This window comes from Ochotona curzoniae, unplaced genomic scaffold, assembly GCF_017591425.1.
Source record: "Ochotona curzoniae isolate NIBS_2020 unplaced genomic scaffold, NIBS_Ocur_1.0 contig_2723, whole genome shotgun sequence".
In the NCBI taxonomy this organism is placed as follows: Eukaryota; Metazoa; Chordata; class Mammalia; order Lagomorpha; family Ochotonidae; genus Ochotona; species Ochotona curzoniae.
Genome location: NW_024465573.1, coordinates 23,684,617 through 23,823,648, shown reverse-complemented (window position 1 = coordinate 23,823,648; position 139,032 = coordinate 23,684,617). Strand labels below are relative to the sequence as shown.

The 139,032-nt window shown below is 49.5% G+C and overlaps 6 protein-coding genes and 1 non-coding gene across 15 annotated transcripts in view; 2 read left to right on the top strand and 5 right to left on the bottom strand.

Annotated features, from left to right (window-relative positions):
• Positions 1–20,192, top strand: part of BACE1 (beta-secretase 1) — a 21,069-nt gene extending 877 nt beyond the window's left edge. The window contains exons 2-9 of one of the 5 annotated variants that reach the window (XM_040977010.1): positions 11,340–11,428; positions 12,634–12,718; positions 14,694–14,756; positions 15,388–15,522; positions 16,468–16,569; positions 16,949–17,098; positions 17,365–17,536; positions 18,041–20,192. In XM_040977010.1, the coding sequence (XP_040832944.1) occupies positions 11,340–11,428; positions 12,634–12,718; positions 14,694–14,756; positions 15,388–15,522; positions 16,468–16,569; positions 16,949–17,098; positions 17,365–17,536; positions 18,041–18,282 (1,038 nt within the window). In that variant the 3' untranslated portion in view covers positions 18,283–20,192. Of the gene's footprint in view, positions 1–11,339; positions 11,429–12,633; positions 12,851–14,618; positions 14,757–15,387; positions 15,523–16,467; positions 16,570–16,948; positions 17,099–17,364; positions 17,537–18,040 lie in introns of all 5 variants that reach the window. The other 4 variants (XM_040977009.1, XM_040977007.1, XM_040977006.1 and 1 more) reach the window with 4 other exon arrangements.
• A 2,306-nt stretch (positions 20,193–22,498) lies between these two features.
• Positions 22,499–56,404, bottom strand: RNF214 (ring finger protein 214). 2 transcript variants are annotated; one of them, XM_040977004.1, is made up of 15 exons: positions 56,353–56,404; positions 54,973–55,085; positions 51,410–51,923; positions 50,650–50,709; positions 42,428–42,568; positions 37,956–38,095; positions 27,450–27,546; positions 26,811–26,899; positions 25,512–25,602; positions 25,208–25,306; positions 24,359–24,735; positions 24,111–24,243; positions 23,789–23,893; positions 23,438–23,533; positions 22,499–22,580 (listed from the first exon to the last, which is right to left on the bottom strand). In XM_040977004.1, the coding sequence occupies exons 2-15, from the start codon at positions 55,080–55,082 to the stop codon at positions 22,515–22,517; spliced, it is 2,118 nt and encodes a 705-aa protein (XP_040832938.1). In that variant the 5' UTR covers positions 55,083–55,085; positions 56,353–56,404; the 3' UTR covers positions 22,499–22,514. The 2 variants fall into 2 exon arrangements, with proteins under 2 accessions (XP_040832938.1, XP_040832939.1); XM_040977005.1 differs by lacking the exon at positions 56,353–56,404 and having other exon boundaries at positions 51,878–51,923; positions 54,973–55,761.
• A 452-nt stretch (positions 56,405–56,856) lies between these two features.
• PCSK7 (proprotein convertase subtilisin/kexin type 7) lies at positions 56,857–79,514 on the top strand. Its single transcript, XM_040977002.1, has 17 exons — positions 56,857–56,932; positions 58,486–58,605; positions 58,994–59,470; positions 61,281–61,415; positions 61,988–62,153; positions 63,240–63,330; positions 63,877–63,931; positions 64,450–64,588; positions 65,608–65,708; positions 67,962–68,129; positions 68,538–68,645; positions 68,928–69,030; positions 76,193–76,349; positions 76,801–76,895; positions 77,697–77,790; positions 77,998–78,115; positions 78,334–79,514. Exons 3-17 carry the CDS (start codon positions 59,006–59,008, stop codon positions 78,700–78,702), a joined length of 2,364 nt encoding a protein of 787 aa, XP_040832936.1. The 5' UTR covers positions 56,857–56,932; positions 58,486–58,605; positions 58,994–59,005; the 3' UTR covers positions 78,703–79,514.
• Positions 79,515–79,676: 162 nt separating this feature from the next.
• On the bottom strand, positions 79,677–84,045 carry TAGLN (transgelin). The gene is made up of 5 exons (XM_040977003.1): positions 83,990–84,045; positions 81,079–81,269; positions 80,800–80,977; positions 80,528–80,630; positions 79,677–80,222 (listed from the first exon to the last, which is right to left on the bottom strand). Exons 2-5 carry the CDS (start codon positions 81,256–81,258, stop codon positions 80,078–80,080), a joined length of 606 nt encoding a protein of 201 aa, XP_040832937.1. The 5' UTR covers positions 81,259–81,269; positions 83,990–84,045; the 3' UTR covers positions 79,677–80,077.
• A 1,568-nt stretch (positions 84,046–85,613) lies between these two features.
• On the bottom strand, positions 85,614–100,864 carry SIDT2 (SID1 transmembrane family member 2). Of its 4 annotated transcripts, none has more exons than XM_040977001.1 (27): positions 100,120–100,864; positions 98,768–98,889; positions 98,338–98,502; positions 98,192–98,237; positions 97,818–97,919; positions 97,622–97,705; positions 96,753–96,852; positions 96,516–96,581; positions 95,495–95,588; positions 95,125–95,177; positions 94,794–94,805; positions 94,471–94,542; positions 94,251–94,323; positions 93,105–93,201; positions 92,713–92,786; positions 92,546–92,612; positions 92,103–92,176; positions 91,869–91,992; positions 91,342–91,459; positions 90,762–90,898; positions 90,427–90,535; positions 89,350–89,426; positions 89,187–89,233; positions 88,808–88,913; positions 88,146–88,256; positions 87,131–87,244; positions 85,614–87,035 (listed from the first exon to the last, which is right to left on the bottom strand). In XM_040977001.1, the coding sequence occupies exons 1-27, from the start codon at positions 100,300–100,302 to the stop codon at positions 86,973–86,975; spliced, it is 2,490 nt and encodes an 829-aa protein (XP_040832935.1). In that variant the 5' UTR covers positions 100,303–100,864; the 3' UTR covers positions 85,614–86,972. The 4 variants fall into 4 exon arrangements, with proteins under 4 accessions (XP_040832935.1, XP_040832934.1, XP_040832931.1 ...); XM_040977000.1 differs by having other exon boundaries at positions 93,105–93,223; positions 94,252–94,323; XM_040976997.1 differs by lacking the exon at positions 94,794–94,805 and adding an exon at positions 94,018–94,080 and having other exon boundaries at positions 93,105–93,223; positions 94,252–94,323.
• Positions 100,865–111,367: 10,503 nt separating this feature from the next.
• Positions 111,368–137,252, bottom strand: PAFAH1B2 (platelet activating factor acetylhydrolase 1b catalytic subunit 2). Its single transcript, XM_040976996.1, has 6 exons — positions 137,140–137,252; positions 125,220–125,307; positions 121,134–121,223; positions 119,960–120,076; positions 118,659–118,781; positions 111,368–114,552 (listed from the first exon to the last, which is right to left on the bottom strand). Exons 2-6 carry the CDS (start codon positions 125,298–125,300, stop codon positions 114,274–114,276), a joined length of 690 nt encoding a protein of 229 aa, XP_040832930.1. The 5' UTR covers positions 125,301–125,307; positions 137,140–137,252; the 3' UTR covers positions 111,368–114,273.
• Positions 123,998–124,109, bottom strand: LOC121154342. Its single transcript, XR_005883485.1, has one exon. It is a non-coding gene; the product is annotated as a U6 spliceosomal RNA (small nuclear RNA).
• Positions 137,253–139,032: the final 1,780 nt, after the last annotated feature.

The following is a 139,032-nucleotide window of genomic DNA, read 5'->3' as shown; positions in this document are numbered from 1 at the left end:
TCCCACCTCCCCGCCCCTGCTGGGCTCCCTCTGACCGACCCCCCTTGTCTGGCTGTGTCCCTCACCCCTGAGCTGACACACCTTACCTCCTGGGCAAGTTGCTGGGTGACCTGACCCACGTGGGGGGAAGGGTCCAGGCTGCAGGGGTGCTCACTGTAACAGGTGTTGAGCCCCTTGTAGCGCTGCTCTAGTCTGGGTTTCCCTCGTTCCAGTTCCCAACCCTCTCCCATGCTCTGGTGTGCCGGAAAATCTGGTGTTCCCACTATTTAGTTCCTTGAGGACCCAGCAATCCTGGCATTGTTTGATACACCGTTCCTCCTTCTCCTGCCTGGGCTGGGGTCGCCTTCTTCCCGCCCTAACTCCACAGCTCAGTAACCGCTATGCAGGCTCTAGTCTTGCTCTGGCCCCTCTCCTCCCATGCTCTTCTCTCCCTCTGTCTGCCTCCCCATTTCTTTTCTGCACTCCGACCCCTCCCCCACCCCAGGCCTCCTAGCCCCAGCTGGAGGACAACTGAACTGAGCCTGGGGAAAGGACAAAACTGCAGGAAATGACAGGGGTTCCCTCCCCTGTGGCAGCAGCAGGGAACGCATTGCCCACTGTCCCATCCTTCCTGATGGAGGTTGTGCCCCTTGCACCCAGGGGGTAGTCATGGGTGTGTGGGCTGGCACAGCTCTCCCGGGGAAGGGGTGTCTGGCTGTGTGTCACTCTGCATCTGCTTGCTCCATGGGTGAGTGTGTGTGTGTGGTTCTGCCCATGCTGGTGTATGTCACCTTGAACCTGATCCTCCACGTCTCTGTGAGTCGCCCCAGCTCTGCGTCCCTGCCCCAAAAGCCTGCCCCCATAGGGTCGGTCTAGAAGGCAGTGGAACCAGGGTGGGGGTGTGCATGGGAAGAACCCCTCTCGCGCAAACACAGACAACTCCCTAGTACCTGACAAACACTGGCCTTCCTAGGTTCATGCTCCTCAAGATCCTGGTCTCCCCAATTCCTCCAGCTCAACCTGGGGTGGGGGTGCCCCAGGAACAGTCACAAACATGTGCATGTGGAGGTCAGGTTGGAGCCTTCATTCAGCACTGAGCAACCTGAGTGAAGGGAATAGCAGGTGTTGCCAGGCAATAGCACCAAGAAGAGGCTTGGGGAATACTCCTGTGTCTGCAGATGCTCATGGATTTGGCAAACTGCAGGCCCTGTGAAAGCCCAGCTCCACCAACTGCAGCTTCCCCCGTGTCCACTTGTGTGGCCTGGGGCAGGTTGCAGAACCACCCAGGGGCTCCTGCCTCATCTTCTGCATAAGTGAGAGATCTCCTTTGGAGGTAGCAGTGAGGGTTGAAAGAGACTTAGTTGTGAAACACCTAGAACCTGGCACCTGCAGGCATCACTGAATTTCCCTATCTTGTGATCTCACCTGGCCCCCTTGGGCTATGCAATGAAGCCTATAAATTTGGAGCCCGGGGCCTCCAGGTTTTTCCCAGGTACACTGGAGCAGCCCAGCAGAGTGTTGCCCTGTGGACCCTAGCCCCTTTTGGGGTGACTTGGATTCTCTCCCCAGAGTTCTCTGAGAAGCATGCCCTTTCTCCCCACCTGCAAGGCTAGTGTAAGTATCCAATGAGAATAGGACGGTAGAGGGCTCTGAGCAAGGAAAAGTGAAATTTAGAGAGCACTTCCTACATTTGGGGGCTGAGCCATAAGAGCAAAATGCAGGCCCGAGAGCAAGGTCATCCTTAGCAGCAGTCACACACAGCAGTACTCCCAGAGCCTGAGCGCAGAAGCCTGGCCAAAGTGTAAATCCTCTGGTCCTACCCTGGAAGCACTGAGCCCCACTCTGTCTTGACTTTCCAACCTGCAGTAGAAGCTATAATTGTTTAGATGGGAATTGATTAATCCAGGAAGGCTTCATGGAGGGAGTGATCTTGAAGAATGGCCAGGAGTGTGTGGGGGCGAGGGAAAGGGCCCCCTCTGCACAGTGTTGGAATCATGCCTTTCTTAGATGTCTATGCCTGCTCCTTCCTGCCCAGACCAGGAGGGGCCACAGTGGCCGCTGGAATGAGTTACATGTGCAGGAGGCAGAGGAAAGCCAGTGCAGTCAGTAGTAACGATCCTCCCAGGTAAGAGCCAAATAGTCAAAGGCCTTGAATGTTGAGCTGTGAGGTTCAGACTTCGGTCTGCAGCTCCAAAGGAGGAACTTTCAGTCAGGAACATCTGAATTTTAGAAAGAATGTGAGTGAGGGCTGGGAGCTGCAGGAAGTTCTGTCTGGATGGTCCAGCTGTGAGGCACAATGAGACTCCAGGGGGAGGGAGCAGAACACCTGGGTTGAGGGAGGTTGCCAGGTGGAAGAGCAGGACCTGGGTGGAGCAGAAGCATGCCAGGCGGCTTTGAGGGAGAGGCTGCAGGAGGGAGCTGTGTTAACGCCCTGGATCCTAACAAATATGTGTCTGTTGCAGCACGTAGTTTCTTTTTATGTATTCTATCTGCATTGTTTTGTTGTTTCAGTAATGCCTGCCATATCAGGTCTTTATTATTCATAGTTTCTAGCAAAAGAAGTGAGGTCTGAAAGATTAAACAGTTGGCCAGGCTGTCTGCCTACTACGCTAGTATCTTGGGGAAGAAGAAAGTTTTATCAGGAACATCTCTCTTTTGATCATGCATAGTAACTCCCTCACTATGACTGTATCTTGCATAAATCTCCCTAGTGTCTCATAATTCTTTTTTTGTGTTTGCTGCCCTCATCACACTCCCAGCTCTTAAGGGCAATGCCTTGTTCTTTCATTTATTTATTCAGAAGTGTCTTGTTTCTCTTTGTGTTCTACTTTGTGACAATGGGAGGCTGAAGTCACAGCCCCTGAAGAATGTTGAGTGAATGGATGAGTAAGTGGCAGGACTTGCAAATAAAACCCTTGATGACCCACTGATGCAGAACTGGTGCTCCTGGAGGAAATCTTTATCTTTTTTTTTTTTTCTTTACCATTGCATTAAGATGATAGAAGCATCATTGACCAGACACAGGGTAATAATTCTTTCAAAGCAAACTCTGGTGGCAGTTGAGTCCGTTTAGGTGGTAATGAGCAGTTATTGCGAGCATACATGTGAGAAAATAATAATAATGTCATTGCCTAAGCCCTTGAAGAGCTTCTGGTTTGGTGTGTGACTCAGAAGTACAGACACCTAGATATCATACAAGGCCAAATGCATTTGGTTCAAGCAGAAGAATAATGGGTCTTAGAAGCATACAGAGAAAGGTGCTTATTTCTCCACAAGAGTTGTCCAAAGGTTTGCCGGACAAGTATTCGAATGTGGCCTTGATTGCTGAGAAAGCTAAGGGATGCTCCAGCAGCAGAACAGAGAAGCACAGAAGCTGCAGTTGCTCAGGGCGCTTTATGGCACAGTGGATCTTGGGGCTTAGGCTGGATGGGAAGAGAGGATGGCTAAAGCTCAATGTGCAGGAAGACTTGGATGAGCTAGTGTGTGAGACGGGGATCTGCCAGGCGCAGGGGCTTGAAGCAGGATGGTAGCCGTGAGGATGGGAAGCAAGAAACAACCTAAGGGTGCACCATCCAACCGCCTGTCCAGTGACCCCCTTGAGAGAGAAGGTGGGGCAATGGCTTCCTTCTCCCTAACCTCTCTGACTTCTGCTCATAGCATGAGCAATTATGACAAAAGAAACAAGCTTTGAAAGCCCAGACTGGTTTACCAAAATCCCACATGTGTGTTTCTGCTTTCATTATGCCAGACAGGTATGAGCATGCCCATGTGGGGAGAAACTGAGGCACAGAGAGCTGAAGTGGCTTTCCCCCAGCTTCTCAGCTAACAAGAGCTCAGCCAGGACTCAAATCCAGGTCTTTGAGTCTGAATCAGAATACTAGATTCATTTCTTTGTTCTACCATCTTGAACATGTTAGTTGAGTTTGGACCATCCCCATGGATGTAGGCTTAGCTTGCTATGGCACCAAGGCACCAGCCCCTCACTGAACTTTCTAGAAAGCTTTTATACTTTAAAAAAAATAAAAACCACCCTCTAAATTAGACAAAGAAAAGCAAAACCCCAGCTTCCACAAGGTGCTGCCCCATCTCTGCCACCATAGCTCTTCTTCCTGCCTGCTGACAGGCCTTTGCTGAAGTTCTCTGGCTGTCATATCACGTTTTGGTCTTCCCAGCTCCATAAAGGACAACATAGCTGGGAGTGGAGAGTGTTGAAAGGGTCGGGAGCCCTTCTAAGTATCTCCAATAAGGAGCTGGGCAGGAAGAGAATCCCCTCCCAAGGAAACCCCCAGCCCTGAGAAGAAACGCCTGTCAGCTGGGGCCGGAAGCTGTCTCTCCTGGGTGCTGAGCAGTGGAGAGTTCTGGGAAGGAGCCGGGCCACTCTCCTGGGACTCTGCAGGCTGGGCCCGCAGAACTGGAAAGCACTTGCTGGAGTAGGTTGGCTCCAAAGAGGGGAGGGACCTTGCACCTGAACCCCTAGCAGGATGAGTCTGTTCCCTTCAATGTGGTAGGGGTGGTAATGTAACTCCTAAGTCCTTTTCTCCCCAGACTCTGACAACATACACAGCCAATCGGCTGAGCTCCAAACCAGCCGTGCTCTTACTCCCGAGTTACTATCACCTGGGATTTTGCTAGCTAGCACGGAGAACGAGGCCTCCAACAGCTGCTATGAATTCAAGCACAGCCCACACGTCATGGCTGGGCAAAGGGAGCTCAGGACAGAGATCAGATCAAGAGAAACCACTTGCACCTGGGAGGGGGTTGGGGGACCCAAGTTAGACCCCAGGGGATTTGTTGTGTGACCGTGAAAGGCAGGTGCTTGTAGCTGTGGAAAGATCTGGTCTAGAGCTGATGGTGCTGAGATGTACCGAGAGGCAGCACAGGGCCGGGAGGGGAACGGGAAGTGAGATCTCAGATGGAACAGCCCTGCTCTTTTTCCTGTTCCCCTTTACTGTTAGACATTTATTCTGCTGCTTAAAAAAAAAAAAGTTAGACAACTACTATGTTACATCCATTCTGTAGGAACAGTCACATCTATTGTCAACTGTTTGTCTTTATCACTTGAAAAGGAGGCAGTGATAAATGTTAGTTGAGCTTTGTTAGGGACTGGGGAGAAGAGGAGTGTCCTATCCCACGGGGGAGGAGGGCACAGATAGGGCTACTTTAGGACGACCTGGTGATTTTAGGATGTTTTTAGAAAGAACAGCTGGACATGGGATAAGTGAGGATGCCAGGGAGCCTGTTGGTTCCCAAGTACAAACTTGGAAGAGCCTGGGACAGAAGGCAGGGAAGACACACTGGGAAGAGTCCCTTTGGGTCGGGCTGGCAGATTTGTTCCAGGAGGAGGAATCTGGACAGGCCCCAGGGGCTGGCCTGGGTCAGACAGGAGCTGTGTGCCTTCCTGGCTGTCAGCGCCTCCTGGTTGCTGACTCAAGGCTCCGTGTCCTTCCTTGCCTCTGGTCTGAGCTGCCGGCAGGCTTGGCCTGGGAATCTCCACTCAGAAGGGCAGAGGCTGGGCATCACCACGATGGGGCTAAGAACCAAAGAGCACTGGTGGTGGGCAGTCAGTCTGGCGTGGAGAGCATCACATTGTCATGGGTACCGTGCTGAATGGCTATGCACGGTGCCAAGCTGAAAGTCACCCCACAAGGACCCAGGGGCTGCAGAGTAATGTGGGATCATAGTAACCAATCACAGAAAATGACGTAATTATTGTCAGTTATAAAACAAACAAACCAGCCATTGTTACCAGGTACCTACTCCAGATTAAGTAATGATTAGATAACAAGGATACATAGGTGCTTCCTGTCCATATGGTGCTCGAAGTCTGGAGACAAACAGACATTAAAGAAATGATAGAGGGCCTGGCGCAACAGCCTAGCAGATAAAGTGCTCGCCTTGAACGCACGAGGATCCCATGTGCACACCAGTTCTAATCCCAGCAGCCCCGCTTTCCATCCAGCTCCCTGCTTGTAGCCTAAGAATGCAGTCGAGGACAGCCCAAAGCTTTGGGACCCTGCCCCCTCATGGGAGACCTGGAGGAAGCTCCTGGCTCCTGGCTTCGGATTGGCACAGCACTGGCCATTGTGGTCACTTGGGGAGTGAATCATCAGATGGAAGATCTTCCTCTCTGTCTCTCCTCCTCTTTGTATATCTGCCTTTCCAATAAAAATAAATAAATCTTTAAAAACAAGAAATGATAGAGGTGAGGTGAGTGGTAGACCAAGCAACATAGCTGCAATTAAGGACCTGCAAGAGGAGGAACCTAACCTTGGCTGGACCACTAGGGCAAGAGCTTCAGTAGGAAGGATGTTCAAGCTGTGACTGGAAGATAGAACAGGGTGACTGCTTCCAGCACAGGAGATAGTATATTCACAGGTGCACGGGGCAGGTCAAAACGCTCCTGCAGAACTTCACCAGCGGCATGTGGAAGGAGAGGGAACATGGCAAGAGAGGCTCACGGAGGTCCACCTATCGACCCCAGAGTTTGATCCAGATGGTTAGTATCAGTTATCTGATGCAACTGCTGCAAACGGTTGTATCACTGAACCTAAGGATCACTTTACCTTTGTGTCAGGATTTTCAGGTGAGCTTGTGGTCCTTCTGCAGGTATCACCTGGGCTCACTCCCGGGATGGAGGCTGGGGCGGAACTGGTCAGGCCCGCTGGGCTCCTGCTGCCCAAGATCTTTCAACCTGAAGGAAGCAAGGCTGAGCTGCTTCCTGTAGAATCTCAGGGATGCTTTCCAAGAGGGCAATCCCCACAGCACCAGTGCTTAATGAGCTGCACCTATCATTTGTTAACATCCCATTGGCAGAGGCAAGTCATATGGTAAAACCTGGAGACATCAGTCAGAGGGCTCATCTCAGGGCATGGGTGGGTGGGTGTGTGTGGGTGTGTGTGTGTGTGTGTGTGTGTGTGTGAGAGAGAGAGAGAGAGAGACACTGAGACTGACTCATCAGTGTAATTGTGTCCCACCATACTTCCAGTAGGAGGGAGGAAGGCTAAGGGGAATGAAAGACAACATCTATGGGTCCACCAATGGATGCTTGTTCTAGATTTGTGGCTTCTTAATAATCAGCATTTGGAACTGGAAACATCACCTGTCTCCTGGCCAATGCACAGATGAGTACTAAAGCTTCTTTTTATCTATTGGGGAGAGCCGAGAATTTGGAGAACTGCTTACCCTAAACCAAGACCTGCTGCTGAGTATGAAGCGATCCCTCATGGGTGGTGTGCTTTTCCCTGTGGGGCTTGTTAGCAAGCCCTGCCCTATGAAGCTGCCTTACCTCTGAGGACCCCAGGGACACAGGTGTTTGAGTGATTGAACTGACTTATCCCTGACCCCAGGCTGTAGCCCCATGGGCGTCTTACTCCTGGGTCTACTTGGACCAAGGGGATAAAGAAAATCATCTGGCTCTAGATTCTCCAGCCGCTGGGACATATGTGTCTTGCATCAAACTGGGATACAGGCGAGCAAGAGCCTGACCTAAACATCTGTCTTTTGAGATTCACTGAAGCATCCCTCCCTCACCACCATCCAAAACGGAGGACATTTGCTCTCTCGTCTTCTCTGTCTTTTAACCAAGATGAGAATACCACCTGCTCCTTCTCCCTGAGGAGGACTTTTCAATCTCAGATTGAAGGATGAGTCAACAGAACTTCACATGAGAGCAGGATGGTCCAGGCATAGTGGACAGCTGGGCAGAGGACTCAGGAAAGTCAAGGACAAATGCAGGCTGCCTATGTAGGCGGAGCTAAGCCATGAAACGCCTTGTAGGAAGTGGTTAAGCTTTGAGCTTCTGGCTTAGTATTGCAGAGCCACTATCCACAGGAGGGTAATATGGTCACATGTGTATTTTGGTATTTTGGGACAGGAGGTCACATTTGTATACTTTTTTCCATCCCTACAGTAGAAAATAACTGGAAGAGGCAAGGGGTGGGCAGGCCAGTAGAGATGCTTCTCGAGAGGTTGGGGTGATGGCAATGAATGAGTGCATTCAGGAACTTTACAGGTGAACAGGGAAGGACACGGTGAGGCACCAGGAGAGTGTGTGGAGGGTAAGGAAGTTACTGAGGTTGCTGATTTGTAAGACAGATGGATGGTGACGCCTTGCACTGAGTGAAGGAGCAGGACCACAGAAGGTCAGTTTTGGACATCCTGGGTCAGCAGGCTCTGGATGGAGTCAGCATGTGTTTCTGCAGCATGATAGGGGATGAGGAGGCTAGTGCAAGCAGCTTCAGGGTCCTGGGAAGCTAGACAAGATGCCTGGGGAAGAGTGAGGGTGGCGTGGGGGAAGAGGCCAAAAAGCCCCAGCCTGGAGAAGTGAGCCTGCTAAGGAGGTAGAGGTGACAGACCCTGAGAAACCAGTTCTGAGGGGAGCTGATTGGAAAGCTATCTTTTGTATTTGGTGATGGGAAATCACGAGGAACAGTAGTAAGAGCTGTTTGATAGTGGAAGGATAGAGGCGAAACCCAGTTTCAGAATGGGTTGAGGCACGAGTGGGAGGTGACAAAATGAAGACAGCTTGGCTGGGAACTTTGCCTATGAGGGGAGCTGGAGGCGGGTGTGAGATGAAGGAAGCTGCTTCGTGTGTGTGTGTGTGTGTGTGTGTGTGTGTGTGTGTGTGTGTGTGTGTTGATGAAGAAGACTCAAACATCTGCAAATGCCAATAGGAAGGATGCAGACTAGGTGGTGCTGGGGGTTGAGGGTGTGCTGATTGGTTCCACTGGAGGGAAAAGGGATCAGTAATAGGGCTAGGGTCTGAGCAGGGAGAGGCCAGTTCCTGAGCCAGGAGGAGGGGGCAGCTTGGGGATAGGGTTGGCCATTGATTGGCTGTGGGGGATGAGGGTGATGCCATCCCATGGCTTCATTCTGTGAAGTGAGAGGTGCACAGTCCTCCTTTGCCCTTTGCCATTTCTTTCACTCTATTATCTATTCCCTTACAGAGAGCATCCTCCACCTTCCCAACCAGTGAGCTAGCGGGTAGGGCTGGGATTAGACATGCTGAAGGATGGGGTCCCACGACAAATTTCTCAGGCAGGAACCAGCTGCAGAGGGCTGATAGACATCTGCTCTGGAGAAAACTGCATCTGTTTCTTTGGGCTTTCATTTTGTTGTGGAACGTGGTTGAGGGGTGGCAAAAATAATGTCTTTTTTTTTTAAGATTATGTATTTTTATTTGAAAGACAGATTTTACAGAGAGAAGAGGTAAAGAGGTATTCCATCCACTGGGTTCATTCACTAAATGGCTGCACTGGCCAGAGCTGAGCTGATCTGAAGCTGGGAGCCAGGAGCCTCTTCCAGGTTTCCTATGTGGGTGCAGGGTCCCAAGGCTTTGGGCTATCCTCTGCTGCTTTCCCAGGCCATAAGCAGAGAGCAATTATCAGAAATGGAGCATCCAGGACACAAATGGCACCCCTATGAGATGGCAACACCATACGTGGAATGCCCGCTGCACTGTGGTGCACTGTGCTGGCCCTGTGGGCGTAGTTCTTTTCTGACCTCAGCCTGCTTTGGGAGTGGAGGCTCTTCCTCAGCAGGAATAAGGCTGGCACTGAAGGGTGGCAGGAGTGCCTTGGATCTCATGGCTGGGGAAGCAGCTGTCTGCAGAGCCCACCCCCAGCCCACAGACTGGGGAGTTCAGAGGCCCCAAGGAGAAGCTGCCTCTGATGCCAGCTAGGATACTGGGATACTGCAGTAGTTCCTGCTCTTGCCTCTCTGGGGGAGGCCCTCTTTCTTTGGGGCTCAAGGGTAGCAGCAAGTAGAGTCATGCAAAGTGGAGGGAGGTTGCAGGAGGAGTGGGAAGAGAGCCTTTTGAATCATTAACATGGCTGGTTAAAATTGGATCTGTTGGGCCTCCGGCTCCATTGATTTTCTCAGAAAGCACAGGATCTGGGGCTGGTGGCTGCCCAGAGACTGGAAAGAGAAATGGAAGGAAAGGTAAGGATAAGGGGATAGGGAAGAAAGAAGTAGGCCAGAGCAGTGGAGAGTTGGGGAGGAGGAAGAAGAGGTGGGGTCTGCAGCCTAGAGATAGATGATGGAGTCTTGGGACAGGGAGGCCAGGAGGCCAGAGCAGTCAGCACTATCACCAAGGCACCACCAAGAGTGGGAGGGAGCCGGAGAGAGGTCTGCTGAAGACCGGGGAGAGTGGTAAGCTGAAGCCCAGAGGAGCCCAGCAACCTGCTCAAGGTGACAAGATCTGAGCTGCACCTGCACAGGCCAGCTGACTTCAGCACTCTGAGGAGAAAGTGGATGCCGGAGATGGAGGTCCCCAAGGTCAAGTGATGTAGGGGAGAGCCAGAGGAGTAAGCCAGAGCAGAGACACAATTCCTGGAGGACAGCTTCCCTGAGGTTGGTAGCCTGTGAGGATGTGCAGATGCTAAATGCAGGGGTTGCCCAAAACAGAGGGCAGACCTCAGCAAAGGAGGAAGGAGAGAGGTAAAAGAGGTTTGGGGGAAAAGCCAACCAACATAACATGGAGGAGACACCTGTCTGTATCCACCTAGCCAAAGCCAGGGTTTTCCCCTGGAAATCAGCCAGGGCTCCTGGCTCCCCTTTCTTTCTTTCTTTTTTTTTTTTTTTTAAGATTTATTTATTTTCATTACAAAGTCAGATATACAGAGAGGAGGAGAGACAGAGAGGAAGATCTTCTGTCCGATGATTCACTCCCCAAGTGACTGCAACGGCCAGTGCAGCGCCGATCCGAAGCCAGGAACCAGGAACCTCCTCTGGGTATCCCACATGAGTGCAGGGTCCCAAAGCCTTGGGCCGTCCTCGACTGCTTTCCCAGGCCACAGGCAGGGAGCTGGATGGGAAGTGGAGCTGCCGGGATTAGGGATCCTGGCGCGTTCAACGCAAGGACTTTAGCCGCTAGGCCACAGTGCCGGGCCCTACCCTTTATTTCTGACAGAGGGACTCCCAGGTCTACGTAACTCCAAAAGGGAGTCACATTCCAATGGGCAGGGCCAGTCACACCTGTGGGCACTGATGTGCTGCCATCATATCCCCCCTACTCCCTTCACTGCTGCCAGCTGGAGAGGCATGTGCCAGGTTGCTTCCTGGGAGAACCAGGCAAAGAAGGGAAGTGGCAGGCTGGAACACAAGAGGCAGCTAGGTCCATGGTGGGGACAGAGACAGAGCACACACAGCTGTGTGCCTAGTGACATAGGCAATGTGATACCCCAGACTGGAAGCACACGCAAAGTCGGAGGTCAAGTTGAAGGTGCCTCTGGACCCTAGGTTTTGTCTGTGATTGTGGAAGCTTCCCCCTGGGTGTTATGAAGAGAAACTGATCTCCCTGCGAGTGAGAAGCCTCGGGCCTCCTGTCTGTTACGGCTTTGTTCTCCACTTTTCTCTGGCAGCTCAACATCCTGGTGGACACAGGCAGCAGCAACTTCGCAGTAGGGGCCGCCCCGCACCCCTTCCTGCATCGCTACTACCAGAGGCAGCTGTGAGTTCTGGGTAGGGGGCAGGGGATGCCTGGGGAGCCTTTCCCCAAAAAAGCCAGAGGAGGGCTTCAGGGGCAAGAACGAGTGCCTCAGTGCCTTTCTTCCTGTTCAAAGGGTAAGGGCAAAGAAGCCACTGTGACTAGGAGGGGTGAGGGGGCAACACATGAGCAGCAATGCCACAGGAGAGGGTAAACCAAGGGACCCAGAGTCAGCTCAGGGTACTCCCAGAGCCTTCCATAAACCCCACTGGACCACTCTCAGGGCCTGAAAGCACCAAGATCTCTGTGTACCCTCTAGGAGCCACCAGCTTCCCTGCAGGGGGGGTGGACATGGGGTTAGTGCAGGAAGAGGCATTCAGGGATGATCTGGATGCTCCTTGGGGCATAAGAGCAGGAAGAGGAAGTGGTGACCGCAACAGAGCTAATGCCCAAAGCATCTCTGTGTGAAGCCTGATTCTCCTGTCCAAGAAGAGGCTCGTCTCCCACACTTGGGAGTCACAGGTGCGGCAGAACCCACCTTGCCCATCTCCTGGTTTCTTTGACCACTTCTGTGACATCTCTATCTGAAAGAAAGTCTGGGAGATGGTTAGGGCAGGATCCATGCAAGGACTCTACCCATCATGGCACACAAGGTGGAGTGGCCGCACACGGGCAAGTGTGATTTCCATGACTGGTGTGTCATGTTCTACTAGGACACCTGCCCAAACCCCATCTCCAGGACTTGCCTATGGAGACTCCACGTTCATATCACCCTGCCTGGCGTTACACCACCCAGAGATGGTACCACTGGGTCCTAGGGCAGTAGGAGAGTCCACATCAATGGCTTCCTTTCTCTGGGAGCCTGACAGAGCTGGGGGGGAGTGGGCAGGAGAAGGGAGGGCAGGAGAGGGGGAGGACAAAGATGCCCGTGATTTTTCCCTGCAGCAGCAGTGGGCACAATACACAAAGCCTGGGATTGTTCTCTACAGGGTGCAAGGTCAAAGTCTAGGAATATCAGCTATGGAGACAGAAGAGTGAACCCAGGCCACAACTCCCCTCTTCTAACTGGTCGCTCTCCATTCTGAGGGTCTGGAGGTGTTTTTGTAGGACAGTCAGAAAGCAGCTGGTTTCCCCAGAGATAAGGTGGTACTGGGGAGCAGGACTGATGATCGAATCACACACCAGTTGTTGGGGTTGTGCACCCACAGATCTCTGCCTCCTTTCTGCAGGTCCAGCACATACCGGGACCTCCGCAAGGGTGTATATGTGCCCTACACCCAGGGCAAGTGGGAAGGGGAGTTGGGCACTGACCTGGTGAGCATCCCTCATGGCCCCAACGTCACTGTGCGTGCCAACATTGCTGCCATTACGGAATCGGACAAGTTCTTCATCAACGGCTCCAACTGGGAGGGCATCCTAGGGCTGGCCTATGCTGAGATCGCCAGGGTGAGAACAAGGCTGGGTCCTACCCACTATGCCTGTACAGCGTTCACTGCATGCCTCAGAGGGAAGGAGTTTACTCAAGGAGGGAAACAAATCAATTTAAAGGATTATCTGAGGGAGGGAAGGTTCGCAGTCTGAACTTCAGCTCTAAAAGGGCAGAACTGCAGTGAGAGAAGTTGTGATAGGCAGAGAATTCAGGTTTTATATACTCTAAGGTTTTTTTAAAATATATTTATTTTGATTGGAAAGTCAGATTTATAGAGTAGGAGACAAAGATCTCCCATCTGCTGGTTCACTTCCCAAGTGGCCACAACAGTCAGAGCTTAGCTGATCTGAAACCAGGAGCCTCTTCTGGTCTCCCACGAAGGTGCAGGGTCCCAAGGCTTTGGGCCATCCTCCTGTTTTCCTAGGTCATACTCAGAAAGCTGGATGGGAAGTGGAACAGCTAGGACACAAACCAGTACCCATATGGTAGCCCAGCGTTTGAAGGGGGAAGATTAACTAATTGAGACATTGTGCTGGGCCCTACTCAAGATCCTTAATGAGGACCTTTGCGGTGAACATTGTAGCACAGCAAGTTGAGCTACCAATGAAGACACTGATATCCCATATGGAGAACCTAGGATCAAGTCCTGGCTCCTCTACTTTTTTTTTTAAGATTTATTTGTTATTGTAAAGTCAGATATACAGAGAGCAGGAGAGACAGAGAAGATCTTCCATCTGTTGATTCACTTCCCAAGTGGCTACACTAGCCAAAGCTGCGTCGATTCAAAGCCAGGAGCCAGGAGCTCTTCCAGGTCTCCCACATGGGTGCAAGGTCCTAAGGCCCTGGACCATCCTAGACTGCTTTCCCAGGCCACAAACAGGGAGTTGGATGGGAAGCAGAGTGGCCAGCATTAGAACCAGCACCCATATGGGATCCCAGTTCGTGCAAGGTGAGGACTTTAGCCACTAGGCTACCACGCTGGACCCACTCCTGTACTTCTGATCCAGATTCCTATTAATGCACCTGGGAGGCAGCAACAGATGATAGTCCCAGGTAGTTGGGTCCCTGCTACCCATGTGGAAGACCCTGATTGAGTTCCCAGCTCCTGGCTTCAGCCTAGCCTACTGCTGCAGGTATCCGGGAATTAAGCTAGTGGACAGAAGATGTGTCAAGTAAATTAAAAATAACATCTTTTTTTAAAGATTTATTTATTTTTATTGGAAAGTCAGATTTACAGAGAGGAGAGACAGAAAGATCTTCCATCTGCTGGCTCACTCCCCAAGTGACCACAACGGCCAGATCTGAGCCGATCTGAAGCCAGGAGCCAGGAGCCTCTTCTGGGTCTCCCATACAGGTGCAGGGTCCCAAGGCTTTGGACCATCCTCAACTGCTTTCTCAGGCTATAAGCAAGGAGCTGGAAGGGAAGTAGAGCAGCCAGGATATGAACCGGCACCCATGTGGGATCCTGGCAGATATAAACCAAGGACATTAGCCGCTAGGCTACCACACTAGATCCAAAAAAAAATCTTAAAGGAAGATAGGACTCTACATCTGAAACAAGCTAGACACGAGGATCAAAGGGCCTATAGTCCTGTGGGTCCTGCAGTTTCCCGATGGCACTGCCAGTGTCTCTTGTTATCCTTCTTTCTGCCAAATCTCAGTATAGGCATCTTTCCCAGGTAACTTCTCCCCAGTTCTTGCTCTTGCTTGCCAGTGTAGACAGGAAGCTGACTTCTGGCTGGGTTGTCCCCCATGGTGCTAATTTACTGTCTCTTTGTCTCACAGCCTGATGACTCCCTGGAGCCCTTCTTCGACTCGCTGGTAAAGCAGACCCATGTTCCCAACCTCTTCTCCTTGCAGCTCTGTGGTGCTGGCTTCCCCCTCAACCAGTCCGAGGTGCTAGCCTCAGTTGGAGGCAGCATGGTGAGTAGCAGGTGCTCGGAGGGGAAGTCCTGGCACTTGGCAGAGACCAACGTGCCACCTGTCCTTCTCCCTCGAAGCACCATCACTGTCTTAGTACTGCTATTTAGAATTCAAACTTCTTTTTCTTCTCCATCCTCCCTTTCTTTCTCCATTCTTCTTCCTTGTATTATTCCAGAAAGAATCTGAGGTACCAATGATAAACTTGAAGAGGACTGGAAATGGTTAGGAATATACCAAAGGAAATGAAAATAAGACCTATCAAATTCAAAATATTCAGTCTGAAGGTCAGAAGACAAGCATAAAGAGTTTAAGTCAATATTTATTCATTAAGGAAGATAATGGTGAACGATTCTCCCAACAGACAGAGAAAATAAAAATAACAGCAGCAAATAATCATTCATCCAACACTTAATGTGCCAGTTTGGATTTAAATGACCTTGTATCAAGGGCTGTATGATTCTCAATTAAAACTCTTATCAAGTGTTCCTCTGAACATATTGAAAAAGCTGTAGGCCAAGCTTGGGCAGGACTTGACTAAAGCTGGAAGAGTGGAGATCTCAGGTTTCCCAGGAACTGCTCTCCTTCTGTGCTGGGACACAGGACACAGGCCCCTGCCTTTTTTTCCTCCTAGATCATTGGGGGAATTGACCACTCGCTGTACACGGGCAGCCTCTGGTACACTCCCATCCGGCGGGAATGGTATTATGAGGTAATCATTGTGCGGGTAGAGATCAATGGACAAGATCTGAAAATGGACTGCAAGGAGGTAAGAGAACCAAGGGGGGCCATGGGGTTGGGGACAGGGACACCGTGGAAGGGCAGACCCTGGGCTGTGAGGTCGGGAGGGTGAGGCGGCAATGTGGGAGCTATGGGGAGGCTGGGAGCTGAGCCTAGAACAGGTAGGAGCTTAACAACTAGACAACAGGACCAGGGCAGGGGGGAATGGGCGGCCTCCGGCAAGTAAATCCATTTCACTGGGACCACAGGATATATGATCTAGATAAGAAAGAAAAGCACAGAACTGGTTCTGATGTCCATATTGCCTTGCCTCCTGACCTCAGTCCAGCCATGTGCAGCACAGCATGGTGAAGGTGGTGGCTTTGGAGCCACGAAGACTGGATCTGAGCAGAGCCTACCATGCACTAGCTGTGTCCCTTAGGCTAGCTACCTTTCTATACTTTCTTTTCCTCAGTTGCAAAATAGGAGTAAAAGCCACTTTCCCAAAGACTATGGCTGAGATCAGAGATGAGGTATAAAGTGTGTCAATCTTAACCATACACAAACCATGTGCATCTTCCTTCCCGACATTCTAATGTATGTTAAACTAAAAGATATGAAAGTATTATGAGAATTTAAAAGCACTACACAAGGTATTTTTATTTTCAATATTTGGAGAGTGTCTGCCCACCCAAGATTATTAAGAATTCACTTCTGAGTGCCTCTTATTTTCTGGGCACAATCCTATGTGCGTTAATTGTGTTGATTTATTTAATCCTTCCAATAACCCTTTGAGGTAGGTATTATCATCTTAAGAGGTGAGGAAACTGAGACAGGAAGTAAGTAACTTGCCCACGGACGTATACTTTCCAAGTGGCTGAGCTAGGACATGAGCCAGCCTGGACACCAGGCAGTCAGATCCACACCTCCCACTCTGCCCAGAGCCTGCCCCAAGAAACCCATGATTCTTTTAATGCTTTCTTTTCCCTCTTAGTACAATTACGACAAGAGCATTGTGGACAGCGGCACCACCAACCTCCGACTGCCCAAGAAAGTGTTTGAAGCTGCAGTAAAATCGATCAAGGCAGCCTCCTCGGTCAGTGGACTGGCGACGGGGTCCAAGGGAAGGTGCTATGTTGGAGGAAGTCAGTGAGAGTCAACACTGCTCAGCCAGAGGCTGAATGTCTGCAGCCAGCTCCTCCCCCTAGGGCTCCTACCTATGATCTGCTTTAGGGGGCTGTGTCATCACACAATTCCCACCTCCCAGCCTCCCTCACACACACACCTCCTACAGAGTTTTGGCCTCTACTTCTGCTCTCTTCCTCCAATTCCCTTGGGTCACAGTTTACCTTTCCCCACTGAGCTACTGCCCTGGAAAGCAAGCAGGAGGCGCAGTCAGTGGTATGTGGTGATGGGAGAGGTGAGATGGTGAAAGAGGCTGATTCCTTGTTGCTATCCCCTTCTTGGCAACACAGACGGAGAAGTTTCCAGATGGTTTCTGGCTAGGGGAGCAGCTTGTGTGCTGGCAAGCAGGCACTACCCCTTGGAACATTTTCCCAGTCATCTCCCTCTACCTCATGGGTGAGGTCACCAATCAGTCCTTCCGCATCACGATCCTTCCACAGGTATGTTCCCCTCAGCCTGAGACCATGGGAGCCAGAAGAGGACAAAGTGCATGCTGGGAGACAGTGAGGAAGCATCACTTCCCAGGGGCTGGAAAACACACTAGATGAGTGTCCAGTGGTAAAAGTGTCTTTGACAGCCCAATTCCTGAGAGGTCAGGAATGGCAAAGAGAAGCGCTACCTGGGGCAGAGATAGCTAGAAGGCAGAACGGGAGGTATGGGATGGTGTGAGGAAGACACACTCTGACCCTTCCACCATTCACCCCAGCAATACCTGCGGCCAGTGGAAGATGTGGCCACATCCCAAGACGACTGTTACAAGTTTGCCATCTCACAGTCATCAACCGGGACTGTCATGGGAGCTGTCATCATGGAGGGCTTCTATGTTGTTTTTGATCGAGCCCGAAAACGAATTGGCTTTGCTGTCAGCGCTTGTCATGGTGAGGTGCCAGGGATGAGGAGGGTACTGGGTCAGTATATCCCATATTCTCCCTGCCAACCTGGGACTGTCAGTTTAGGAGGTACTAAGAGTTGCCTCAAGATAAAGTCAACGTTATGCAAACGCTAGGGTCAGTGCCTGTTGGAAAGCCTGAGCAGCAAGAACTGCCCAGGCACGCTGGGGAAGCCCTGCTGGCTGCTTTATGGTGAATGCTCCTGAACAAGGGTGGCAGGGATTTGAAGTTCCTGTAGTGGCAAGTAAGTGCACTACATTTACAGGCCTGGCTTTCTGGTCAACTCAGAACTCCAGGGAAGGGATGCTGCTCCTAGAGATCTGGGGAGGGAAGAGGCTGCCACCACACAGCACAGGCTTTACAGGCTGCCAAGCAGTATCTCCAGGAGAGGGAATCAACAGGGGCATGGTCAGGAAGTTTCTTTATTGCTATAAAACCCAAACTGCTCTACTGACAAGGAGAGTTGCCCATTGACAACTATCCCTTCCGCAGTGCACGACGAGTTCAGGACAGCCGCAGTGGAAGGCCCTTTTGTCACCCTGGACATGGAAGACTGTGGCTACAACATTCCACAGACAGACGAATCAACCCTCATGACCATAGCCTACGTCATGGCTGCCATCTGCGCTCTCTTCATGCTGCCCCTCTGCCTCATGGTGTGTCAGTGGCGCTGCCTCCGCTGCCTGCGCCATCAGCATGACGACTTTGCTGATGACATCTCCCTACTAAAGTGAGGAGCAGTAGGGGGCGGAAGACAAAGATTCCCCTAGACCACATCTGGGTGGTTCACTTTGGTCACAAGTAGGAGACACAGATGCCATCTGTGGCTGGAGCACCTCAGGACCCTCATCTACCCACCGAATGCCTCTGCCGACAGAAAAGAAGGAAAGGTGGTGAGGTGGGTTATAGGACGGCGCCTGTAAGAAACAGGAAAGGGAAGAAAGAAGCATCCTCGTGGCGAGAATACTTTTGGTCACCTCATGGCTTAGTTGGAAAATCCTGCTGCTTCAAACTTCAGCCCTGAAACCTCTGCCTACCATCCCTTTAGATTTTCCAACAACACACAGTATTCTCCTTTTTTAGTTCCAGAAGTACTGGTCTCACACCCAGGTCACCCCAGTGTGTATCCCTGTGGTACCCTGGCAGAAAAAAAGCCAAGCTTCTTTTCCTGAAGGACAAAATGCAAAGTTTGCAATTTGCTTTAGATATAGGGACTGTATAAATAAGCCTAACACTGGTGCAAAGACTGCCTCTCGAATTAAAAATTTACTAGATTGAAGATGTGCATACTTGAGGGTGGTCTGAGGAGAGGACAAGGAGTGCAAACACAGGAACAGTTGAGATCACAGCTAGAAAAGACAGAAGCATCCATCACCACTTGCCAGTCCCAGTTGTAGACCTTATCTCCAAGATAGACTCCCATCTTGTAAGATGGGTGTTGCTTTCCAGTGTTTTCTGTGATTGCAGTCTGACTAAAAGCAAGAAGGGAAGAAGGGCTTATCTGGCCAAAGAGCTTTTTTGTTGTTGTTGTTGTTTTCGCTCTTAAGAGGAAAGTGCCCATTAAGAAGTTCTGCTCAGCAAATCAGTTCTTACCTTCTAATGCCATCTGCCTGCCTGAATCTTCATTTCACAGATGACAGGTAGCACTGAAAAATCCCAACCCCCTAGGTCTCACTCAGGTGCCCTCTTGGAGAGAAGCTGGAACACAGCAGAGCTGGGCTCTTTCTGGTCACAGTTCACTTCTTTCCTCAAAGCCCAGTTCCTTGGGAGTTTTGCAGCTAAGGTGCTAAAGGAATAGACGGGAGCTCTCTCCTGCCTGGCCCCTGAATGTAAGATCCTAGGGACTCCCCAACAGGTGTAGAGCTGGCAACCTACACCTCTTCCTGGATTTCTCACTGCTAAGTTCTAAGAAGGCAAAAGGTCTTTACGGAATCCAGAGTGGTTTCATTACTTTTTTGCCCTCTCTCGTGGGTCCTTTATTTATTTGACTATGGCTACACATACTGGCAAGTATTATCCCCAGAATGTCAGAAATGCAGGGGATTCTGGCTCTCATATTACTGTATTCTCAGTATAAAGGCTGCTGGAGAAAGAATGACAGCCCCAGTGATTCCCCATTTCCTTCACTAAAAGGGTTCCTTGATGAAGCCATCCTTTTTTCTGTGTTGCTCTCTATTCCCCATTCCTACTAGTATGTGGGTACCCAGGCTGGTTCTTGGGCTATATAGTGGAGACCAAGTTCATTTCCTCCCCATCAGTTCCAACACAGCAGACTATGACACCACTATTTGTGGGAAGAACTGAATTTTGCTGGTGCATCCACTGCATCCTACTCCTATTTTATGCTCACTGCAAGGTTCCACAAATGGGACCTTGTAAAATATGGAATTATCTGGTGAGGGAAAGCAAAATACCAGTTGGGCCTTTGCAGTTCCAGGCCTCAGCCACAAGCCATAAACCAATAAAACAAGAATACTGAGTCACAGTTTTTTATCTGGATTCTCTTCATTCCCACCACACTTGGTGCTGCCTTGACTGACGGGAAACACCCTGTAACTACAAAGACTGACAGAAACCTGGAGACTGTCCATTTCCATCTGGAATTTACTGTGTAAATAAATGTCCAGAACTGCTACCGTGAAAAGAAATTATGACATTCTGATTTATATCTTACTGGGGAGAACTGGCTTTTTCCCCAGCTCTTTTCATGATAAAACTCAGCCCTTTCATTAGTTAAGTCCCACTGTCCTATTTTCTAAGAGAAAATCTGCACTTATTTTTCTTCTTATACTTAATACTCTATTGCCATGAAACTATGGATTCTAAGTGTACCAAGAGCAAAATCCTAATAGCTTCTTGCTTGTAAAAAACACATTATATATTTATATTTTCTAATTTTCCTGTCCCATCTCCACATACTGAATCTGGGGCCTTTCCCTTGGATCCTAACGGCTTTTATCATTGCAGGCTAGTGGACAAAGCAAGAGGGGTGAATGAGGGTGGCTAAAACATAAACACTGCTTTTTGACTGATCCTGAACAAGACAAAGAACAACAAGGAGGCCCAAGCTCCCACACACAACTCTCCAAAGCACTTCGCTTCCTGCTAGAGCTGGGCTTTCAGGGGCTTTTAACTGAGAAGCAGTTAAGCCCTTACTCACCCCTCATTTTTTCTTTCTACTCCTTCAACTTCAAGGTTTTTTGGAAAATAAGCAATATTCTTTATTTCCACTTTCTAAAGCACTGAAAAATACTGGAGGTGATCCATAGCTACTACAAAGTTGAGATGAGAGAAACCTTACTATAACAGTGAAAAATGAGTCCCCACAAATGTAAAGAACCAAGGAACTGGTCTTGTATTTTGCTACCACTGTTCATGACAGCTACCAAACTAGAGATGGTAATATTTCATTAACCAAAGAAAGTAGGTCACCTGATGGCTAAAGAATGGAGTACTCGGGCCATTGTTATCACCTGATGAGATGCGGAACATGAGCAAGTAAGAGAAGAAAGAGTTCATCTAGCAACTGAAAGGCAAAGACGGAAGATAGAGAAGGAAAACAATAACAGAGAGAAAATTTAGTTAGACCTGAAAGGTAAAGTTATCGCTATCTTGGTAAGTATTACTGGTACCAATAAGCACTTCCAGGTCCCCAAATGGGAAAAATTCAGTTGCTGCTAATGATGTCCCTCCCCTAAACACAATTATTTATTGTTATTTTTATTAACGCTTGGTTTCTACTTGCTTAATTCAAAAAGAGAAGGGAGCTGAAGCAATTTCCTATAGGAGTAAAGGTGAAAGGATAGGAGGAGAGGAGATTCAAGCTTTCTGAGAGAAAACCTCAACAGAGTGCTCAATAAGCAGGGGTGGAAAAATGATCTAGTCCAGGTACTTATCCACAGAACAAATGACACAGACACTCGAAATCCAACCTCCTTTCTTCCTATCACTTTGATTTCCATTTCCTCTAGGACAGCAAACATGTCCCCCATAGCTTTCCTGCTTGAAAAATTAAACCCATAAGTAATTTTGCACAGACGTCTCCTCACCCCAGTGCCTGTCCACAACCTATCCAAGGTCAACAAATGACTTGGTTGTAAACCAATTGCCTTAACCTTTGTTGGAAAGGAGGTTGAGAAACCACAGGTAAATGGGAATGGATGAAGACTTCATAAAGCTTGTCAATCAGAGGTTGATTAGATGCCCAACCACTGCCAGTAAAAAATGGCTTGGGCCAGGAAAAACATGTGGGTTGTCTTAATTTCTGTCAAGGAGGTAGGGTGGATACAAACTTATTGCTTGGGGTCTGAGGGAAATGGGACCCAGTTATGTTCTTATTCTTGGACTGTTAATTTTGCTGATAGGTTATTCTGTAAACCTAATGTCTACATATAAATAATGAGAATTAACACAGTAAATATTCAATGAAAAGTCAAACTATTAGGGTTATAGTTTTCTTCCCTCACTGAGTCTCGTAACTATTGGGAATGGAGTGGCTGGAACAACACTGCAGCTTCTGCGGGCCTTTGGTAAGCAAGGCATCTGGCTGGACAGCAGGTGAGCACCAGGCTTCAAATCTGCAGACAGAAGCTGCAAGAAAATGGACTGGAGGCTGACACAAACCAAAGCAGGATGGCCTTAGCGCAAAAGCAGCTTCCTAGATGGTTTTTATATTGTAAAAGCAGCCCTGGGTAGGGATATCATAATTTCAAGGCCAAACTAAATCTCTCCCCTACAATCTGCATCCCCCAAAGAACTGCAAGATGAGGGGAGACTGTATCAGCATAATATACACACTTTCATTTACGACCATTTGAATACAGACTTTCTATACACACATTACCTATATAATAAAAATGTACATGGCATGAGTATGTCGCTGTATAAATATAGAGTTTTAGAAATCTTGAACCCGTGCTTCCTGTTCACATCAATTTCTCCTCTTCTTTCTCCCCAGTCAGGTCCATCATTTCAGAGTTGGACAAAAGGGACAAGTGTCATTTGTGTTGGTCTGGGCCCAGAATTTGATACACTGGAAAGAAAGAAACATACACCTCAGGTTTATCAGGGGGAAATGGAAGAAAGGAGAGAGCCACTAAGGCTCAACAAGGTCTAGTCAGAAAAGTTCTTACTGTGGGAGGCTAGGAGGGATATTTCAACGGCTGCTCTCCCAAAAGCAAGGCATGTTTTACAAAGCACATTGTTGCAATCAGCTGAGAATAGTCATGAAGCTGCTCTCTTTTGAGTACTAGATGTGACTTTTTTTTCCACTTTATCATCCAGTTGGCCTAAGAGGTGTTCTATCTGCCAATGCCTGTCATCCTCAAGTATTCAGGACTTCTTCAAACCATGAATTTAGGAAAAATCTGAGTCTACCTCTTGTAGAAAAATAATGAACAAAGCAAAACAATTAAAATGTTTTCCATTCTGCTGATATAACTCCCTGGCAACACAGTAAGACAAGGAATGACTTATCTGTAAAGATCATCCTGAAGAGGCAGACCTCCCCGGGTATTCTGTTAATGGAGTTACTCATCTCATATTCAGGATCTCAAGTCCATTCCTTTCATCTAAACAAAGTCTATGGGCAATACTATCTTTGAAAAAAAAAACCATTAGGTATGTTGCAACATACCTTTTATTGCCATTTTCTAAAAAACTATCATTGCTCTAGTGTAATTGCTTATCTAATGCCCAGAAGGCACTGGAGTAAAAATGAGCTGGGAAATTTCAGCTGTACTATTCTAAATTCCGGTGTTGTTTAAGCCACAATTTACAGAAAATATTATGAGCAGACATTAATGGTGACTGTGAGCACAGTAAAACATTCAAGAAAAGCATCTCTGCTGTTGGAAAGGAGAAGAAAATGAGGATGTATGTAGCACCTACCTCTTTGTGTAGCACATGGGTGCATGCCATTGGGTGCAGCTCATTGGGCTGGACAAATTTCTGGCACATCAAACACAGCTTACAGGTGGCTGGTGCCTGCAGAACAGAGGCAGGATCACAAAGTAAGGAACTGCCAGGCCTTCCTGATTTTCACACCCTTAATTCCATGGACTCTTGTCAGAACAGGCCCCAAGGGCAGAAAAAATTTTTTGCTAAAGTACCTACATGTTGTCATAGAATTGAAAATAAGCAAGCTGACAACATAACGTTTTCTTCCTGCACTGCACCTATAATCCCGTCCCCTTACCCCAGCTTCTACAAACTTCAGTGTTCCAAGAAAAAGAGTCTTACATGTGAAGACCTTCCCGGATATGAAACTTGGGCAGAAGGCAAGAACATTGGGGTACTGATTTGGGCCAGTGGAGCAGGGTACAAGGCTCGAATCCGACCAAGTGACTGTGGGTAGAAACATTGTCAGAGTAAAGGAAGAGTCTGGGTAACAGAGCATATAACAAAATGAAATAATTTACTTCCCAGTCCAACAAAGGAAGAAAGCAACTAGATAATAGGTAACCCTGCTGCAATGCTTCTTCCCACTCCAAGTTTTTCTGAAACATGCCTGTCCCTCATCTTCTCAACAGGCCTAAGTTCTTCCCCAGGCAACTTATCTTACCTGAGTACTTGCTGCCACTCGCTCATGTTCAGCCAGCCGTGCAGCTACCAACTGGATCAGCTCCTCCATGGTCAGGCCTGCCATGGTGGTACGTGCTGTCTTGATTTGCTGCAGAATATTGGTCATCTGGGCCCTAAGGAAAAACATAGTGAGGGAGATCCTATGTTGTACCCGTGAAACCTCCTCTACTCTAATCCAGACACATTTCTCTGACAATGATACTTTAATTCATCTTTAAAGATACTTACTTATTGCATTGTGGAAACCGAGTCAGCAGCTTTTCCAGGATCTTCTCCAGTTTGTCTACTGGTTGGGGCCGGGGAGATTCAGTGGAAGTCTTAACACCGCCCAAGCCTGGGGGAGGCGGGATGGAGGCAGCAGGGGGCATGTGTGGACTGTGGGGGCTGACAAGGGAACCCAAGCCAGGGCTATTTCTCCCATGGGAGCCAGGAAGGGGTGGGGAAGGTTGGTTGGGTTGGGAAAGGGCAGGGTTCAGGATTGGGAAAGATAAGGAACGGGGATCTGCACTGGGCATAACCATGGGCATTGTGACCTGCCCAATGGAGAAGGGCATCCGAGGAGCCAGAGAGGGGTTGGGCTGAAACACCTGAAGCATGAAGTCTGTCTGCAGAGAGGAACAGGTAGAGGACAAGAGAAAATGAAAATTTAGGAGGGGCGGGTGTGGCACAGAGCTAAAGACGCCATCTGGGATGTGCAAACTCCATCCTGGAGTGCTTGAGTTTGAGTTCTAGCTCTGCTCCCAATTCCAGCTTCCTGCTTCTGTGCACCCTGGAAGGCAGCAAGCAATAGCTCCACTGGCCAGCCACCCACATAAACCCAGATTGAGTTCCAGCTTTTGGTTTCAGCCTGACCTAAACCCAGGCTCTTGCAGGCATTTGGGTAATGAACAAGCAAATGGGAGATTTCTGCCTATATAACTATCTCCCCGGCTTTCAAAGAAGTAAGTTCAGGAAACTGAAGCAGAAATCAATGAGTAATTTTTGTATTGTTCTATCACCTTCATAAAAAGAACAAGCAGAAGATCTGTCTCCACTACAACCAAAGAACAGTGGAGTTCCTAAAGCCAGCTCTCTTACCTCTGATGGGGGTGGAGGCAAAGTGGGAGTAGGGATTTGAGGAAGGCTGCTCAGTTTGGCCCCATTCCTCACTAGCTGGATGTGGCTATTAAACTGGTCCTGAGGGAAATGGGAAGAAAAGAAAGGATTATTCTCTACTGCTGGGCTAGTGAGCCAATTTAGAGAGAATACAACCCATTATTAAGGAAAAGAAAAGCAGGTAGGACCAGTTCAAAGGCAATGTAAAAGGCTACTATCTCTCTATCACCAGGAGGTTTAAGCAGAAACTAATGCTGACCAAATGGTCACGCATTACTACACTTACCCGAACATTTTTTTTCATTATCCGAACTCCATTCAGTCTCGTCTCCCACTCCTGTTTGGAACGGACTGTCTCCAGTGTTGGGGGGGTTGACCTTTCAAGAAATCAACAGCAGGTTTACAAATTAAAGAAAGCCAATTTTGATTTCTCTGATAGCAAGCTGTAGTTAGCTAATGAGTCTGAAAAAGAGGCAGGAGAGGATACAGAAGCAGCCCAACAATCCAAGCCATCTGCCTCCCTTTAACCGTACCATCTCTTAAAGCAATTATTCTAGAATGAGGACCAACCACAGAGAGAGGGTTCTGGTCTGCCTGGAAATGCCGCAATGAGTCTTCCAAACTCCATCTTAGAAAGAAGAGAAGTGATTACCCAAGAAACAAACCTCCATGACCATAAATATGCTTTAACAGCTTAACATGTTGCCTATCTATATGGAAATAATACCATAAATGTGCAAAACTATTAAACTGCAGAAAGGAAGAATTAGAGAATGAGGAAATTTCTGAAATTGGCAGAGAAATCACGGGGCAAATACTACTGCACAGAGAGAGCCTTAAAGTTCCTGAAGAGAGAATGAGTATCAGATTGGCTGGCCTAAGGGTTCAAAAACCTAAAGAGATAAACAAGTAAACTTCATGACCACTAAGATCTTAGAATGGAAAAGTGACAGGATGGCTCAATGCTGCCGTCATTCAGCAAGATGCTTAGAATGGAAGCAGGGGGAGCCATTAGGAAGCTAACGCAGTAATCCAGATGAGATACTAGTAGCCTTGAGTGTGGAAGAAGTGTTCAAAGTGGGAGCTGGTCAGAAGCAGTCAGAATTTGAACACCATCTTAGAGGGCAGGACCTGCCGATGGGCTGAGAAAAGAGGCTTGGAAATGAATGAAACCAAATCCTAATAAATTTCTGGTTGAGTAACAAAGTCTGGAACAGGAGCAAGTCTGAAAGAAAAATATTAAAAATAATGCAGTACACGGCAGGCTATGTGGGCCAGTAGGTTAAGCTGCTGCTTGCATCCCCCATCGGAATGCCAGTTTGATAACAGCTTTTGGTGCAGCTTCCTGCTGATTCATGAGGAAGGCAATGGAAGATGACCCAAGTGCTTGGGCTCCTGCCACCCAAGAGGGAGACTAAGATGACATTTCTGACTCCCACTTTTGGCCTGACCCAAACCAAGCTGTTATGGTCATTTGGGGAGTGAACTAGATGGAAGATCATTCTATCTCTCTCTCTGTTACTCTATCTTTTAAGTAAATAAAAATAATGAATCTTAAAAAAAAACACGAGGGAAGGGTACTTACTTGAGGTAAGTAAGATGCAGTTCTGCCTCCTTTTCTGCTTCTTCTAGCTTCAATACCAGCAACTCCTTTCGGCTCTCTAGTGACAAAATCTGAGGAAACCACACATACACACAACTTTATTAAGTAATTTCACATATACAAAATCATCTGTAAAAGTTAAAAACAAACACTCCCTGGCTTTTCCTTATTTTTTAATTATACCCAAAACATAATAAACCCAATGAAAACCCAAGAGCAAAGCTTTCAGGACAGTGGCTCTTGTCAGCCAGTGGATTCTGAATAGATTTCATCACAATTGGAACTGCGAGACTGGCAGCAATTCAGAACTGTTGAACTATCAAAACTGCTTGAGCAGGACCCTTGGAGCATGGCCCACTTCAGGGACCTGGGATGGGTGGGAGGCTGAGTGGGGCTTCTCCCTTTGTTTCTCCCCTGACCCCAGAAACAGGAGAAAAAATGATATTAGTGTGGAAGCAATGGTATTACCCACTTTCCTATAGCCCATGACCCTTTATATCCTAATCAACTAAGTAAGATTGTTAAAAAAAAAAAAAACAACAACAAAGAAAGAAAGAGAAAGAGAAAGAGAAAGAGAAAGAGAAAGAGAAAGAGAAAAAGAAAAAAGACATTGGTTCTTACCTCTGCCTTCCAGGCCCGTTCTGTCTCTTCCATAATATTCCGATTTATTTCACCGTCTTGATTCTTGAGTCTATCCAGTTCCATTTCCCACACCTCTCTGTAACAAGAAACCAAGACTTAGGACTAAGGGAGGAAAGATGAGCTTGTGAAGGATACCAAGGCATAAGTACCACCCACAACTGATCTTCAGGTTAGCTACAGGAAGTCTTTAAGTATTAACTACAGATAAAATGGTCTACAACTGCATAAATGCCCTGTATTTGAAACCACAAATCTTCACATCTCTACTTGCTAAGGACAAAGAGTATATCTTAGAACAAAAACCCACGCTGAAGGCACAATACTCATCTGTGTTTAAGGAGGCTCAGACTGTGATGGCAGTCCTCTTGTTTCCCACTTTGCCCCTGCTATGGGCAATGAAGAGAGCAGAATCATAGTCTACTGAATATTGGTCTCTAACACAACACCAAGCAATTCACTTCCTAACAGATCCTAACCTACAAGTCTCAAGTTTTCTTAACTACAGTGAACATTCTTCAAAAGGAAACAAATGCTTTTCCTCATGCTCCTTTTTCACTGATTTCCTCATTTCTTACACACTCCCATCCCCATTCCTGAAGCATATAGTATTCACACTCAAGACTGGAGAGACCTTGTTCCAGGACGCCTGACATCAAGGAATTTCATATAATACGAGAATTTCTGTGCCTTGGACAGTGATCAGCTGACTCAAGCCTGTAGAGGCCATTTAGGCACAAAGCCAGCAAAAGAAGCTACTGCCTGCAGTGCCAGCATCCCATATGGACCCTGGTTCAAATCCTGGCTGCTCCATTTCCAATACAACTTCCTGATAACGTGTCTGGAAAAGCAGATGACCACCCAAGTGCTTGGGCCCCTGCACCCATGTGGGAGACCCAGAAGCTCCTGATGCCTGACTCAGATAAGACCGGCTCTGCCAGTGTGGCATTTAGGGAATGAACCAGTGAATAGAAGACACCTTTCTCTCCATCTCCTTCTCTAAGTGTACCTTTCAAATAAATACATAAATAATAAGTAAGTATTTTTAAAAACCCCACAAAGTCCTTATATTAATCTTAACTATAAAGTTTTATAGCTAAAAGCATGGATTATACAGATAAGTGGACAGAAAGGTATACAAATGTTCTTTCCGATGGATTTAATAAAATAAAAATAGGAAGAATAGCTTCAAAGGACGTACATCTTAACAGAAATATTTCCACTTCTCTTCAGTGAGAAAATTTAATTCCCCTTCTGCTTTTTTAAAGGAGTAATTTACTTTAAAAGAAGTTTCTGAGGTTCCTTCTTATATTCTTGCTTTAGGCCAATCTTTTAAACATCTCTGTGCTCCAGTTCACAGATACAGGGCTATGTCCTATGTTACACACACATTCATTCATTCACTGTCTAAAGTCTGCCCATTACTGACAAGGTCTATTCAGCGAACAGAAAAAAGTACATGGACATTTTCTGCCAATCTCCATGGATTCTCCTGCCCAAAGCAACTTCCTGTCAGAGGAAGAATTCTCTAATAGTTCTCTAGAAAAAGGTTTAAAGGTAGCTTTGTTTTCCTGCAGTATCAACACATAATCTTCAGGCTTCAAAATGTGAGGATCTTCATACCATAATATGTGGAACACACTGGTGAGTCAATGAGCCATCTATTCACTCTTTAACAATGGGACAACTGTAGGGAACAACGTGACAGTTTTCTTTTGTGACTGAAGTTATGCTTGAAGGTGGTCGGTGTTTACTGAATGGCCTTAACTTTCACTAAATACAGTTGTCAACTACAAATTCACACTTGTAATAGAAAAATTCCTATTCTGTCAACAGGGACATCACACACACACACACTTTTGCCATTGGGGATATAGCTGTGTTTCCTTATTAGGATCTAACAAAACCAAAGGACCCAGTAACATCCAAAACAAAAATGGCTAAGAAGTTCTCAATACAGCTGTAAAAACACTCAGATGCAGACCCTACAATAACCAGCTTGTTAACACATGTCCATCAGATTTCACATCACTCATGTGTACCAGCTGCAGCTCAAGATTTAAAAATCCACTTCCTTTAGTAGTTGCTTTAAAAAAAAATCCATTGGGTATATTTTATTTTTGAGATTCTTGTTTTAATTTCTTTCAAGTCCCACGCTTCTGTTGATTTGCATAACATATTTCAGGTACTGATGGTTCAACCAAATAAATCCTACCGGACTGTACAATTCTAGCTTACTGTAGTTCCTAACAAGGGACTTGTGGCTGCTGCAGCCTATCACTGCATATTAACTCATTCAATACACAGGAGTGAGCTACAGCATCCAGAGGGTATATCCCCCAAACCCAGGAGTAGGTTTTGAAATGCTTTTTGTTCAAACTGGAGATAATACTAACCAGTGCAGAATGGATAAAATCAGGCAGTAACAGAAAACTTCTATTTTGCTATAAATTCTTCCTACATTCAATTTAATTCAACATCTCCACAAGCAGCTTAAGTGTGACAAGCATTCTAAAGCCTGGATTCTAAAGACCCCCTACTTCCTGCCACATCAAGCTCATAACTTAATGATTGGCCAAGGCAAATAAATGGCACACTGGAAATCTGCATAGAACAAACAGCATGTACGTAGGCCAAACAGTGAGCAAGGACCTAGCTAAGCAGTTCAGCAGGCAGTAGGAGTACAAGTACAGAGCGCTACAGTATATTCAGGGATGAGGATCCAGGTGAGAGAATCACTAGCACAGAGAGTACTAGAAGGCATATGCATGAAGCAGCAGTTTCCAAAACACAGTACTATGATCCAGCATATTTGAAGGCCTGGGAAGAAAAAACAGTATTAAAATTTTTTTTTAATTTAAAAATCATATTCAAAATATACTATTTTAGAATTTAATATTTTCTTCTGAAATTAAAAAAAAAAAGTGTAATGTTATTCTGGTATTTCAAAATGAATCACCGGCTCAAAGCAAGGAAGAGCGCAGTAGTGTAATACAACGGGTTAGGCCACCACCTGTGATACCAGCATCCCATATGGAATTACAAGTTCAAAACTTGGCTGCTCTGCTTTCCTCCTAACTCCCTGATACTGTGCCTGGAAACACAATGAAAGATGCTCCAAGTGTTCAAGCTCTCTGCCACCCATGTAGGAAATCCAGATGGAGCCCCTGGGTCCCAATTTTAGCTGGCCCCTGCCCCCTTCACTCCCACAGCCATCTGGGGACTGAATCAGCAGATGGCAAGATAATCTCTTTTCTTGCTTGTCACTCTACTTTTCAAATAAATAAATCTTTTTAGAGAAGAAGGGAGTGGAAGTGGGAAATATACAATGTATAGGTCTAAAGAAACTAAGAAAGTGCAAAATAGCCAAGGTTTATCTCACTTATGGGAGAAAGGAAACAAATTAACTCTTCTTAAAGCAAAAATAATTGGCACTAGTGTTTTGGCATATCAAGTTCAATGTCCTCCTGCAACACAGGCATCTACATGAGTGCCAACTTGAGCTTAACTGCCCCACTACTAATCCAGGCTATTGCTAATGGTCTTGGAAAGCTGCTGAAAATGGCCAAAGGGGGGAAAAAGGAAAAGAAATAAAATATTGTAATTTTTAAGCTTTATTTGTTTTTATTGAAAAGTCAAATATATAGAGAAAAGCAAAGACATAGAGGAAGATCTTCTGTCCAATGGTCCATCCCCCAAGTGAGCTCAATGGCTGGAGCTGAGCCAATCCGAAGACAGGAGCCTCCTCTGGGTCTCCCACTTGGGTTCAGAGTCCCAAAGTCTTGGGCTGTCCTCGACTGCATTCCCAGGCCACAGGCAGGGAGCTGAATGGGAACTGGAGCTACCTGGATTAGAACCAGCGCCCATATGGGATCCCGGGGTGTTCAATGCGAGAACTTTAACTGCTATGTTATTACGCCGCACCCAAAATATTGTAATTTTTAAGCTTTATTTTTTTTTAAAGATTTATTTTTATTATTTTTTCATTGGAAAGGCGGATATACAGAGAGGAGAGACAGAGAGGAAGATCTTCCGTCCGATGATTCACTCCCCAAGTGAGCGCAACGGGCCGATACTATGCCGATCCGAAGCCAGGAGCCTCTTCCGGGTCTCCCACGTGGGTGCTGGTTCCCAAAGCTTTTTGGGCCGTCCTGGACTGCTTTCCCAGGCCACAGGCAGGGAGCTGGAAGGGAAGCGGGGCTGCCGGGATTAGAACTGGCGCCCATATGGGATCCCGGGCGTGCAAGGCGAGGACCTTTAACCACTTGCGCCACCGCGCCGGGCCCAAGAAAAGGTCTTGTATCTGCAGGTTCATTCTCCAAATGACCACAAAAATCACAATTAGACATAGTCAAGGCCAGGAGCCTAGAACTCCATGCGTGGCAGGGATGCGAACACTTCGGTCATTCTCTGCTGTTTCCTGAGGCACATAAGCAGGGAGTTGGATTGGAAATGGAGCAGCCGGGACCCAAACTAATACCCATACAGAATGCTGGTGCCTCAGGGTAAGGACTGGTCAGTCAGTTATGCTACCACCCTGGCCCAAGTGAATTTTAAAGATTTTATTTTTTTATTTTTTTCTTTTACTGGAAAGGCAGAAAAACAGAGAAAAGGAGATACACAGAGAAAGATCTTCCATCTGCTGTTTCACTCCCCATGTGGCCACAATAGCCAGAGCTGAGCTGATCTGAAGCCAGGAGCTTCCCCCTGGTCTCCCACACAGGTGCAGGGTGCCAAGGGTGTGGGCAGTCCTCTACTGAATTCTCAGGCTACAAGCAGGGAGCTGGATGGGAGGTGGAGCAGACAGGACACAAACCAATGTTCATATGTGATCCTGGATAACGCAGGCAAGGATTTGGCCATTAGGCTACCAAGCCAGGCCCCAAGTGAATTCTTTTAAAGTTGGGGCTTTTACTGCTTTGTAAGTCAGCCATGAAAAAGGCACTGAAGGATCTTGCCGAGGCAAATTACAATACTTCATTACATGGAAAAGTACAACGTCTCGTGCCTGACACTTCATGACCACTTGATGAAAAGTCAGTAAGAGGAATCATGGTCATGTCAGTTTTAAATGATAAAATAACTCACTGGTTTGAAAGTTTTGTTGTAAATCTGAAGACAGTTAAAATTTTATCTATAGATCAGCCACCCTGGCCAGCCAATTGGGCTGCTGCTTCGCATGTCCACACCCATTGTCAGTATTGGTTCAGGCAATAGCTACTTGATCTTACTAAGATTTATTTTTACTTGATAGTGGAGATTTACAAAGAGGAGAGAGACAAAGATCTTACATACACTGGTTCACTCCCCAAACAGCCGCAATGACCACAGCAAAGTTAATCCAAAGCCAGGAGTATCCTAAACTGCTTTCCTAAGCCACAAGCAGGGAGCCTGATTGGAAATGGAGCAGCTGGGACACAAACCAGTGCCTCTAAGGGATGTCAGCACTGCAAGACAGAGGATTATCCCAATAAGCCACCTTGAAGGCCACCAGATTTATCCTATTGTTATTCGAAAGGAGAGAAGGAGAGACAAAGAGGGACTTCTTCTTTTTCCCGCCCCCCCAAACGTATTTATTGGAGCTGGTATCAATTACCTGGCACAGCTGTAACCTTCAATATTCCATGTGGGTATTGGTCTCCATCCTGGCTATTCTACCTCCTACCCAGCTTCCCAGGAACACACCCAGGCCAGCTGCGAGGGACTGCCCAAGTGCTGCTGGCTCCAGGCTTCAAGACTGAACCATCCTGGGCCACTGCAGCTATTTGGGGAATGAACCCTTGGATGAAGGCCTCCCCTTCTCTCTCTTATTGTTTCTTTCTTTTTGCTAAAATTTATTTATTTTATTGAAAGATAGGTTTAGAGAGAGAAGGTGAAAGAGAGAAAGATCTTCCATCCACTGGTTCACTCCCCAAATGTTTGCAACACCCTGAACTGAGCAGATCTGAAGACAGAGTCAGGAACTTTTTCCAGTTCTCCTATGTGGGTTGTAGGATCCCAAGGACTTGGGCCATCCTCTACTGCTTTTCCAGGTCATAAGCAGGGAGCTGGATAGGAAGTAGGGAAGTCAGGACTAGAACTGGCATCCATATAGATGCCAGCACTGCAAGACAGAGGGTTACCCTATTGAGCCACCATGCTGGGTTTCCCCTACCCTGCCCCCGGCTCAGTTAATGATTCCCTACTACCATCATGAGAAACTCAGATACAGCTTTTTTCTTTCTTTCTTTAAGATTGATTTATTTTTATTTGAAAGGCAAATCTACATAGAAAGGAGAAAGTGAGAGGCTCCTGGCTCCTGGCTTCAGTTTGGCTGAGCTCTGGCCACTGTGGCCACTTGAGGAGTGAATCAGGAGACGGAAGATTTTCTCTGTCTCTTCTCCTATCTGCCTTTCCAATAAAAAAAAAAAAAAATCTTAAAAAAAAAAAAAAAACGAACCAAAACAAAACAGAGGGTTTTAACATGGAAGAAAAAGTTACTGAAATGGTTTCATACTCCATAATGCAATTAACCCTGAGGAAAGGATCTCAAATTTTGTGGACATATCAAACACCCATCAGTACCTGGAAAAAGAACCTTACAGATGCCCATACCTTCCTAATTACTTACCTTGTTTGCCTTATTTTCTTCATATAAACAAAAACAACATATTACAATTAAATGGAAACAATAAGCTTCCTCCACTGAAGAAATTATAAATACATTTATTCTCATTAAACAAATTTTATCTGTTATGGAAGATATGTAACTTATGTTCACTATGTAAAGTTTTAGAGCATTCTATATATCTTGATTGGGCCTGAATTACACAGGCCTGATTTGTGACAACAATTGAATGACATTTACGATTTACATACTTGCCTAAAGACAAACATTTCCACAAAAATATAAATAACATTAAAATCTAATTAGTGCTTAGGAGTAAGTTACTACTGATGGTTACAACTTCTAATATGCATCAGAAATTAGATTATGGAATGGACAGCAGGATGGCAAAAGGAAAGACAAATAAAACTAATTTAGCAGAAATGTTAATTGCTGAAGCTGGGTATTCAAGTTAGGTTTTCATTTACTTTCCTGATGCTTTTTTAAAAATGCATTTATTTATTTTAAAAATGTATTTATTTGTTTGACAGGCAGAGTTATAGAGGAAAAAGATCTTCCATCTGCTGATTCATTCTCCAAAGGGCCACAATAGTCAGGACGGGGCCAAGGCAGAAGCTTAGAGCTTCTCCTGGGAATCCCACAGGAGCACAGAGGCTCTAGTACTTGGATTTTCCTCTGCTGCTCCTAGCTCCAGGCTTCGGCCTGGCCCAGCTCTGGCTATTTTGGTCATTTGAGTGGACCAGCAGATGGAAAGACTTCTCTTCCTCCTCCCTCAACTCTGCCTTTCAAACATTTTTTTTAAAGATGTATTTTTATTTTTATTGCAAAGTCACATACACAGAGGAGGAGAGACAGAGAGGAAGATCTTCCGTCCAATGATTCACTCCCCAAGTGAGTGCAACGACCTGAGGGGTATGGGGTTCCCAGGCTTTGGACCATCCTTGACTGCTTTCTCAGGCCACAATCAGGGAACTGGATGGGAAGTGGAACAGCCAAGATACAAACTGGCGCTGATATGGGATCCTGGCGCATGCAAGACGAGGATTTAGCCACTAGGCTACCACACAAAAGATTTATTTATGTGAAAGGAACAATGATGGAGAGAAAAGAAGAATGAGAGAGAGAGACTGATTTTGCATTAGCTGATTCACTCCCTAAACGCATGCAAACATTTACAGATGGGCCAGGCAGAAGCCAGGAACTCCATCAGAGTCTCCTATATTGAGTGGAAGGAACCTAAGGACTTGTGTCATCATCATCTGCCTCCCATGTGCATTAGCAGGAGGCTGGATCAAAGCAGAGAAGGGGCCCAGCATAGTATCCTAGCAGCTAAAGTCCTCACCTTGAACACGCCAGGATCCCATATGGGCACCGGTTCTAATCCCGGCAGTTCCACTTCCTATCTAGCTCCCTGCTTGTGGCCTGGGAAAGCAGTCGAAAATGACCCAAAGCCTTGGGACCCTGCACCCACATGGGAGACCTGGAAGAAGCTCCTAGCCCCTGGCTTCGGATCAGCTCAGCTCCAGTTATTGCGCTCACTTGGGGACTGAATCACTGGATGGAAGATCTTCCTCTCCGTCTCTCCTCTTCTCTAGATACCTGACTTTGCAATAAAGATAAATAAACCTTAAAAAAAAAAAAAAAAAAGACAAGATTCAATCCCAGGCACTCTGACACAGGGCATGAGCAAACGGCAGCTCTATCCACGGCTGCACATCAGCAGCCTCAGCAATGACCACTGAAGGACAAAAACAGCTTTCTACCAAAACAAACAATACCATCATTCCATCAAAAGTACTTAACAGATACATCATTACTATAATTTGTAGCACATATTTATTTTCCCCAATTATTCCTAAATGTCCTTTACTTTTTGCTCAGGATCAAACCAGAGGTCACACATCACACCCAATGGCACTGTGTCCTCAGCTGACAGGGTTACACTGCCTTTCCAGACTGCCACCACAGTGTCAGTATACACTACTTTGTAGTTATAATCCTCTCCTAATTAACAACTAATTCCTTGAGGACTCTTTATTCTCCAGACCCATAATGTCTGGCTCATGGGTTTCAATAAATGTTGGCTGAGTGTACGAAATCAAGAGCGACAAACAGCAATTTTGACAATGTTGGAAGGATTCGTGTCCCCGAAACACCCTTGTGGAAGCCCTAACTTCCATTTTCTATGGAAGGACTCTGAAGGAGACAAACGAGTTTTGATGCAATGAGAGGCCTGGGACCCTAATCCAATAGGGCTGATGTCCCCACAGGAAGAGGACACAGCAGGAGTCTATGCACATGGAGAAGGCCACATGAGACCGTAGTCATGCTATGTCATGAAAAGTGGTCCCAGCAGAAAGCAAACCTCCCAGGTTGGACCTGCAGCCTCCAGAAGAAAAAACAAACTGTTATTTAGTTTGTGGGACTCTTTGGTGACAGTCCAAGGTGATTCACACAATGACCAAAATCCTCTGGCCTGTAGTTCCTGTGGATGATGGAATGCTAGGGTTAACCTACGTTTGTTATAACAAAGAGACATGCAAAAGACCTATTCTTACTGTGTCTTGAAAGGTGAATTTCATATTTAACAGAAAGAATATGACAGAAAACATTTGTAATGCTTGTCATGTAGATTTTTTTCAAAACTCAGAGGGTAACATTCAGTCTAGCAGTTAAGACATTCACATTACACACCAGAGGGCCAGGATTTGACACCTAGCTCCATTTCCTGATTCTGGATTCCCGCTAATGCAAACTCTGGAAAGCAGAAGTGATGGTTATGGCTAACGTGACTCTGTCCTTGCCACCCACACTGGAAACCTACACTTAGTCCCTGGATGCCAGCTTTAGCTGCTGTAGGTATTTGGGAAGTGAACTAAATGATGATGATTTCTGTTTCGGAGGGGAAGGGGAGAGAGAGAATGTGTGTCAGTGTGTCTATGTCTGTCTCTTCACCATTCACATAAAACAAGTTGGATACTGAAGACGCTAAAAAGCATGGTGAAACTGCTAGTGTCAACCAGTAATGGTAGCTAATCAGACGGATAAGAAGATATTCAGAAACACAGAGTAAAGGGTGCACACCCAAAGAACATACTTCAGCAGGCCTTGAGCAAAATGACAGGCTCATTTCCTTCACTTCTGCTCCTTAAGATACCTGCTGCTGGGCTGCTACCTGACCATGTCATGTCTCATCTTCGCCCACACAGACCAGGCTAATGGCTTGGGAAAGTAGGAGATGCTGGCTCAAGTCCTCGGGCCCCAGTATTCACAGGGAAGGCTCAGAAGTTGTTCCAGGGCCCAGCTTTGGACCTGCGCAATTCTAGCTAGCCATCACGGCCTTTTGGAGGTGAATCAGCAAACACTCCCCAAAACACTTTCTGTCTCTCCATCCTTTCTTTATAACTCTGCATTTCGGGTAAAAATAAATCAACCTTGGGGGAAAAAATAGGAAAACTGAGACTGACTAACTTCCATTCCTACTTGCTCTTGTTAGAGCAGCTATAACATCGTTACAACTGCCTGAACTTTACTTCTGGTGCTCAATAACACGAATATCATTCAGAATGCTCTCAAGGTTTGAATATAAAAATTAAGCTTCAAAGCAATTAAAACAGGTATTAAATGCATATAGAAATCTAGATCATTCTTGGGACTCCAGAGTTCACTGCCATTATTTCAAAGTACCAATGAATCTGAAATCATTCCACTAAGTCTAACAAATACCGGGAAAGCTAAAATCATTAGAGAATGTTCACTTGTGGATTTGTTCTTCAAATAAAAAATTAGACCAACAAGAAAAGAAATTTGAAGCACAAATTGGACTGGTACCTTATGTTTATGTACACACACACAGCGGTTTTATTCTTTGCATCATTTACCTTCTGCCCTTCTCACAAAGCTTCTCAATTTCAGCCTTCAGATCCTGCTCCTTCTGCAAAAACTCCTTCTTTTCCTTCTCTATCTTCTTCTTTGTTTCTTCTCGCTTTATTGTCACATCCTGAATAGCCTTTAGTATCTCCTGGATCCCACACAATTGTAGTCACAAAGAAGGAGACAAGTTAATTCTTCCGATCTGCAGATTACTCTCAGTCATCACAAATGCACATCCTGACTTCAGTAAACTCAACTCAACTGCATGAACCTATGAGCAGCTCCAAAAGCCAGGGCAGAGACTTATGGGAGAAAGCTATAGTAACACAGATTTCCATAGGAGAGAGAATTTCTATCACAACTATCCAAAAATGGAAACATGCCACCTTTTGAAGCAGTAAGCACTCCATTACAGGTGTCGAAATAAAGCATGACTGAACACCTGTCAAGAATGCTGAGAAAAGCAGTCCTGTACCAGGTGGGAATCTGTTGCAGTCAACAAATATGGTCTTGTTTTCTTACAGCTCTGCTACACTGTGTGTAATAGGTTTTCCTTTGTTACAACTTCACAGTAACAACAAATACATACACACACATGCAAAATGAGTCAAACATAAGCTGACAGTTGGGCTGCTTGCATCCCATAGAAGACTGGCTGGGTCTGAGTCCTGTCTCTGCTCCCAGTTCCAGCTTCCTGCGACTATCTACCCTGGCAGGCAGTGGCGATGGTTCATGCGGTCAGATTCCTGCCGCCCTCATGAGAGACCTGGGTTGATTCCCAGCTATTGATTATTGCTGGACTAAGCCCCAGGCCATGCAGGCACTGGGAGAGTGAACAAACACATAGCAGACCCCTGCCTGTCTTTCAAGTAAACTAAAAAACTAAATAAACACTTTCTCAAAAAAGATTAGGGCCTGTGTGTGGCACAGCAAGTAAAGGTGCCACTGGAATGCCAGTGTCCTGTGTAGGTGCCTGTTTGTTCCTTGCTGCTCCATTTTGATCTGGCTTCCTGCTAACAGCCTGGGAAATTAATGGAAGATTGCTCAGGTGTCTGCGAACCTTCCACCCACATGAGAGACCCAGAAGTTGTTCCTAGCTTCTGGCACTGGATTGTTCCAGCACTGGCTACTGCAGCTGACAGTCCTTTCTCTGTTTCTACTTATCTCTTCATAAACCTTACTCTTAACGAAAAACCATTAAAAATTTAAGTTAAGGGCCCTGTGTGGTAGCCTAGTGGCTAAAGTCTTCGCCTTGAATGTGCCAGGATCCCATATGGGCTCCGGTACTAACCCCAGGGGCCCCACTTCCCGTCCAGCTCCCTTTAAAAAATTTTAAGTTAAATAACATGACATTTATAAAGTTAACAGCTACCCTTGGTTTCAGAAAACTTATATTCATACAGAAATCAATAAGGTAAATGCATTGTGCAATGCTTTCATATCTTTCTTTTTTTAAAAAAAGATTTATTTACTTTTATTGTAAAGTCAGATATACAGAGAGGAGGAGAGACAGAGAGGAAGAGCTTCTGTCCAATGATTCACTCCCCAAGTGACAGCAATGGCCGGAACAGAGCGAATCCAATGCCAGGAGCCTCAGCCTCCTCCAGGTCTTCAACGTGGTTGCAGAATCCAAAGGCTTTGGGTTGTCCTTGACTGCTTTCCCAGGACACAAGCAGGGAGCTGGTTGGGAAGCGGGGCTGCAAGGATTAGAACCGGCGTCCATATGGGATCCCAGCGCGTTCAAGGTGAGGACTTTAGTTGCTGAGCTACTGTGCCGGGCCCATCTTTCTCTATTCTTATGTAAAAATACACACAATGCAAGTTTCAGAAAGTTTAAGCGAAGTATATATTTTTAAAGAGCTTTTAAAAACTTATTTGAAGAGCTGTCAGAGATCGTCCAGGGTCCACCCCTCAAAATATCATAGCTGCTGCAGTTGGCCAGAAAAAACCAAGAGCCTAGGATTCCATCTGGGTCTTTCATGTGAGTGGCAGAGACCCAAGGACTCGGGTCATTTTCTGCTGTTTTCCCAAGCATGTTAGCAGGGAGCCACCTAGACAGAAAGCAGAGCAGCTGGTACTTGAACTGGCACCCATATATAATGTCAGTCGTGCGTCAGGCAGCATCTTAACCCTATAAGCCACAACACTGAACCCTGAAAACGTGTATCATGAAAAAATGAAGTATAGGTTTCAAATTTTGTACCAAGGTAAACTTGTCTTATAATTTTCTTATTTCCATTAACTTTTAAAGCAACCTTTATACTTATACAAATGCAACAATTTCTTATTAAATCATTTAAATATGCTAATCTGCATCCTGCTTTTTCCCACTGGCATGAACATACTTGGTCAATACAGATGCTCAACAACAGCTGTGTAAAGCAGGCATCTGGCACAGCGGTTAGAATGCCACTTGTAATGCCCACCTCCCATCCTAGAGGGCCTGCATTGAGGCCCAGCTTTACTTCATATGACACCACATGAACAGATCTAATTAATCCAATCAATCTTTGTCAAGGTTCCAACAAGTTTACTCCAAAGTTTTTATAATCACATTTCTAATCTATTTTAATTTTTTAAAGATTCACTTATTTTACTTTTGAAATAATTACAAAGAGAAAAAGGGAAACAGAGAGAGAAAACTCTTCCATCCACTCTATCACTCCCCAGAGAGCCACAACAGCCAATTCTGCAATAAACATTCTGTAAGTCTATACTGTGTGTGTGTGTGTGTGTGTGTGTGATGACCTTGAGTTGGGCCAAGCTTTTCTTTCTTTTTCTTTTTTAATTCTTATTGGAAAGGCAGATTTACAGAGAGAAGGAGATAGAAAGAAAGACCTTCCATCTGCTGGTTTACTCCCCAAGTGGAGCTGAGCCAATCCAAAGCCAGAAGCCAGGAGTCTCTTCCTGGTCTCCCACGCAGGTGCAGAGTCCCAAAATCTTGGGCCATCCTCTATTGCTTTCCCAGGACAGAAGCAGGGAGCTGGATGGGAAGTGGAACAACCAGGACATGAACCAGTATTTGGGAAGTAAGCTAGTAAACAGAAGTGCAAAATGGCCCTGCCATCCACACAGCATGGACTTCATGGCTCCTGGCTTTGGCCTGGTCCAGTCCCACATTCTAAAGCCATATGAGGACTAAGCCAGTGGATGGAAGCACTCTCTCTTTTTAACTCTGCCTTTAAGATAAACAAACAGATATTAGAAAAGAATAGCCTCTGTTGATGTACTGAATTTGGAGTCCCTGCCTGCACTTGCCTTGGCAGGGCCAGTGCACCTGATTTTGTGGGCCTTCTCTCTCCCTCGAGTCAGACACTGCCCTTCCCTACTCTTGAGGCCAGAAAGGCAAGGAAGCATGTTCTATCACAGAATCCCTATAACATAATGGCTTGATTTTAGCCCACTGACATGCACATTGGGTTACATTGTTGGTCAAATAATGATTTTGCATTGCTTTTAATCACTAAATTTATCATAATTTCAAAACCATTCCTGGTATTTCTATATAGTGACATTATCATGAATTTGTAGGAGTCTTCATGATATCATAAACATTAAATCTTTTATTAGATATGCTACAAATATTTTCTCTCAATCTAACAATTTTTTGGCCATACTTCATCTACTTTACTGAAAAATTTTAATCACACATAATCAGACTAATCACTTTTGCTTGCTTATTGGTTTTCTGCTTTATTTAATCTCCCATAATCTGAGGCTCTATAAATATTCTCCTAAATAATCTAAACTAAAGTTTCTAATTTTTAACTTGCTTGGAACTATACTTCTAACATAGATAAGGCAAGAGTGGGCATTAAGCATGGCAGTTAAGATATCACATTGAATACCCAAATTCCACCTTGACTGAATACCTTGGATTGATTTCCAGCCTGCTCAAGATTGCAGATTCTTGCCAATATACACCCTAGAAAGTAGCAGGTTGATGGCTTAAGTGATTGAGTCCCATGTGAGAGACCCAGATGATCATCACAGGATTTACGATAAAGAGCAAAGTACCTTGTCTGAACTCTTACCCCTATTACAGTTCGGAGAGAAAAGAACTATTTATTTAATAAATGGATTAATTATATGCTTTGTTGACATAATTATCCATCAGATTTATAACATATATTCCCCCCACACTATCCATCCATCCATCCAACCATCCATCCATCTGAAAGCAGGCAGAGACAGAGAGGTCTTCCACCTGCTGGTTTACTCCCCACAAGCCTGCAATAGCCACAACTAATCCAGACTAAAGCCAAGAGCCAGATGCCAATCCAGGTCTCCAATACAGGTGCCAGGGACCCAAGTCACCATCTGCTGCTTCTCAGGGTATACACTAACAGGAAGCTGGAATCAAGAGGAGACAGAACCCGAAGCCAGGACCTCCACTATGGGATAAAGGCGTAACAAGCAGCATCTGAACTATTATAGCAAATGCCTACTACCCCTGACAATTTCACCATAAGCAAAATACCTGATGATTCTTCATTTCTTCCTCTCTCCTCTGCTGAAGCTGCTTCAATTGCACTTGGAGCTGATTCTCCACTTGCCTCTGTTTGTCCAGGACCTCCTGATAACGCTCCTTCAAGAGCGTCCTCTCTGTCATCATTTTATCCTATTGGGAACAACACAAGAAAAGTTAAGTGCCAATGTAACCACAAGAAATATTCTCCAAGGTTCAGTGTTTGGGTAAAGAGTTGAACCATGGCTTTTGATTCCAGCATCCCACAAGGAAATGATAGTTCAAGTCCCAGTTTCTCCACTTTCCATGCAGTTTCCTGACATTGAGGCTGGAAGGCAGAAGATAACAGCCCAAGTGCTTGAGTCCCTGCCACTCACATGGGAGAGCCAGACTCCCGGGCTTCTGGCTTTGGCCTAGTCCAGTCCCAGCTGCTGAGAGAAGCTGGGGAGTAAATAAGCAAACAGAAGATCTCACTCATTCTGCTTCACTTGGCCTTTCAAATAAACAGATACATCCTTAAGAGGGCGGGTGGAAAGAGAGAACGGAAAGGTCTGCTAAGTGCATTGTGCAAATCTCTAGTTGAATTGTCCAAGACCACAGCTACCAGAATATGAAGTTATATAATTTTAGATTAAAATATGACGAAACAGAAAAACCTAGGCTCTTACTGCCTAGCTACATCTTAAGTACTCAAAAGCCACATGTGACTAACAGTGGTTAGCATACTAAACAGCACAGGTATTTCCAAAGTTCCAGAAAGTATTATTAAACAACATTACCCAAAGGCTATGCTGACAACTTATGGTGTGAGCCAAATCTGGGCATCTCCTGTTGTGTACATTGAACTTTTACTACAATAAGACCACACCTATTAGTTAATCAGTTACTTTCACACTATGTGGTAGAGTGGAATAACTATAACAGAGGCCAAATAAGCCAGAGATCCTAGAATATGTACCATCTGACTCTCTATTAAAAATGTTTGTTGGGCCCAGCGCGATAGTGTAGTAGTAAAAATCCTCACCTTGCACGCCAAGGATCCCATATGGGCGCTAGTTCTAATTCCGGTACCCTGCTTCCCATCCAGCTCCCTGCTTGTGACCTGGGAAAGCAGCCGAAAATGACCCAAAGCCTCGGGACCCTGCACCCACATGGGAGACCTAGAAGAAGCTCCTGGCTCCGGGCTTCGGATTGACTCAGCTCTAGCCATTGCGGCCACTTGGGGACTGAATCATTGGACGGAAGATCTTCCTCCCTGTCTCTCCTCTTCTTTGTATATCTGACTTTCAAATATAAAATAAATAAATCTTTAAAAAAAATTTTGGTCAACCTTTGCTCTAGGAGTTATGAAGGAGGAGGTATTTTATCATCATCAGAATAGAGAAAAAAAACAAAGCACAAAAACAAAGAACAATGATCCAATCAAATGCATCCAAAACACAATCCTGAAGTCTATAGAATCCTGCATTCCAAAGGAACAACTGGTAAATCCTCATGTAATCTAGGGATTAGACTTCTGAGGCTTCTGAGGGTCCTGTCAGCCCTGCCTCCCCCATAGCAGTAAACCAAGAAAAGCAGTGTGGCATCTTTGTGTCACAGCAGTCTAAGCCACTGCTGGTGATGCAGGCATGGGACAGCAGAGCACCAATAAAGTCCTGGCTGCTCCACCTTCAATCCAGCTCCCTGCTAAAATGTGCATGGGAATACAGCAGGTGATGACCCAAGGGCTTGGATGCTCCCTGCTATCCAAGTGGAAGACCTGGGTAGAGCTCTTGGTTCCTGACTCTGAACAGGAATGTTTAGAGGAAACAAGAGGGTAGAAGGTCTCACTTCTCCCTTTCTCTGTAACTCTGCTTGTCAAAAACTAAACTAAACTAAACTAAACTAAAATAAAGCCTAGTGCAGTAGCGTTGTGGTTAAGGTCCTTGCCTTGGGCATGCCAGGATCCCATATGGGCGTTGGTTCTAGTCCGGCAGCTCCACTTCCCATCCAGCTCCCTGGCTGCGGCCTGGGAAAGCAGTCGAGGATGGCCCAAAGCCTTGGGATCCTGCACCCACGTGGGAGACCTGGAAGACGTTCCTGGCTCCTGGCTTCAGATCGGCGCAGCACTGGCCATTGCGGCCACTTGGGGAGTGAATCATCAGACAGAGGATCTTCCTCTCTGTCTCTCCTCCCTGTACATCTGTCTTTCCAATAAAAATAAATAAATCTTAAAAATAAATAAATAAAATTAAAACATACCTGCACACCAGCACTACCCAAAAGAATACAGTCCAACAAAACACAACCCTGGGGCCCTTTTTGGGGCCAACAACTTACTGGTTTTCCACTTTTTATCAAAAGGATGTATTCCTTCAATTGTCATATATTCACCTAAACCCGTTTACCATTGTGAGGACAAAATAAAGACAATGTAAAGTGCTTAAAGTAAGCCCTTACAGAAAGATGACTTCTCGCCTCCCTGAGGTTCTTCTATACCCTGATTTCCACCCAGTCCTTCTCTACCTCTCTCTTAAGACCTTTCTACTTGACTCAGTTATAGTTCTCTAGTTAAAACCTTTCATTGTGGGGCTGGTACCACAGGGTAATAGTTTAAGCCCCTGCCTGTGTTGCTGGCATCTCATACGGGCACCTGTGCAAGCCTCAGTTGTTCCACTTCTGATCTAGCACCCTGCTAATACGCCTAGGAAAGCAGCAGAAGATGGCCTAAGTCCTTTGACCCCTGTACCCATTTGGGAGACCAAGAAGAAGCTCCATGATCCTGGCTTCAGACAGCCTCAGCTTCAGCCATTGCAGCCATTTGGGGAATGAGCCAATGGATAGAAGAAGTCTTTTTCTGTAAATCTGCCTTTCAAATAAAAATAAGCAAAATTTTTAACTTAAATGTGTATTGATTTCATTTGCTGAAAGTATTACAGTAGCTTATTTCTTTACATCTGGCCCTCCCTTTCCTCAACTTGTACCAAATATCCAATTTCTTATATGTCAGAAGCAATGTTCCTCCCTCAATGAACACATCTTATCCCAAAGGTTTCTTCCCGATCCTGGGTATTTCTCCCAGCACTAGCATTCCTCTTAAACACACAAATACACACACACGGAAAAAGAGACAAATATCACCTAATAATGATAAATGTATCAATTCAACAAAGGAAAATTACAAGTGCAAACACCTATGTGTAAACACTGGATTACTCAAATGTGTGAAGCACACATCACCTATAAAGAGACAGACTCTAATACACCAATTATCAGGAGCCTCAACAGCACACTGTCATGAAGGGATGGAACAGCCAGACAGAAAAACCAACAAAGGAACATCCAAGGGAAATTTTACTACAGAGCAAATGGACTTAACACACATGGACAGAACACCCGACAGCTGTAGGACGCACATTCTTCTTTCAGCACATGGAACACTACCAGGAGACCATATGTCAGGCCACAAAACGAGTCTCAACAAACAGTGAAGAACTGAAATACTAGCATGCACCTTCTCTGACAACGAAGGGAGTAAAACTATTTCTTAAAAAAATATATAAATGAAAACTCAGCATACCAAAACCTATGGGATACAGAAGAGCAGGACTAAGAAGCAAGTATACAGCAAGAAGTAAACTTAAAACTAAAACCCACAATGTGCCAGTATTGTGGCACAGCATGTTAAGCAGTAGCATGTAACACCAGCAACACACACTATAGCAATCAATGTCCAACCCCTGCTGTTCCATTTCTGATCCAGCTCTTGGCTAATGTTCCTGAGAAACAACAGAATACAGTTCAAGTACTTTGGCCTCCGCCACATGCGTGGGAGATCCAGATGGAGTTCCTGGCTACTGTCTCCAACCTGGCCCAGTCCCAGATGCTGTTCTCATTTAACAAGTGAACCAGCAGACGTAATACCTCTCTGTCTCTCCCTTTCTCTGTAACATCTGTCTTTCAAATAAATAAATCCTTTGGACCCTGCACCCATGCATGAGACCTGGAAGAAGCTGCTGGCTTCTGGTTTTGGAATGGCCCAACTCTGGCTGTTGCAACCAACCAGCAAATGGAAGATTTCCCTCTCTACAACTTTGCCTTCACAATTTAAAATATATATATAGCTAGACAGAGATAGATATCAGTATAACTTTTACACATATATATACATATATCTTTTAAAAAGAAAACAAGGGAGCCCGGTGTGGGAGCCTAGCAGCTAAAGTCCTTGCCTAAAACGTGCCAGGATCCCATATGGGTGCCGGTTCTAATCCCGGCAGCCCTGCTTCCCATCCAGCTCCCTGCCTGTGGCCTAGGAAAGCAGTCAAGGACGGCCCAAAGCTTTGGGACCCTGCACCCATGTGGGAGACACAGAAGAGGCTTTTGACTCCTGGTTTTGGATTGGCTCAGCTCCAGCCGTTGCAGCCGCTTGGGGAGTGAATCATCGGACGCAAGATCTTCCTCTCTGTCTCTCCTCCTCTCTGTACATCTGCCTTTCCAATAAAAATAAATAAATCTTAAAAAAAAATTCCCGAAGTGGTCACAATGGCCAGAGTGAAGCCAATCTAAAGCCAGGAACCAGGAGCCTCTTCCAGGTCTCCCATGCAGGTGCAGGGTCCCAAACTTTAGGCCATCCTCTACTACTTTCCCAGGCCACAAGCAGGGAGCTGGAGGGAAGTGGAGCGGCTGGGCATGAACAAGCACCCATATTGGATCCCTGTGCTTGTGAGGGAAGAATTAACCAGTTGATCTTACATGGGAGACCCAGAAGAAGTTTCTATCTTCACATTGGCTCAGCTTTGCCATTGGGGCCACTTGGGGAGTGAACCAGCAAATGGAAGCTCTTTCTCTATCTCCTTCTCTCTGAAAAACTGCCTTTCAAATAAAAATAAATAAACCTTACCCCCCAAAAATCCTTTAAAGATAAATAAATACATAAAACCTATAAAACGGACCAGGTATTGTGACGTAGTGGGCCAACCTGCCAACTAGGATACCTGGACAACCGCACTCACGTGGGAGTCCTAGTTTCAACTACTCTGCCTCTGATCCTGTTTCCCAATAATGTGCTTGGGAGGTGGCAGATGATGGACCAAGAGCCTGGGTTCTAGCCCCCCACATGGTGAGACCCAGATGGGCTTCCTGGCTCCTGGTTTTGGCATGGCCCAGTTCTGGTTGCTATGGGTATCTGAGTAAGTGAACCATGCAATGGAAGAGCTCTACCATTCCTTCCATCACTCTTCCTTTTAAATAAATAAAACTTAAAAAAAAAAAAAACCTTACGGCACTCCCTAAATATATGAGAGTAATTCAGAAAGCCAGTGGAAAATGGAATTAAATGATGTTTACTTTGCTGCAAAATAAAAATCCAAGCCAGTTTTTAATAATACTCATTTCTCATGAGCTTTTTGAAAACCTCTCACATATATGGTTGCAAAATTTTCTTAGACTAAAATGTGCTTAATTGTATTTATTATTATTATTTCTTAATGTGCTTAATTTTTAATTCCATTTTCCATGAACTCTGTGAAGTACTCCTACACACACCCAAAGGAGCTACGGTCAGTAAGCCAGACACGTGGACTCACGTGCTCACAGCAGCACTATTCACACCAGCTAAGGCCTGCAGACAAGCAGACACCCAGAAAAAGAAACAAACTACGCAGTCACAACACATTACTATTTGGCCATGAGGAAGAATGAAATTCTGCCATCTGCAGCTGCACCTACAGAACTAAAAGACATCAAGACACGCACAGGAAGACAACCATCACGTGTTCTCACTTTTATGTGGATGACAAAAAAAGCACAGAATGGTAGTTATGAGTATAGAGAAATAGTGGATGATGCGATGGTTAGTGGGGTACAGCCAGATAGGATGTTCTGCCTTGACTGCTAGAAGCGATAACAATGAACTGAAGGTTTTAAAACAGATCATAAAAGATTCCAAGAAATGATAAATGTCAGGTGATACACAGGTCACATATCTAATCACCATATATCGTATGTGGTACACGATAACCCACAAACATACTGAAATGTCACAATACGCTTTTGCCGTTGTAAGGCTTGGCTGCTCCATTCTGATCCAGCTCCCTGTTGATGGCCTGGGAAGGCAGGAGAGGAACTACTGCTCGGACTTCTGCACCCACGTGGGAGACCTGGCAGAAGCTCCAGACTCCAGGCTTTAGCCTGGTTCAGACCTGGCTACTGCAGCCACTGGAGGAATGAACTAGCGCACAGAACACTTTTCTCTATCTTTGTGACTCTGATTCACAAATAAAAACAACAACAACAAAAAAGAAATGTCATAACATACCTCATGAATACAACTGTACCAATTAAAAATAAAACCATGTTCTAAAAAGCATTTTCCAGACACGGGGGCTAGAGGAGATCTGCAGTAAGACTCGGGAAACACACAGTATTATGACCTAACTATAATCTAGCTGGGTTGCTACATATTGGTTCTCAGGACCACTTTTTAAAAGAAAACACTACTGAGCCCGGCAGCATGGCCTAGCGGCTAAAGTCCTTGCCTTGAACGTGCTGGGATCCCATATGGGCGCCAGTTCTAATCCCGGCAGCTCCATTTCCCATCCAGCTCCCTGCCTGTGGCCTGGGAAAGCAGTGGAGGATGGCCGAAAGCTTTAGGACCCTGCGCCTGTGTGGAATACCCGGAGGAGGTTCCTGGATCCTAGCTTCGGATCGGTATAGCATCGGCCGTTGTGCTCACTTGGGGAGTGAATCATCGGATGGAAGATCTTCCCCTCTGTCTCTTCTCCTCTCTGTATATCTGACTTTCCAATAAATAAATAAATCTTAAAAAAAAAAAAAACACTGCTAAAATGAGGCATGTCTAGGTAAAAACAAGAGGATGATGAAAGACTAAAAAAATGGTCCAGCACAGTAGCATAGTGGCTAAAGTCCTCTCCTTATACACCCAGGATCCCATATGGGTGCCAGTTCATATCCTGGCTGCTCCACTTCTCTTCCAGCTCCCTGTTTATAGCCTGGGAAAGCAGCCGAGGATAGCCTAAATTCTTGAGACCCTGTGTACCCACGTGGGAGACTTAGAAGCAGTTCCTGGTTCCTGGCTTCAGATTGGCTCAGCACTGACCATTGTGGCTACTTGGGGAGTAAACCAGCAGATGGAAGATCTCTGTCTCTCCTTCACTCTGTAAATCTGACTTTCCAATAAAATCTTTCTTAAAATTACATTTAGAAAGCAAGAGCACTAAAATACATGTGAGGATGTTTTATCTTTACAGGTCTGGATTTAAGCAGCATGAGGAAGAAGCTTCAAATATACATAATGGTAAAAAGAAGAGAAATTAGATTTATTTCTAAAAGCCTTAGAGAGAACCATATCAAGAATTTACATGGGGTTGGTATTGTGGCAGTACATATTAAACTACTGCTTTCATGTGCTGGCATGCCACGGGAACACTCATTCAAGTCCCAGACGCTCTACCGTCAATCCAGCTCCCTGATGGTACTCCTGGGGAAGGCACTGGAAGATAGCCCAAATGCCTGGGTTCTTGCCGCCCACATGGGAAACCCAGGGAGAGCTGTAGGCTGGTGGCTTCAGCCTAGACCAATCAGAATCATCAAGCCAATTAGGGAGTGAAGCAGCAGATGGGAAATCTTTATAATACTGCCTTTCAAATAAATAAGTAATCCTTAGGGAGAGAAGAAAAACAGGCAAGGGGAAGAGTTCTATGATTTAGTAGGTTAAGTCTCCATCTATGGTGCCAGCATCCCATGTGGGCAACGGTTCAAGTCCTAGCTGCAGCTGCTCCACTTCTAATTCAGATCCCTGCTAATGCTTTAACCACTTGCGCCACCGCGCCGGGCCCTTTCCCTGCTAATGCTACGGGAAGGCAGCAGAAGATGGTCCAAATCCTTGCGCCCCTGCACCCGTACGGGAGACCTGGAAGAAGCTCTTGGCTTCATATTAGACCATCTCAGGGTGAATCAGCACATGGAAGATTCTCTCCTTCTAAAACAAATAAAACTTAAAAAAAAAAAAGGAGGGGGAGAATTCACAGAGGTTCTGTCTTCATCTCAGATTGAGAATTCACAAAAAGAGCTATTTTGTAAACTGCAGTAGTAGGCTCTGGAGGGAGCAAGCTTTCCATCTCTGGGAAGTAGAAGTTAGCTGACCATCTTGCATTTTCTTTCAACTGAGATAACACGGCTCCAGATCTGTTTGAAAGGTTTCCTGTAACAACAGTGACAGCTAAAACACTTACCAGATTCTTTTCAATATCTTGATCTGTGTTTACCTCTGAATCAGCTGTTTTAAAGTCAGTCTGTAAAGGAAGAAACAACTGTATTTAGAGCTTTTCTGAGACTCCTGAAGAAGGGTAGACATTCTAGGACTTCCACCTAGACATCTGCCACAAGTAACTGAGAAGCAGTTTTGCGCTCTCCCCCTGTAGACTTCCCAGCATGAAGAGCAAGGCAGTTCTGGCAAATGGACACCAACATCCACGTGACAGTAATCATCTGCCCCACGCAAGACACTGCACGAAACTCAGCGACTGACTGAAACAGTGCCAACTCTGACATGATGGTTTTGCCTCTGTAACCTAGGGTGCCCGTGCTTCCTCCTATGACAAAGCACACCCGTCACTAGAAGGCAGGATACACTGTACTTCTTAAGATGCAGGTCAGAGAGTTAACAAGGATTCCTCCTGCAAGGACAAAGACGGGAAATATGAATGCCAATGACCTGCATTCATCAATTCCTCAGTGAAAGAGATCACATGTAGGTCACAAAATCCCCACTGGCCATAAAAACAGACACTGGCACTGGTTGATTAACTGAACATCAAAACAAACTCATTGACTGGCATTGTGTGAAAAGAAAACAGCATGGTGGTGGCTAGCCAAAAAAAAAAAAAAAAAAAATTTGAGACAGCATAGTTCTCCACTGCCTACGATGGAATATCTCCTACCCTCAACCCCCCACCCAAATTCCACTGTAGTAGTAGAAACTTGATACTTGACCTGTACCGCAATGTTCTGAGAAAGCTTCAGGGAAGGGCTATCCTGATCATCATCATCCTCATCCACTCTGACTCCTTCAACCCCATTTGCTGGAGACACCACAGGTCGGAAATCCAAGCCTGTGTCCCTGCTCCCTTCCTTTGGCATGGAGGCTTGTGGGCACTTCTCTTCAGAGCCGTTCTCGGAGGCGGGCTGCTGTGTACGGCACCCTGCCTTCTGAGATCGAGAAACCGGACGGAGGCTCTCCTGGAGGCTCGTGTCCCCCTCCTCGCCTGCTGTGCTGGCCAAGTCCTTCATAGCAGACTGAGACTCACTGCCAGAAAGACAAAGGGCTGTGGCTATCAAGTTTTCTCCTACAACTTCCTGGCGCGCTGCTGGCGTGTCACCTGCTGATGAACCGGGATTCGGCTCTGGGTGTTCCAAATGGACATTTCTCTTATTCTCCTTGGTTAGCGTTTGGCTACTTACACTCGACGGAGGCGAGTTCTTCTGCTTCTGTGCAGGGTCTTTGGGGCTATCAAAAACATAAACAAGTTTCTCTTATCACTCAGTCTTTCAGAGGATTTGGTATATACAGCTGCCAACAAACCAATAGAAAAACAAAACCAGGGAGACTTAATTCCCACCCAATGATTTCTTCGCATTCGTGAGCAGTAAGCCTTGGGGGTTGAGAATCTGAGTTCTGGAGACAGTCTGGAGTAAATGAACACAGTCTACAGTAAATGCCGAAACAAGAATGACCGAGGTTCTAAAAACAGGCTGAGGGCCAAGATGAATACAGATGAAACAACCTAATGCTAATTAGACTACATGCATTAACTGAATCACACATACTTCAATAAGGAAAATAAGCTAGAAATACTGATTCCTCTCTTGCTATTTCATGAACTACATTTTTGCTCAAACTTATGTTTATACACACACATACAAACATACATATCCTTGATCAGAATCACTTAGGCTCTCAACAGTTTTCCAGAGCACAGCATGCTCACTTCAAGTATCTCAATACAATCTAGCACTTCCACATGGGTGGCAGGAATGCAACTTCTGGAGCCCTCACTTGCGGCCCTGAAGGGTGCTCATTAGCAGGAAGCTGGGACTGGGAGTGGAGCCAGGACCCCTGGGAGGGATGCGGATGTTCCAACCAGGGGCTTCCTCCGCAAGGTCACACACTCACGCCAAAGGACCTTATGATGATATGCACATTCATAACTGTTAGTCCTTCACCCAGAAATTAAGCCTATGGTAAATTTCTTTGCTCTCTCACCCTTTTCTTTAACCAATACTTTCAACCGATCCCCTTAACCATCACACACTAACACTTCCTGAGGATTCACCTCAATACATCTTTCCTTTCTCAACAGCACCCACCTGTTCAAAATAAAATAACTGAGAGAACATTTCACAAAATGAAAATATAAATGCTCTAACCTTACCACTTGCTAATGGAAACTAGCTATGGTGTAGTGTGAGGGGAGAAACTTCTTCACAAATGAGGGCATATGGGCCCAGGGCAATAGCCTTGAGGCTAAATCCTCACCGTGCATGGGCCAGGATCCCATATGGTTGTCAGTTCATATCTTGGCACTTGGGAAGCTCCACTTCCCATCCAGCTGTTGTGGCCTTGGAAAGCAGTCGAAGATGGCCAAAAGCCGTGGGATTCTGCATCCATGCGGGAGACCAGGAAGGGGCTCCTGGCTCCTGGCTCCAGATCAGCCCTTGCAGTCACTTTTCGGGAGTGAACCAGTAAACAGAAGATCTTTCTCTGTCTCTCCTTCTTTCTGTGAGTCTGACTTTTCCATAAAAATAAACATCTTTTTTTTTTTAAAAAAAATGCAGGCATACACAGTAACTGGGCTTAACTCCTCTGCCATCTACTAGTTGACTGAGACTAGGCGAATTATTTCATTAGCAAGACAGAAGAAATAATCCCCTACCTAATAGGACTGCTGTAAGGATTACACTAGGAAAACATAAATAAAGCACCCAACACATAGTGAACACTCCGTAAACCTTAGATGCAATTACTATTAGCAGTAATATGCGGTTGACCTTCTCTATAAAGTGAAGAATGACAGTAAGACAGAAGCTTGGGGCCAGTGCTATGGCACAAGTTACTGCCTGATACCAGAATCCCCTGTAAGCACAAGTTTAACTTCTGACTGCTTCGCTGTTGATCCAGCTTCCTGCTAACACACCTGGAGGAGCCACGGAAGATAATCTAAGAGCTTAGATCCCTGCCACCCATGGGAGAGACCCAGGTGAAATTTTGGGTTCCTAGCTTTCGCCTGGCTCTGACCATTGGAAATAAACAAATAAATCTTACAATAATAATTTTTTAAAGGCTATGGAGAGGTGAACACAACATTTAAAATGAGTCGCCCTTGAGAGTGCCTGCTATGACAGCCAGCTCCAGCCAACTTCCTGTTAATACAAACCCTGGCAGGCAGGGGTGATGGCTCGAGTAGCTGGGATCCTGCCACCCTTCCTGTACTCAATGCCCAGCCCAATTTCGGCCCCTGATTTCGGTTTCCTAGCTAAAGATGTGCACCACATCTGGGGAGACGGAGCTAGAGATATGGGAGTCCTCTCTATCTAATTCTGAAATCTATGTCACAAAGCATTTGTGGAAAGTGAAATTTTAAAAAGCATCTTAAAAAAAAGCATCTGTTGGGCCCGGCGTGGCCTAGCAGCTAAAGTCCTCGCCTTGAATGCGCCAGGATCCCCTATGAGCGCTGGTTCTAATCCTAGCAGCTCCACTTCCCATCCAGCTCCCTGCTTGTGGCCTGGCCTTGGGACCCTGCACCCACGCGGGAGACCCGGAAGAGGTTCCTGGTTCCCAGCTTCAGACTGGCACAGCTCCAGCTGTTGCGGCCGCCTGGGGAGTGAATCATCGGACGGAAGATCTTCCTCTCTATCTCTTCTCCTCTCCGTATATCTGACTTTGTAATAAAAATAAAATAAATCTTAAAAAAAAAGCATCTATTTTGATACAAACAAATTTTGAAATCCAGGTAGTTTCTTCCGAAATATGCATTTTCCATTAACTTTCTGAAGACTCCTTAAATAGCCAACTGGTTTTAGTGTGCTATGTAACAATGTATTAAGCACATGTGTCAGTAACTCAATCACAATTCTTACCTTGTTGTTACATGGGAGTAACAACATACTACACAACAGGCTACACTAACAGACATCTAGACACATACACACTCATACGCATCTTCCCTGATAAATTACTTATGTATCCACACGTCTTCTAGGTATTTATATACAAACATACAGTTAAAAGGACAGGTTGTCCACATAGGACCAGGGAAACAATTGCATTTAGAATGTCTGACCCCTGTGTTCTAAACTAGTCATTCATCAAACAGTTAGCATGTCCGAGTGGCAGGTTCCAGGCTGAACTGCAGCAATGCCAACACAGGATATAAAGTCCCTAACATTAAAAAAAAAAGCTTCATCCAGTTGGAGTGTCCATTGCAGCTGCAAAGAGGAAAAGCAAGCCTGCCTCAGTCACCCTTCGCCCAAACACATCTTCAAGAAGCTGCAATTACCTTAGACCATCTGGGAGACCTTCATCGGATTTGGATGCACACACGCTAGAAGATTCCGGAGGGTCAGGCGCATTGGCCACAACACCAGCTACCTCGGGGGCGGCCATCATGTTCTACACATTCGGGAACAAAGCACAGCTGTCAAGATTGAAAGCAAAGGCTATCTTTCCAACCTCAGCATCGCCACACAATAGGGTGATAGAACCATCACGGAAAAGGAGAATGCATGGGGTTCCAGAAGAAAACCTTCAGGTCTTGTGTAAAAAAGGCCCCTCAACAGCCACTGCAGGCGAGAGGTGCACTGAGCATCCAACCTCAGACGTCACCAACGTCTGTGCAAGACTTGCATTCTTCTGCTTGGCAGAAGTGTAGCTATTCCAAACAGATGACAGTGCATGAAAATCTTGCCAGCATTTGTCAAGCAGCGTTTATCAAGGATGGGGGGGGATCAACAGTACCTCAGGTTTTTAAATCACGTCATGGATGCTATGTTCAATGTCTTCTCTATTCATGTCAAAACTGTTTTGAAGGGAGGTGTTTGTGTAGGAGAACAAGTAGTATGCCACCCTGCCACCCCAGCGTGTGTCTTCTTCCCCGAACCCAGGTGCTGCTCCCCGCGGATGGGGAGTCCGCTGAGCAACCACAGCGATGCAGCTACCAGGTATCTACACAACAATTTGCACGACATTGGCCAGGTGACCTGGCTGGGTGCTCCCCTGCTTGTCAATCAAAAGGTCACCCTTTTCGCTGCAGGACCTTCTAGGGGAAACAGACCAAAACAAACCCCTTGGGAGGCAGAAAGGTGAAGCTCGCTCACTTGCAATCTGGCTGCATCACAGTGTACCCCCCCCAAACACTGCGGAGTGCCCAGGGCAGCCATGGCGACCGCGCAGTGTCAACACTGCACAGTCCACACACCCGCTGGGTCTCTCTTGCCCGCACTCCACCAGGTGCTTGCAACAACAAAACAAAACAGAACACCGATCCCCTCCACCCCCAATCGCCATGACTGCTTCCCAACAGCGAGCAGGGTCGGGGTTGCTGGAGCGAGCTCCGGCCAAGGCTCAGACCCGCAGGTTCCTGGTCACAGCGGGGCTGGGGGTGCAGGAGGGAGCTTGGCCGGGGGGCAGTGGAGCCGAGGGGTCCGCTGCGTCCGAGGGAATCCTCGGCGGGACGGACAGCGGACAATGGGGGACCCCGCGCGCGCGCACCCCCACTGCTAGGCCAGGACCCCCGACGCGGGGGCTCGCAGCACCCTCCACGCCCCCCACCCCGGGCCCAGGCCGCCCCCCACCACCTCCCGCTCCTCCCGCGCCGCCCGCGCCCCCCGGGACCCCCGGTGGGTGCTGGGGCAGGGTGGGGGGCAGGGACGGGACGCACCTGAGCGGCCGGGGCGGGGGGAGGGGGCGGCCGAGCACGGGGGGGAGGGGTCCGGCGCCGGCCCGCGCGCGCCGCACCTCCCACTTCCGGCGGCGCGAACGGAGGGGGCGCGGCCCGGGACCCCGGGAGGAGGCGAGGCGGCGGCGGCGGCGTCCTGCCGCCCCCGACGGCGCCCCCTGGCGGCGCGCGGCTGCGGCGGAGGACCGCGGCCGGGTCGAGGGGGGCGGCTCTCCCGGGGCGGCCCGGCTGACGGGGAGGGTCGGGCGTAGTGGCCTCCGGGCGAGGACGGCCGCGAGGTGCTTGGGGAAGGTCGGGACCGACATGCCCTCTGCCGCGGGCGCCGTGGGCAGAGCAGCCCGCCTGCGGAGGGGCGGAGTGTGCGGGGCGCCGGGAGAAGCGTCCCGGGAGCCGCCCCGTCTCCCCGGCCCGGCCGCCCAGCGCGCCCCGGGAGCCCGCGGGCCCGGGCGGGGACCGGCCGCCGATTGGCCGCGGCGCGGGCGGAAGTGATGCGGCTGTCACTGGCTCGGCGGCTCCCGGGAAGCCGCGAGTTTCCGCGGGGAGGCGGCGGCGGCCGGGCAGGGTGAGTGGGGAACGGGCCGGGCAGAGTCGGGGTTGGCCCGGTGGCGGGGAGCAGGCGGCCGAGGCTGAGGGAGCTGCCCCGGCTGTGAGGGCGCGGACGGTCCGATCGCTGCGGACGGGTCCCGAGGAGGGCGCACGCTGCTCGGACTCCTTCAGAGCCTGGTGCCGCTGCGAGGAGGGCTGGCGCTTGAACTCGGGCCACCCGCCTGCGCCTCCTGCTTCCTCGGCACTCGGAGCTGCAGACAGAGCCCTACGGCCCAGGGAGGCCGAGGACGGCTTCCAGAAGGAACTGGGAGTTTTTCCTGGAAGCCGGCGGGGTCCCAGGCAGGCAGGCCGGACGAGCTCGCGGAAGAAGGGGTGGCGCCGTGTCCTGGGGGCGCGTCTCCCTGGCTGTAGCGGTGTTTTTATGTAGTGGTGTCTGCAGACAGAGAAGAGTCACCTGAACCGCTTGGGACTGGTGGGGCTACTTCTGCCCAGCGAGGGGAAAATGTAAGGGGGGCGGCGGCTATGGACGGTAACCTAAGAGGACAAGAGGAATGGAGGATTCTGGAGGGAAACGACAGGTGGTGTGTAAGCTGCCTTGAGTTGCAAACATTTGGGGATATGTGAGAACTAAGCCCTACCCAGGATGCCCCCAGCCTGGCCCCAACAGGGACTCCTGCAGGAGCCCTGCCAATCATTGAGCTTTGCAGGACAAGTTCCCTGGTTCTTTCCAACCCAGGCAGTTGGAGTTTAGACCCTTGGAGCCCCCAGCCTCACCAGGCATTGATGAGCTGGTTTTAGGGGTAACATCTTAGAGCCACCTCCCAGTCCTGCCTGTCTCCTGTACACCCACTTTCTCTTTACACCTGATCAGCTCCATTGCAGCCTCTTGCTTTTCCACGCTCACCCTGCTCCTACCCCCCCCTTTTTTTTTTAAAGATTGATTATTTTTATTGGAAAGTCAGATCTATAAAGAGAAGAGGAGAGGCAGAGAAAGATCTTCCGTCCAATGATTCACTCCCCAGGTGACCGCGACGGTCGGTGCTTCGCTGATCCAAAGCCAGGAGTCAAAAGCCTCTTCCAGGTCTCCCTTGCGGGTGCAGGGTTCCAAGGCTTTGAGCCATCCTCAACTGCTTTCCCAGGCCACAAGCAGGGAGCTGGATGGGAAGCGGAGCTGTCAGGATTAGAACCCATGCCCATATGAGATCCGGGTGCATCCAAGGCGAGGACTTTAGTCACCAGGCCATAGTACCGGGCCTCTCCCGCCCACTCTTACATTTCCAGCATCCTTTGGAGATGCACAGTCAGGGCATTAGATGACCATGGAATTCTAGGAAGGGTGTGGGCAACAGTCCCCTGCTAGGTCAACTGGAGAAGAACAGAAAGGGGTTACTTGTAATAGGACAAAAAGGAGAGTTTTTGGGTTTGGTGCTGACTCTGCCCTCCTGGACCTGTCCATGACCGGCAAATGATACTTGGTCATTGGTGGCCAATGTCTTTGGTCCTGAAGTTCATGGCCGATGGTGCTGAGTTTGGTGGGACACTGTTTCCTTCCATTGTTTGGGCCCACAGATCTGCAGCCTGCGCTGAGTCAGCACTGCTCAGCTGGCCAGCGATGCCCTGTCTCCGTCTGCACAAAATGACAGTGCCAGAGTCCACCAGCCCAGGAGCTCAACCTCACGCTGAATCCAGGTAGGAAGGAGCCCCTCCCCCTGTTTCCAGCCACTGTGGGAAGTCAGCCCTGAGGGCCACTAGACGGAGAGGGGGACCACCTGCATGAGGGAGGGTTCTCTCCGAAAGATCATTGTGTCTTGGGAGTGACGTGCTCTGAGCATGGAGGTGCAGCCAACTGTTGTTTGCCTGGTGTCCTGGACACAAGGACAGTACCCACTGGCCTGCACTCCCCAGGGGGTGCGGCCCTACCAAAACGAACAGAAAGACAGGATCAAATGTTGAATAATTTAAAAAGGACAGAGTGGAGGTGACCGGTGAGAGGGGAGCACACTGGCTCAGCGTGCCCCTCTCAGAACCCTGCCACTCAGCCCTCTGATGTCTTTGCCGTCTCTCTCTCTACCTACAGCCTGCTGCTCTGATGCCGAAGGGGAGGCAGGAAGTGCCACACATCGATGCCCCCCTGGGCTTGCCCACCTGCCTCTGGCAGTTAGCAGGGCTCTGCTTACTGCTTCCCTGGTTCCTGGGCCTGGCAGAGGCAGGCGGGCCTGAGGCCCAGCAGCCAGGGGGGCTCAGCTGGGCCGTGCGTCTGCACAGCCGGGAAGGTGAGCAGGAGGAAAAGACTATGCAACGGCGGGCTGATGCCCTGGCGCAGGCAGCAGGGCTGGTGAACACAGGGCGCATCGGCGAGCTCCGCGGGCACTACCTGTTTGTGCAGCCTGCTGGACACAGGCCAGCCATGGACGTGGAGGCTGCCCGGCAGCAGGCCGAGGCTGTGCTGGCTGGCCACGCAGATGTGCGCTGGCACTCCGAGCAGAGGCTGCTCAGACGCACCAAGCGTAGCATCTATTTCAACGACCCCAAGTACCCACAGCAGTGGCACCTGGTAAGTCCCGCCCTGCCATGGCCGGTTGCAAAGGGAACAGTTCCTTCTGAGCCCCTTTTTTTTGGGGGGGGGGGGTAGGGGGATGCTGACCATATCACTGCTCAGTTGTTACCATCGATGGCATCTGCAGACTGGGCTGAGAGTGTGCCCTTGGTCCATACCCTGCCTCGTGTCTGTGCGCTCCACAGTCGTAAATCAGCTCAGCGTGGAAGCTCTTTGAGGGCTAATTCATGTCTGCACTGAGCACCTCCGACGGGTGTGGACAAAGCATGTCATGAAAACACTGTGTGTGGGTTTGTATCATGATGGACTTACTCGTCTTTTTATTTTTTAAGAAATCAAGATTGATCTCATTCATTTAAAAGGCAGAATGACAAAGAGAGGGAGAGACAGGGAAAGATGCCTTCCATCCCCCGATTTATTTCCCACTCGGATGCAAGCAGCTAGGGCTGGTCCAGGCTGACCCAGGAGCCAGAAACCCATCCAGGTCTCGCTCATGGGCGGCAGGGTCCAAAGACTTGGGCCATCTTTTGAAGAAGTGAGATGGGAAGCAGAGCATGTGGGACTCCAGCTGGCACTCTGATATGTAGTCCAGTGTCTGAAGCAGCAGCTTAACTTGCTGTGCCACCACACCACCTCCTAGACAGAACTTTCTTTTTTTTCTTTTTTTTTTTTAAGATTTATTTATTTGAAAGGCAGAGTAACAGAGAGAGGGAGAAGCAGAGGTTTTCTATCTGCTGGTTCACTCCCCCAAATGGCCACAGTGGTCAGGGCTGTAGCAGGCCAAGGCCAGGAGCTTGGGGCTCCCTTGGGGTTACTCCACACGGGGTCCATCTTCCGCTGCTTTCCGAGGTGCATTAACAGGAGGTTAGATCAGAAGCGGAGCAGTCGGGATTCAAACAGGTGCTCTGATAAGGGACGCTGGCATTGCAGGTGATGCCTTAACCTGCTGTATCACAGTGCTGAGCTCTGAACAGGTTTTGTTGTGTTTATTGGAAAGTCAGATAAAGGAAGATCTTCCGTCCATTGATTCACTCTCTAAATGGCCACAGTGGCCGGAGCTGCACCAATCCAAAGCCAGGAGCCAGGAGCCTCTTCCAGGTCTCCCTTGCGGGTGCAGGGTCCCAAGGCTTTGGGCCATCCTCAACTGCTTTCCCAGGCCACAAGCAGGAAGCTGGATGGGAAGTGGAGCTGCCAGGATTAGAACCAGCAACCATATGGGATCCTGGCACGCTGGGCCCCCTAACCGTACCCTGGCGTAGTTTTTTTGTTTTGTTTTGTTTTGTTTTTTTGCCTTGCCATTATTTACCAAGGAATACGGTGTATAGCTATCATATTACACTAGAAGGGTGTATTAGAAGGCTATAAATATCCTATGGCAATCCTCTGCTGTTTCTATGAAACCTATCTCAGTTCCTCAATCTGTGAAAGGGGCTGGTGTGTCCCTGCCTTGGGGAGTCACACCTGGGGTCTGGGAGCTGGTACAGGTGAAGCCCTAGACACATGGCAAACTCGACCTGACTAGCAATAATTACTGATGTCACTGGTACAGTTACCAACACTTAACCCTGGCCACCCTTTTACCCTGAGCCGCTCAGGGGCCATGCCAAACTTCCCTGGAGACCTGAGTTGTGACGAAACTCCCTTGTACCCCTCTGACTCAGTCTCCACCTGACCCACTTGGCCTATAGCCTCTGTCGACCTCTTTGGGGGATCCCAAGGTGGGCAAAGGGGCTGCTGCCTGTAGCCTGACCTCTCCCTGGGCCGTGCTGTGTGTCGCTGGCCTCCCACCTTGTCGGCTCTTGCGCAGAACAACCGACAGAGCCCCGGCAGAGACATCAACGTGACAGGTGTGTGGGAGCGCAACGTCACGGGCCGAGGGGTCACAGTAGTGGTGGTGGATGACGGAGTGGAGCACACTGTCCAGGACATTGCACCCAACTACGTAAGTGCCCGGGAACCTCTGCCCTCCCGCCCACAGCCCACAGCCTGCTTCCTGCTGCAGCCTCAGCCCATCCCTTTGCAAATCTGGGGCTGGGAGATGGGCGGGCTTTCTTCTGTCCTTCCCCCAGCCAACACTGCAGACATGTCGTTAAGGCATGGCAGGTGGCTCCAGTCGCCCCACTGGTGAGCAATCCGAAGAGGTACTTCCTGCTTCCTGGAGAGGAAGGAGTGGCCCTGCAAATGGCTTCTGAGTGCCTGCCTTCTGTTTGAAGGTGGGCCTTTAGGTAGCCCTAATTCACTGCCATGCAGGGTTCCCAAAGTTGTGGGCACTCCCTTCTTGGCCCATTGCTGCAACGGGCAAGAGGAGGTTGCTGTTTCACTTCTCCTTTTCACCCCAATGTTCAGGCACCCCCTCTTGTGGCCCATGTGGTTTGCAGAGAAATGGGCTCACTGCTGCTGCTTGGCATTCCCAGACTGCCAGTTCCTATCCTTCCCTGAGCTCCAAGCCCTAACCCCATAGCACCAGTGAGTGAGTGACCTCATGTCATCTCCCCAACCCCCGGAAAATTTCAGAGCCCAGAGGGGAGCTACGACCTCAACTCCAACGACCCTGACCCCATGCCCCACCCGGACTTGGAGAATGGGAACCACCATGGCACACGCTGTGCTGGAGAGATAGCCGCCGTGCCCAACAACAGCTTCTGTGCAGTGGGCGTGGCCTTCGGGAGCCGTATCGCAGGTGACTGGCACTTCTTTCGCATGCCACCCTTGGCACACAGAGCTTGGAGCCACGTGCAGCTTATGCCGGCTGTCACAGGCCAGTCAGTGCAGGGGCGTTTCCACCATGAGTTTTAGCTGCGGGGCCCACCCCAAAAAGCAGCTGAACATGCAGTTGTTGACATACCCTAGAAGGGCCCCTGCTCACCGCCCCCTTCTTCTGAGCATGGTTCTGCCCCATCAGTGACCTAAGGCCTTGTCATCATGGCTGCTTGTGCTTGGCCCTGCAGTCCCCTGCTGTCCTTGCATTGTCCTCCTTTAAAGGGTGCCTTCTCGGGTGTTCTTCCTCCTTGACCCCATGGTGTCTGGAGGCTCCTCATGCCCTCCGTCCTCCTGATGTGGTTGCCTTCTTTTCTTTCATTGGAGCTGAGTAACCTTACCTGCCACCCCTCCCCAACCTCCACTCTGCCTCCAGAGATGGATTTGTCCTTTGCCTCATGGCCCTTTTTCTCTACGGCATATGTGAAGGAAGGGAATATGGGGTCACCCTCTCCGTGATTCCTAATAATGGCTGGGAATCTACAGGCTGACTGTATATCTCTCATTCTCCAGCAGAGGGCAGTATTCCTCTGAAAACGAGACTCCAGAAGGCCCCAGAAATCTGGGGTCTAAGACCCTTCTGAAAGCACCTCTTCTAGCCCTAGAGTCAGCAGGGTGTGGTCACCCTGTTTCAGAGGGTGAAGTTAAACCTTTGTGGGAGTTGGCATGGTAATGGTTCTGTTGACTGAACACCTCTGGGTGTTGGGAACTGGGCTAGATGTTTTAGATGTTATTAAGAGTGGAGGCGAGAAGGGAGCCTTGGGCGCCTACGGCCAACTCCATGACTCCACTAGACCTCATGCTCAGTAAAGCCCAAGTTCCACTGAGATGTTACAAAACATTACTGCATCTTCATGGCATAAAAATTCAAGAAGTGCCCAAGAGCCGAGAGGGGAGATTCAGTCTCCCATGGGGGACACCCACCAGCCCACACCCATTGTTGTCGCACTGTTGACGGCTGCTCATGGGCCAGCGTCAGTGAGGAGCTGGTGTGATGTCCCCCACCTAGGTATCCGGGTGCTGGACGGACCCCTCACTGACAGCATGGAGGCGGTGGCATTCAACAAGCACTACCAGATCAATGACATCTACAGCTGCAGGTGAGAGGGGGCCAGGTGGGAGTGCTGGGAGGGGCCGACCCCTGGCCTGGCAGGGGTCTCCTGGTTGGGTTCAGTTGATCCATTGCTCTCATTGCTCCCAGCCGCTGGGTTCTCAGGCTAAAGTCGCTGTCACCCCAGTAAGCAGGTTGTTGTTTGCGAAGGGGTGAGCTTTGCTCTCAGTCACAGGGGAGCCGAGTGTCCAGCGCCAGTCCCCAGCACCCTGACAACTGTCCCTGCAGCACAGGTGCAGCCATGCATGGATACCCCCGTTCCTGTCCCCAAGCAGTACCACCTGAACGCATGCTGTTGTCCCCAAGAAGCACTTCCCCTTGCAGAAATAGAGAGCTCCTCAGCCTGGGAACCAAGAATTTAACCCAAGTCAAACACCTCTTCATCAGGGGTTGGATCTATGAATGCTTTGTGCATTATGGGGTCCTGAACTGGAGAGCAGGAGGAGCCCCAAGGGCAGGCCAGCCTAGACTGGGAGGCCCTAGGCGCAGCGCCTCAGCTTGGTCCTGACTCTTACCTCTAGGCTTTTCTTCACAGCTGGGGCCCTGATGATGACGGGAAGACGGTAGATGGCCCGCACCAGCTTGGGAAGGTACACAACCGCGTGGGGAAGCTCTGGGGGTCTATGCTCCCTCAGTCTATCCTGCCTCACTTGCCCGCCCCTCTGGCCCTACTGACCCCTCTTGGAGAAGAGTATGTCTGACCTGGGGCCCAGGAGCAGGTTTATTTATTTGTTTGCTGGATCAGAAGCAGAGTAGCCAGGACCCCTGCCAGCACCCGGATGAGATGCTGGCATCTCGGGTGGCAGCCTTACACCGCAGCGCCAGCCTTGCACTGGCATTAGAGGAGTAGCCGTGCTTTGGGGCCAGTTCCCTTGCAGCTCGTGCTTGGCTCCCGTTCCCACTCATCTGGTAAAAGGAATCCATGCAGCAGCTGTTGGGCTAACAGCCCCCTTTCCACCTGGCTCTGTGTATAACTCTCCTCAGGTGCCCAGAGCCCTTCCGCTGGCTTCTTGTCCTCTTTCCAGTAGGGGAGGAGGGCGTGACGGGCCTGGGCACAGAGGCCTCTCCAGGGACGCTTGGCTCACGGCCTGACCCTCTCACTGCCCAGGCTGCCTTGCAACACGGGGTGATGGCTGGCCGCCGGGGCTTCGGGAGCATCTTCGTGGTGGCCAGTGGAAACGGGGGCCAACACAACGACAACTGCAACTACGACGGCTACGCCAACTCCATCTACACGGTCACCATAGGTAGGGCCCGGGGGCTCTGGGGCTGCTGGTGGGCATACGGTGCTCGGTGTGAGGAGGGCTGTGTACACCTACATGCTTCCACGGAGCTGCACACATGGCCCTCATCATATCTTTGGTCTCAGGGAGCTCAGAAAGCTCAGAGCTCAGAGACTCAGAGAGCCCAGCTCTCAGGGGTCCCACTGATCTGCCTCCATCACCCCTGCAACCAGTTAAGCCACAGCTCTGACCACTCTCTTCCATCCCCTCCTGCTTGTAGCCTCCCGTGAGTCCCATGGCCTAAATCAAGTCCCCTTGTTTACATGTGCCCCCGGCTTTAGCATGTGCCAAGTGACTCCATACTTCTTAACATGACTATACTTTTTAAAAAAGATTCATTTATTTATTTGAAAAGCAGATTTACAAAGAAAGAGAGGAATAGAAATCTTTCATCTGCTGATTCATTGCTCAGATGGCCACAACAGCTGGATCCTAGCTAATCTGAAGCTGGAGTCCAGGAGCTTCTTGCAGGTCTCCCACATGGGTGCAGAGGCCCAAGGGCTTGAGCCGTCTTCTGCCTTCCCAGTGCACAGCAGGGAGCTGAGTCAGAAGCAGAGCAGCCAGAACTCAAAGCAGTGCTCATATGGAATCCCAGCACTGGAAGTGGCATCTTTACCTGATGCACCACAGCACTAGACCTGATTGTACTTCTTACCTGACCCTAGGCCCTTTGCCCATCTGGTTCTTCCTGTGGTCTTTTGTATGTGGCCCAGTGCCTAGTACAACGTGGGGCTTACAGGGGATCCTTAGCAGGTGTTGCAGAAATGAACATGTGAGTGAACAAAGAGGCTGAGAGGTAGGAAGCCCCCAGATGTACAAGCAGCCTACTACTTTGGGCACTGAGCACCTTCTGCCGCTCGAGGCTGCTTGGGCTGAGGAGCTCCTTGGACAAGCTGGACCCTTGAATCACACAGACCTTTTCTTTTTTTTAACCTTAAGTCAGGCCCTCTGCAGGACCAACCCCTCCCCTCCTGTGTGCGCAGGTGCCGTGGACGAGGAGGGTCGGATGCCCTTCTACGCAGAGGAGTGTGCCTCCATGCTGGCTGTCACCTTCAGCGGCGGGGACAAGATGCTCCGCAGCATTGTAAGTCCTGCCGCCTCGGCCCTGTCACAGCCCCACAGGCATGTGCTTCTGTTGCTGCTCCCCTGTGCTGTCAGATCTGCCTCTTACCATTTTTGATGACGCACCGAGTGTTGTGCTGGTTCAACAGCATCTTTGAAATGTCTTCCTATGGTAGGATTTGGATTTTGGCTAATCTGTAGGCTTAGGAAAATCATTCCACTGCTCTTCAGCCCTTGTGTAAATATGCTGTGTTCTGGCACTGTGCATCCTCAGCAGGGAAGCGAGTGGCTGTCTCTACTGGGTGGGCGGGACAGCCGTTAGCCAGGAGCTAGAGAAATGTGCCCTGTACATTGAGAGCACCTTTTCTGCTCAGCTATCATTGGAGCCACAATAAGGAGCCTGGAGCGGGGCAGGACCCATCTGCAGCCTCTAGAACCCGCTGCCTTGCCCCTGGCCAGGCTTCGCTCTCTCCCTTCAGGTTTAACCCAGGTCTCTGAGAGCCGCTGTGGGGCCAGGCTGACTCCAGGCAAGAGCTGAGTCCCAGCCAGATGGTGTCAGATTTCGCCAGTGGCTGAGTTGGGAGGGCTCCCTGAGACCACTGGGAATTTGGCTGCTTTGTCTTCATGCCAGGTCAAGTTCATTTTCCAAAACATGGAATCTTGTTATGTTAATAAATGACTTCGGGTCAACACAATATTCCGGGGGCTCTTTGCCAGTTGACCCCTACTCCGTCCCTGCCTTACTCTAAAAACAAAGCTCCAGGCCACAGTGAAAAGGCAAGAGAGACTTTGCTTGGCATGCTGGGGTTTGAGCACCCCAGGCCTGTCGGCTCCAGGAGGATGGGAGGGACCCACACTCTGTTGACCCCTGCCCCCGACAGAGCTCCAAGAACCCAACTCCCCCTGTGTGGGCAGAGGCCTAAACAGGTACCACAGCAACTTTGCCACTCTTGATCCGTGGCACCTGGCTTTCCTCCTCCCAAGTCAGCTCAGGATCGTCAAACCCAGTCCCACCTTCCCACCTTCCATCCGAAGTCTAATGTATCCAGGAATGAAGAGAGTTTGCTTTGCCAAGTTCCAATCCTGGGAATATTCTGGCCCCAGAACCCTCCTGCCGGTTTCTGTTCACTGACTGGAGCAGTGGGCAGAGCTGTCCTCCCGAGGGCAGGGATGGGAGCTCTCCATCACATGGCTGCCTGGGGGAGCTCCCGTGGGCTTTTCTAGGGTTCCTGCCACCATGGGCGAGCATGTGTCCTTCATAGGAAGTGGCGATCTGCTCCCTGGCCCAGCACAGGCTGGCCCCGTCATGAACACTGCAACTTGAAAAGTGCTTTTCCCTTTCCTTGTGGGAGTGCAGTGGAGGAGATTACATCTCCAGGCCCTGCTGGAACAGCTGGGAGGGAAGTAATGAGTACAATGGAGACAGGGCAGCTCTTGGCAGAAGCTGGCATCCTGGAATCTGACCCAAAAGTAAGATTTGGAAGAAATAAATTCTTTGCTGTTAGCAGTGGCACTGTGTGCCAAGGGGTCTGGGTGCCACCACAGGGAGTGCCTTTAGGAGGCTCCGTGGCTGTCGAGGAATGAACAGAACCCGATGCTGTATGCACGTCATCTTGTCCTCCCACCAGTCCTATTCCTTCAGTTCAGGAGCACGAGTAGACAAGGGGGCCCATGCAAACCGAGCTGAGGGGCTCAGCCCAGAGCAGTGGAGCAGCTGGCCCTGTTGAAGGCTGGAGGACCAGGTCTGCAGGCCGTGGACATGGGGGGTGTGCAAGGACACAGCCCTTTCCCTGGGAACATGCTCCTCAAGTTTGCCCCTGTCACTGAGCTGCCAAGTTGCATTTCCTTGCCTGGTGCCGTCACTGTTGTTCCAGCTCCAGCTGGGGCCCGGGAGCTGCCCTGGCTCCTTCCTGCATCTGGCTTGGTTGCGGGGGTTGGAGAACTGGATGGAGAAGCCGGGAATGAGAGCAGCAAAAATGGGGAAGCTTGAGTCTGTGCCAGAGGCCTCCTACCGCTCTCCATTCTATTGCCCCTCGGAAGTGACTTGAATTTTACTGTCCATGCTCCTGTCTTTCAGAGGTCTTCTTAAGGAGGCCAGAGGGGCGAAGGTCTCCTTTGTCCTTTGTCCCTGCTGGCACCATCGCCATCTCTGGTCAAGGTTCAGCTCTAAAAGAGGAAAGCATAACCAGGGCCTGTTCTAGCCTGCACTAACCTCCCTCTTCCCCCCCTCCAAGACACCCTTGAATTCCATCTCTAACCACTGTCCACTCACCAGGTGACCACTGACTGGGACCTTCAGAAGGGCACTGGCTGCACTGAGGGCCACACAGGGACCTCAGCTGCAGCGCCCTTGGCAGCCGGCATGATCGCCTTAATGCTGCAGGTGCGGCCCTGCCTCACGTGGCGAGATGTCCAGCACATCATCGTCTTCACGGCCACCCAGGTAGGACAGCAGCGGTAGACCCCAGAGTCCATGTGGGGAAAAGGGGGAGACAGACGGTCAAGGTCCCACATGCAAAGTGCCTGGTCCTTTTCAGCACTACATGTGTAAAGAGCAAGGATCCCACAGAGAGGCCAGTCCTTACCCTGCTGGTGCCCTTTGCTCACAGAGAGCTCCAGGCAGCCCCAGGCCAGTGCCTCCCAGCACCCCTCTCTAGGGACAAGCCACCAGGGTGGTGACATCATGGGACTTTGAACTTTTGTCCTAGCTTTCCTTGGGGAATCCATTCCTGGTAGCCTCACTGGGAGAATGAGCTGGCTCAGCTGGCCAGGGTGAGTGGGAAAAGAAGCGTGAAGTGCTGGGGTTTGCACTGGCAAGGCCTGGGACTCACGGGGGCCTCTATTGTCCCAGTACGAAGATCGCCATGCAGACTGGATCACCAACGAGGCGGGCTTCAGCCATAGCCACCAACATGGCTTTGGCCTGCTCAATGCCTGGAGACTCGTGAATGCGGCAAAGGTGACCGGGATGGCAGGGTACCCTGTGTGGCGGGACCGAGGGAAGGGGCCACATGCCTGGAGCACTGCTTCATATGTGTGCCTTCGTGTCATTCAACCCCACCAACTGAGAACTGGCAAAGGAAGCTCAGCGCTTTCCGAGAAGCTTCCAGACTAAGGGCAGAGTGAGCTGGGCTGGGTCTGGCACTATGTCCCCAGGCACCAGCAGGAGCCTCGGGAGGGAGAGGTTGCGATAAGGACAGGAGACAGAAGGAGGCCATGCATGAACATGTGTCCCTTGCAGGTCTGGACCTCTGTCCCTTACTTAGCTTCCTACGTCAGCCCCGTAATCAAAGAGAACAAGGCCATCCCGCAGTCGCCCCGCACCCTGGAGGTCCGCTGGAATGGTAAGCCATCAGCATGCAGGGGTTAATCCGCTGCACGGCTCCGGGTGGAGTGAGGGAAAGTTAAACTCGCCCTCCCTGCCGCCTTCCACCCCTTCCTGGAGGAGCTGAGCGCTGGCCAAACCTGTGCAGTTTGCTTTGACCATTTTAGGACATGTTGCTGCTTCTGAGTTGGCTGGCCTCAGGCTGCTAAACAAGACCTTTCTCCCGAGTTACTAGTAGCAGAAGGAGTTGCTGAGCGACCAGCTGGCTAGTGAGGCATTGGCGGGAGGAATCGGGCAGGGCCCGAGGAGCCAGGCAGTGGCTGAAACACTCTCCTGCCCCCCATGCTCAGGGCTGGCCGGGCAGCTCTGCATAGCCCAGCAGTCCTTGGCAAGTAAAGCAAATCCTCCATTAGGTTCTCGGCCTTGTAGTGGGGGGCAGAGGAGTGCATGGTCACCCTCCCATGTGCTGCTAGGATCCATGGCATGGGTGAGAGGTGTATCTTCTGGCTGGTGAGCTGGGAGCTCCTTCCAGGGAAGAGGAGGCTGCCAGCCTGTGCCAAGAGGGCCTCTGCAAGCTTCCCAGAATGCTCCCTACCTCTGCCTCCTTAGGAGATTTTTTTTTTTTTTTTTTTTTTTTGCCTCTTGAGAAACTTTGACGAGCAGAGCTCTCCACTACTTCTGAAGCTGTGCATGGTGTTCAAAACCAGAACCCCGGTCTCCCTGGGCCATGGCTGGAGAAGCCTTAGGCAGAGACAGGGATTCCCAGGAAGGTCTGCTGAGGAAGGGCACCCAGCCCTGGCCTGGGTTTCTGCCATGTGGCAGGAAACCTCTGGGCCCAGGCTCTGTGTTTCCCTAAAAGGAATTGCTGCCTTGCAAAGGGCATGAAGCAGCAGCCCAGGCAGAGGAGGTCACTTAGAGCCTCAGGAATGCAGTCCCCTGGGAACCCCTGGCTTTGTGCTTGCTCAGGTGTCATGGAGGTCACATGCCTTTCCACCCTGGCCCGCCCATGCAGTCTGAGGATTTGGAAGGATTTGGGTCCTCTTTATCCTCCTCTGCTTCACACTATGGCAGGCTGGGGCCAGGACGAGGGGCCGCGAGTGGGGATGAGGATGAGGTTGCCCCAAGGATGTCTGGTGAACCTCCTTAGCTATTGAGGCCCCTGGCACCTGCTGTGTGTCACTAGCAGGCAAGAAACAAAGAAGGACAGGCTGTCCTGGGCAGAGGAGAACATGGGAGTGCTAGGGAAGGAAGCAAGCTGACGAGGAGAGGGAAAGAGCCTGCAAGTTGGGCTCATGGAGTCCTTCATCTTAATGGAGAGCAGCAAGCAAGACCGCCCCTCATTTCAGGGGCCAGATAAGATGGCCTCTCCTCTCTTAAGAAACCCTTTTCCCCATAGGCAGGCAGGACTGAGGTGGAAGTTTCTGGGCCCCCTTGCGATGGAGGGCAGTCAGTCCATTCTGTAACAATGGATGGGCCAGAAGCCTCGTCCCCTCCAGCCACGCTGCAGTCTTGGTCCAGCAGGATCTGGTGGCCTAATGTCTGGAGGCTGGACGTGAGCTTTCTAGAACGTGGAGAAGCTGAGCGTCACCATGAGAGAAGAGGAACTGAAATCCCTCAAGGACTCCAGTGCCACTTGGGTGGCCAGCATTTAAGTCTGCTAGACAATGTTTGCCTTTATGTAAAAGGCAAAGTGATTGAGGCGCTGGTTCATTCTCCCAATGCCAGAAACAACCGAAGTTAGGCCTGGATCCCACAATCCAGCCAGGTCTCCCACTTGGCAAAGAGGGACTCAAGGCCTTGAGCTGCCTTCAGGATGCACCTGAGCTGGAAGCGGGATGGGAAGCAGAGCCTGTGCCAAGAGGGCCTCTGCAAGCTTCCCAGAGCGCTCCCTACCTCTGCCTCCTTAGGAGATTTTTTTTTTCCGCCTTTTGAGAAACTTTGATGAGCAGGGCCTTAGCTCACTGCACTGCACTGCCTTCCCCTGCACTGGATATTTAAAATGTGGCTAATGTGACCAAGTAACTAAACTTTAACCTTGGCTGTTATTAGTGTAAACACACACACCTAAGGAAGGAGACAGGCCTGTGTTTCTCCCCTGACACAGGAGGCTTAGGGAAACAGGTGTGTGCCTTTCACTGTCCGTGGATCTGACGCTGGATCTGGAACCTCTGCCAGGAGGTTGAAGGGAGAGAGGGAGGGCGGGTGGGTAGGGCTGGGGAGGAGTGCTTTGGTCATAAGGGGGAGAGAGAGAGTGTGTGTGTGTGTGTTCATTCGGAGATTCCTGAGCGCCCACTTGGCACCTGCCTACCCACCTTATTTGCGCTTGGAGTGTACTCATTCACCCTCTGCCTGCAGTGGGAGGCCTGTTCTTCACCTCTCTGCAGTTTCTCCCTACTGAGTCTGCCTTCTGCCTGTAAATGAAAGTCTGCCAGCCTTCAACCAACAGTGCTGCCAAATGCATGAGCTAAGGCAATAGCTCCCTGTTACCTGGGCAGGCTGCCCTCATTAGTCACTGTGCCCCTTGCTTCATCATTCCAGGGCTGGCTGAATTCACCATTCTTTTTCTTTGGGTGTTTTTTGGGGTTTTTTTTTTTAGTATCTATTTATTTTTATGGGAAAGGCAGATTTAGAGAGACAGAAAGAAAGCTCTTCCATCTTTTTTATTAAAGTTTTATTTTATTTTTATTGGAAAGGCAGATATACAGAGAAGAGAAAAGACAGAAAGGAAGATCTTCCATTCGATGGTTCAATCCCCAAGTGAACGCAACAGCCGGAGCTGAGCCAATCCAAAGCCAGAAGCCTCTTCCAGGTCTTCCACGTGGGTGCAGGGTCCCAAGGCTTTGGGCCGCCCTCAACTGCTTTCCTAGTACACAGACAGGGAAAGCGGGGCCGCCAGGATTAGAACCGGTGCCCATGTGGGATCCTGGTGTGTTCAAGGCCAGGACTTTAACCTCTATGCTATCTATCACACCAGGCCCTGGTTCACTTTCTAAATGGCCACATTGGCTGGAGCTAAGCTGATCTGAAGCTAAGAACTTCTTCTGGGTCTCCCATATGGGTGCAGGGTAGCAAAGCTGTGGTTAATCCATCTTCTACTGCTTTTCCTGATTTATTTTTTGTTGGAAAGTTAGATTTACAGAGAGAAAAATTCTGCATCCAGAATTCTTAGAGAGTGTGTCCACTCCCCAAGTGGCCAAAACAGCCGGAACTGAGCCGATCTGAAGCCAGGAACCCGGAGTTTCTTTCAAGTCTCCCATGGGGGTACAGGGTCCCAAGGCATTGGACCATCTTCTACTGCTTTCCCAGGCCACAAACAGGAAGCTGGATGGGAAGTGGAGCAGCTGGGACATGTACTGATGCCCATGTGGGATGTCCATGTCAGTGCTTGAAGGGGAGGATTGGCTGATAAAGCCATTATGCTGGCGCCTGAGTTCCTCATTCTTGTCATTTTTCTGACACTTCCCACAGCCTGCTTCTCCAGCTTCTGGGACCTCCTTTTCCCAAAGCCCTCTTCTGGCTTGTCTGCTCAACACACTTGTTTTCATTGCTTTTTTCCTCCTCAGCAGTGTCACTGTGTTGATGGCTTCAGCTCCCATCTCACCACAAATGCTTCCTCAGCCTGCACACTTAACTCTGATGCTGCAGTCTCTGCTGACAGAGATTGCTAGGACATCCACAGATTAAGTACAATGCAACCGTGACATTCTTAGGTGGGAAGGAGTGTTAGAGATTAAAACGACCCAATATATGGCCCAGAGAAATGGCTTTTGGTTAATCCTTCCCTTGCAAGTTCTGGAATCCCATATGGGTGTCGGTCCATGTCCTGGTTGCTCTACTTCCCATCCAGGTACCATCCTCTGGTTCACTCCCTAAATGGCCCCAACAGCCAGAGGTGGGTTACGCCAAAGCCACGAGTTGCTTTGGGTCTTCTCTGCAGCTACAGGGGCTCAAGCACTTGGACTAGCTTCTGCCCTCCCAGGTCCTTAGTGCTAGTCCAAGTGCTTGACCCTTGCAGTCACAATGCTACATCCTTTCTACCACCTTTCGGTCCCCACCCCTACCTTTAATTTTGGTTTAACTATCACTAAAAGCTCAACAGCTTCTAGACGAATGGGAGCATGAGAAAGCATCCTCATTCTACCTGGGTATGGTCTTACTGGTTGAAAATAATGTTCCTCTCTATGTCTGCCTCTCCAATAAAAATAAGTAAATCTTTAAAAAGAAAATGAAGCAGCCAGGACTCACACCTGGCACCTGTCTAGAATGCCAGCACGACAGGATGCAGCATAGTGCACCACACTATAGTGCTCACCCTGTGGTGCAAAAACTTTTGGCAGTCCTCACAATTTTTGCTTAATTTTCCAGGAATTTATTGAAGGTTTCTTATATAGATGAATTTCAAAAATTTTTGCACTAAAATAAACTTTAAAATGTATCTACCTGAAAGGTAAAAGAGATAAATGGAGATATCCTAATTCAGTGGTGTATTCCCCCAAAGTACCAGTAATAGCTAGAACTGAGCCAGGCCGATGCCAGGAGCCTAGAACTCAGTCCCATGTGGGAAGTGGGGACCTAAGTACTTGAGCCATCCCCCGGGCTCCCAGAATACCCAGCAGCCAGAAGCTGGACTGCACAGCACAACCAGAACTTGAAGCTAGGCATTCCAACATGGCGTGACTTCACTGCCACACCGAGCACCTGTCCCCTCGTCCCACAAATGAACAGCTTACCTTTTAAGGTCCTTTTCTCCAGGGACCTTTTGAAGAACCCTCGTCCAAACACAGATCTTCATGGGGTTTGTTTGTTTTTTGTGGTTTTTTTTCTTCTTCATTGTGTTATCAGGAATAGTTGGGTCCTTAATTTTCTTTTCTTTTTTTTTTTTTTTTTTTTTGAAGATTTTGGGTTTTATCAGAAAGGCAGATATACAGAAAGAGAAAGATCTTCCATTCGCTGATTTACTCCCCAAGCGGCCACAACGGCTGGAGCTGAGCTGATCCAAAGCCAGGAGCCTGAAGCTTCTTCCAGGTCTCCAGTGTTGGTGCTGGGTCCCAAGGCTTTGGGCCGTGCTCGACTGCTTTCCTGGGACATAGTCAGGAACCTGGATGGGAAGTGGAGCAGCCAGGATCAGAGACAGGCCCAGCTGTGTATTTTCTTGGTTTTTGGTTAATCTACTTTTCTCATCTCTAATTTGCATTGCCTGTATAATAAGACGAGCCACAATGGAAGTGACACTCAAAAGTAAAGCAGGCTCAGCCAAGAACCAGGTCCAGGATGTGGGTGGCCGAAGCGGGATGGAGTGAGGTGTTTGAAGTCCAGTGTGTTGTGGGAACGTTGGGCAGGTAGGCCCCATGCGCACTGCTAGTGCAGTGGAGACCGGGCAGTGGCATGCTTCCATGAGTGAGAGGAAGGCGAGCACGAGCGGCCAGGAAGGACGAAGGTGGTGTCAAGGAGAGCCTCTCCTGCTTCAGCCGTCATCTGTGTATACAGGAAGAACCAGCCTTCTGTCCCCTCAGCTCCCCTTCTGTCTTCTCACAGCTGTATTTTTTTTAAGAGATTTTTTTTAAAGATTTATTTTATTTTTTGTTGGAAAGGCAGATATACATAGAGGAGAGACAGAGAGGAAGGTCTTCCGTCCGATGATTCACTCCCCAAGGGAGCGCAACGGGCTGATACTATGCCGATCCAAAGCCAGGAGCCTCTTCCGGGTCTCCCACGCGGGTGCAGGGTCCCAAAGCTTTGGGCCGTCCTCGTCTGCTTTCCTGGGCCAAAGGCCGGGAGCTGGAAAGGAAGTGGGGCTGCCGGGATTAGAACCGGCACCCATATGGGATCCCAGGCGTGCAAGGCGAGGACTTTAACCACTTGCGCCACCGCGCCAGGCTCAAGATTTATTTATTTTTATTGGAAAGGCAGATATACAGAGGGAAGGAGAGACACAGAGAAAGATGTTTCTATCTACTGTTCACTCCCCAAGTGACCGCAACGGCCAGAGCTGAGCCAATCAGAAGCCAGGAAACTCTTCCAGGTCTCCCACATGGGTGTAGGGTCCCAAAGCCTTGGGCCATCCTCAACTGTTTTCCCAGGCCACAAGCAGGGAGCTGGATGGGAAGCGGGGCCGCCGGGATTAGAACCCAAACCTATATAGGATCCTGGCGCAAGGAATTTAGCCACTAGGCTACTGTGCCTGGCCCTTCTTCCTTTTCTTTTTTTTTTTTTTTTAATATAAATAATTGTGGCTTCACTGGAAGTTGCAGAGAAAAGGTCAGGGAAGTGTCCGGCACCTCGCTTGCAGCATTACTGTCTTAGGAACTGCAGTACAGTATCCAGCCAACTGGCCTTGGGACAGTGCATAGGGCTTGTTCTAAACTCACCAGTCCTGTGTGCCAGCTGGGCATGGGGGTGTGTGTCCACAGTTCTGTGCAGGCCTCTCCCAAGCACAGTCTTGCTGAGCCGCCCACCATAGGACTCCTGTGTTAGCCCTTGGTGGCTACACGCATGCTTGCCCTCAGCATTGACCCCTGGCAGCCACCAGTGTGCTGTCCATCAGCACCCTGCACTAGTTGAGTGTGGAGCCCTCTGACACTGGGTTTTCTTCATTCGGCATAGTTTCCTTAACATTTATCCATTTTATTATTATTAATTTTGGATTGTTTTCCTTGTGACTTATCTCACCTGTCTTTGTACTTGCTGTCTCCTTCTAGAATACCCTCTGCCAACCCTCTCTAGCAGTCCGTGTTCATTTCCATCAGCATGTGGCTCACTGTGCCTACACCCGACTGACTCAGGTCTCTCCCCTTGTCAATTGTATTCCTTGCATCACATCATCTTCCACCTGTCAGTAGAAGGCAGGGGCGATGCCCAGTTTGTATTTTTCTTCCCAGCTCCCAGGACAGTATTGGAGGTGTGGCAGGCTCTCGGTAAACAACTCTTGGAGTGAGAGATTAAAGTCAGTCTGTTAGGTTCTGAGGTCTTGGCTCCGTGCTACGCTGTGTTCCTTACTCAACTCCAGGCTTGAAAGCAGCAACTGCATTCCATTTGCTAGCAAACACTGGGGCCCACTTAGATCCCACTAGATGTTTAGTCAGCTGCTTCAGACAGCGTGTGCCTTTGTGTATGTTGGGGTGAAGTGTGGGCGTAAGTGTTTATGGGCTGGTTTCCCAGCTGCCCAGCCTGACTTCCCACAGTTAGCAGGACCGACCTGGAAATGTCGGGGCTGAAGACACTGGAGCACGTGGCTGTAACCGTGTCCATCACTCACCCACGCCGCGGCAACTTGGAACTGAAGCTGTTTTGCCCCAGTGGCATGATGTCCCTCATCGGTGCCCCACGCAGCATGGACTCGTACGTACAACTGCCCGTGGCCTTCTGAGACCTCCTCCTGACCAGGGCCACTGTGAGTGGTTACTGGCGCTGTCCTAAGCCACCATGGCCCTAGCTGTCTTTGGCAGCCGCCTCGCGCCTTCACTCAAGTGCGTGGGCTGTGCAAGGGTGCACTTTACCTGTGTCCTCTCACCCCTGTGTGGACTTCCAACTCCATCAGCTCCTTTTTACAAATGCAGAGCTAGTAAGTGCTGAAAAACCAAGGATGCACTAAATCCATCGGGCTCCCTGCACCACACTGACATGAGCCCCTCATGCCCTGAGGTCCCAGGAGCAAGGGACAGCACTAGAAGATCCTTGTAGCACCCTCTCTGGATCACCACAGCTCACTTGCATGTCTGTCAGAGCAAAGAAATACTATTTCCAGAAGGACTCAACCCCCTCCACTTTCTCTGCCTGGTTCTCCCCGCAGGGATCCCAGCGGCTTCAACGACTGGACCTTCTCTACTGTGCGATGCTGGGGGGAGAGAGCGAAGGGGGTTTATAGACTGGTCGTCAGGGATGTGGGTGAGCTCCCTGCTGTCCCCCCAGGGCCCTGCCTCCCCTGACTGTCCCCAGCCCTGTCTGCATCTCAGAGTCCCCACAGAGTGTCCCACGTGGAATACAAAGGGTTGCCACTGGACCAGGAGGGCAGCTGCCAAGAAGTATGCCCCCTTGAGACCGTGGGCATTGATATCTAAGACTGTTCATTTATACCACCTCTCGTATTCTTTGGAGAAGTGACTGATCCATTCTTCCTCAGGATAGCAACAAAAATTCCTTGTTGAGCCACATTTCAAGTCCTTTCACATATAACCATCCTTCGGCCAGGCCCAGTAGGCAGGTAAGGGCAGGACTAATCTTCCCCATTCTTTTTGAACAACTGAAGTCCAGAGATCTGGAGTGACTTGCCAGGGGCACTGCAGTCTCAGTAAACACTGACCCTGCAATCCCAGAGAAGAATCTGGAAGTGGAGCCCAAACTCCCAGCTTCCAGTCCAGTTAGGTATTCATGAGACCAGTGCTTCTCAAACCTGTCTTTAATTCAGTAGAAAAGACATGTTTCTCTCCCCAAGCAGAATTGTAGCTGAAACCCCCCAAAAGTCTGAGACATTTCTGTTGCAGAGTACAAGCTCTCTACCTCCCCTTCCTGTTCCTGGGGGACCCCACAAGGCATTCTGCACAATCTGGGGTGAGGGGAACACAGACAAGGGCTGCGGCAGACTGTGGGCTCTGAGTCCCTTTGAGGGCAGGGAGTGTGGCCGGGCTCTACCGGGTGGCACGGCCCATGGAGGGCATGGCTCACACATTGCCCTGCTTGCTGCCCCAGGAGATGAGTCACTGCAGGTCGGCGTCCTCCGGCAGTGGCAGCTGACCCTATATGGCTCTGTGTGGAGTCCAGTAGACATCAGGGACCGACAGAGGTGGGTGAGGCCGCGTATGTTGGAGGGGAAGAGGGGCCAGAGCATCCCCCTGCACTTAGAGCTCTGGGCTCAGGCCAGCAGTAGACAGAGCCGTGGGCCAGAAGCCCTGCTCTTGCCCTGTCCTTGTTACTGTGGGGCGGGAGTGTGGTGCCAGGGGTCAAGGGAAGGGCTTTCAGGAGGGCATCTTGGTCCCTGCCTTCTGCACAGGCTGCTGGAGAATGCCATGAGTGGGAAGTACCTGCATGACAGCTTCACCCTGCCCTGCCCCCCAGGGCTCAGCATCCCTGAGGAGGATGGGTACACCATCACTCCGAACACACTCAAGGTACGTGGCAACAGCAAGCCACACACAGGGATGTGCTGTGCTGGGTACCTGGTCCCTGGGTTCCCAACGGGAGTGGAATACCACTATTCCTACTGTACGAGCCCGCTCTTGGAGAGCAATGCTTGTGTGGGAGGTGAGCCGGAGATGCCCTGGGATGGGAGCTCAGTGGCTGCGGGTCTCAGACACCAGACCCTGACACATCCCTTGCTGTGACCCAGACCCTGGTGCTGGTGGGCTGCTTCACTGTCTTCTGGACCATGTACTACATGCTGGAGGTGTACCTGAGCCAGAGGAGCATGGCTTCCAGCTCAGCCTGCAGGAATGGGGCCTGCCGCTGGCCCCGCCGGACCCGGAAAGCCAGGGAGGAGGGCACAGAGCTGGAGTCTGTGCCACTCTGCAACCTCAAGGATCTTCATGGTGGGGAGGCAGAGAGCACAGACCCTGCTGCCAGCCCTGGCCTCCTGGACCCAGAGCACCTAGAAGAAGGGGCCTGGCACCCAGCCCTGAACAGCAAGGGTACTCTGGACTGCGCTCCCCAACAGTGCCCCCCAGAGCTGCTACAAGACCAGCAGGAGCAGATTTGCTGACCCCGGAGCTTGGCCCCTTGTGAGACACGCCTCCCTTCTCCAGATGGAAGGAACTGGGAAAGCCGTTCCCAGCCGACTGTGGGAGCTCTGGGAGAAGGGCCTCCACAGTGTCCTCCAGCTGTGCTCAGGGAGTGTAGGCCTTCTCCGGGCTCCAGGGGCAGGGGATTGATGCCAGAGAACGCTCTGGTGAGAGCCACAGGTCTCCCTTCAATTCAACAGGAGCTCCTGGTGACAAGGTCTTGGACAAGGCCATTGGTGTTCCATTGGGAAAGGCTCCAGCCTCTAGTCTCTTGGGCAAGCAAGAATGGAGAAGGTACCTGTTGTGTCAAGGAGAGCTTCTCACAGAGGCTTCTCGGGGTCACTTAAGAAGGAGGTGCAAGGGAAGATGGCTGTGCCTGTCCTGAAAGCAGCTGCCTCCATCTCCTTTCCCTCTGCTCTTGTGCAGAAGGCAGCCTGGAACATGGCCATGCCCTGTCACCCCAGGGGAAGTATTGGTACGAGGGCCTAGCAGGGGTGGGGCTCAGCTTCCTGGGGCCAAGATGCCCCCTTAGGGAAGTCGGGAAGGAGGCAGAGCAAGTGCCACTCAAGGGCCGAGAAACCCTGTCTTCCTCTGCAACCGCTCAGGGACACAGCCCTCCTCGGAGGCCAGCTGCCTGCCTCCAGGCTGGGCCTCCTCCCCTAGAACCAGCTAATGGGCTGATTGGAATTTTCCTTTTAAATGCTGAAGTTTGGGCTTACTCTTTTCACAGCAACATTTTGTTGGCTTTTTTTTTTTCTGCACAGCTTTTCCAAAATAAAAATCTTCCAAACCATCCTGACCCCACTTCCCTGTCTCTTTTGACTCCTGCACCCCTAAGAGCTCACAGACGTGGCCAGGCTGTTCCTCTTGCCCTCAGTCCCCGAGCCCCCCTCTCCTGTTGTGCAGCCTGCTCCCCAGGGAGGACTCAGGGCAAAGCAAACCGCCAGCCAGGCCTGAGAAAAAGGCATGGATATATTTGTTTCCTTTTTGAATTTCCACCCCCAAAAGTATTCCAGGAAAAGTAGGAGGAGGCCGAGCTGAGTCTCCGCCAATAGGCATTGTTGCCAAGGACAGTGGTGGGCTTGCCCCACCCCCAAGGCTACCCCTGCCTGGCCGAGGATGGGGAGAGGCAGGGACAGGGACAGGGGAGGGGTGGGGAGCAGGGCAGCAGCGGTGCTCTGGGGTAGGGAGTCAGGCTGAGGCGGGGGGCCGTGAGGGGAGCTGCCCGTGTGCAGTCACCTTTGTCCAGTGACAGCCTGGAAGCTTGGCCAGGGCCGAGACCCAACACAGGTGTGGGTGAGGCGGCTAAGCAGATCGGAGCCAGGGAAGCGGGGGCTCGGGGCTGACCCTGGCCCTCTAGCTGATGATCTGCCGAGGCCTGCCGTAGCCCGTCATGCCGGCCTGCGAGGCCCCTCTGTTGCTGCCCATCTGAAGGCCAATGACATGCTTGCCCTCCTGCAGCTGGCTCTCTGTGAATTCCCGCTTGTGCTCCTGGGCTTTCCTAAAGAGAAGGAAGCAGGAGAAAGTGTTGGCAAGACAGCGTGGTTTCACCTGCTTGCTGTTTCCTCTGGGACTCCCTAGCTGGATCCCATTGCCTCCCAGTTCTGCTTGTCTTTTTAACTTCCTCTCACTCCCCTCATGGGCTAAGGAGGCCAATGGGGAGCAGCAGGGTGGGAAGGGAGGTAGACCAAAAGTCCGCCCATGCTCCCCATCACACCTCCCTGGTTCTTTGCTACCTCTAATCATTGCCACCACCAGCTGGCTGGGCCAAGCCACATCCACACAGGCTCCCTGGAGACCACATACTTCATAAACCAGCTGGGATCTCCACGGTAATGCCCATCGTTCTTGGTCACTGCCAAGCTGCCCAGAGCCATCAGGGTCCTCTGTACTGCTGCCATGTCTTTGCCTGAGAGCAGAAGGAAGGGTCAGGGGACACACTCAGAACCATTACACAAGCAAACTGCAACCAAGTGGTACCCGGACCGACCCCACAGGAGGTGCTGCAAGCACAGCGCACTGGGCCTCGGCCCAGATCCCCATCAGCACCCTCCCCTCCACCACACCTCCTGCCATACCTTCAAAGAGGTCAACAGTCTGGAACATGTCCGTCTTGGTGACCCCGTAGTCCTCCGCTGCCTTCAGGAACTGGGCTACCTGCTCCATCTGCTTAAAGACCATGGAGGGGGGGTTCTCGGGCACCTTGACCGGCTTGGAACTGTCCGGGTACAGGCTGTTCACCAGCTTGCTCAGAATCTGCCAGGCAGAGGACACGGCTAGCACTCCACTCAGGGGACTCCCTGCCCCCTCAGTCAGGGTGTGACAAACCCCAGCGTCCCTCACAGAGGGATACTCACCACACCATTCTTCAGCCAAACCTGGAAACCCAGGCGCCCGCGGTCAGGGCGGCCCACGTCAGGGCCACACTGCACAATGATCCACTCCACCAGCCGCTCCTCCAGCTCCTCGTCATACTTCTTCTCGATTTTAGATTGCACCTCCCGGCTCATGCCGTAGGAGGGACCCTTGTTGGCCATGCTGGGGAGAGCTGAAACCGGACAAGGGAGCAGGTCAGAGAATCAGGCCTGCCTGGGTTTATCACAGCACCACCCATCTGGGCCGGGCTCAGCCCCACCTGCCCCATCCCCATCCAGAGGCCTCTCTGAGTGTGAAGACGGTAAGTGAATCAGCTTTGGGGATGTCTAGAGCAGGGGTCAGTAACATTCTCGAGGTTTTTGCAGGCTGCTGTGTTATCCTGGAAGCAGCCTTGGGTAACGTAAACAAAGGAGTGCAGCTGTGTTCCAGTAAAGCTTTACTGACAAAAACTGCCTGTTGAATCTGTCCCACGGGCATCTGTTTTTGAAAACTGGCTTGTAGCGTTCGTTGCTACGGCATTCAGAGGTCCCACAGAGGCCACACTGTCCCCACAAATAAAGCCAGTAGCTGTCTCATCCAGCAGGATTCAGGTAGCATTCTCTAGCACAGGAGCTATAACTCCAAAACATCTCTTTTCAGCCCCACTGGTCCAGCCACTGGCCTGTGGCTACCTAGGCACTAGCTCGCTCAGCCCTGGGGCTGGGGAGCCACCGAGGCCCCAGAGCACTTGGCAAAGAAACCATCTTTCATCAGGGCTGGCAGGAGTCAACTGGTAAGTCCATGGACATGCCTCATGTAGAGCTCTCCCCACAGCTGTAGTTTGAGGAACCGTTAGGCCTGGGCCTCTGGGGACGTGCCAGAGCCAGGAACCTGCCAGCCAGAGCCTGGGGGCCCTGTCCTAGCCAGTAACTGCTGCCGTGGGGCAGGGGTGTGGGTCTGGGCCTGGTCGTGCCCAATATGACTCAAGGGCAGCGAAGGCTGCAGGTGCATGGGCAGGCACTTGGGTCATCGGGTAGACTTGAGTGTAGCTGGTCGAGAGGACCCGGATAGTCCTGGCCACAACGTCTCCTGGGGTGGTATGCCCTCTGCCCCTTATTTGTGTAAAGAACTTTCCCGATGCACTGCCGAAGGAACCCAGTCCCAGCCCCTGGCCTCAAGAGGTCAATGGTGGAGGCACCCAGGGCATCTCACAATCCTCTCCCCCAAACTCTGTGGGAGCTGAGACCCTCCACCCACGCCCACCCCACGGGAAGCAGTGAGAGCCTCCCCACAGCCTCCTGGTCCCTGCCAGCCAGCACACTGTGCCCGGGTCTTATCTTCTGGAGATGAGTTCCCCAGCTGTGGAGCAGCATGGCCTCCAGAGGCTGTGACTCACCAAGCACCCTGCCCCACCCTCAGCAGAGCTCCTCCAAGTTGCCCAGGACCAGTCTTCTGTCCATGCCAGGCAAGCAGGACTGAAGGGTGAAGAACAGCACTTGCTCTTTCCTATTCCCATGTCCAGTCCTCTCTCAAAACCATTCCCTGAGCTGACAACAGAGCCAGAGGCCAGCAGCTCTTCCAGGCTGGGTCCTCTTAGAGTAAGTGGGCCACACATGGTCAAAAATATGTAAATTGGTTAGGAGCAGGTGATTTTGGCCAAGACTCCCTCCTGACCTCTTGGTCATCCCGCCACCCCCAGGTCTCTCTCAGCCTTTACAGCCCCATCTCTCTCCTGCCCCGCAGAGACCGGCTCTGTATGAGAAGAGAGTCTTGCCCCCACCCAGCTCTGAGACTCAAGAGAATCAGAACACACCAGCCAAGGGTGCAAGTTCATGGGTGCAGCCTAGATCCAGGACAGAATGTGTTCTTGGGGCCAGCAAGGGAGGGGATGAAACACATGCCCATGCGTGCGTGTGCACACACACACACACACACACACTGCCCGCCCCTGCCCCCTTCTCCCTGGCTCCCTCCTAGGACAGGTCTAAAAGTGGGGAGTCCCAAGAAATCCTTTGGAGTCTCGAAGGAAGATCTTGCTGGTCCCCGCTTCCAGCCCAGGCAGCTTTGGACAAATCCCACCACTCCCTGCCCGCGCCCACTCCCAGGACAGCTTTGCCTCTCCTCTCTCGTAGTGGTCCAGTGGGTGAGAACAGGCAGTGGAGAAAGACCAAAATCCAGGGACACCGCCTCACCAGCAGGAGCCCAGAAAAACCAGCAGAACAGGGTCTCTCTGGGACTGTGGGCATAGGGCACACGGGGGAAGTGGGAGCCGGCACCGATGGCTTCCCACAGAGGGCCTGGGGTAGCTCCTCTGAAGCCTGGCACAGCAGCCCACTGCTCACGCTCACAGCTACACTGGGAATTGGCAGCAGTGGCAGAGAAAAGACCCTTTGGGGAGGTCCAGGGTCCCTGTCCTGTCTGGCCCCTCCCTCCAAATGCTGCTTCCCCTACCGCCACCACCCCATCCCAGGCAGAGCCCTATTCTCACCTACCCCTGCCCCCAGCCTGCAGCAGTCACCCCCAACCTGGATTGGAGCACAGGGGTCTTTGTGACCCTCACACTGCCCCCAGCCCTGACACAGGATGTTGTTGTCCAGCGCGGTGGGCAGACACGCCCCTCACCTGCTTGGATATCCTCCTGGCGGGACAGCCAACTCATCCTGTGGGGAGCCCCATATGGTACCCTGAGTGACTTCCCCTTTCAAAGAACCTGGCCGTCCAGTCTGAGCCAGGTTGGGGGACCCATGGCACCCTCCCTCCAACCTGCCCCAGCTAGCGCACAGACACTGCTCTGTCTGGCTGGAAGGGTGGGCATCCCTGCCCCTGGGAGGCTCTGGCCAGGGTCCTAGGTAGAACGCTGCCTGCCCTGTGTCAGCTGCCACTTCCCTCCATGCCCAAGACAAAGGCACTTACAGAGGATCCTCGGGGCTCGCAGGAAGGAGTGAGGTGTTGCGTCTGGGCTGGGGCAGACAGGACGGGCGCTGGCTGGGTGAGGGGTTTAAAGGGCCTGGCCGCAGTGATGTCAGCCTCCCCCGCCGGCTCGCCCAAGGCCCCCCCCCCCCCCTGCAAGGAGGAAACCGGCTGGACTCCCCACCCCCAGCCCCGCAGTGACTGCACTCAGGCTCCATATTTGGGGAAAGACACCAAGTTGGAGCAGTCTGCCGGGGGCTGCCCGAGACATTCTCTGCATGCTTTGGTGATGGAGCCGGCGGGGCGGGACTGCGGGGCTGCGGGGAGCCGCCGGGAAGCGCCTTTTATGGGCAGGACCACGAAAGCCTTCCCAGCTGCTGTTCGGACTTGGGGCTGCTCCCTGCCCCCAGGTCTGAGGGGAGGTGGAGTTCAGGAGTTTGGAGGAGTGACTCAAGGAACTGGGGAGCCCAGAGGCTTGTGGGGGACAAGCCAAGCACCCACTGCCCGGAGGAGCTTTAGCTCTGATCAGAGATGACAACTGTACTTTCATGCAGGTGCTCCTGCAGACACTTGCTCTAACACAGATATACTGTGGAGCGCAGTCACAGCTCCATTTTACGGATGAAGAAACCGAGGCCGAGTGTGGCTCCCTGCAAAGTGCGGGAAGAGTGGCAAGACTACTCACGCAGACCCTCTCTCAGATGCTGCCACTCCAGCTCTGCCCTGGTTGCAGGCAGCTCTCTGTAGCGGGGTCGGGGTGGGGCTTCAGATAGGTGCTTTACCAAAAGGGTGTGACTGGAGAGTCCATGACAGCCAGGTGAGCCCCAGCTCCTATCCCGAGGGGTCTTTAAGGCCTGACAGGACTTGAGAAGAGGGTGGGAAGCTCCAGAAGCCAGGTAGGTAGGCCACAGCACTTTACACACACACACCAGTGGCACCCCAAGCCTGAGTCAGTCAAACACACACACACACCCTTCACCCCCCCAGTAACGCCCCAAGCCTGAGTCAGTCAACACCCCAGAGGGAGGAAGCCAAGCCCACCTCAGAAGCTCCACCTGCCACTAGCCTGGCTCATGTGAAGCCACAGCGCCTCCGTGTGGCGCTTGAAGGGAACAGCAGAGAGCAGAACTGGAGAGACAAGCCAACCAACCTCCTTCTGGACCCCAGGTTGTCTTGAATTCAGGATTCCTGCTATTCCCCCTCCCGCCCCCACTTTGCCCTTCCCAGGGCTGCTGAAACAAATTTATCTCCCAGGAGTTATTTCAGTCTGCCATAATTTTCAGCAACGCCTTGCCCACCCAGCCTCCTGCTCACCACCTTTGGCTGCCTTGCCGCCTGACTAGTGGAGGAAACTGCCACCAGCCTGTCAAGTCAGGAAGCTCTCAGGGAAGCCAGATTCTGGCAGGCGGGCAGAGGATGCTGTTCAGGGAATCTCAGGCTGTGTTCCAAGCACAGAGCAGACCCCTGGGGAATGTGCTGCTGCTTCAGGTGGGGCAAAACACCTCAGGGGAAGCCAGGAGCTGCAGTTCCTGGTGGGATGACCTCAGCTGGGGCAGGAGGAAGCCCAAGGCCCACCTCTCCACCTGACACTCAGCACCTCCACCCAGTGCAGGAGAGCACACGAGGCTAGAGAAATGCACTGCTCCTCTTTATTAAATGCATTCATAGAAAACAGAAATGCAACTGCAACGTGAAAGGACGTAAAAAGGGGTCCTGGGAAAAGACCCCAGTTCTTATATCCCTTTCCCCGGCCCAAGGAGGGATATAAGAACAAGTCTGGCAGAGTGAAGCCCACCTTGCCTGCCCCCCTGCCAAGGTGGAGGCCTGACGCCACCTCCCCCCACCATTGGCATCTGGAATGGACTGCATGGTGGAGGGAGGGCAGCCATGGGGCCCAGGCTGGGAGCGACTCCATGTAAACCACAAGGCTTTGTATGTACACACGTATGTGACTAACACAGAACTTGGCTCAGGACTGGCAGAAACTCAGAAGCCAGCCCCGGATCCTAGAATGGGTCTGAGATCAGGCCCCAGGGGCTAGTAGTGGGCCCCTTCCTGAAGCCCCCCTTCTAAGGCAGACACTGGAGCTCCCATGCACATGGAGGAGGCAGGAGGGCCTAGGCCCTTCACGTGGGCCCTCCGTGGCCTCGTGACATTCATGGGCAGTGTCAATGGCACTGAAAGGTCCCCAGCTGGGGTTTGGCAGGATTCGGGGAAGGGAAGGGGTGAGGGGCTTCTCCTTCCAATCCTGGGGACAGCTTGAGGAGGTCAAGCTTGAATCTAGGCCCTCTTGGTCACCTCCTGCAGGTGGGCAGACCCTTGTTGCTTGGACGGATGGGTATCCTTGGGCACGAATCAGAGAGAGGAGGGCCGTGCCCAGGGCACCTTGCACCCAGTGCCTGGCACCAGCAAGCCAAATCCCAAGAGTTCACACACTCACCCTTCCTGGCTACGGAGTGGGCTGGTAGCCATGGTGGCCAAGTGCAGCCCATACACAAGTGGGGCCCCGGGGCAGGACAGAACATCAGGTCCCATGCCAGGGTCCTGGAGCGTGAGCGTGGAAGGAAGGAGTTAGATTCCCAGGCTGCGGAGGAGGGCAAGGACTGCGGGATGCCAGGCATGGAATGGGAGGAGGCTGCTGTCCCTCCTGCCTTCTGCACAGGGACAAACGGAGAGCCCAAGGATGGGGGCCATGCAGGCCCGAACACTGAGAAGAAAGCAGCAGTTTGGCCCACATTGGGGATTTTAGGGTGGGATGAGGGGAGCTGTGGGGCAAGCCTCCTCCTCTCCAGCAGAGCTCAAGGCCATAAGGTTCAGTGGCACCCATGACTGTCCTGGGCCAGGCCTGGCCTTGAACCTTGCTGTCCTGCCACTGTCCATTCCCAGGCAGTGGGACCTGGGATGCATACCCCTTGCATTATAGGGGCAACCGGCAGGTGACACGGGGGGCTCAGAGCCCCCTGAGGTGAAGCAGAGGGCTGGGTTCCTAGAAGACATAGATCTTGTCACGTTGGACGGTATCCAGGTCGTCGTCCAGCGTCAGCAACACCTGAAGGTAGGCGGGGGGACACAGGGTGAGGTGCAGGCAGAGGCACATTCTGTGGCTGCACCATGCCCAGCCTTGGGCTGCCCCCAGCCACATACCAGGAAGGACCCAAACATGGCGATGGAGGAGAGGAAGTGCCAGATGTCGTGGTCGTCAAAGAAGTCGAGGAGGATGCAGTCTCGGTTGTGTTCTCTCGACTCTGCTGGGGTTTTCTGGGGGTGAACCAGGACAACAGCCCACTGACCCCTGCGCTGGCCGGACCAGGGCCAGACCCTGGTTGCCCAGTCCCAGGCAGGAAAGCCCCGCTGACTAGGAAATGGCCGTGGTCACCAAGTCCCCCTCTGCCTCCCAAGCTCTTCTTGACCCTGTAGGCTGTCTTTCTGGATTCTCCCGCGCCCCCTACTCCCTGTGATCAGAGGTGGTAGTCGTGACCTGGAGAGGCCTGCAGATGCTGGCCAAGGCCTCCCAGCCTGCTGTTCTAACGTGGGTGCTGTTCCTGCCCTTACAGGGCGTTGAGTTTGCCGTTTGTTCCAAAGTTCAACTGGCAGGTCACACTCTGCCCACAAACCACCCCTGCCACCTCAAGGAAGCTTTCCAGGTATGCCTAAACCAGTGACCTCACCAGCCTCTGTGCTCAGGTCCCGGTCCACTGCCCGTGTCCTGCCTCAACTGCGCCCTTTAGCTCTGTCTCTGGGTGTCAACAGTAAGGCATAGCACGCTCTGCCCTCTTATCCTCGCTAACCAGGCTGAGTGGCTCAACAGCAGAGACCATTGTCCCACTTGGCTCTGGTCACAGAATCAAATCCAGCCACACAGTCAGTGCCTCCTCACCCTAGCCACACATTTCCCGGCAGTATGCCCTAGACAGAGCCCTTCGGCAGAGGGCCGGCACTTAAAACCCATTCCCGCATTGTCCCTGCCACCCCAACTGGCCATCACACATAGCACAGGTCAAGGACAGCTGAGCTCGAGGCTCTTACGGTTTGCCTCTCTGAGCCTCAGCTGCCTCTGCCCCAACCAGACATGCCATGAGGCTGGCATGTGAAGACGACTGAGTGAGAGCAGCCTGGAGAGCGCTGTGTCTCCCGAATTTGCTTGGGAAGAGCCACTCACCTGCCAGGTGCTGAGGCCCTGGAAGAAGAAGAAGAGTGCAAAGCCCCAGACCACAGACGTGCACACGATACACAGCAGGGGGATCAGCTTGATCCTCTCCCCGCTGCGGAGCTGCAGGGATAACAGGGAAAGAGGACGGGGGCAGGAGTGTGAAGGCCTGGCCCGGCTGGTGCCTTCCCTATCCTTGCTCCGACCTCCCCAGTGTTTTCCTAGGCTGGCAGGGCTTGGCTTTTAGGAAACCCTGCATTCCTGGCACCCAGGATGGCCACGGGGCTCCATCTATTCCCACGCTAGCCGCATGGTATCCTCCTTCCTGAGCCCAGAATTGTATGCCAGCCAAGACTTTTGGCCTGGGGTGATCCCCACTTACGGGGTCCTCTCATGGGACCTCAGAGGTTCCAGGCCCCCACACCCTCAGGGAGCCCCGTCCCCCAGCCCTTCTGCGAGGACAGGAACCCTCAATGCAGCCTCATGGGCCCCTCCAAGGGCAGGGCAATGTCTCCAAGGTACACGGAGCCTGGCCCTCCCTCCTCAGGCTTCACTGGCACAGACAGACAGCAAAACTGTCACTCCGTCTCTCTGCTGCCCAGACGGTTCACACCCAACTCTCTCCCCAAAACAGAGTGGCTGACTGAGCCGAGCTTCGGGTCTTCCCCATTCACCTTCATGATGATGTAGAAGGCAAAGTACAGCAGCAGGTTGCAGATGCCAATGGCCAACAGGTAGGAGGCGAAGTCATTGGGGCGCATGATGAGCCCATAGGCAGCCCTGGTGAGGGGGAGGAGGAGCTCAAGGCAGCTGAACAAAGGTCTTCCCACTGACCCCTAGCATGCTGTGGGGCTGGGGTCAGAGGCCCATGGAAGATTCCAGAAGCCCAGGGATCAACATCTTGCTCCTCAGCCCCCATTCTGTATACCCAGTGTTGAAAGCTCTCCCCGTCCTGGAGGCAGTTAGTGCTGGCCAAGCACCCGGCTGTGCCCCCTTCCCACTCTGACCCCACTGCCTTGGGCAGCCCAGGGGGCAGCCAGTGAACACACTCACAGGGACCAGTTGATGATGTTGCCCATCACCAGCAGCACCATGCGGTCCTAGAGGGAGGAACAGACACAGGGACTAAGGGAGGGGCAGACAGGAAGCAGCAAGGCCTTGTGCCTACACTGGGTTCCTGTAGTGGGGCAGAAGGGCAGGGGAGTGGGACAGGTACCACATAGAGGGGCCCGCTGCACTGCCGGATGCAGTCCGTGTAGAGCACGTGCAGGATGCGCCGGAAGATGCCGGAGTCTGCGAGGACAAGGGTGTGGTGTTGAGGAGGCGTGGCGGGCGCTCTTCTTGGCTGTACCCCTAACCTGGTCCCACCCAGCCATGTATGTTATGGAGTGCAGCCAGTGCTCTCTCAGCTGCACCTCTCCTTGTATACTCTTCCCCCCATGTCCTAACTCGGCTGGGGGGATGTTGGATGCAGATGAGTCCAATTAGTCTTTTTAGCTGCAGGCCCAGTTCCTGTTCCTGGCCATCTCGATGAGTACCAATTAACTCCTTAACTCACAACACTTAGGTATTCGCTCATGCCCACCTGTGATTCACCTATCAACTGAGAGGGGACAGTATTGCATTGTTGTGTAACCACTCCCCTCACAAGCCCCTTTAAAGGCCCATGAAGCCGGGGCTCGCTCGCTCTTTCTTTCTGGTCAGGTGTTTCCGTTACTGTGGCACCTTGGCTCTTGGCTGACCCAGGACAAGTAATCCCCTGAGCATGGTCCCTGTGTCCTGCTTAGATGGGACAATGGCTATATTAACATTGTTTCTGGTCTGTGTACTATCAGGAGTTCCAGGAGAGGTGAGGCCTAGCAGTGATGGAATGTGGGCAGAGAAGCCAGGGAAAGGTGAATGTCTGCAGCTTTGTAAGTGTGTCCAGATTATTCTTTGCATGTCTCTTAGGATAACTTCTATTGTTAGGGAAGCTGGGACATAGGTCTTCAGCTTAATGGATGGACTTAAGGATAATGACCATTTATTCCTTTTGGGATTATGATTGGTAGGATTATGATTGGTTGGATTGCCATATGGACTTGTGATCTGCTATTTCTAGTGTGCTCCATTATCACCAAGCTTGGTTAATAAAGACTCCTTAATAAAACCTTAGGTCTGGTGTGATCTCACTCACACCTTGTAACATGTATAGCCTTGGCCAGTTCTCACCCAGTGATTCCTCCAAGGCACCCACTTGCCTGAGGCCACAGAGCCTGCTTTCCGACCCGTGCTGTCCTGGGGGTGCCCTTACCTAGCTTCCAGCGGCCCATATAATAGAGCTGCGTGCTGAGCAACAGCGTGGAGGTGATGTGGATGATGGAGAAGACGATCCAGAAGGCTGTGTTCCCTTTGCCGAACACCTGTCGGGAAGCCATAGCGGTGGGGGGTGGGGAGTGGGGGCAGGGGTGAGGGGCTGCCCTTTCAAGGGCTCCCTGATGGGCTAGGCTGGGATTATTGCAGGGGATGGGTAGCAGTGGGCCAGTTCGGTGCAAGGTGTGTGCGTGTGTGTGTGTGTACACACACCCACAGGTGCATGAATGCACGGGCACCTTTCTACAGGCAGGGCAGAGTGGGTCAGGCCCTTACCACGCCCAGCACCGAGAAGAAGATGACGATGGCCAGGCAGGCATAGGCGCTGTAAGCGCTGGCGTTGATGTCTGGGTGACGCTTCTGGTACAGCTTCAGCATGCACAGGCCGGCGATCATGTACATAAATGACGTGTCTAGAACAGGGAGCGGGGGGTATGAGCCACACAGGTGATGCCCGGCAGAGGACTCACAGGCTGGCACTTGGGAGCAAGGAGAACTCTGATGTCTCACTATAGCCACTTTGGGCTGGTGGTCCAACTTCAGACTCTCACTGGCCCTGCCACACCACTGGTTGGCATTCAGGGGCTCAAGTCTCCTGCTGCTAACTCAGGTCTTGGCATGTGGGCAGCCTGAGAGCGGGGGTGTAGCCTTTAGACTCTCAGCACTCATGGGCACTCACAGGGGATTGCAGCTACATCTCCAGCCCTTTCCTGTCTGCTGGCTAAGTGGCTATGGCAGCATACTGGCAACCCAGCCGGGAGCTTCCGGCGGGGCTGCATCTGGGGGAATCCTGCGGGTGACCCGGAATGGCAGAGGGCTGGGGTCCTGGGCCCCAGTGGAGGGAGGCCTCACTCACCAAACTGAAAGTTGGTATAGTTGGGGCAGACGTGATAGCAAGCACTCAACAGCCCCTCCATCATCAGGGCAGTGCCCATGGCATAGAACAGGCCGAAGTGTTTCGGGATCCCACACTCCTGTCAGGCAGGGGGAGGGTGGAGGGAGGAGAAATGAGGAGTGGCAGGAGGACAAGGTGGGAAGGGAGGAAGGACGAGAGAGGAGTGGAGGAGGGAAACAGGAGGGATGTGTGCTGTGTGGGTGTGCCAGGGCAGTGGATAGAGCAGTGCTGGGCCCAGCTAGGGCATGGGTGGGGCTGGATACAGCCATGTGTGCTGGAAAGGCTGCCCTGAGGCTGAGGCTCTGGGTGTGTGCCCAAGCTGCAGCCCGGGAGGGCAGGCAGGTGGGCAGGCAGACAGGTGGGCAGATGGGTGGGGGGCAGACAGGTGGGCAGATGGGTGGGGGGCAGACAGGTGGGTGGGTGGGTGGGCATGCTCGCTGGCGGGCAGGCGGGCAGGCAGGCGGGCAGGCAAGCGGGCGTGGGCTCACCAGGGCATAGAGATCATTGCGCAGCAGGGCCCGGTTGTGGTTGATCTCACGTTGCAGGATGATGAGCAGGAACAGCAGCCCCAGCAGGATATACCCCAGGTTGCTGAGGATGTTGTTGAAGGCGCTAGAGGGAGCAACAACACATGCTGGCCTTGGCAGGCGATCACAAAGCCCTTGCCCAGTGGAGAAGGGGGCCCTGGGAACCCCCACCACCACTCCCAGCCAGATCCCCACCTGAGGTTGCCCAGTGGGTGGGCGCATAGGAAGTTGTAGTAGCAGATGTCCTGATTGCCTGTGACATTCACCACCTGTGTGAACAGGCAGTGAAACTGTTGAAGGGCCCTGCCCAAGTGTGTCACCCAAGTGTGCCACCACAGCAAACCATGTGACTGAAAGTGCTGGCCCTACAGCAGGTTGTATTGAGACCGGAAACCAGGGTAAAGTCACAGAACTCTGGCTGCATTGTCTCCATGACTTCTAGAGCAGGGGCTGCCCCCAACTGGGTTGAAGTTGTCTCCAGTTTGCAGATGAGGAACTGATATTCGGGGAGGTGAAGAGATTAGCCCAGGGGGCACTGGGCAGGGCATGGCATGGTAGAGCTGGGGCTTAAAACCAGGGCCTGAGACCCTTCTAAGACCCACGCAGGCTCCAGGGCCCTGGGCCCTACGTGTCCTCACCGTCTGGTAGGTGATCACCAGCTGCACCACGGGAAGGGCGTAGAAGACAGCAATGGTGGCGATGTTCCTGTGCAGGGAGTGGGCACAAAGTGAGGTGGGCAGGAGGAGCTGCATACAGCCTGCCGCCCGGGGGGATAGGAATGCCGTGCCACACAGGAACCACTCACCAGAAATAGATCTGGTACTTCTTGCGCAGGACGCGCTTGTCCTTCCGTGCTAGATCAGCCACGTACAGGTATTGCTGGAAGAAGCTGCAGTGAGCCCCATTTTCCTGCCAGCTGGGAGAAACCCTTCCCGAGCCAGGGCGCGAGGTAGATAAACAGGGCTTCCCTCCTACACGCCCAATCGTAGGTAGGCAGGGGCCCAGGCCCTCCTGCCCCGCTGTTGTGCTTCGTTAGCCCCAGAGCCTTGGGCCATTGCAGCTTCAAGATGCTGGCTGTGGAGCTGGCTTCTCCCTCCATTCTAAAATAGCACACTAGCGGGGACTTGATTGGGCCTAATGTACAGTGTCCCTTGGTTGGCAAAGCCCCACCCGGGCTACACCCACACACTGTCAGACCTTGGTACGGATGACATTCTTGTCTGAATCGATGTCGGTCAAGGTGTCGTAGTCATCCTCCTCTACGGAGCTCATGGAGTCCAGCCGTGGCCGAGCAGCAACAGGGTCAAAAGGGCGGTCTATAGAGGACCAGGAAGGAGTTGTTGTGTTGGTGGACAAGAAGTCCCAGGTTTGTCCCCACCCATTGGAGGCAATTGTTACAATTATGAGGCGGGAGGGGAAGGGTAAAGGCGTATTGGAGGCTGGGGTTCTGAGCAGAGACAGACTGGAACTCAGATGTTGGCAGGAGCTATTGGGTCACTCCTATGTCTTACGAGGGCATGTGGGTGGGCTATGCCAGAGACCACTCCGGCTCTGCCCTGCTCCTGTCTGCCCTGGGTGAACAAGGGCCCATCAGGCCAGGGCGTGGAGCAGACTCCGGGTCCCAGCAAAAGCAACAGGATGGAATTCGGCAAGTCGAGCTGATTAGAAGGTGCCAAGCCCTGTGTATTCTGAGAAGACATGGTCATGGCCCCTGCTGGGTTACCCACTCGGAGGGTCTGGTCTGCAGGCAAGAGCAGGAGGACCCGCACTCTACTTTGGCCTCTTGCCTTCCAAAGCTTCTCCCAGGGGCCAGACTGCGCTGCCCAGGTCCACAGATCCTGGCTCTGCAGGCCAGGGAATGAAGGCATGCTGGCAAAGAGGACAGCCAACCAGTGAGAACACGCGGCCTGGGGCTGGCAGAGGGGCCACAACACTAGCATCAGGGGCCAGTACCTGCCTATCTCAGGATACATGAGAGCTGGCGGCCGCTGGCATTAGATGGGGAAGCCATGCACAGAGCAGCTTTCTGGCCCGGGAGCCGGTGAGCTCCTATCAACTGCCCCTGCAGCAGCTGATTGGCAGAGCGGCCCCACTCCCTCCCCACATCTACCCATGGCAATGCACAGCTGCCGCATCTGGCCAGAGGGGAGGCGTCGCTTGAACTGGTCGAGCCCTTCAAAGGAAAGGGAAAGTTACCGGGGAACTGAGGCCAAGGATGGAAGGATGAGGGAGGAGAGGGCAAGAGAACAGCACACCTGGCAGAGGAGGCGACTGCCCACCAGGATGTTCACCCAGCCATCACCAGCCCTGCACCAACACAGCCCCTCCCTGATGGCTCACTCACCTTGGTACCCGTAGGAGAGGTCCCCGGTGCCACTACTGTCAATCAGGCAATCCGTGGATCCTGAGCCACTCTCTGTGGGGAATGGCATGTGGTGAGGTGCACAGGAGGGATCCTGGAGCACATCCCAAAGGGTCCTGCCCTGCCCAGCAGCCAGGGCACACAGCTCTTAGGAGATGAGGTGGTAAGTGGGGTAAGCGCAACCCTGGGTATCACACATACCAAAGGAGCCATAGTTGTAGCCCTCATATGGGAACCTGCTAGGAAAGGAATCAGCTAGGACCCGAGGATGACCTGTAGCAAAAGAAAAAAAAAAACAGCCAAGGTCCCCTTAGTCCTGGGAACACGGGCGAGAAGAGAACGTAGAAGCCAGGGAAGACAGCCCCGAGGACAGCAAAGAACAGGCACCCAGCCCTGTGTCCCCTGTACAGACAGCAAGGCCAACACACTGATGCATGGAAGTAATCAGGAGCAAGGACAGAAACATCAGGCCTGCCTGGGACCCCTGGGCTTCGCCACTCCCACCCCCAGCACCTGGAGCTTACCAAGGAGAGAGGCTGAGAGAGAAGGTTCCAAGCAGGAGGGAGGACAGAAAGAGAGCATGTGGTGCGGGCAGGGGAGAGAAGAATGGGAGAAGTTAATAATCCCAGAGACTGTGAGCTGCATTGCCTGAGGTGGCCAGGAAAGTGTAACCAGAGCTACAGAAGGACAGCTCCCCTGAGTTTCCCGCATGGTGCCCAGCCCTAGTCCACCTGCAGCATGGGACTTCCTACAGGAAGGCCCGGAAGCTACCCACCAAGCCCAGGGGACCTGCCCATCACCTTCTCTTACAAACACTAAGCCCCCAGCCCATTGGCCCAGGACCCCTGCAGGTACCACTTTCGGGGCAGACTCGGTCCACGGTCACCAACAGGGTCTTCTTCCTCTGCCTGTGGGGACAGAAGCCAGAAGCTGCCCACAAGGGCCAGGACAAGGCCTGCCTTGTATGCTGTCACCTTTCTAGCCTTGTCCTCTGCCCTGGGTCCCAGGCTGGGGGCAGTGTGGGGGCTTCTCGACTTGGGACAAAGATGGAGAGGGGGATTGTTTTCCAGAGGGGAGGACCATGGATCACAGACCCTAACAGAATCCTGCCTTCCTCTGCCAATGGGTAGTGTGGCTTGCTCAGCCCCTGTATAGGTTCTGCCACACCACCTTTCCCACACACTCTTGCCCCATACTTGGGTACAGCCCACCAGTTTCACTTTACCTCCAGTTCTCCCAGCAGGCCAGGAGGACAGTCAGCAGGTAGAAAGAGAGAAATATACCCAGGCAAAAGAGCATCCCACCAACATAGGCCTCGGCTGTGGGGAGTGGAGGAAGGAAGCAGGAAGGTGAACATAAGGCATCCAGACCTCCCAGCACAGCCCACGGTGGGCCCCAAGGGCTATGGTAACCTGACATCCCTGCCCAGCCCCATCTCTCACCTCGTTTCCCCTCCAGGGCAATGTCCCAGCCAGGGCACCCTGGCATTTGCACTAGTAGGCCAGCCTTGGACATGATCATATTTGTTCATGTCCCTCCCTCTATCACTCTCTTTCTTCAAAGTTCCCTCTTGAATCTTCAAACCACAGCTCAGGGACTGGCCCTCTGAGAAGGCTTCCTGGTCCCTGGGGGAGCTGTCCTTGGTCCATCATAGCCCCTCTGCACAGCAACAGCCTCCCTGCCTCTCTGCACAGGAGCTCCCTAAGGACCCGGGCCCAGGTCTAGCAGGAGGAACTCAACAAATATTTGTTGAATCAATAACCTGTACAGGAGAGGCAGCTTCTTCGTCCTCCTATCACAATCCTTATTTTTATCTCTTATTTTCCCAGTTTATAAAAGGCCCTGTTAAATCATTTAGTAAATATTTATCAGGCACTGGCAATGGGCCCAGGACTTTCCTACTAATACTGTGCTAAACCTCACAACTGTGTGAGACTCATGGGACAGAGTCTGTTACCCCCAGTAGAGAAACAGGGAAACAAGGGCCAGGAAAATGACAGTGCCATCGAGTGGTGGCGGTGGGGGAGAGATTTAGCTGTCCATTCTTCAGACATGTGCTGTGCATCACCCTGCATGAGCATTCACCTCCCAGCCCTCCCCATCTGGAGGCCTTCAAACCCCACATCCTTTGCCAGGCTCTTTCCTCCACCACCCTTCCTGTTCAGAGAACTACCCCCATCATGGTTAGAACGGAGGTGAGGGAAGCCACAAAGATTCGTTACCCCTCCCCAGCCACCCACACTCACACGTGACTGCCTGTGACACCAGCACAGACAGAGTTTTCTGGCGGTGCCCTTGATCGACCGGTTCATCTGGAAGGAAAACATCAAACAGGCTGAGAAGTGCTTGCCTGCAGCCTGGCTGGAGGTGTTGAACCAGGCCCGGGAGTGTCCACCTGCCAGCCATTCAGGCTCCTCTGTCTTCCAAGAAGCCACCGGGCCCTCCCCCGCCCAGCCTGACCAGGCCCAGGGCACAAAATGTACCTTCCACAAAAGGGTAGAAAGGCAAGGAACCCCCGCAGGCCTGGTCTTCCGTCTTTACCACCACTACTACGTAAAAGCTGTTGCTGGGGAAGTCTTTACGCTGCCGGACACAACAGACATCATCATTGTCACCTCTAGACCTCACCACCCCCATCCTTTTCTGAACACTCTGGGCCAGGCAACATGCTGAACTTCACTTTTTTTAATGTGTGTATATGCACACGTGTACATGTGTGTTTGGTGAGCAGAGCTAGATTTACTGAATGTACTGTGAGGAAGTGGCAGGACAGCTGGAAGTGTGGCCCCTGCTGCCATAGGCTGCCAAGTGAGCCACATGGAGGACAGTCGGAGGCTGCTGGCTGCTACACGTGTGATCTTACTTAATGCCCATTAGGAACCTTGACTTGCTGTCCCTGTGAGGGACAACAGGTTCAGTGAAGTTAGGGTCACCAGGAGACTAAGCATAAAAGGATAGCCAGGGTGATAAGTGAGCCTGGCTCTTAGCAGGAGTTGGTTCCGGTGACCCGGAGCCCACATCTACACCACAACCAGGCAGGAAAACACGTGCATGTCCCACATGGGTCAGGCTCAGCATCAGCCAGGAGAAAACGTGGAGCTGCCATGTTGTCCTGCTGGTCCCAAGGCTTGATGTTGCAGTGGAACACAAGGTTGCCCCCTCCCTGCCCCTAGAACAGGGCGTGGTCTTGTTAAGGTAGCTTCCAACACGGCCACTGCCCTGAGGCCCTTTTCCTCTCCTCACTTAAAAGACAACTCTACAGGCATCCAGGGACCCAAAATCACAGGGCCTGGAGGGGCCAGCCGCAGCTTGTACTAGTACTAGGAGGTGGGGAGGAGGGTGCATGCGCTACCTGCACAGTGATGGCTGCCTTCTTGGTCATAGTCTGGTACATGCCGATGAAGGCTACATTGTTGTCCAGGTCATAAACGGGGCACTGCAGAGGAAGGAAAGGAAAGGCAGTTGTTAGGAAGGACCTAAGTCTGTCTCCTCTCCTTAGCGGCTCTGCTCCCTGCTGGAGGGTATGAGCAAAAGGATAGGTAACTTACCAGGACATCCTGGATGGAGATGACTGAGCAGGGGAAGGCTTTGTTGGAGGTCACCTTGACAATCACCGAGTCTACTCCCTCCGGGAACTCATACTTGAAGTACTGAGGGCACAGGAAGGGCAGGAAGAGACCCATCTGGAATTCTGCACTGGATGTATCCCATTCCCATCGACAGATGGGCACTCAGGATGGTGCCTGAGACAGAGCAAAAAGGACGGCAGCCGCACCCCAAGTCTCTTTAGTGTCATGAGGGTCCCTTGCGGAGCACAACCAATTTGGAAGTCTCAGGCTAGGCCACTGACCACCCCTGCTCTCACGGTTCAGCATCCCCATGCCTCCGATCATAAGGCAAGGTCAACAGGGAGCTCTCTCACCTGGGGCTGCGCTGCGGTGGTGTTGAAGCTGAACTGCTCCCCCGTCCTGCAGGACACAGAAGAGCCCCCACGGTCACTCCCAGGGGTCCCCAGGGGGTGGGGGGACGGCCAGGCCCCATATCTTCTCAGTTCCTCCCTGGGCAGACCTGAGCACAAAGTTGTCCATCCGGATGACACGCAGCTGATAGGTGGTGTTGACGGGCGACAGGGTGGACACGTCCACATAGAAGAACTGGACTTCCGACTCATTCTTGGTGGGGGGCTGACACAGTGTCCGCTCCACCTTCTGGTAGAGGTACTTGCGCTGATACCTGGGGCCCAAAGCAGAGTGTCAGTATGTGGGGTTGGCCTGCCCCTCCAGAGGAATGAGAGACCCCAATCCTCCCACCTAATCTGTTCTCAACCCCACCTCCACTCCAGGCCCGCACAGGGTGGGGTTGGCCCTCATGCCCTTAGTCAGTCTCCTGGCTCAGGGAGTGGGGAAGAGATGCTGGGGGGCAGCTTGTGCTCCTGGGTGAAACCGCAGACATGGCCTGGCCTTGGCTCCCCCCTCCCTGACGCCCACGGCCTACTCACAGCCCTCGCAGGATTAGGGGCACCTGGAAGGACACCACGGCCTCCTTCTGGCGGACCACAAACAGCAGCGGCGCACCCTTCTGCTTGTTCAGGATGTTCACAGACACACGCACGCCTTCTGTCTGTGGACGACAAGGCCCCCTGCCTCAAGCACCTGTCCACCAAGCCTGGAAGCCACCCTGGCCTGGCTGGGGAGCCAGGGCGATCCCCCGCCAGGGAGGAGCGAGAGGCGAGGCTTACGGCAGAGGCCAGCTCCTGGACAAGAGGACCCAAGCCACAGGAACCCAATGGAGACCTTGGGAGCCTGAACAGGACACCGGGTTGCTAACCATGTGCCCAGGATGCCCAGACTCTTACGCAGACTCATACTCCTCCATCAACCCTCCTGTGGCCCAGGAAACTCCAGTTCCACAACTACAACTCACAGGGGCAGGGCGGGGGAATCGTGCGAGTCACCTGTGGCCTCGAGTCTGACCAGAAGAAGGGAAGCCTTTCCCATCTCTGCATCCCAGTCTCCCCTTTGCTAGAACACTGCTGACAGCCACACCAAGGAGGGCTGGGGCAGCACTTCCCCAACGGGTAGAGGCTGCAGCAGCTTTGGGTGTGTGCCCAGATCATGGAAATCAGCAAGGACTCAAGCATAAGACCAAACTTCACAGAACAAGGCACTGTGGAACACCAACGCTGCCTCATCCTGGAGAATTAAAACAATAATAGTAGTAATCCTCAATCTGAGGGCACCAATCGTGCCCAATCTCAGCTCTGCCTGGGACATGGGTCGGGGGAAGAGAGCCAGATTGTCCAGACCTAGTAATTGGGCAACTCTGACGGGGAGGCACAGAAAGAAAAGTCAGGGCGAGGTGGACAAGCTGTCCTCCTGTGGCTGGCTTTATCGCTGGCACCCAACACTTACAAGGCCAGCTGGCTTCCCCTGGCAGGAAGAGGGGCTGGCACGATGGGCACTCATCTTCCCTGGCTGGGGTGGGGAGTGGTGACTGCAACTTGCTCAGGCAAGGCCTTGCAGTCTGGACTCTTCAGTCCATCCCATGGGGGTGTCTCGGCCAGTCCGGGAGCCAGCTTCCACCCAGCCACCAGAGCTGCCAGATGCAAGGGAATCCCGGGGATGCAGGGGTGGGGCGAGAAAGGGCCAGGCCACCAGGGGTCCAAAAGAAGATGAGAAGGAGGGAGGCAACTTAAACTGCCCAAACACTGCTGGCAAGGGAAGGGGGTTCCAGCTCTCAGGTGGGCCCCCGGACCCCAGCGGCGGGGCTCGTCAAAGGTGGAGGGGGTCCCTCTGGAAAAGGGCAGGGTGGTGGGCAGAATCGCAACCCCCAGCCTGCCCCAGCCCTCACCCGGTTGCGGGTCACAGTGTGGTTGAAGGTGTAGATGTTGACCAGCTCGCTGTTGACCTCGTCCACGTAGGTGTGCTCAAACTCGGCGTCTTTCTGCGACACGTTCTTGGGCCCCAGGGCCCCCAGATGGCTGTCGACGGGGGCCACCGAGAGCACCAGGCAGGCCAAGCCCAGAGCGAACATGGCCCCGGCAGGGCGGCGGTGCTGGTGCTGCTGCTGCTGACGGCGGCGGCGGTGCAGGCGGCGGCGGGCGACTGGACACCTCCGGGACGGGTGGCGGCCGCGGCCGCAGCTTCCAGCATCTCACCAGGACCAGAACTTTAACCCCGGGCCGAGATTAGGAAACGTTCCCTCCCAGGAGCCGCTCGGCCGGCGGGGAGAGGGCCACGGGGAAGGGGAAAGGGAAGGGGAAGGGGAAGGGGAGCGAACGACGGGCTGGGGGGGTCCCAGCTCGCCAGGGACCCGAGCACGTCCCCGAGACCCTGCAAACCGCACTGCCCCCCGCACACACCCCGGCCCGGGGCCGTGAGAACGCAGGGGCGCTGGTTGCCGGGAGCCCGGAGACGCCGAGAAAGGGGAGGGGAATCGTCCGGCCGCGGCCGCCGCGCCGGGGGAGAGGCGGGAGGGTGAGGGGCGTGATGGCTGGATGCGACTGGACGCCGGGCTGGCCCGCGAGTTTTTCCGGGACGCGGGCCCTTTAAGCGCGGGCGGACGCGGCGGCCCCGGCGCTCGCAACTCGAGCGAGAACGCGGCTGGGCCGGGCGGTCAACAGCGGGACGGCTGCCCCGCCCATGACGTCAGGGAAAACTGACACGGATTTAAAGGGCCCGGTCCCGGTCGGGCCTTTAAAGGGGCTGCAGGCCCTCGGGCTTGGAATTACTGCCGCCTCCTCTCTTCGTCACCCTGCCACCTCTGGAGGTTCTCTTTGGAAGCATGCCCACGTGTTGGGTTCCCGTGGACGAATTCCCTCAACTCCCAGAGATCCGCCCCATCCCCATCCAGTACTATCTTGCCTCCTCCGTTTTCACTCCCTCTTTACTCAGCACTTCCTTCACGCTCCAGTTTTTTTTTTTTTTCTCCTGAGACCTTAAATAAAGGACTCAGGGAACTAGGAAACAGGGAAAACTGAGGCAGAACCGCGGGGCACCCCAGCCTCAACCCTCTTGCTGCACGGGCCGGGGCTCCCAGCTTTCCCAGAGAAGGCTGCAGAGAGAGTGGCCTCCAGGACTACATGGAGAAAACCTTTCTAGGAACCTGTTTGGCGCTGTTTTCAAGAGACTTGAAGAGCTTTGATAGAGTAACACCACTTCCAGGGCTTTATGCTAAGGAAGACAGACATAAAATATGTGGGACCATAATGTTTAGGAAGTTCAAATGAAGGGCTGGTGTGGTGGTGCAGCACGTTAAGCCAGCACCGCCTGTGACGCAGGCATCCCATGTAGGTACCAGTTTCAGGCTTGGCACTCTCCTTTTCCATCCAGCTTCCTGCTAATTGCTGGGGTCCCTGCGGTGGCTGTGGAGGACACACAGGGAAGGGGTGTGGAGAACTGTTCCACTGCTGGCAGGGCCACAAGGAATTTCCTGCTGCATGGCGGAGCCCAGAGGCTGTCTCTACAAACCACCTGAAGGCCGTCCCACCTTCCTTTGCATGTACACCACCCTGCTGAAGAATTCTGTAATCCATGCAGGCATTGTTTGCTGCTGTGGAGTTGGTTTCTAACAATGTGAGCTTGGAGGTCAGTGTCACTGATAACTGCAAAGGGCCGTCTCTGTCTCTGCTGTTCCCATTAGACCTTGTTTTGAGCTTTAAGGTGAAACAAAGGGCAGAATTATCCTGGGATCATGACATAAACGTCTGTGCCAGAGTTTGTGACTGGTTTTATATAAATCAAGGGGACAGCTTTCTTGCATTGTCCATCATGATCATGAAATCATAACGTGTTTCTTTTCCCTATGCCTATTCCACGCACCCTTCTTGAGTGAGTTCCGAACTCGATGGCTCTGGCGGCTAATGGCCTGAGAAAGCAGCAGCAGGTGGCCCGGGTCCTTGGGCCCCTACACCTAGTGCAGACCTGAAAGAAGTTGGACAAGTCTGCTATTGGAGGAACAAACCAAGGGATGAAGATGTCTCCCTTTTTCTTATGTAACTGCCTTTCAAATAAATTAAAAAAAAAAAAAGGAAGGAAACAGCTGGATGTTCAGAATGAGGAAATGGTTAAGTTAATTATCATGACGTTAGCAAAATGGTGCTCATCATTGTCATGGGCATACAGGTGGAGTATTCATGACAGGACAGGGCATAAACAGCGCATGTCCAGAAAAACACTGAACACTAGCACCCAAGTAGCAAGGATCCAGGTGTTGTGGCACAGCACACTAAGTCACCTCTTGCAACAATGGCATCCCATTCCAGGGGGCTAGCTCCAGGCATGGCTGCTCTGCTTCCAGTCCACTGTCCTGCAGTGTGGCTGGGAAGGGAGTAGAAGATGTCCCAAGTGCTTGGCTCCCTGCTGCCCACAGGGGAGACCTCAATGGACTTTCTGGTTCTTGGTTCCTGTCTGGCCGTTTGGAAAGTGAACCAACAGCAGGACCAAAAAAATTTTTTTTAAAGCTTTAGGCTTTGGGTTGTCCTTGACTGTTTTCCCAGGCCACAAGCAGGGAGCTAGGTGGGAAGCTGGGCTACCAGGATTAGAACCAGTACCCATCATGGGATCTTGGCACATGCAAGGCAAGGACTTTAGCCACTAAGCTACTGTGCTGGGACCTCAAAAAATTTTAAAACTAAAAAATTCTGTGTATTCAAAATCTGTATACAGTTTCTACAATCTATATGCATTGCTTTTATAAGATAAACCTCTGAGCCTAAGCTCTCCGCTCACGACACTGTGATGGCAAAATGGTCTACCAGAAACCCGGGTATGGTAAACTGCCCAAACTGAATATCCTAGCCCATGCTGTAGGCTGGTTGGTCCTGTGTCTGCCAGTACATAAAGGGAGCTGGGGCAGTTAGGGAAAAGCATTCCCAATTGGCCTTTTGGGCACTGGGGCTACCCTCGGCCTGTTAAAAATGTACATCTTACAGGCAAACATTTACCTTGGCAGTTAAGACGCCATCCGCGGGCCTGATGTGATGGCTCAGTGGCTAAATCCTCGCCCTGCATTCTCCAGAATCCTATATGAGTACCAGCTTGCATTGCAGCTGCCACACTTCCCTTCCAGCTCCCTGCTTGTAGCCAGGGAAGGCAGTGGAGGACAGCCCAAAGCCATCTGCATGGGAGACCTGGAGGACGTTCCCTGGCTCCTGGCTTCGGATTGGCTCAGCTCCACTGTTGCAGCCACTTGGGGGGAGAACCAGCGGATGGAAGATCTTCCTTTCTCCTTTTTTTCCCTGTAAATCAGTCTTTCCAATAAAAGTAAATAAATAAATGACATCCATGTGGAAATCCCACTGAGTTTCCTGTTTCTGGCTTTGATCTGATACAAGACTGGATTTTGTTTTTTTTAAAGATTTATTTATTTATTGGAAAGTCAGATATACAGAGATGAGGAGAGTCAGAGAGGAAGATCTTCCATCTGATCATTCACTCCCCAAGTGAGTGCAATGCCGATGCTGCGCCGATCCGAAGCCAGGATCCAGGAACCTCTTCCAGGTCTCCCACATGGGTGCAGGGTCCCAAAGCTTTGGGCCATCCTCGACTGCTTTCCCAGGCCACAGGCAGGGAGCTGGATAGGAAGTGGAGCTGCCAGGATTAGAACTGGCGCCCATATGGGATCCCGGGGCGTTCAAGGCGAGGACTTTAGCCACTAGGCCATGCCACCGGGCCCACAAGCCTGGATTTTGTGGGATTTGGGGGAAGTAAATCAGTGGGCTGTCTCTCTCTCTGCTTGCCTAATAAATTTAAAGTGCCCATCTGGGGCCCTACCTTGCACTAAATCACAATGAACCCAGAAACATGCATTTAAAAACAACAGGGCTTAGTGCAGTAGCCTAGCAGCTAAAGTCCTCCTCGCCTTGCATGTGCAAGGAGCCCAAATGAGCGCTGGATCTAATCCTGGCCACACTGCTTCCCATCCAGCTCCCTGCTTGTGGCCTGGGAAAGTAGTCAAGGACGGCCCAAAGCCTTGGGACCCTGCACCCACGTGGGAGACCTGGAAGAGGCCCCAGGTTCCTGGCTTCAGATCGGCACAGCTCCAGCCATTGCAGCCACCTAAGGAATGAAATCAACACACAGAAAATCTTCCTCTCTGTCTCTCGTTCTCTCTATATACCTCACTTTCCAATAAAAACAAAAATAACAGCAAAAAACAGAAAATAACAATCCAGGGGCTTTGTCATGGTAAGGTCTGACTACTGCTCCACGACCAAAGGACTGCCAGTGATCAATTTTCCTGTGTGCCCCCTTCCTCCTGCCAGAGAAACACGCTTATGGGAACCCAGAAAGATCTTTCCCTTCCATGAGGTCTCAAGGCCTTCACGTGCCCAGCACATCAGGGCGGGCATTGAGAATGACCAGGAGAGCAGCAGCCTGATTTTCCTGCGGTTCTCAGGTCTGCCGGGGGTCGGTGGGGGTGTTCCTTAGCCCCTCTGCTCCACCCGTTGGGAGGGAACAGCAGCAGCTTGTTATGAATAGGCCCTTTATGAGGACAGAAGGCCATTTTGTTGGTTTCAGCAGTTACCATAAAAGGGCTGGACCTGGTCTCAAAGACAGATCTGTGGGTGCTCAGGGGAGGTGGCAGGGCTTGGGGCAGCGCTGCGGGCCTCCTCCAGTCTCCGACCCGTTATACAGCAGACTCCACCCCACCTGAAGCTGGTGAAAGGGGTAATAGTGGAGGGACTTGAGAGCAGGGTGTCCCAGGATCCAGATTCCTATTGCCTAGGCCACACAGCTGACACATTCTGCAGCATTCTGTGGGCCCAGCCCCATTTTCAAACAAGATTTGTTTAGTTAGTTACTTGGTTATTTAAGGGAGTGAAAGACGCGGTTGTCTTTTCTCCAGGAGCCAGGAACTCCACCAAGGTCTCCCACATGGACGACCAGAGCCCGCTACTGCCTTCCCATGCACATTTGTAGGAAGGTGGCCAGCCTTATTGGAACTCAAGGGGTTTGTGAAGTTCAGGGTGAGAGCATGGGAAAGAAGTTTCAGCTGGCTCAAGGGTATGACTAGAATGTTCTGAAGATTGCACCTGCCACAGGAACTCAGTAAAGCAATGAGCCAAACCCAAACAAGGATGTCATTTAGCAACCCAGGAGTTAGGAGTGGTTTTGTCTGTGGGTAGGAAGCTGGCAGGATGAAAGCAGACTTTATAATTGAGTAATGGTATAAGTTTAACCCAGAAAAAAAAAATGCTGAACAAAACGAAAATCTCAGAAGGACATGTACTTCAAGTTCCCTGTTTTGTGACCATTAATGGGGCTCAGTGTGTCTATTTGGAGCTCAAAGCAAATCGTCTGGTCAAAGGCAGCCCTGGCAGGGGAAGTTCAGCAGTTTCTTCCAGTGTTCAAGTTCTGTTCTTCCCTGGGGCTGCCCTGATCAGGCCCTCCTGCCCTTCAAAGATTGTGATGAAAACTACCCGTGGGCCCAGTGTGGCAGCCCAGCAGCTAAAGTCCTCACCTTGAATGCACTGAGATCCCATATGGGTGGCATAAATTCTAATTCCAGCCACCCTGCTTCCTATCCAGCTCCCTGCTTGTGGTCTGGGAAAGCAGTTGAGGACAGGCTAAAGTTTTAGGGACCGTGTACCTGCAAGGGAGACCCGGAAGAGGCTTTGGGCACCTGGCTTCAGATTGGCTCAGCTCCAGCTGTTGTGGTCACTTGGGGAGCGAATCATTGGACAGAAGATCTTCCTCTCTCCTCTGTGTATATCTGCCTTTCCAATAAAATTAAATAAATCTTAAAAAAAAAAAAAAAAAAGAAAGATAGGCCTGGCGGCGTGGCCTAGCGGCTAAAGTCCTCGCCTTGAATACACTGGGATCCTATATGGGCGCCGGTTCTAATCCCAGCAGCTCCACTTCCCATCCAGCTGCCTGCTTGTGGCCTGGGAAAGCAGTTGAGGACGGCCCAAAGCCTTGGGACCCTGCACCCATGTGGGAGGCTGGAAAGAAGTTCCTGGATCCTGGCTTCGGATCAGCATAGCATCGGCTGTTGCGCTCACTTGGGGAGTGAATGATCGGATGGAAGATCTTCCTCTCTGTCTCTCCTCATCTCTGTATATCTGACTTTCCTATAAATAAATAAATCTTAAAAAAAAAAAAAAAGAAAGAAAGAAAGCTACACACATAGCAGACTGGGAAACAGCTGAAGCTATAGGATTTGCTGTGCCATTCTCGGGGCTAAGGTCCCCAGCCTATCATGTAGCATCATGGTATAACGGCAAAAGTAAACCTCTGTATTGTGTTGCTTAGGGACATTACTTAAAAATTTCCCAGCCTCCAGGAACTACTTGGCTCCTCCATTATCCTGCTAAAGAGAACACAGCGGCACTGCATGTAGCTGCATGCATTCTAACTATCAGCTACAGGACAGGAAGTGAAAGAGAATAGTTTTGGTCAGCTGGGCAGAACTTTCTGCCAGCCACAAATAGTCACTTTCCATTTCTTAACACCTGGCTTTCACCATTCATACTGTGAAACTGCAGAATGTTCCGCTCTTGTAAATGCTTCCCTCAGCCATGTGATGGAACTGACCTCAGAGCTTTCCAGGAAATGAGGCTGGCACCAGCTCCCAGATAACAAGCAGATGAATAATAGATCAGCTTAAATCTATGCCTACAAGGTCACTGATCAAAATGAGCCAGCCAGCCTCGTGTTTCAAGGAAGCGTCGGTTTCCAGCTAAGAAATCAGAGACTACAGCTAAATAAACTGTCTCTCTCTGGTTCTAGCTAAAGATCTCCGGCCTTACGCTAGTTGTTCTGATAGGGGCCACCCCACATACTTTTGTATATATTTTTGTTAATTCATGGGGTCTGAGTTACACAAACATGGCCTCTCCTCCATAATGCCTCTGTCCCTCTCAACCAGGCTAGCCTTTTCTCCTATCCTTTCATTTTTTATTTGAAAGCCAGGTTTGCAGAGAGAAGTAGTCAAAGACATCTTCCAACAGCTGCGTCACTCCCCAAGTGTTCACAATGAGCAGAGCTGATTGGATCCCAGGAGCAGGAGCTTCTTTTGCGTCTCCAATGCAGGTGTTGAATTCCCTGCATCATTGCAGTTTGTAAAATTTTTGTGTATGACTTTCAGTGACCAGCAGAAAAGCAAAAGCCAAGAGGCAGACCACAAAAATCAGTGTTTACCAAAACATTTTTTTTTTCCTAAAAAAGATTTTTTTATTGCATTTTATTTTATGATATTGTTTCATAGGCTCTGAGGTTTCCCCCAATCCCTCCCTTTACCCTCCCCCCATGGTGGATTACTCCACTTGATTGCAGTATTACAGTTCAAATCCAGTCATGGTTCCTTCATTGCAAGCATGTACCATGCACAGAGTCCAGCATCTTATTGTCCAGATCAATTCAACAGTTTCTTGGGGAGACCGTCTCTGGTCTAAAAGCAGAGCTTGCAGAATATCGTTCTGAAAAGATTTTACTTATTTGAAATGCAGAATTAGAGACAGAGATTGCCCATCCACTGGTTTATTCTCCAAATGGTCACAAAAGCCAGGGCCAAACCAGACAGAAACCAGGAGCTTTTTCCAGGTCTCCCACATGGGTGAAGACACTTGGGCCATCCTACACTGCTTTCCCAGGCACATTAGGGAACTAGAGTAGCTAGGACTCAGGCATCCATATGAGATGAAGATATAGCAGCTGGGTCTGGCGCAGTAGCCTAGTGGCAGAAGTCCTTGCCTTGCATGTGTTGGGATCCCACATGGGCACCAGTTCTAATCCCAGCTCCTCTGTTTCCCTTCCAGCTCCGAGCCTGTGTCCTAGGAAAGCAGTCAAGGACGGCCCAAAGGCTTAGAACCCTGCATTCCTGTGAGAGACCCAGGGAAAGCTCCTGGCTTCTGATTGGCTCAGATCTAGCCATCGTGGCCGCTTTGTGAGTGAACTAGTGGATGGAAGATCTTTCTCTCTGTCCCTTCTTCTCTGTGTACATTTGCCTTTCCAATAAAAATAATAAATTAATCTTTTAAAAAAAAAAGATATTGCAGGTGAGGACCTGATCTGCACCTCATGCAGCAGTTTTGGAAAAAAAAAAAACAAAACAACTTAAGATGATTTTTTGGTGGGAGGATTCTTTTGTTAGGAATTTTGTTTTGTGGGCCCAATGTGATGGCTCAAATGGCTTCAAATTAACTCAGCTACAGCTGTTACAGCCAAATTGGAGAGTGAACCAGCAGATGGAAGATCTTTCTGTCTCTCTTCCTCTCTATAAAACTGTTTCCAACAAAAATAAATAAGTAAAATATATATGGAACTTTGCTTTTGCTTCTATTTTCGTTGTTTGAGGGCACTGCGATCTTTTTACTAATGGTTCACTTACCCACTGAAATGTTAGCAACAGCCAGGGTTTACAATCGGAACAAAAAACAATGTGGGTCTCCCAACTATGTGACAGGGACCCAAGTCTCTATACTATCACCTGCTGCCTCCTGGGATGGGCAATAGCAGAAAACTGGGGCTCAAACCCAGGCCCTCCATGTAGTGCACATGCCCCAGCCAGCTTCCTCACTACTAGCACAAGGCCCTAACCATTTTGCTGTTTGTCGTTCCTCCCAATTAGGATTTCATCTTTGTCACGGCTGGTGGAATGCAGCAGATACCTTTCCCTGTTACTTTTGTCCAGTTTTCCCACAGGTACAAATGCTATCGAGGAAGCCTGCCTCCCACCACACCATTCTCTCTCCATGAACTTTCAGCCTCCCCGAACATAATACTCCCTTATCGATTAGCCGGCAAATAATCATTCCTGGCATAGTGGTTGGCGATAGGTTATCAGGATGGGCCTGATGAGCCAGTGGAGTAACTGACCCTTGTTTAGCCTCACAGCCAGAAGAGTGCTGGAGCAGGCTGCTTCCCTTGGGGATGTAAGAAGCCCTGCTCAGCATTCAGACTGGCACTATGTAGTCAAAATGTATGTTACTTTTTTAAAAAAATTCTATTTATTTATTTATTTATTTATATTGGAAAGGCAGATATACACACAGGAGGAGAGACAAAGAAAAAGATCCTCCGTCTGATGGTTCACTCCCCAAGTGGCCGCAACGGCCAGTGCTGCGCTGATCCGAAGCCAGGAGTCAGGAACTTCTTTTCAGGTCTCCTACACAGGTGCAGGGTTCCAGTGCTCTGGGCCATCCTCGACTGCTTTCCCAGGCCACAAGCAGGCAGCTGCATGGGAAGCGGGGCTGCCGGGATTAGAGCCAGCATCCATATGGGATCCCAGTGTGTTCAAGGCAAGGACTTTAGCTGCAAGGCCATGGCGCCGGACCCCATGTTACTTTTTTCACAGATTTACTTCATAGGCCATGTTAATGAGACATTTCATTCCCTAGTACACTCCCTAAAAGCTGTCAGGGATGGGCTAGGCAGAGCAGGAGCTTCATCTAGGGTACCTGGGCCACCTTCCACTGCTTCCCCAGGCACATTAGCAGAGCCTGATTGGAAGTCAAACAGCTGGGAATTGAACTGACACTCATACAGGAATTCTGTTGCAGACAGTGGCTTAGCTCATCATACCACAAAGCTGGCTCCCTTAGTCATAGTGCAGACTGAGGCTGCTGCCCTTCACCAAGTTCAATTAAGGCAGGTAGGTCACAGCATCCATACAGACTAACCTGTGAAGCTTTTAGCCGTGTGTCCAAGAGTGGATTCCAGGGAGACAGCAGTGGCCCTGAATCTTGACATAAACCCTCCTCTCATTTGCAACTGTGGTTTCTCTAGTTACTGTGACCTGTGTAAAGTCATTGTTCTGTCCTAAGTCTGATGAACCTTTCAAGCTTCCTTTATTTTATTTATTTTGATTTACTTACTTATTGGAAAGGCAGATTTAGAGAGAAGGAGAGACAGACATGGATCTTCTGTCCATTGGTTCACTTCCCAATCCAGTCACAATGGCCAGAGCTGAGCCAATCCAAAGCCAGGAGCCAGGAGCTTCTTCCAGGTCTCCCATGCAGGAGCAGGGTCCCAAGGTTTTGTACTATCTTCTACTGCTTTCCCAGGTCACAGGTAGGAAGCTGGATGAGAAGCAAAACAGCTGGAACACAAACGCACTCATGGAATGTTTGCACTTGGAGGTGGAGAAGTAGCCAATTTAGCCATTGTACCAGACCCAGCCTTCCTTTAGATTTTAACTCCACTTACCCAATGAATACACATTAATGTGTCAATACTATAAGCGGGTGGCCTCTGAATCCTTTGGGTGTCCCACGAAAAAATCCATCCTTCATAAATACATTTAGTCTCACTACTGTGTTTAACGTAGGAAGTAAGATGGACAGATAATGCATTTAAATATAGCTAATCATCTTGTGGTCAATGAAGAATAAAACTGAAACATACTGGCTGCCTGAAGATGGAGGCGGCCATGGCCTTCGTTCAGGTGGAAACACACTCACTTCCTTCCCATGACCTTCACCCTCAAGGAAACTAGGGATTCATCTGTCATAAACTCTGTACATAGGGTTCAGCTGTTCAAAGTAAGGACAATGGAGTCTAGTAAAGCTGGGTTCAAATTACAGTTCAAGTATTTAAATGGTTATGACCAATTTTGGACATGACTGAAAACTCAGTGTCCAGACTTCTTAGCTGGCAGTAACTGGGAATGCAGCTATAAAAAGTGCCTAGGAAGTTAAGATGTGGGAAACACTATGTTGAAGTTTTTTCGCTTTTTAGGCCCAGAAAATGAGGGGACACTACTAAAGTTCAAGCTGGAGGCAACAGAGTAAAGAGGTGTTTTCCAAAGTGCAAAAAACCAAATGTGGTAATCATTACTATCAGGCATGGTGAAATCGTAGAAATAACACTGTATATGACTAAGCTGTAGACTGCTGGAAAAGGGATCTTCGAAAGTTCACTTAGGGTTGCAGAGTCACTTTTCCTCCCAGCCACTTTTGGTCAGTCTGAAATGTTAGAGATTCTCCTGTTTCTCTCCTCCAGATTTCTCAGGTTGAGGACACTCAATCTGCTGGCCTCAGTTCCACTGAAGAGTGGATCACCTACACGTTTATTCTGCTTATGAAAAGTAAGGGGCAAAAACCACTCTTTTCTCAAAGGATCTCAAAGTGTGAAAAAGTAGACACGGACATCAGTAATCTGAGTGAAATGTTTACATTTATATTGAAATATGCACTACAACAGAATGAGTTCTACTAGTCCATGAAACTTTGCCAAAGCAGAATCACAAACTTCCATTGGGGAGGTTCAAGTCAGCTAGCAGCAGTGACCCCCAAGCAGGAACATCAAGGAGCAGCTTGGGGGACCCCTCTCCAAAGAGACCTCTTTTCAAGAAGCCCCAGGCGCACTTCTCCCACATGCACCCACACAGATCTGGGAGCTACGACATGCTCCTCATTTTCATATATTTTTTAGTTTCTTCTTCACTGCAATAAATATAAACTTGGCAATGCTCATACACCACAGCACAGACAGTATTTCAGGCTTTAGCATGTAACTGTAAACAGTGACTAGGTTAAAAAAATAAAAAGCTGGAATTATACTTTTAAACAAGTGACAGAATTCTTAAGAGCAGGCCATGAGCTAGTCAAGATTTGTTTGGTTGGGTTTGGGTTTTCTGACAAGATTGAAGTTTAGGCAGATGTCCTAAGCAGTCCAAACAGACCCAAGGTGGTAGCTAGGGCACATCTGTGGCCACGCAGAGCACATGAACAGCAAGCAGCCTGCCTTTTATCACTGCTGGCAGCACATCTTGAACCTTGCTAATGCAGGAGATACGACCAGACAGCTTTACAGCCCCATCGCTGCCTGCCATCTAGCATGGAGGACATGGGTGGCAAAGGAATTAAAATTTGCTAAGAAAGAAAACAGAACAGTACCTCTGTTAGCTGCCTAGAAAGTTGGCCCCTAATCACAATGACAACTAGGACAGTTCACTTGGACACTGCATTTCAGACTTCTAAAAAGTACAAAGACTAAGCAGGAAGCTCCGTCACTGAAGCAAACCGGGATGTCAATCAAAGAAAAACAAGATTAATAGCCTTTTTCTAAAACAGTGCAAGGAAACCTGGCAAGAAATGAAAGTGGATTCGGTATCTGTACATTAGCAATGGGATCGAATCATTATTTAAAATGCTAGTGGTTCCAATACTATTGCTTGAATAGCTCTGGCAGATGCAGTAACATCTGAGGTTCATACACATACACAAAGAAGCTGTCAGCCAACCCACAAGGGTTATCTGATCCTCAGTTAAGAGAGAAGCTAAAAGCACGTGCTACAGGAGCAACCTCATGAGCCGATTTGGATCTTACCCCTCTTGGACAAGTAGAAAGAAAAAGACCTAGATAGGAACCGGTCTTCACACACACAGAATTATGCCTTCAACAGATTTTTCTTCCTCTACTTATACCTCAGCTAAGAAAACAATCTGTCTTGAGAAAACCAAGAACCTTGGGCTACTAAAAACAAAAAGAAAATTTCAAAATAGTAAACAAGTTTAGTAAACACCAGATGTATGTTGTTTTTAATGACATGATACATTCAGAAAAAGAGTGTATTTTCTAAACAAAGATGAAAACCAAAAATTCTAGAGATTCAACAAGAAAAAAAAAAAAAGCCCAAGTTCTACCCCTTTTGATCAAACGATTCTTAGCATAAACCGGCAACCCTCTTCCAACATAAAAGTCACAGCCACTTGCCATGCCAGCAGAGAACTCGGTGACTGAATCTGAACATTGCAGAGTCCAGCTGGAAGAATTAAGAATTACTTTAACACCCGCCTGGTCCAGCTAGTACATGTTCCAATTGTACAGTGAATATTGTATCATCTATTCTTCCATTATTTTTTAAATGGCAACTCTTGAAGCTGAAGCAAATCATTAGGGATTGCCAAGAGCTTTCTTGAAAGGAACTCTCCAATGAAGATGTATTAGCAAAAAAACCCTAAAATTTAAAGGAACCCAATACTTTCTCACTAAAAGGTGGGAAGAAGGTAGAATGTTTATTTTGAACTGATATAATTCAAAAATTAAGCCAATTTAAAAAAATGCACAACCTAAGAGTGTATGAAACTTGGTAACAATGCCAGGCATTACAGAATGGGAAACAGAATTATTCTGATATTTTTTTTCCCCAAAAGGAAACTGTAACAGGTTTTAAGGGAAAAAACAGTCAAACCAGACTAGGAATATGGATAGCACTACACAGATTACAGCACACAACACCACAGAACAATGAGTTATACACAAGCAACATATGAGAGTAACTGGCTGGGACTTACACTTCCAGCAACAGAGCTTCTAGGTCAAAAACATGTTAAAAGCTTTTAATGTCAACAAGGACAAACAAAGAAGTGGGGACAAGGGAGAAAGCCTGCATGCATGGGTCTAGTATAGACATGATACTCAGCAGCATAAAAAACATTCCCTCCAAAGAGTCCTCCACATGGGGAAAAACCTGTTCTTCACCACTAGCCATGGGAAAAATGAACAAAGTGGAATGAATTCACTTGTAACTATAGCATCTCCCATTTCTGAATGACAAGCAGTATAATCTGATGTTAAGAAAATGCTGAGGATATACACGAGTAATGCAAAATAAAAGGTTCAATTATGGACCCTGAAAACTGGAAAAGAACCCCATGTTTTAAAGCCAAATAGATGTGACTCTGACAATTATTGTATTTATCATAATCCATAGAAAAAAAGGCCAAGAAAAGAACCTTCATATTGTTCAGTACATAGGCTTGATGTCATCCCAGGAAAAACAGTGATAATTCAATGAATGCATCACACATACAACTAAAAAGTCCCCTTCTTGTTTCAAATGAACTTAAACAACAATCTTCTTGGCTAAATTTTCTCTTGTGTCAAACCTTCTATATACAGGACCAGTTTAAATCCCTCCTCCCTTTCAAACACTAGGTATGAACATCCAGGAACATTCTACAACGCAAAGTGCCTTAAGAAAGAGAAGGATGCTGTAGTGCCAGTGACATAACTGATCTCAGGACGCTGGGAAGCTATGAACACTGATGGGAGCCAGTCAGGCAAGGGTGGTTTGCTTCTCCTCAGGGGTTTCCTCCAACAGCTGCATGATCAGTTCATGGAGGGGTTTGCAGATCTTTGCATAGCCGCCTCCTGTGAGATGCAGAAAATCAAACATGTCGTGGCAGGAGATGGCCCCGTCCGAGTGCACGAAGCCCCCATCTGTATCCAGCAGCTGCACATTGGCAAGCTTCGGCAGGGAAACCTTGAGAAGTTGGTTTACCTTGGCATTCTTTTGCCTCAAAGGATTGGGCTTCTCACCTCGAGGTAACAAACCCTGGGGCAGAGCAGAGAACAGGAAATGAGAAAATTCATTCATTATATCTGACTTAAGAAAATTCCAGGGAACCTGCTTTAATTTCTGAAACTATGGACAACCTGAGTCTTAATGAAAGCTATGCATTCCTTCTTAGCCTTATCACAGGTTCTTTCCCCTTCTTGTAACTGTTGGTAGTTTGCAGGTTATTTGTCCCTGCCCACAACTCCTCTCTCTGAACATGTTCAGCCAGATTTCTTTCTAGAGTTTCAGATTTAAATGCTGAACACTCAGCATTAGAGCCAAACTTGAATGTTTCCAGGGAGTTCAAACTGAACCTGTCTAGATAATGGAGAGGGTGGAAAGGAAAATCCCTGAGCAGATAGAAAATAGAAATTAGAAAACAAAACAAAACCCACACGTCCTAAGGTGATGCCTCATTCTACCTCCAAACCAGGCTCTTCACATATTCTACCCAGTGTTTGCCCTAGCATCCTTGAGGGTCTCGCTGCACATACCTTGTCTTTTGGTCATTAAATTACTATCTTTGCATTCTAAATTCCTCTCTACTCTGCTAAATATACTAACAATCAAAGCTAGGGAACAGCACCATTCACCTCCATTAATGTAAACATCTTAATAGTTTTCTACTGCCAATGTTTTTATCCACTCTCCACATAGCTTTTGGAGAAGTCTAGCTCAAATGCACATCTGTCCATTAATGCCACATGGGACCAACGACATAATACATCATTAGAAGGTTAGAATGAATGCTGTCTTGATGAATCAGATCCACACAATGTCTGGTAGGATAAATACATATGGCCTCGATTAATTTTTAACTTACACATTGATGACCCACCATATTTTTCAGATATCACATGTTCTCCCACTACAGTAAAGAAATCTGCTCTTATATACAGTTAGAGCAAGATTTAATCATCCAAAAGAAGCTTTGAAAGAGGCAGGAATTTTGTGGTGCTAAGGGATATGGTAGAGCAGGTTAAGCTACTTAGGACACCTGCATCCCATAATGGAGTGCTGCTTTGCTTCTGATCAGCTCTCTGCTAATGAGCACTGCAAACAGTAGATGATGGCTCAAGTATCTGACTCCCAGCCACACACACATAAGAGATTTGGATGGAGTTCCCAGCTTCAGCCTCGCCCAGCCCAAGCTGTGGACACTTTCTTTAAAATACAAAATATTCAATATACTTATTCACATCTACTTTAAATTTTTAAGGAAAATGTTGGGGCACTGATTATCGATTTATCTTATGACTATACAGTTTTCATGGAGAATTAAACAGAATTATTACTCATACCCTGGCCCTGGACACCTAGAAAGATTTAAATCCTGTCTTTCTACTACAGTAAAGGAAAGAACCTATCTTATACACAGTAAGAGCAAGCAAGGTTTCATCATCTAAATAAGTTAAGCCTCTGTCTGTGGTGCCAGCATCCCATCTAGGTACTAGTTTGAGTCCTTGCTGTTCTACTTCCAACCCAGCTACTTAATAATGGCCTGGAAAAGTAGTGGAGGATGGTCCAAGACCTTGGGTCTCTGTACCCAACATGGGAGACCCAGGAGCAGCTCTTGGCTCCTGGCTTTGGATCAGCCCAGCTCGGCTGCTAGAGCCATTTGGGGAATGAACCAGCACATGGAAGATCTACTTTCTCTGTTAACTCTGCTTTTCAAATGAATACATCTGAAAATATTTTGATTAAGCAATAAATACATCACATATGATATATTATTTACATATCACAGCCCTGAAATCTTTACACAACTGTTGACAATCTGAGGTTTGACACCTCAGAGTTGACATAGAAGAGCAATCTTCAGTGTTGACATATCCAAGTCTGGTGGAGATAAAATGAGCAACCGGGAAAGACAATAAACACACACTGTGTCCTGATTTTCACAGACCACCACAGCGCTCGGATGATTAAGCCTCAAAAACAAGGTAACACAGTCATGGAAATGTTCAAGCAATGATGAGAAAGGGATCTTGTATTTGTATAGCATTCTCCTTAAATGTTTTTTTCTTTGATTTCAAACAACTGGTAAAACAGCAAAAACAAACAAGCAAACAAACAAATAAACAAAAAAACCCACAGCTTTTTAAAATCCCTTGACCTTGTAACAACTTTTTAAATTTTATTTCCTTTAGCTCTTTACAAATGCATATGTACTTTCAAGTAATCCTAAATATATCTATTGTTTATATTGCCATTTTTTTTTACTTAAACACATATTAAAATTTGTTTTTACAAACCTCTAAATGTAACATGATCGGTGCCATTCTATTCAATGATTTATATGAGGGTATTTAAAATCTTAGGCCTAGCATGGTAGCCTAGTGGCTAAAATCCTTGCCTTGCATAGGCCAGGATCCCATATGGGCACCAATTCTAGTCCCAGCTGCTCCACTTACCATTCAGCTCCCTCCCTGCTTGTGGCCTGGGAAAGCAGTAGAGGACAGCCCAAAGCCTTGGGACCCTGAACCCACGTGGGAGACCTGGAAGAGGCCCCATCTGCTGATTCACCAAGTGGCTGCAATTGCCAGAGCTGAGCTGATAAGAAGCCAAGAGCCAGAAGGCCTTCAAGGTCTCCCACACAGGTGCAGGGTCCCAAGGCTTTGGGCCGTTCTTGACTGCTTTCCCAGGCCACAGACAGGGAGCCGGATGGGAAGTGGAGCAGCCAGAGCACGAACTGGCGCCTATTTGGGATCCCAACATATACCAGACGAGGATTTGGCCACTAGCCTACTGTGCAGGCCTGGAAACCAATGAAATCTTTAAAATAGAACTCAGTTGTCAACTTTTACATCTGTAACACTCCTGTTCTCACCTTAGTGTCATCTGTAGTTTAATCATTCCCTCCTTACATGTATGCTAAATCAACTCTTTCTTTAAAAAAAAAAATTTATTTTTATTTATTGTGAAGTTAGATATACAGAGAGGAGGGGAGACGGAGAGGAAGATCTTCTGTCCAATGATTCACTCCACAATGACTACAACGGCTAGTGCTGAGCCAATCTGAAACCAGGAGCCAGGAACATCCTCCAGGTCTCCCACACGGGCGCAGGAACCCAAGGCTTTGGGCTGTCCTCGACCGCCTTCGCAGGCCACAAACAGGGAACTGGATGGGAAGCACTGCCACTGGGATTAGAACCAGTGTCCATATGGGATCCCGGCGCGTTCAAGGTGAGGACCCTTGCTGCTAGTATACCACGCAGAGCCCAAATCAATACTTTCTTAACATTATCTTATTAAGGACCCACATATCAGGGATCTTCAAAAAGTTCACAGAAAATGTATATTGTGAAAAAATATTCTGGGCGCTAGCATCATAGTGCAGTAAGGTACCCTTCCGCCTGCAGCACCAGCGTGCCATATGAGCACCGGCTTGAGTCCTGGTTCACTTCTGATCCAGCTCCCTGCTTATGATCTCAGAAAGCAGTGGACAACAGTCCAAGTCCTTGGGACCCTGCACCCAAGTGGGAGACCAGAGGAGGCTCTCGGCCCCAAGCTTTGGATCAGCTTGGCCCTGTTCCTTGCAGCCATTTGGAGAGTGGGCCAGAGGACAGAGACCTTTTCCCCCTGTAGAATCTGTCTTTCCAATAAAAAGAAATCTTTTTTTTTTTTTTAAAGGCATCTGGGGCCTGGCGCAGTTACACAGTGGTTAAGGTCCTCGCCTTGCACGCCCAGGATACCATATGGGTGCCAGTTCTAATCCCGGCAGCTCCACTTCCCATCCAGCTCCCTGCCTGTGGCTCGGGAAAGCAGCCGAGGACAGCTCAAAGCTTTGGGACCCTGCACCCGTGTGGGAGACCCGGAAAAGGCTCCTAGCTTCGGATCGGCATAGCATTAGCAGTTGCGCTCACTTGGGGAGTGAATGATCGGATGGAAGATCTTCCTTTCTGTCTCTCCTCTCTTTATATCTGCCTTTCCAATAAAAATAAAATAAATCTTTAAAAAAAAAAGGCATCTGAATTATCAAAACGTTTCCATACTTCTAAACAAGCCTCAGAAGACAAAACTGGTACAGCCAGGAAGAGAGTGGGCTACATCAGAGCAGAGATCAAAGCAGCTGACTAATGTCTCCACCAAAGACTACATACCAACACAATGATTTTGGCCTGTGGCTGCCGTGTATTGATGAGCTGAACAATGGCTTCAATCCCACCTGCTACTTCTTCAGCTGTATTTTCGTGGTTGTTTGTTCCTACCCAGACAACAATGACCTGAAATTGAAGACAAAATAATAATAATAATAATAAGTATGTAGTGGTAAGGGAAAGGTCTAAATTTTAAAATCTTATTTTAAAAATCAAATAAAAAATTAAGAAGGATATATTTCTCAAGTAACATTAGTAGGTTCACTATCTTAAAACACTGACTCATACCTTATCTCAAATACCAGGATAAAGTCCAAAAACATTAATATCTATGTGGCAATATGATACTATGAGGAAGTAAGGGAGAAGTCGTTCATCAGACTTGGAAGCTAACTTCTCAAAATCCAAAAAGCATCAAAAAGATCAATACATTCAACTCAATAAAACTAAAGCCTTCTGCATGTTATATATGACAGTGTGTATACAAATGACGGAAGTCTAAGGAATTTGGGGAAGACACTGACCGCTCACATCATAGATAACTTTGTCTCCCTACATGTCATAAATACAAGCATCCAGGGGAGCGGAGTGGGTGTGACTCAAGAGGAGTCAGAAAAGTGGAGGCTGGATGCAATTCTAATTTTCTTTAAAAACAAAACAAAAGAAAATCACTTTACAATTCTGTTATCAGCTAAGACATACTTGTCTGATTCAACACAGTACCTTCAAACTTTGCCCCCCCCAAAGGCACGTAGATGAATTTTTTTTGTTAGAAAGGCAAAGAATAAAATAGTAACTTTTATCAGTAACTCAACTTTGGTGTTCTACCCCAAGTCTGAAACAAGTAAACACTGTGCCAACTCAGGAAGTTACGATAAGGTACTGGATAAAGATATAATTTATTCACATCTGCTCTCAATTTTCTCCAGAGTAACTTGAAGACGTTGATTACTAATTTGTTTATATGGTTAATCAGACCCAAATTACTTCCTGAAGAGAATCAGGGCATGGGCCACAGCCCGCCTATAAGCAGTTGTATGCATTCCTTATAATAGCACACATCATTACCATAAAATCTCCTTACAACTTAAGAGGATAATTAAATAATTACAAATACAATCCAGATCAACAGTATGCTAGCAGTTTTTTAATCAAATAAATATTTTGTATAATTAAGCTATGATAATACCATTGACCTTATAGGGGAATGAGAAAAAGAATAGTCACAACAGTGCTTTAAAAAAGCAATGTTTCTCCTGCAGTTCCAAACAATTTAACCATATTGTAGAAAAGCTTCATTCCACCTTGGGTTTAATATTCTCCAGTTCTCCATTCTTCAGTCTCCACAAAACATGTCTTGTTGTATCTCCCCCAATTCCAAAATTCAGTGCATGAAGTGGGGAAAAAAGTTCTCGCCATATCTAAAAAGAAAAACTCAGGTTAGCTAAAACTAGTGGGAAACAAGCCTTCAACTGAAGTAACAATTTGTTTTCTGTATTTAAAAAGCAAAACTGCAAATGCTGTATCACTCTAAAAAAAGATGTATCCACTCCCTAAAAGGATTACAATGGTCAGGTCCGGGCCAGACCAAAGCCAGAAGCCTTCTTTTGTTGCTTTCCCAGGTGTCTCTGTAGGAAGCAGAGTCGGAAGTGGAGCAGCCAGGACGCAAAGCTGAGTCAATTTGGGATTCTAGCATCACAGGTGGCAGCTTAAGCTGCCGTGCCACAATACCAGCCCCAAAGATATCATTTTTTAAAAAGATTTATTTATTTATTTATTTTTTATTGGATGGGCAGATATACAGAGAAGAGACACAGAGAGGAAGATTTTTTCTCCGCTGGTTCTCTCCTCAAGTGGCTTCACTGGCCAGAGATGAGCCCATCCAAAACCAGGAGCCCGGAGCTTCTTCCAGGTCTCCCATGTGGGTGCAAGGTCCTGAGGCTCTGGGCCGAAATCAACTGTTTTTCCAGGCCACAAGCAGGGATCTGGATGGGAAGTGGGGCTGCTGGGATTAGAACTGGCGCCATATGGGATTCTGGCGCATGCAAGGCAAGGAATTTAGCTGCTAGCTACTGTACCAGGACCAAAGATATCATTTTGTAACTTAGTTCTTAATGAAAATTTGTAAAATGATTCTTAACGCACCATTAGACCTCAGCTAAAGAACTGAATCATAACTGTCTGAGGTCCCTAAAGAGCTCACTATGAAACAAAGACACCTAACAGCAGGGCTCCTAGAAGCCAGAGCAACAGAGGGTCAGGAATAAGCACTGCCACTGTTACCTTTGTCTCATCAGGCTTGGTGGCATAAAGAATCCTGTGACGTAAACCTGTTTTCCCTTATATTCTGAACCAGAGTTTGTCTAACAGTCATGATTAAGCCTGTAAGTTCAGTTCCAGAATGCAGTCAGTAACTCATAAACTTACAAGGCCATGAGCACCCCAACACACACACCCACCCCCTCAGCCCTGCTTTACCTCATACTGCTGCATTAACTGCACCATGGAGTCTCCCACAAACAGGACATCAGGCTCTTTGTCTTTACAATCCAGGACAAATCTGTTGTGCTAGTTTGAAGGAAGAAGAACAATTAGAAACTGGCATTTCTTTTTCCCTATGAGATTTCTTGTCATGGGGGAAAAACAGCTGTCCAGCCAATTACCGTTGTTAACATAAATGCAGGGGTCTACCTATAAAGTTTATTCTTCACATTATGACATGAACCAGAACTTTCTTCATATTCTTACCAGACTGGTCATTTTAGCATGTACAAGAAAATCAGAAATACACTGAAATCAGAATACAGAAGTGTACTTAATGTGGTTTAAAAAAAAAATTTCTTCTCTGGGCCTGACACAGTAGCCTAGCAGCTAAAGTCCTAGCCTTTCACATGCTGGGATCCCATATGGACGCCGGTTCTAATTCCAGCAGCCCCGCTTCCCATGCTCCCTGCTTGTGGCCTGGGAAAGCAGTCGAGGATGGCCCAAGTCCTTGGTACCCTGCCCGTGTGGGATACCCGGAAGAAGCTCCTGGCTCCTGGTTTCGGACGGGCTCAGCTCTGGCCATTCCTGGTACTTGGGGAGTGAATCATCAGATGGAAGATAATCCTCTCTTTCCAATAAAAATAAAAATAAATAAAATAAATCTTAAAAAAAAATCTTCAAATTCTTACTAGGAAAATTCTAAGTGTAAGTATGAATATTACAATGAATATCTATACATCTATTTGTATTCAACAACAAGTAAAAATTTCCCAGGCTTGACTGCTACCTTTGTAAAACATTTTAAGCGTTTGTTTGGAAGGCAGAGTGAGAAAGAGTCTTCCACTCACTGGTTCACTCCCCAATGCCTGAAGAGCTGGAGTTGGGCCAAGCTGCAGCCAAGAGCCAGACACTTCATCTCCATCTCCCACATGGGTGGCAGGGATCCAAGCACCCGGCTCATCATCTGCTACTCCCAGCTCCATCAGCAGGAAGCCAGATAAGAATGGCCGAGTAGGAGGACGGCTTACGCCCTTGGGCCTCTGTACCCATGTGGAAGGCTTCCAGCTTCCAGCCAGCCCAGCTCTGGCTGCTGTGGCCCTTTCAGGAGTGAACAAGCAGATGGAAAATCTTTCTCTTGTCTCTCCTGTCTATAAATCTTTCAAAAAAAAAAAAGTAATATTTAATTAATAAATAGTTACCGGGGAAGGAGGAGAAAGATAAGAGATCCTCCACCTGCTGGTTTACTAGCCAGATGGCCAAAATGTCAGGGTGGACCATGTCCAAACACTTGGACAATCTGCTGCTGCTTTTCCCAGGCCACTAACAGGAGACAGATCTGAAGTGGAGCAACACAGGCGTGAATGGGCACCAAAAGGGGATGCCAGTGTCTCAGGTATTGGCTTTACTTACTATGCCTTGAAACTGGCCTCAAAACAATTTAAAATCTATAGAAGAGTCTTAAAGTACAAGTATTCTCATATATCATTATCTATAGTTAATATCTGCCTGATATGATACATTTACCAGAACTAAGAAAATAACACCAATAAACACTGTCAAGTGGAGTTTATTTGGCCTTCATTAATTTTTCCAGTGTTGTCCTTTTTCTGTTCCCAAGATCAATTCAGGCCACCAAGTTACACTTAGCATTCAGTCTTCTTCATTCATGATCGTGGCTTTTATTGACCTGAGAGACATAAAGCTCTCACCCACGTGTTCACTTACCAAATGCCTGCAACAGCTGGGACTCAGCTGAGCCAAACCTAGAACTCAAGTCAGGTCTTCTATACGGGCGACAGGAACCCAATTTTCTCATTTGCTTTATTTTATTATTTATTTTTACTGGAAAGTCAGATATACAGAGAGGAAGATATTCCATCTGTTGATTCACTCCCTAAGTGGTTGCAAAAACCAGAGCTGAGCTGATTTGAAGCCAGGAGCCCAGAGCTTCCTCCAGGTCTCCCACGTGGGTGCAGGGTCCCAAAGCTTTGGGCCATCCTCGACTGCTTTCCCAGGCCACAAGCAGGGAGCTGGATGGGAATTGGATCTGCCTGGATTAGAACTGGTACCTGTATGGGATCCTGGGCATGTGAGGCGAGGACATTAGCTGCTAGGCTATCGCGCCAGGCCCATATTTAAAAAAAAAAAACTGCTATAGGTGAATGCCTTCCGTGTTGCATCCTATTGCATATTATATATCATTGTGACTTACTCCTGATGATGTTGGCACTAATCACTTACCAGATTTGTCCATTAAAACATTACCTTCCTTTTTTATACTCTTTGTCAGAAGGCATACACTAAAACCAGTCTACACTAAAGATAAGGAAAATACAGCTCCTCAAGCTGGAAGCATGTAGTTACCAGATGTAGTCATGCAGTCACATGTAAAGTTACCAGAATAATTTAGGGGATATATTCTGAGTATGAGAAAATACCATGTTTTGGGCCCAGCGCAATAGCATAGCACCTGAAGTTCTCTTCTTGTACCTGTGAGGACGTTAGCCACTAGGCCATCAAGCTGGGCCCAGTTAACACTTTTAACAAAGGTATACATGACCTAAACATTCATCAATGAGACAATGGGCAAATCAAATGTAGTATTTTTGTATGCTGCAGTGGAACACTATTTTAAGTAGCAGGGTCCCTGCCATCCACCTGGGATCTAGGTGGAATTCCAGACGTAACTGCTTGGGCCTGTATTGGCCATCTGAGGGTTTACCAGTAGGTCAAAGATCTCTCTCTTTCTGCTTCTCCTCTCTTTTTGTTACTTCGCTTTTTCAAACAAAGAAATAAAATGAAATGAAAGTGAGTAAACTATGGTAACCTAAAAAAAAAAAAAAGTATTTATTTTATTTGAAAATCGGTTACGGGAAAGACAGAAATCTTTCGTGTCACCCTTGCACAGGGGCCATGCTAATTTTCTCTGAATTGTTCCAATTTTAGCATATGTGCTGCCAAAGCAAGCACAAGACAGAAATCTTCCATCCTGGTTCACTCCCCTGTTGGCCACAGAAGTGAAGGCAGTACGAGGCCAAAGCTGTAAGCCAGGAGCATCAGCTCGGTCTCCTACGTGAGTGTTGGGGGCCCAAACACTTGGGCCATCTTCCACTGATCTTCCCAGGTCAGTAGCAGGGAGCTAGGCTGGAAATGGACACACACTGGAGCCCACATGGAATGCTGGTATTGCAGGCAGCTATACCAATACCAGCCTATATAGTTAGATTTTCAACAAGTATAAAATATTGTAGTATCTTTAGGAAGATACTAAAGTTTTGAAACAAAAAAATACCCTTTACACACTTATAGATTGCATACCTAAGTAGTATATTAATACATGAAAATAACAAACACCAAATTTGGGAATATTGGTAATCAGAATAGTAAGGTATATGAGTCCAAACATTAACAACTGATGAACCAGGTGAAGGGTATGGAAAGCACCTTCTAAGATTTCAAAATCTTCGTAATCTGGATATTAATTTACAATAAAAAATCTTCAGATAGTGCTATCTTTTAAGATAAATTGAGTACAACTACTAAGTTACATGAACATCCTCAATTCCAATTTTTTTTTTCATTTTGAGACACAGATTTACAGAGAGAAAAGGAGGGAGGGAGAGGGTAAGGGGGAGGGAGGGAGAGCAAGGAGGGAGACAAAAGGAGAGAGAGAAATAGATAGATGGGCCTTCTGTGCCTTCCATCTGCTGTTTCACTCATGAGATGGCTGCAACAACTAGAGCTGAACCAATCCAAAGCCAGGAGCCAGGAATGTCTTCCAGGTCTCCCATGTGGGTATATGGGCCCAAGCACCTAAGCCAGACTCCACTGCTCTCCCAGGCTATATGTAGCTATATGTAGGGGAGCTGGATCAGAAATGGAGTAGCTGCAATTTGAACTGCGGCCCATATGGGATGCCGGCACCACAGGTATTTCTAATACTAGATTTCTATGTACAGTAATTAATTTTGGTTGAATATAAATGTAATATAATCATCTCTTCACAGCTCTGGTCAACAGGTCCTAAAAAAAACTTGAGAACCTCATCTCATGTCAGTAATATCACACACTTCCTCTTACCTGAGACATCCACCTGTCATCTCCTTGAATATCTTCTGCTGCATGCGGAATAGCTGCTGGGTTTGAGTCTCCCTGGCTCATTCTACACCTGAGGAAGAATGGCTTCGTTAGGCTTCATTTTATTAACAGTAATATTTACTATCACTTTCTTAAAAACTGCATCAGGTTTCAAATAACAATGTGCTTCATTATCAGCCTAGAAACAACTGGGACTTATTTTCAGTAGTGATGAACTCCACATGTGACTACTTCTGTCTCATAAACATGATCAAGCTTCCAGACAGGATGGCATATAACTAGAAAAACTGCATGGCATTCTAAAAATCTGTTTCAGATTTTTATGATTGCACATTACTATAAGTAACAAAGCACACAAGGAATTAAAAAACATCATATAATACAATGAAATCTGTATCATGGCCTTTTATATTGCAAATATTATTGTTCAGTATAGGGGCTGGCACTGTGGTTAAGCCACCACCTGCACTGTTGGCATCCCATGTGGGCACTGACTCAAATCCTGGCTACTCCAGTGAACTGCATTTGGGAAGTGAGGTAACTAGCAGATGGAAGATCTCTTGTTCTTTCCTTCCATATTTGTTATTCAAAGGAAGGAAGCAAGGCCAGAGGAAAATTTACCAAGTTTGGAGTTCTTCTTTTTTTTTTTTTTTTTAAAGATTTATTTATTTGCTAGCACATTCAAGAATTTGGTCTGAGAACACCGCAGACAAAGTTTCTTTGGAGATCTCCCCAATTGAAATATTAGACTCAGTACCCTAATCAAGAAAAGACAGAAAACAGAACAGGTCAATCAACCATCTCAGCTATATGTTGGCAGCGAAATACAGGGCAAACGGAGACTCTATGATGGACTATGTCAATCAGTAGATTCTTCAACGCCTTCATCGTGCTTGGAGTGGCAATATTGGCAGCGATTCATAACTGGTGAACTATCAAAACCACTTGAGCAAGAACCTCGGAGCATGCCCTACATCCGGGACCTGGGGAGGGTGGGAAATTGGGTGGGCTTTCTCCCTTAATACCCGCCTTAAAACATGAAGGAAACAATATGGAAATAATAGTCTTACCCATTTTCCTATAGTCCTTGAACCTTTTTACACTAATCAACTATGTAAAGACTGTCAAAAATATGATTAAAAAAATAAAAATTTTAAAAAATGCAACGGCCAGAGCTGTGCTGATCTGAAGCCAGGAGCCTGGAGTCTCTTCTGGGTCTCCCACATGGGTGCAAGGTCCCAAAGCTTTGGGCCATCCTCGACTGCTTTCCCAGCCCACAGGCAGAGAGCTGGATAGGAAGTGGAGCTGCCGGGATTAGAACTGGCATGCATATGGGATCCCGGCGCATTCAAGGAGAGGACTTTAGCTACTAGGCCACGCTGCCGGGCCCTGTGTTTTTTTTTTTTTTAAAGATTTTATTTTTATTGGAGGAGCAGATCAGAGTTACAGAGAGGAGACACAAAGATCTTCTGAGCACTGGCTCACTGTCAAAATGGTTGCAACAGCCCAGGCTGAGCTAATCTGAAGCCAGGAGCAAGGAGTTTCTTCAGGGTCTCCCATGTGGGTGCGGAGTCTTAGCATTTTGGGCCGTCCTCTACTGCTTCCTCAGGCTACAGTCAGGGAGATGGATGGGCAGTGGAGCAGCTGGGACTCAAACCGGCACTCATATGGGTTGCTGGCGCTTGCAAGGTGAGGATTTTGGCACTGAGCCATCACAGCAGGCCAGGGATTCTTTGCTTTTTTTTTTTTTAATTATTATTATTGTTTTTAAAATTTATTTTGACAATCTTAACATAGGAAATTAGGGTAAAAAGGTTCAAGGGCTACAGGAAAGTGGATAAGACTAGTATTTTTTCCATATTGTTTCCTTCATGTTTTAAGGGGGGTATTAAGGGAGAAGGCCCACCCAATTTCCCACCCTCCCCAGGTCCCGGATGTATGGCATGCTCCGAGGTTCTTGCTCAAGTGGTTTTGAAATTTCAACAGTTATGAATTGCTGTCAATCTTGCCACTCCAAGCACTATGAGGTCTTCGAAAAATCCACTGATTGACATAGTCCATCATAGCTGAGATGGTTGGTTGACCTGTTCTGTCTTCTCTCTTTTCTTGGTTAGGATTCTGAGTCCAGCATTTAGATTAGGAAGATCCCCAAAGAAACTTTGTCTGAGGTGTTCTCAAACCAGATTATTGTATGTACTAGCAAGTATAGGGCCTGGCACAGTCCATCGCCCTGATCAACTGGTGCCTGTAATTGCTGGGTTGGTTCTGTTTTCACTCCTGACTTCCACTGGAACCAATGGGTGTTGCAGTCCAGCCTGGTTCCGCCCAGCACATACTTGGCCCTCACACAGACCAGTGGGAGCTGCAGCCTAGTTGGAGCAACCCACAATAACCCCCACCAGGCCCGCCTCCTACCCTGGTTTGCCAGTATGTGTAGCAGTAATCCAGTCTGTCCCACACCCCATTCCACCCCAGCCGCTATCTTAGTTTTATGTCCTCCTGTGGAAGTGGTAACCCAAGAGGGATGAGCCCACTATTTCCCTCCCAGGCCACTCCCACTCCCAGATTATGCACTCTCCAGATAGTTCTGTGGTTTGACTTGTCAGAACTAGCCCCCAGTGCCAGCTTCTTCCAGCTGATGCTGTGGCTAAGCCCAAACAACCCTCGCCCACTCTAATTTTGTTTGCACCAGTAGGAATAATCAGCCCAGCCTGACTTTTCCCTGATCTAGTCCACCTGAGGTGCACAGGTGTTGTAGCCCTGCCTAGTCTGGTCTGCCCCCATCCCAGCCCACGCTCTCCAGCGGGAGTAGCTGTCCAGCAAAGAAACCACCCCTTATTCCCCTGCCGGCTCTGCCCCCTCCCTTCCCTGTTCTCACGCTGGTTGGGTGCTGCGGTCCCTTCCGGTACAGGCAATCTCACCTTGGCATTCCGAATTGTGCACTAGTTTTTGTTGCGACCGAACCTGGCTCGACCCACACTGTTCTGGTGCCTGGATTTGCCAGTGGATGACATGAACAGATTCAGCCTGGTCTTCCCCCGACCCTTGCCAATTGTATGCCAGTAGGTAACTTTCCATGGCCTGTTCTGGGCTGTTTCCAATCATGTTTCTTGTGCTTACCTGCTGGGTCTGTGTCCTGCCAGAGGAATTGCCCAGGATCCTCCAACAGAACCTCTCCCAATGGCAGGTTTCACACTTACCAGTGGGTCCATGAGCCAGCCCTACTCAGTCCACCTCCTGTCATAGCAGAAACCGTGGCTTTTCCTGACTGGCCTTCAACCCAATCTGGTTCTTATTGTTGGATGTTTCAGCCCAGCCATGGTTTGTCCATACCCACATATGGCTCTGTAGGGGTTTGAGACCTTGCCTACTCCATCGCACATCTGGCCTGGTCCTCCAGGACACCGAGGGTGTTGGGGTCTGGCCCGGCTCGGTGCATCCAATCCCAGTCCACACTAGTGCCAAGGGAGACTACAACCGTTTCCAGATAGAATGCAGCCCCCATTCCAGGTCCCACTCCCCTTGGCACGAACCTCTTAGCTCCCCAACTGGGCCTGTTCCCAGTCACAGATCACTCGCATGCCAGTGGTTGCTCTGACTCAGCTTGGCATAGCCCCTCACCTGTCCCGACCTCTGCCTTGGATACTGTGGCTTAGCGTCCCTGGCTCATGTGGACCAGTAGGTACAAGAGCCTAGCTCGGCATGACCTGTGCTCCCTCCTGGTTTCTAGTTTTGTTTGTGGGCTAAGGTTTGCTCAGTCCTGCCCGGTATACCCCGTTCCATTACCAGTTGAAACACTAGCCAGCTATTGGAGCTACTTTTCCCAGTTTGTCCGATCCCCAGGTCTGGACCACATGTTCGTCAGCGGGAGCTATGATTCGCCAAGGGAGTTTCCCAAGTTCTTCCACTTAATCCACTCCCAGACCCAGTTCTCATACGTGCCATTGGGTTTAGGCTAGTGCCCAGCAAAGTCTGGCCTTCCATTTGGCCTTGTATGAGCTAGTGAACATTGCAGCCCGGCCCACCCCAGAGCCTAATCAGGATGCACATTTGGGTGCTGCTGCCCTGAATAGTCTAGACTACTGGGGGTTCTTTTACCTGTGATTGATGGCAGGCTCCTAGGTCACACCTAGCTTAGTCCATCACCACCCCAACTCTTGAGATAACCAGTGGGGCTAGAATTTTCACGCGATGTGGCCCACATATCCCTCACAGAATTTACCCCCGGTTATGGTTCTTAAGTGCTAGTTAATGTAATGACTTGCTTAATGTGACCCTTCTCCTGATCCATCATCATGTCAGGTAACATGATATAATTCTGCAGGACATGCCCCAAGCCATAGCTTCTGCATGGACTGGTATATGGTGGTCAGCACTGTTCAGTGATTACAAGTTTTACAAAGGAAGAGTTACTGCCAGTGGGAATCTTTACGAATGGTTCAGGTCCTAGAAGCACAGTGGGTTCAATCTGGAGCTAATTAAGCAGCGACTCAAAGAACCAAAACCCCAGAGCTCCCGGCCAGACGGACAGCAGGCGGAGCCTGGCACCAAATAGCGCACTGGCCGCCCGGGAACAGCTCACCACGTACACATGGTGGCTGTCATTTGGGATCCAGGCATGAGACGCCCCATCCTGAGACCCACCAGCAGCTGGGAGGCTGCTGGAAGTTTAAATCCCCAGGCCCAAGGTCGCGCACCTCCCCAATCCCATTCACTGCCCAATGAAGGCAGCGGGTGGGTCCTGGACCTGCCCAGTCCCGGATACCTCCCCCATCAAGGGAGCAGCCCCTGGAGCCCAGGCAGGCCTGGGAACAGCTCACCACGTGTACATGGTGGCTGTCGTCTGGGATCCAGGCATGAGACGACCCATCCTGAGACCCACCTGCTTTTGTTTCAAAATCAAGAAAACATTCTATACTTTCTATGTGTAGGACAAAAAAACTGCTTAATTTTAGCTACTGTGGTTAAATTTGATATGTTTAATACAATTTTAAAAGCGCCTCTTTTCCCATACATCTATAGCTCTTATTGGCCTTCAAACAGATAATCAGCAATAAATTCTTTCTGTGAAGAAATATAACATACAGTTGCATTTTTACTTTTTAGTAAATGGATTACTTAAAAATCCAGCCATTTCATTAGTATGTTCTCACTTAGTCTTCTACCTTAACATGTAAGGTATCAGTGAGGTAAAAGGTAATTCAAAGAGTTTATTGAAGGCCCTGCGCCGGAGTCTAGCGGCTCATGTCCTCTGCACACACCAGGATCCCATATGGGCTCTGGTTCATGTCCTGACTGTCCCACTTCCCTTCCAGCTCCCTGCTTGTGGCCTGGGAAAGCACTAGAGGACGGTCCAAAGCCTTGGGACCCTGCACCAGCATGTGAGACCCAGAGGAGACCCCTGGCTCCTGGCTCTGTGACCATTTGGGAGTGAACCACTGGACAGAAAATCTTTTTCTTTGTCTCTCCTTCTCTCTGTAAATCTGCCTTTCCAATAAAAATAAATAAATCTTAAAAAAAAATCATGAGCAGATTGAGAACTCATTAACTAAAAGAAAATGGGAAAACTGTTCTCTCACTACATGATTATATAATTCAAATTATTTTTCCAGTTTGAAGAGCGAAAATGACAAACTATGAATATGAAATACCTTCAAAATAATATGTGTTCAAATATATATCTCACCATTCAAAGACAAAATGCAGGCACTTCAGTTCTTGGGAAATTAAATGCTGGTGCAAAATTAAAGTCACATTACAAGTAGCTGTGAATGCCCACGGCCTACAGAAAAACTCACTTGTAAAGTGGAAAGCACAGGATGTAACTATCTCCTGAAGTGACTTTTCAGGATACGAGGCTTATGCTGCAGGACCTGAAACTGGCCTAGTCCATAGAGTGCACTGCAGGAAAGTTTTAAAAAAAATTTACTTAAAAGCAAAAATTTATTTAAACAGTAGAGTTAAAGCAAGAGTGAGGGAGGTAACTTTCCAACCACTGTCCAAACCCAGGAGCTAAGAACCCCATCCAGGTTTTCACATGTGTGCTGGTGAAGCAATGGGAAGCGGTCCAAGACGGCCAAGTGCTCGAGCCATCTCTTGCGTCCTTCCTAGGAGCATTAGCAGGGAGCTGGATCTGGAGCAGGCAGCCAGAACTAAAGGGCATTCAGACAGCTGCCAGCATTGCAGGCAAAAGGTTTACCTGTGACAATGCCAGGAACGAGAGAGAGAGAGAGAGAGAGAGAGAGAGAGAGAAAGGGTCTTCAGCTGCTTGTCAGCTCCTGAAATGTCTGAAGCGACCAAGGCCAGCACTGCAGCCAGAGTCTTAACCTGTTGCACCAGCAGGTCAACTATTTAACGAATCTTGATTACAAAACGTAATTTCTCTTAGGAGATACAAAGCGGGGATAGGGGGGGGTAATTACTCCTTCTTCCTTTTAGTTTTTTTTTTTTTTTTAGATTATTAATTCTTATTGGAAAGGCAAATTTACAGAGAGAAGGAAAGTCAGATCTTCCGTCTGCTGGTTCACTTCCCGGGTGGCTGCAAGTGCTGTAGCTCAGCAGATTAGGAGCCAGGAGCCAGGACACCAACCAGTGCCCATATGGGATCCTGGCAGATGCAAGGGGAAAACTTTACCCACTAGGTTACTGGACCTGGCCCAAGGGTAATTACTTTTTTTGTTGTTATAGATTTTATTTTATTTTTATTTGAAAGTCAGATATACAGAGAGGAAGATCTTCTGTCCATTGATTCACTCCTCAGGCAGCTGCAATAGCCAGAGCTGCAATGATCTGAAGCCAGGAGCCAGGATCTCTTCTGGGTCATCCATGTGGGTGCAGGGTCCCAAGGCTTTGGGCCGACCTTGACTGCTTTCCCAGGCCACAAGCAGGGAGCTGGATAGGAAGTGGAGCTACTGGGATTAGAACTGGTGCCCATATGGGATCCTGGCAAGTGCAAGGTGAGGACTTAAGCTACTAGGCTACTGCACCAGGCCCAGGTAATTGCTATTAATGGGGATACAAAGAGAGGGTACATGACCACCTAACAGGAAAATAAACAGAAAAAAAACTAAAGTATATGATTGCAGGCTGGTTCAGATTAGTGTGGTCTAAATACTTTCAAATGCTTTAAAACCTGTGAATTGCTCCCAATTTGTACAAAAACATGTGAATTATTGTTTATCTGTTAAAGATTTATTTATTTTTATTGGAAAGGCAGATATACAGAGAGGAGGAGAGATAGAGAGGAAGATCTTCTATCCAATGGTTCATTCCCAAGTGGCTACAAATGCTGGAGCTGAGCTGGGCTGATCTGAAGCCACAAGCTTTTCCTGGTCTCCCACACAAGCGCAGGGTCCCAAGGCTTTGGGCTGTCCTCAACTGCTTTCCCAGGCCACCGGGATGGAAAGCGTGCTGCTAGAATTAGAACTGGTGCGTATATGGAATCCCGGGCAAGCGAGGCAAGTACTTAAGCCACTACCGTGCCAGCCTCGACAGATTTATTTAAAATTTTTTTAAAGATTTATTTTTATTGAAAAGGCAGATATACAGAGAAACGGAGAAACAGAAAGGAAGATACTCTGTCTATTGATTCACTCCCAAAGTGACTGCAACGGCCAGAGCTGAGCCAATTCGAAGCCAGGAGCCAGGATCTCTTCTGGGTCTTCCACGTGGGTACAGGGTTCCAAAGTTTTGGGTCGTCCTCGACTACTTTCCCAGGCCAAAGCAGGAAGATGGATGGGAAGTGGGACTGCTGGGATTAGAACTGGAGCCCATATGGGATGCTGGTGCCTTAAAGGCTCTCGTGCCAGGCCCGTCAACAGATTCATTATAATAAAAGGCCAATAAAGATGTTTAACCTTGTTATATTAAAAATAAATTTTTTGGGCCCGGCGCGGTGGTGCAGTGGTTAAGGTCCTTGCCTTGCACGCCTGGGATCCCGGCAGCCCCGCTTCCCTTCCAGCTCCCTGCCTGTGGCCCGGGAAAGCAGTCGAGGACAGCCAAAGCTTTGGGACCCTGCACCCGCGTGGGAGACACGGAAGAGGCTCCTGGCTTCGGATCAGCATAGCATCGGCTGTTGCGCTCACTTGGGGAGTGAATCATTGGACGGAAGATCTTCCTCTCTGTCTCTCCTCTCTGTATATCCGCCTTTCCAATAAAAAAATAATAAAAATAAATCTTTAAAAAATAAATAAATAAATTTTTAAAAAGTTCTTGATTTCACTTGCATTCCAATGGATCATTTTATTACTGCTGGGGGTTATCTACACGCTGTTTTTAAGATCAGTAATTGTGACGGCCCAGCATATGGCCCCGTAGCTAAATCGTAGTCTTGTTTGTGCCGCCTTTCCATATGGGAGTGTTCATATCCTGCTTCACTTCCCATCCAGCTCCCTGCTCATAGTCTGGGAAAGCAGCAAGGACAGACCAAAGCCTTTGGACCCTGCATCCACATGGGAGACCATGAGGAGGCTCCTGGCTCTGGATCAACTCAACTCCAGCCACTGTGACCATTTGGGGCGTGAACCTGTAGATGAAAGATCTTTCCCTGTATCTCTTTACCTCTTTCAAATCTGACTTTCCAATTAAAAAAAAGAAAAAAATGGATGGGGCTAGTATGGTGTAATGTCAGGCAACAGGCTGCAACACTCAAATGGGTAGTTGTTCAGATCCTGGTTGCTGCACCTCCCACTATGCTCCCTGTTAACACACCTGGGAAAGAACAGGAAGGCGGCCCAATGCTTGGGCCCCTGTCACCTACCTGCATGGAATTCCTGATTCTGACCTGGTTCGAGGCCCTCCCTATTTGCAGCAGTTTGGAGGAATAAACCAGTAGATGAAAATCTCTCTTTCTCTCTGTAACTACCTTTTTAAATAAATCCTCGATCGATCCAGGAAACCTAAAGAATCAGCAGGAGAGCTGACCCCTTGCTGGGCTGAGGATCACTTATCCAAAACGCTTGAGATTTGAAGTGTGGCTAACTGTAGATTTTTTCAGATCTTGGAACATCTGTACTTCAGATATTTTGGGGGTGGGACCCAAGTCTCCATATACAGCTTACACACACAACTCTTAACACATCTGTTCAGGAGCATCATGCTGGCATTTAGTTAAGTTTCAATTTCAGATTGTGGGGAGCTCAAGCTAAATCTCCAAAGCCTACTGCAAAAGATGCTAGGTTCTATAGATAAAAGAACTCAAGGAAACAGTGTCAATTCTAACCTAGTAAGTTTTTTCACCCATATTTTCTACTAGTGCTAACCAAACTCAACAACATTGTGATATTCCAAGCAAGGCACTTCTACCTCAATCCTAAATTTCTTCATTGGCAAAATAAGGGCATAGGGATAGAGAAACTAAGGAATAAAATATTCTTTATCTAATACTACAAGACAGGTGGAACTAGGAAAATATCACAAAACACTTCAGATAAGTAGTCTTTTTTCCCTCCTTTTAACTACAAAAACAAGGCCATCTCCCTCTACAAAAGCATAGATTCCGAGTAAAAATTAGCTTCTTTGTGCCTTCAGACACTTGAATTTTGTATTATTTGGCTAAGTCAAAATCTTACAATACAAAGTAGCTTTCAGTTGTACTGACGTCTGTGATCTGGTAACATTTTTAAACACCAGGAAAACAGAACTGAGTCAAAAACCCACTTTGTCTTGCCTTCCAGAACTATACTAGCATATGCACAAATTAAGGGAGTATGCATCTAGAGGATTCGATTAATTTAGGAGTTAGAAAAAACAAACTGTTGTATTTTTTTTTAATTTAAACATTTATTTATTTAAATTGGAAAGTAGTTACAGAGGAGAGAGATCTTGTATTATCCACTGGTTCACTCCCCAATGGCCAGTGCTGGGCCAGGTCAAAGCTGGAAGCCAGGAACTCCATGGATGACAGGGGTTAAATGCGTGGGCTAGCATCTGCTGTTTTCCCCAGCACATGAACAGGGGGCAGGCTCAGAGGCAGAGCAGCCAGGACTCAAAACGGGCACTCATATGGGATACCAGTGTCAAAGACGTTGGCTTAGCCAACTATGCCACAAAACTGGCTGCAAATCGTATTTTTTCCATGAAAATAAACAAAGGGTCCGGGACTAGCTTCAGAGATGCCTGTGATAGTCACAAAAATGAGTGATTTTTGGTTTTCTGCTCCATGCAGGGGGTAAGTCTAAAACAACACATCTTCAATGTGTTCAATGAATCCTAATCAAGAATTTTAAAAAGAACCAGTGCAATGGCTCAATTAGCTAATCCGCAAGGTTCAAGCACTACGTGCCCAATGGGTGTCAATTCATGTCCAGTTATTTCACTTTCCATCTGGGGGGCCTGGGAAAGTGGTAGAGGATGGCCCAAAGCCTTGGGACCACGCATCTGGCTCCTGGTTTCAGAATAGCTCAACTCCAGCCACTGTGGCTATTTGAAGATGAAACAGTGCATTGAAGACCTCTCTCTCTCTCTGGGAAAATCTGCTTTTAAATAAATAAATAAAACAGAGAAAGAAATAAAGACTGCGGAAACAAATTTTTGTTAATTTACCCCAAGAAACTAGAGCCAGGGCAGTTTTAACTGCCTATTAATGGAGCTGTCTGGTTAGATGAGGAGGAATTTGCACAATTCTTATTCATTTATCTTCTCCACTTAACAAGGACCATGACAATACAAGAACTGAATTTGCAGCAGTGCAGTGCGTAGCACTGAATCAAAAACTAGTACCAACAGCAAGGAATTTGTGGAGCTGAGTTGGGTGTTTCTTCAACAAGAAGGCAGAACGGGAGAGTTGAAGAGCAGGCCTCCAGCCCTAACGCGGGACTCTTCTGAAAGGGCTCACCCCCCCCACCCCGCCTCAGCGCACTGGTGGGTGGGGCCGGATTACAGACATCCATAATTTATTATCAAACGCCCAAGCCAACAAATTAACGCTCAGTGATTGCTACTCCTCCCCAGTTCCCCCACAAGGAGGCAACCTTTATGCCAGAACAATGTGCCCCGGAGGAGGCAATCCCCTTCCTCCTTCTTTCTCTGGCTCCATCACTCTCCACCTCCCATTTAATGGTGTGTCAAATGAGGTTCTATGGGTGACTTGTCTTTTTTTCCCCTTCCTCCTTGGGGAAACTCCACAAACAGGCCAAAGCTTTAAAAAGCCAAACCTTTCTTTAGGGCCTGAATATCCATCATGAAAAGTAATGCTGGCCTGGGAGCTATGGAAAGCAGAATGAGTCACCGTCCAATCGTGTGCCCCAGGAAGACCTGCTGGGCAAGGCGCACGTGCACCTGGAGCAAAGCGCCCCCACAGCCCCTGCCCACTGACAGGTGCAACTCAGCGGCCCGACCTTGGACGAACGAGCAGCCTTTAAAAAGGAGATGCAGCCCCGTCAGCCGACCAGGAAGTTAACCTCCTTTCTTATCAACACCGTGCACCTTCGGGAATCCCTAACCCGAGGCAATGGAGAAGTTTCTCCAGAGTTGAAAAGAACAGGGAAAGAAGAGCTCGGGAAAATAATAAATTAATAAGTGACGGGGTAACTGCGACAGGACGCCCGGCGAGAACGAGAGGGGTGAGCGGTTGGAGCTCGGGCAGGGAGGGGAAAAGGCCGCGGCGGAGGCTTGCAGGCAGGGCCGAGCTGCTCCGTCAACGTGCCGGCGGGAGCGGACAATCGGCTCGAGGGAACCGGGGGTGCAGAGAGACGGCGAGGCCTAATCCGGGGGCGGTTTGGGGAGAGCCGCCGGGTCTGGGGGATGGGGTGCTGGAAGGAAGGGTCTCGGGGCCCCAGGCCGGGCCTGCGCGCGCGCGAGGCCCCCGGGGGAGGGGCGGCCGCGGGCGGCTCACAATAACCCCGCGCGGCCCCTGCCAACTCCCCACCCGACCCCTCCAAGGCGCGATCCCCGATGCACTCACTCCCGGCGGAGGGTCCGTGCGGGCCCCAGGCGGCTGCGGCGTCGGCGGCTGGCGCGGCTGGCGCTCCCTCAGGTCCCCGCGGCCCCGCTCCGGCGCGTCCCTCCTCGGGCCCCAGCCTCAGCAGCAGCGGCGGCGGCAGGAGCAGCGCCTCCACTTCCGGTTCCCTGCCACTCAGGCAAATGGCTTCCGGAAGTCCCGCCCCATCCCGCCGGGCCTCGGCCTGGCGCCCTCTCTGCGCTTCTCTCAGCAGGCGCTCCGGGCGGGCGCGCAGGTGTCGTTCGCCTCCCCGCCAGCTTCCCTGTTGCTTTGTTCTCTCTGGGCGCGCCTCGGCCCCGAAGAGGCCTTGGCTTGGGGCCTCGACCTTCACCTGCAGCGACCTGCCTCCGGTCTGCATTTGCATTCACGTCGTGGCGGTGTGCAGATGGCACTGGGGACAATGTAGCGTGACCTCACACTGACGCCATTCTCTTCCCACCCATCCAACCTGGCCTCCTTCTCCACCCATGGAATAAACCAGATGGCTCAAAGTGGGAGGGAAATGGGGGTCCGAGGTTCTTCAGACAATGCCCCGTGCGGAGGAGTGGATCTCTGTTTTCCAGGATAAATAAATAGAGATCATAGGGGAAGAGCGGTTCCTAGCTTTTTCCGTACTCGTCTACCCAGGTGAGGAAAGAGCTTACAGTCAGTATGGGAAATACTATATGCTAAAAGGCAGAGAATCCCTGAGCAGAGGAGGGGCTTAGAGCGCAGCCCCTGAGCTGGCCCTTTAACATGAATGTGGAGGAGTGGGAGGCCCCAGACTGACTCAAAAAACCTGCTAAAATACGGTAAAATTCCAGCGGCCAAGATCTATCAAATTATTTTTCGGATTTCCTTGACTGTCGAGTGGCATCACATTTGTGTTGCTTCGGACACAGATATTCCAGAATAATTTTGTTCTCATAAAAGATTATTTTTACATGAGTAATTTCTTTTAGAATTCTGTTGCAGGTTACTCTTGTTCTTTGGCATAGCAGTGGGTGCTCAGCAAATATGTGTGGTTTTAAGCAAATTTGCGTTTGCATGACACAAATGATGTGAGGAAACATCCCAGGTGAGGCATTATGGTTGCTGTGCAGCGTGCCCTGGGCGTCCTACGTGGGGGCCCAGGCAGGCTTGATCTAATTTGGATCCAGTTTCATGTTGATGTGCCTGGAAAGGCAGCAAACAATTGGGCTCCTACCACATATGTATGTGGCAAGATCCGGATGGAGTTCTTGGCTCCTGGCATCAGCCTAGCCCAGGTCTGGTTGTTCTTGTTATTTAAAACAGTTCGAGTTCTAGTTCACCAGACCAACGAGGTATCTTAGGAGGTTTATTCCGGCGGGGCAGGAACAGGGTGGAGGTGGTGGAGAGGAAAAAAGGGAAAGAGGAAGGGGGGAAGGGAGGCCAGAAGGAGAAGAGAGGGAGAAGAGAAGGAAAAGAGCCGCACCTGGGGGCCTTTTTGTGGGCAAGGTGTTTGGGGGGGGCGGGGATTGGGAGGGATTGAGGACAGGCTCCAGGGGATTGGTGCCTGCAGGTGAATACCTAGGGATGATTGGTGAGTGGGCAGGGTTGGGGAAGGGGCTGGAAGATTGGGGGGTGGGATTCTCAGGTGGAATGCCAGATTATATCTGATTGGTAGATGGCTAGACTGGCGCGAGTTTCGTGAGCTGTGAGGAAGAGGAATTGGCGCCAGGTCCAGGGTGGGATATTCGAATAACTCCTTACAGTTCTGGCCATTTTGAGAATGAGTTAGTGGAAGCAATATCTGTCTTCCTCTTTCTCTCTGTCTCTCCGCCTTTCAAATAAACTGCACACCTTATGACCAAAGGCAGTTCAGAAATGCATCAATTATGGCAGGGAACAAGCTTG

What these genes read in the sequence shown, in the direction of transcription:
- RNF214 (XM_040977004.1), bottom strand. Translation starts at nt 55,082, where the DNA reads ATGATGGCCGCCCCCGAGGTAGCTGGTGTTGTGGCCAATGCGCCTGAC. An exon ending in GAGTGGCAGCAAGTACTCAG is followed by an intron (nt 23,894 to 24,110) that starts GTAAGATAAGTT and finishes TTCTACCCACAG; the next exon opens with TCACTTGGTCGGATTCGAGC. An exon ending in CCCATGTGCTACACAAAGAG is followed by an intron (nt 22,581 to 23,437) that starts GTAGGTGCTACA and finishes CTTTCTTTCCAG; the next exon opens with TGTATCAAATTCTGGGCCCA.
- PCSK7 (XM_040977002.1), top strand. Translation starts at nt 59,006, where the DNA reads ATGCCGAAGGGGAGGCAGGAAGTGCCACACATCGATGCCCCCCTGGGC. An exon ending in CATCTACACGGTCACCATAG is followed by an intron (nt 64,589 to 65,607) that starts GTAGGGCCCGGG and finishes CTGTGTGCGCAG; the next exon opens with GTGCCGTGGACGAGGAGGGT. An exon ending in GACATCAGGGACCGACAGAG is followed by an intron (nt 77,791 to 77,997) that starts GTGGGTGAGGCC and finishes CCTTCTGCACAG; the next exon opens with GCTGCTGGAGAATGCCATGA.
- TAGLN (XM_040977003.1), bottom strand. Translation starts at nt 81,258, where the DNA reads ATGGCCAACAAGGGTCCCTCCTACGGCATGAGCCGGGAGGTGCAATCT. An exon ending in GACTGTTGACCTCTTTGAAG is followed by an intron (nt 80,631 to 80,799) that starts GTATGGCAGGAG and finishes TTCTGCTCTCAG; the next exon opens with GCAAAGACATGGCAGCAGTA. An exon ending in GATCCCAGCTGGTTTATGAA is followed by an intron (nt 80,223 to 80,527) that starts GTATGTGGTCTC and finishes CCTTCTCTTTAG; the next exon opens with GAAAGCCCAGGAGCACAAGC.
- SIDT2 (XM_040976997.1), bottom strand. Translation starts at nt 100,302, where the DNA reads ATGTTCGCTCTGGGCTTGGCCTGCCTGGTGCTCTCGGTGGCCCCCGTC. An exon ending in GCCTGCTGGGAGAACTGGAG is followed by an intron (nt 95,178 to 95,494) that starts GTAAAGTGAAAC and finishes CTGTCCCCACAG; the next exon opens with GCAGAGGAAGAAGACCCTGT. An exon ending in CTATACCAACTTTCAGTTTG is followed by an intron (nt 90,899 to 91,341) that starts GTGAGTGAGGCC and finishes TCCCTGTTCTAG; the next exon opens with ACACGTCATTTATGTACATG.
- PAFAH1B2 (XM_040976996.1), bottom strand. Translation starts at nt 125,300, where the DNA reads ATGAGCCAGGGAGACTCAAACCCAGCAGCTATTCCGCATGCAGCAGAA. An exon ending in ATGACAGGTGGATGTCTCAG is followed by an intron (nt 121,224 to 125,219) that starts GTAAGAGGAAGT and finishes CCTTCAAACTAG; the next exon opens with CACAACAGATTTGTCCTGGA. An exon ending in AGTTAATGCAGCAGTATGAG is followed by an intron (nt 120,077 to 121,133) that starts GTAAAGCAGGGC and finishes TTTTCTTTTTAG; the next exon opens with ATATGGCGAGAACTTTTTTC.